We start from the raw sequence: 139,336 nt of genomic DNA, 5'->3' as shown, positions 1-139,336 counted from the left end.
TGATGACGATTGTGAGAGTGGAAGTTATGGCAGAGACATTTCTATTAGGGGCTGTGCAAATACCACCCAAAGAATTGTTGTTGCTGGCAAAATGCCACTGAGGCTTCAAAATTGTTTAAATTCAACACCGAATTTGAAGCATTAAGGTGATTTTTAGTGATGTTCTTCTGCCACCATGTGACGAGTGGGTTTATGTTAGTGTATATTCAAAATAAGAATTACTGCAAAGGCCTTTTCTTTGAAAAGGTCTTGGGTGTGGCACCTGCAGATGCTGGGTCATGGGGCGGTGTGAAAGGAGGTGAGGTTATTATAAGGGGTAGTGGCAGGCAGGTTTCAAAGCAGGAGGTGGTGAACCATAAGAGATAGTTTTGTGTCTAGGATCACACGACATGTGGTCCATAAAAAACGAATTTGGTTAAGTCACACAATTGATCAGTTATAATAATTTGGTATCAAACTTATTATTTATGAAATAAAATTAAGACATCTTATTTATAAGCAGAGAGAATACCACTAGATAATAATTTTACTTGAGAATTAAGCAACATTAAACTAATTGTCTATACACTTAGTTGTTCTCTTCTCACCACTCATTAAAAGAGGTTTCAAGTTTGCATCTCAAACCCATCGACAAAAGGATCAATTGAGCCGGCCAAAATATATGGTGCGTTATCAATTTTTTGTGGCAACAATCGGGTAGGAGTTGTGGCGGCTGCCCCCTCGTTGACCGCTGTACATGAGCCATGGAATGACTGCAGCTCCGCGACAAGTGACGATGGTGGCAGATCGATCCAACCCGGGAATCAGCGGGTGAAATCCAATATGCAGTTTCTCATGCAATAGTTGAACATCATAAATTGATCCTTTTTTTCATGTTATAACGTGTGCATCTATTTATTAATACTATATTTTAATTCTGTAACATGTCAATATTGTCGTCCACTCGTATTATACATAACGCCACATGATGAATTAGTAACACCGCCAAAGGTGTGACTGTACTATACTAAGAAATTTTTATAGGCCAACTCCAAGGGTTTGAAGCCAATTTGTCCTTCTTAGTTCCAGTTGTGGACATCCTGGATATATTTTCTTGGTGATTGTTTTGTCCTTTTTCGTCCTTAGATTCTTACTTTGAGAGACCAATGTCGTAAACCATATTTTGTACACAACATAATGTAGTAATTGATGATTAGATTTTTTATTTAAATCATTAAAGAAGGTAATCGACTATTACCCGCCACATCAAGGTAATCAATCATCACCGGCCACATCATATAGTCTATAAAACATAGTCTAAAACATGATCTCTCTAGTATTTTCCTTTCATTCATCACCAGATATCCCATTCATCGGATCCTATATATTTGGAATTTGGATATGTTAAAATCTAGAGGTTTTTTGATATGGGTCCAAAGTAACTAAAAATTGGACTTATTTCAAAAGTTAAAAGTCACTAAAAATTAGACCTATTTCAAAAGATGGCCTATAAAATTAGACCTATTTCAAATTTTTCCTAAAATCTAATATTTTCCTGACATTTGACCGCGACCTAAGGAATAGTAGTCTGCAATTTTTACCTAATAATGGCATGCCCAAGAATCACTATCTAATTTGTGTATCACTGCCCTAAAAAGAAAAAACTTTGTCAATCACTAAACGCTGTCACTGCAGTAACCCTTCTTAAATAAGGGAAGGGATCCTCGGATCCCTTTCCACCTAATTCATCTAGATCAAGATCTGGACAGTTGAAATTTGATCCAACGGCTACAGTTATTATCATTATTAAAGAGACCTTATGTTTGTAGCCGTTTGATTAAATTTTAACGGTCCAGATCCTAGATTAAGTGGATTAGGTGAAAAGGGTTCCAGAAAGGATCCCTTTCCTTTAATAAGCGTACAAATATAAGACCCTCCAAATATACGTCACTTCCCTATACCCTCTATTACGCAACCCCTTTTTGGAGTTTTTTGTGGCAACATTTGGGTGGGAGTTACGGCGGCTGCCCCCGTCAATTACAGCCGTACACGAGCCATGAAACGTAAAGCAACTGCCCCTCCGCGGCGAGTCATGGTGGTGGCAGATCCAACCCGGGTATCAGCGGGTGCGCTCCAATTAATATGCGCTTTCTCATGCAGTTCTTAAACACGATGAATTGATCCTTTTCTTTGTTGACAACCAAAATACCTGGCGAAACACATTCATGACAGTTACTCAAAATACCTAGCATTGCCTCCGCGGCCATCGCTACCATGTCCCTTGGAGGAACCTTAGAGGAGGACGTGAATTTTCTTGAAGAAATAAAGAATGTGTGCAACCAAAACTACGTGTGCGTGTAGAGAGGGTGGCAAGGGAGGTGTTAACTACATTGTAATGTTTGGAAATTGAAAGAAAATCAAGAAGAAAGCTGAAGAGAAGAAAGATCAACACAGAGAGTTTTACATAGAGATAGATTTAGAGAGAGAAATATGCTTTTGTATTGATTGATAGAATGAAGGTTACACAACTGTTTTTATATGGGAGAGCCTAACTACTCTAACCAACTTACTAACTGTATTGCTAACTTGTATACTTAATACTCCCCCTCAATCTCAACTGGGGAAACCCAGTTTGAGATTGGAAGAACATCTACAATCATTGAACACAATGTTGAACCATCTGCAATCTTGCAATCCCACAGCAAAGTCTCATGAGCAACTCTTTTGACACACCAAATTCCTTATCGAAAAGTCACTTCTCCATCATGTTTACCGACAAACTGGACTCCATCAAGCAGCTTTTCAACAGGACATTTGAGAGGCTCATCAGCAGAAGGGGGTTCACCCTTCACAACTTTAGTAGTGTCAATTCTTAGTACACGCTTTCCAAACCCAACCACCAAAACCTCTTGTTTATGACGGTGCCAACAAACTCGTGGATGAACAGCTTCCCCCTCTCCAACTATTTGAATAGCAATCACAACCTTTCCAGTGATTTGTGGCGTACCTTCTTCATCTGGACCTTTTGAAATTTTCCATACAAAGCCTCTTATAAAATTGTAACACACCCTCAGGCCGGTTATAACAACTTCTTGCGGGATTACCCTTCGTGGGATTTACTGTCAACAACTTCATTTAACATTGGCTTCGGCCTTTAAACAGAAAAATAACAAACTATAGTGTGGCATCGGCCTTAACTATAGCACCACGGGATCGCCCTTTGTGGATTTTACCAAAATACAACTACTCTTAACAGTGGCATTGGCCTTCACAATTTCAACAACAGAAAATCAACATCTATGTAGGATTACCCTTCGTGGGATTTACCTACTTACATCACGGAATTACCCTTCGTGGGATTTACCATTTACAACTTCATCAAACTTCATCGTATAACCGGACTTACTGTAGATTCATGCTAACAATTGAGTTGGTTAGACTCGACATTATAGGCTGTAATAAGGAAAATACTGCACCACTCCTCAGTTAGCTGCTGAACAATCTTCTTAGACATTACAGTTCTGAATTTTGACACAAACCACAATCGGAACAACAACAAAATTGTACATACCAGAATGCAAGAATTCACACGCATTTTTCCAAATATATCAAGAGTTGCAAAAAGATCAAACCCAATAACCTTGCAGACCATCAGTGAAGCAGAGAAAGAATTGGACACCACCATACAAATTGCACAATCCATCAATAACCAGTATTCTTGAATCCAAATATCACAAACATAGAAATTAAGCAGAAGTGGCTGAAAAACTTAACCTTCTCGAAAATTCTGAGCTTGGCATTTCGTCAAACACTTGGGCTGCACATAGGTCTAAACATTCTTCCATACCAGAGAACATAGCACATATCAAAATCCCAGTTCAAGAAACTCAAGACCCAGTTCGCAAACCCAGCAAGCTGTCCTTACTCCGAATTTCTTCCTGACCAAAAGTCACCTTCTCCTTCTCAATTGCAGTTTCAGATTCTGCCAGTAAAACTCTCTTCACAAGAGCTTCCATTACATCCGTAACCATCTGAACAGATTTAAGTAGTTCACCAATATAAGCCGCATCTTGTTCATCCAGAGGACCATGCTGGTTGCTAATCCCAACCCAAGTCTCTTCATCTAGACTATCAAGGGAAGTAAGATCAACATTCCTAGACCAACCAGACTACCAGAAATTGAACCAAAACCAAATCTTTAAGCCTCCACAATTAAGAATTCTTCAAGAAACCGACGAGCAAACTAGTTGACGATGACAATCGGCCTTGGAATTCATCAAACATAAAGAAATTCTCACTGACACAAATCAACAAACAGGTAGAATGCACAGACTTTTACTTTACTGAAACCCCATAATTCTAGAACCAAGAAACTCCACCAAGAACCAATCAACTACAAATCATGCGACGGAAGAACGAAAGATCACCAAGGATCCGACCAACCCTTTTTCGCAATTGAGATTTCTAGGGTGTCTTGCGTGGAGAAATCCGAGCTCCTTCTGTGTCTTTCAGTCGGTCAACGTCGTCGTCGTTAGAGCTACAATCAGCGGTGCCATGGAGCAGCAGAGCAATCAGAGGACTGCCCAGCAACAAGACGAGCTCCAAGAAATGCACCATGGCCCTGTCCCCGTCGATCAACTTCAGGCGTCCGACATAGCTTCCATTGATGTAAAGAAACTTAAAGATACAGGTCTTTGCACTGTTGAAGCTGTCGGAATAGCAACCTCTCGGAATAGATATCAAGAGCCTGTGTCGCTTCCAGGAAAATCTTTCTTCAGCAACCCAATTTGCTCGAGCTCGAAGCCCCAGTCAAAATTTGCAGTGAAACCCAGATGAAATCAAAGAAAAACCTATGCGAAATCTCAGAGAAGTTTACATAGAAAGAAAGGAAGAAAGAGCACTTGTATTACGAATAAGGAAATACGCGGAAACGAAAGAAAGTAATGAAGAAAGATAGAAGAGGAATCGACCACCAAGATCCATGGCGTGAGCCTTGGTGGCTCTGATACCATGTTAACTACATTGTAATGTTTGGAAATTGAAAGAAAATCAAGAAGAAAGCTGAAGAGAAGAAAGATCAACACAGAGAGTTTTACAGAGAGATAGATTTAGAGAGAGAAATATGCTTTTGTATTGATTGATAGAATGAAGGTTACACAACTGTTTTTATATGGGAGAGCCTAACTACTCTAACCAACTTACTAACTGTATTGCTAACTTGTATACTTAATAGGAGGAAGGCGGAGACAAAGCAAACACTATTCTACATCAAAGCGATGTCTTGGGTTTGATATCATAGTTATAGGGCGGCGAAGGAAAATTTCGACGGATATTTTACGGTGAGTTTTCTTTCTCTGTAGATGTTCTAGTTACAATACTTCTGTTTATATATACACATTTAAAATGGAGAAAGATTAGGCAAGATTCTCTTATGTAATCTATGTATATCAACATCATGCATAACGTGCCAGTCGGTCGCATAAAAATTTTAAGTAAAGCCTAACTGTTGACCGTCTTCGCCCTACCGATTGAATTATTTGTAGGGCAAGCCCTTTTTTTTTTTTTTTTTTTGGTAGTGAAGTGATTGAAAACCAAAGTAAAACCTAAAAATCATCAAAGTACAGAAACAACCTCTTATGGTATCAATTCTTTTCAATATCAATCCAACAGTCCCGACAGTTTTTTTATACGTATACCACACTTGGAAATGAAGAGGTATACTCCTAGGTTGAAAACACTCAGCACTGCCAATAGCCAGAAGAAATAAACCAGGTGTCCGTAGTTCAAATTGTTTGGTATCCATCCAGGGTTGCCGTTCTTTGTAGTCGCTTTGGTAACGATGGTGACAAGAATAGAGTTGAAGTAGTTTCCTAGTGAAACAGTGGAGAGTGCGAGAGCAGAATACAAGCTCCTCATGGCATCCGGCGCTTGATCATAGAAAAACTCCAGCTGTCCTATGAACGTGAAGACTTCTGCAGCTCCCATGAGGAAATACTGAGCTACTTGCCAAAAGACTGACATGGGCATATGCTCGTATTCGTAATAGTTGTTCTGTCGAAGACTTCGGAGTCTGATGAGTTCCAAAACTGCAGCACAGACCATGGAGAATATGGAGATGAAGAGGCCAATGCCCATCCTCTGGAGTATGTGTTAGGCCATTCTTGTGACCGGTGTATTTTCTAGCTGCTGGGACAATGATTCGATCGTATATTGGGACCCAAAGAATGACACTTAGGGTGTCAAAGATGGAAAGAGATGCTGCTGGGATTTCCAAGCTAGAGCTGCCAACACCAATATCCATGAGGGTGCCTTGCAACACAAAGAAGTTGCTCATCTGATTGTAGACTGCAGCAAAGATGATACCAGTGGCCCATATGGGAAGCAGCCTTATGATTGATTTTAGCTCCTCTACTTGGGTAACTGTACTGAGTCTCCATGGGCTTTTCGAGTCCTTTAAATGTTCATCTTGTACCTCCACTGCTGCTTTGTCAAAGAACCAGAGCAGTAAAATTTCAGATCAATTAACAGAACAGCAACAACAACGAAAGTAAAACTACAAAACCACTATTCTCTCTAATGCTATTGAAAAAAGACCTCTCAATTTTGTAGTTTGATTATTCAGCTGAACTGAGCCTTAATCCCATCTTAGCAAAATTAACTTTAATGAGGAAGATTTTTCCGTTTAAAAACTAACCTAAATTCATTTCTGTGATCAAGCTTGCGGCTTCCTTGGATGGAAGATTCTGCATCTGCAGTCTCATACAAAAGGGAAATGTCTTCGGGTACTTTCACCTTGCATTTTCTAATGGACGCCACAACCACCTGAATTATGCGCGTCAGAGGACTACCTCCAGGCTTCTGATTCCTATACAACCGAGTCCCAGCAAAGAACCTCAGCACAGCAATTGCCATTGCCACTGTTGGAATGCCGAAACCCAATCCCCAACCCACGTTGTCTTGTATCCACACCAACAGAGAACTAGCAATCAAAGCACCAACATTGATGGAAAAATAGAACCAATTGAAGAAAGAACCCTTGTGCTTCTTTTCAACCTCATCGTCATCATCAAACTGGTCTGCACCGTAGGACGAGACACACGGCTTAATCCCACCCGTTCCCAGTGCTATTAGGTAAAGCGCTATGAAAGTTGCTCCAGTTTGTCCACCATTTGCATGGCAACTATCTTTGCTAACACAGGTTGGTTTCATGCCCGGGACTGAAGCTGACATTGTCAAAAGTGTCATCCCCGAGGAAAATTATCACAGAATCCGTAAGTTTCTATTGATGGAGGAGATAACAACCCACCAAAACCAAACTCCAACAGCAACCAGGGATTGTAAGCCTGCGGTAAACTACGATTTGACTTAGAGGGCCGCTTGAAAATCAATTGGGATAAGCAAAATAGAAGTGACGGTTTTTAGTTCTCACATTTATTTCTTGTTTTTTCCATATATTTTCGAATAATTTTGGGTACTCACTAATGAATATTCACTTTTTTATTTTATCTAATAATATTTTAACACATGTATTATTGTTTTAAAAAATAAGTCAAATAAGAAAGTGAGTACTTAAGTATTATCCTATATTTTCTTTATATCTTTAACGAAAAACTCAAAACGAAATAGTTATCAAACTGGTTAAAAACTTTCTCAAATTGAAATAAACAAAGTAAGAATTTGAAGGCAAGAGAACTTACAATGATATAAACGATTGAGAAAGAGGCAATAGTCTTGTATCTTCCCAATTAGGCATCAGCCAGAAAAGCTCCAAGCAATGGAGTAAGGTAGCAAGTTCCACTCCAATTCGAGTTATTTTTCGTAGCAGCAGCACTCGTCTGGTTCAGTTGAGTCTTGAAATAAATCACCAGATTTGAGCTTATCCCATAATTAGCCAACCTCTCACAGCATTCAGTCCCTACTCACAAATCCAACCCAAAAACATTAATTAATTAAACACAATTAGTGTCAGTAGAAATAAAATAAAATCCCAATCTTTGATACAATTTCCAGGACTAAAATTCATTGCATGCAAGTTAGAGATCTTCAAAATGTACCTAGAATAAAAGGGCAGGCTTTCCAGGTTCCTGTTGCATTTCTCTTTGCTGGATTTCCACGAAAATCCACGGTCCCATCTTCGGTATGCACATCATTTCTGACGAGAGAACATTCTGCCATATATGGCTTCTGGACTCTCTTTTGCTCTTGCCTGCACCCAAAATTCACAAAGAATCAAGCTGCAAACCCAGCAACCGCATCAAACAAAAGGGTTAATCTTTTTCATCAACTTTTTGCCCAAATTTCAATAGAAAATTACATACTGATGAGTTTGGTGGTCCATTATATAGGCTCCCATGTCGGAAAAGAATTTTCAAATGGTAAGTTCATTGCATTGACTTGTCTCCTGTGGGTGGTGAACAAAGTCATCAGTGTAGGTCCTACAGTGTGTATGTATGTGGCCGGGGAAGTGTAAAATATCTGCCTTCATGCATGTATAAAAGAGGTTTCAAGTTTGCATCTCAAACCCATTGACAAAAGGAGAAAAAGGGTCCATTAAGCGGCCAAAATATATGGTACGTTGTCAAATTTTTGTGGCAACATTTGGGTAGGAGTTGTGGCGGCTGCCCCGTCAATGACCGCTGTAAATGAGCCATGGAATGTAAAGCAACTGCACCTCCATGGCGAGTGATGATGGTGGCAGATCGATCCAACCCGGGAATCAGCGGGTGCACTCCAATATGCGCCTTCTCATGCAGTACCTTAAGCATCATAAGTTGATCATTTTGTTCATATTATAACATGTGTATCTATTTATTAATACTATATCTTAGTTTCATAACATGTCAACAATGTCGTCCACTCAAATTGTAACACATGATGAATTATTAACACCATCAAAGGTGTGACTATATTATACTAAGAAATTTTTAGAGGCTAATTACTGCAATGGTTTGAAGCCAATTCGCCTTTTTTTGGTTCCAATTGTGGACATCCTGGATATAATTTCTTTGTGATTGTTTTGTCCCTTGTCGTCCTTAGATTCTTAGTCCGAGAGACCATCATAATCATATTTTGTTGACAATATGATGGCAATTAGTATTTTCTTCCATTTATCACCAAATATCCCATTCATCGTATCCTATATATTTGGAATTTGGATATGTTAAAATCTAATATTTTGCTGACATTTGACCGCGTCCTAAGGAATATTAGTCTGGAATTTTTACCTAATAATGGCATGCCCAAGAATCACTAGCTAATTTGTGGATCACTGCCCTAAAAAGAAAAAACTTTGTGAATCAAAGCTGTCAATGCAGTAATCCTTCTTAATAAACACACAAAAATGAGACCCTCCAAATATACGTCACTTCCCATATACCCCTCTATTACGCAACCCCTTTTGGAGTTCTTTGTGGCAACATTTGGGTAGGAGTTGTGGCGGCTGCCCCATCAATTACAGCCGCAGACGAGCCATGGAACGTAAAGCAACTGCACCTCCGCGGCGAGTAATGGTGGTGGCAGATCCAACCCGGGAATCAGCGGGTGCACTCCAATATGCGCTTTCTCATGCAGTTCTTGAACACGATGAATTGATCCTTTTCTTTGTTGAGAACCAAAATACCTGGCGAAACACATTCACGACGTTACTCAAAATACCTAGCATTGCTTCCGCGGCCATCGCTACTATGTCCTTTGAAGGAACCTTTGAGGAGGACGTGGATTTTCTTGAAGAAATGAAGAATGTATGCGAACGTGTACAACCAAAATTGCGTGTGCGTGTGGAGAGGGTGGCAATGGAGGAAGGCAGAGACAAAGCAAACACTATTCTACATCAAAGCGATGTTCTTGGGGTTGATATCATAGTTATAGGGCAACGAAGGAAAATTTCGATGGATATTTTAGGGTGAGTTCTCTTTCTCTGTAGATGTTCTAGTTACAATACTTCTGTTTATATATATATATATATATATTTTTTTTTTTTTTAAGTGGAGAAATTAAGATTACGTGGGATTCTCTTATGTGATCTATGTATATCAACATCATGCATAACATAAGATTTCTATGTATATTAATATCATGCATAACATGAGACTATATATCTTTGACTTGGACTTTTCATAATATCGTTCCACTTTTAATTTTTAACGTCATATCTCAAGAACTACTAGGTATCTTAATTTGATTTTTATTAAAAGTTAAGAAAAATGAGAAACGAAAACAAACGGAAATTCATGCAAAAAGGCGATGATATATTGAAAGTGGCATGAGTTCGAGTCATTTGGCTAGCCCAAGGGGTCAGAGAGGATGACAAAATTAAATTTAAATTCGAATTTAATTCCTTCCAATGTAATTGTTCGCTAATTCTAATTTCTGATATTGTGTGAAACAGATCCTATACGTGGCCTGGAGGGCGAGGGGTAAAGGCGATAGACACAGCAGACTACTTGATCGAAAATAGCAAACGCACTTGTGTTGCAGTACAAAAAAAGGGGTTAGATGGAGGCTACCTTCTCAACTCAAGAACCCTCAAGAATTTCTGGCTTCTGGCTTAACCTCGCTTGGTAAATGACCATCTTAACCTGGCCGGGATCATGGTTAATTAGTAATTCATCATGTTTAATTAGTAATTCATCATGTTTAATTTCTCTTGGTTAAGGAGTGACTTCCATTTGTACAAGCGCACGGATTTGGAAATGCTGCTGCCTCTGGGAGAACCTTGGACATATATTTGGAAATGCTGCTGGCTCTGGGGACATATTTGACAATGCCAGGTCACAATTACAAACTGTACAAAGTAACCTCCTTGTTAATTCAAATGTGAAGCACACATTTTCAGAACTCTTTCTGATGCATGAATCTTTCGGCTGGTTCCTCCATTTTATGAACATTATAAATTGTCATATATTTGGGCATGAACCATGCCATTTCTAGATAATTACTAAGTTGTCTAGCCGACTGAGTACGTGTACCTGCCGTTCCTATAACACACATCACGTGATAAACATCTGCTACTTTAGTAGGTCATGAATCTAACAACTATGAGTATCACAAGATCTAAATTGTTTTTAAAAAAAAAACACTCAAATATTGTTTAAAAAAAAAAAATTCAAATATTGTGGTACCTCTACTTCTAAGTTCTAAGTTCAAGATTGACTTAGCACATACGTAACATGAAATGAAATTTTGATATGGGTTTGATTGAAATAGGATATGTTAAAAAGATTTTGATCCAAACCCCTGGCCCAAAAACTGGGTTGGTCCATTTCGGTTCTATTTAAGTATTGAAGCGGGCCAGTTCAAAATATATAGGAAAAAATGACAATGATCGTCGTTTAATCAACTAACAGAGAGATTGGTTGTTACTTCACAAGGATAATTGAATTGTTGGAAGACTGAAGGCATGTTTTAGAACATTTAATTCCATATTTTATTTCGTCTTCTTAACCAGTCAAAAAATGCATTTACGTTTACGAATTTTATATCCAGGAAAAGAAGGAATAAATAAAGCCATTTAAATGGCCGATCCAAATATGTGGCCTGAAAGTGCTTGACTGTGGCAACGGATAAAGTGAAATTCCTCAAAGTCTCTCAGATACGGAAGAGGTGGATAATTGTGGTTTGCTACCATATAAAAATAAATAAATTGGTGGCCTGAAAGGAAAGTATATAATAAAAGGAGACAACACAAAGATAATGGATACCATCTCCGACAGAAGAAACTCTTATGCTCTGATGGCATAGGAATTAGGGTTCTTGTGAGTGTATGCGTGGAAAAAATATATATTAGGGTTTGTATTCCATATCAAACTAAATAGCAGATAATTGTTAGTATGACTTATCACTTACATCAGCTAAAGTATAACCAAAATGTTAACAAATCATTTTAGCTAGCCAATTTTTAAGTTGTTTCAGAAGTCTCTTTATATTTTTGTTTTAAGTTCTCTAATGAACTAGTTTTTAGCTTGGATAATACTTGGTTCTTTATGTAAAAAGTCATTTCCCATTATATGACGACGATGACATCACTTTACATTACAAACTTCATAATCTGAATTATCCATTTTTTACAATCATCTAAAGATCATTAGTAGAAAATTTAATTAATTTGGAGACTATATATGCCGAACAATTTGACAGTGATGTTAACAAGTAATATCCTCATAATTAACCGTCAACTGTTAACTTGTTAGTTTTCTAGATGATCTTTAGATGATGATAAGCGAAATAAATGGTTCAAATTATGACATTTGTATGGTAATTTGGTCAAATAATGTCACGTTGTCATATAAGGATAAATGATACTGTTAAAATATTGAAAAACTATTTTGTAAAAATGGGAAACGACAGGAAATAGGGCTTGACGGCGAGAGAGTTCATAAATAGGGCTTGACGGCGACAAAGATTAATTTCAAGTGTCAAATTAACTCAACCTATCATGCAAAGGTTAGATGAGCTGTCGCCACCCACCCCAACCCCCTCTCAAAACTTTAGTTTCAGGAAACAGACTTTCTGATCGATCGATTTGGCAATCCAATGAAAACTATTGCTCAACTATAAAATAATAGTACTGGTTTCTGTTAACATCCCTGTATGCTTGTTTCTATTGTCTACCCACCACTTTCAATTTCAACTTCCACATTCACAATCTTCCCCCGATGATCAAATGCATGGAAAATTATCCATCAATCTTATTTAATTAGTTGTTATCATAACGACAGCAACCCTAATTAATTTATTTGTTTGAAAACATCAATTAGAAATATAAAAAGCAGATTGTTAGTTTTGAAAAGCATAGTATATATGCTAAGGTTGTTGGCATTAATTTGAAAATGATTTATAGTTTCAAAAATAATTAATGGAACTAAATAACTTGATCCTCATTGATTCATAAAAAGGGATCCAAGGAGTCGTCCTAAGGACACCAAGCAACTCCTTAAGAGTTCAAAAACCTTTTATTTGTCAATAGTCTATCGCTCATAAGATTTGTACTCAATACGTCCTTCAACAAAAAGGAGATTGAGTGCAGCTAGACAAAAAATGAATAAGCTCAAACCCATTGAAGCATGTCTCACATTACGAATTCAATGAAGTTAAATTCTCTTTACATTGATGGTTGCACTACTAATTGCGTTGAGCCGTTTTTGTATAAAACTCAACACATAAAAGTTTGCACAACGATTGAACCCAAGTTGGAACCATGAATTGAAAATCCCAAAGTCTTGATTTGGGAAGCCAGAATTGAGTCCCTGAAATCTAAGTAAAAAAGAGTTAAGTACCACTGTGGAGTTGTCTTTACATGTGCCTCGCTAAAGAGTGGATCCAATTGAGAGGGGTGTGACCAGCTAAAGGGTGATCCCACGTGAGGAGGCGTGTTAAGCATGTCCCCACATCAGATCTTTTGGGCCGAACTAAACCTTGCATCGATGCCCTTTTGGATAAAACCCCCCATTTATTAGTTTACACATGTAGTGAAGTTAAACTATATCGATATTGGTTAGTAATTAACAGCCGTCCATCTTTCAAACTTTAATAAAACTTCTTTGATTTCTATTGCATTTGAATAATGTGGAACTTTTTCTCCAAGAGTGAAACTGGCGTCGCTGAGGTACAAATTAATTTAGTTTAGAAATTTTGAATTTCTCGTGAGAGTATAAACAATGAAGTCTATATAATATATGGAAGCTTTTTCTGTTATGTTCTGTTGCCAACTTAATTGATGTAACTGTCTCTATCTAATATATATAGATCTTATTAATTAATTAGTCAATAACAATATAAAGTGGTATTATAAAGCTAAATTATCATAAAGAAATCAAGTGGTTAATTTCTGTTGAGCTTAATTGTGGCTTGTTGTCTATGTCATTTCCTTGACCTTTAGAGATTTCCATGGTTGGAGAAGCAATCCATCCACTTTTTCGTTTGTTAGCTGGGGTTTGGGTGTACTTTACCCCATACGGCGGTTCACCAAACCAGTGGCTGCTGACCACCTTGCCCTTCAGGCAACAGTAGTGTTTTAGTTGACATGTAAGATATAACTACTTCAAGAAGTTTCTTGGCCTTCAGCTACACGTACATTCTAATATATTTATACGTATAGAGAGCTCCATGCTTAAGTATTAATTCATTAATCTACACCTACCAAACTATAAGCAAAAACGACATGGCAACAGAGACTGAGATCCTCTCTCTTTATAAGTAAGGCTTGGTCGTATAAATTTTATTGTAAGAGAGAGAACTAAAGATCAAGAGCAATAATTAAGAGTCAAAGAGAGAGAGAGAGAGAGAAATAAAGCTCGAGAGAAAATGGCAATGGTGCAGTGGATTCGAGTCGTGCTTCTGGTGGCGTGTTTGTGTTTTCCGGCATCTGTACAATGTATGGTTCGACATTACAAGTTTAATGTAAGTACACGTTTTCAGTTAATATCTTTTAAATGTTTCGCATCCTGCAGCAAGCTAGGGTTCATTAGTTGCCACCCCATGCAGCAGACATTTATGGTACCAAATATGTTAGCCATACGATTAGGACTTTTGCACATTTTGGTGTCTAGTTGGGGAAGGGGAGGGCTGTCAATAGTTCAGCGGGGCCGATAAAGATGCTAAAACTACAGTAGTAAAAGAACACAAACTATTTAACGGGGTTCACTCAAAATTTGACTGCGTCTAGAAAGTGCTCTGTATTAATTTGTAATTTTGTACGTAGGTCACATATTTCAACTGTATACATGGCTTAAGGGTTTTGGAACCATGCAGTACTAGTACTCTTGGTTACTGGGAATTTGCAAGTTGCCAAATCTGCAGCGCAGTATATATGCATATATATACATAGTATAAATCTGGTGTTTGGTTTTATTTTCTCATTCAAAAGAAGCAATTAATATTAGTTTATTGGTGTGTCTTGTAAATTTTATCTTTTGAATTGCTGATAGTCACCGTACCTGTTGATCTCAAATTAAGAAAAATATTTTGTATGCATTAAACTTACGGCCACTATTAGCAATTCATAATATAAAGCCATAAAGGTGACTAGCATGCTTGTCTGCATGCATGTTCTTGTCGCTGTTTTTCTTGCTAAATCAATCCTAGCTTAATTAATTGACTAAATATCGAGCTGACTAGCCAACTTACAAAATTGAAATATAATTGTGGACAGTACATCATTAGGCATTCTTCTCCTTCTTGTTCTTGACATTGATATAAACAAAATTTGATTCAGCTCTCACCTCAATGCGGGACATGATCTATATACACGTTATACAAGTTTAAAATTGAATTGTTAAATAAATAAATAAAATAAAACTAATGATTTCGTCACGATAATTTACTCTTTTGGGAGCCATAAAATTGTCTGCAGTTAAAGTTATAAAACATCTAAGGATTGTTTTTTACTTTTTATTTTTAAAAAGACAGATATGTGACACCACTTCTTTTACACAACTTTTTACACATGCTTTTGTAGGGCTCACTTTGTACTGTATTTCAAGATCCGAACCGTTTATCTTTTTGCCCTTCCCTAAAAAATCATGTCTACTTAAATCACCCAAATATAAAACCATATCAATGTTGGATTAAGGAATTAGGGTTTCTTTGTAGGTATTTGTCTATTTTCTTCACTACACATGAATGTCTAAATGGTTTTGGATTTGTCGAATTTTTTTCTAGTGATAATCTATGAAAGATGTTCTAAAAGATAAACAGTTCGGATTATTAAAATACATTACGGAGTAAGCCCCACAAAATGTTTGTTAAAAAATAATGTTACGAATCCGCTATCTTTAAAAAAAAAGTGACAGATGAACAGAAGTGGCTAATGTAACATGTAATATAAACAAGATTAATCAATTTAAAAACCCCAAATCTTTATCAAACAGCAGAGTGGGACGGTGTAGTTGAGAAAGCCACCAAACTTGTGTGAGATTGGGCTGTGTATGCCGAATCCTACCTAGTGTTCCAGTTGGCTTGTTTAAAAACATGTGTGGTAGTGCTACAATCGTACTAACGACTTCCACTATTAACTGCTACATGTCGTTTTTGTAGGTGGTGCAGAAGAACATCTCAAGATTGTGTTCAAGCAAGCCCATTGTCACTGTCAATGGAAGGTATCCTGGTCCCACCATTTATGCTAGGGAAGATGATACAGTGCTAGTCAAGGTGGTCAACCATGCCAAATACAATGTTAGCATCCATTGGTAATGTCCCAAATTTGTCCCGTTGAATTTATTTTATTGGAAATGCGATTAGTAATATGATTAATAAGTATATGAATATGTTGTAATATTGTTTTCCATTGATGGAAAGGCACGGGATCCGACAACTTCGGACGGGCTGGGCCGATGGGCCGGCATACATAACCCAATGTCCTATTCAACCGGGGCAACAATATGTATACAACTTCACCATCACTGGGCAAAGAGGAACACTTTGGTGGCACGCACACATCCTCTGGCTCAGGGCTACAATCCATGGTGCCTTGGTCGTCTTACCCAAGCTCGGTGTCCCGTATCCATTTCCTGCACCCCAAAAGGAAGTGGTTGTAATTTTGGGTGAGTCCAAGATCACTACCCTCATATTTCCAGGGATGTGGATCCTCTCCTGAGCTAATGGAGAGGATCTTCCTGACCTATCATCGTGGACCATTGGATTTTTATCCAACGGCTACAATTATTATGACTTTAAAAGGACCTCCCTGTTTGTAGCCGTTGGATAAAAATCCAACTGCCCACGATGATGGGTCAGGAGGATCCTCTCCATTAGCTCAGGAGAGGATCCAAATCCTATTTCCAAAATCTATATTCTTTGTTCGAATCTTCCGCTTAGTATAAAAAAACAAAAAACAAAAAAAAAAAATCTATTTGGAAAGAGTCTTTTTCCTTATGATTGTTATAATATAACTTGCAGGTGAATGGTGGAAATCAGATACGGAACGTGTCATCAGACAGGCTTTGAAATCTGGCTTAGCCCCAAATGTCTCTGATGCTCACACAATCAATGGTCATACAGGGCCGATCTCAACTTGTCAATCACAAGGTAAATATTAGCGCATCTCATTAACTGATCACGTGATGTGATAGTTAATGTGTATTTATTACGTAGATTATATAGATATTATGATCAATTATTTTAATTCATACATAAACTCACATTATCTTTACAGTTTTGCTCGGTTTGTAATCATCAAATTTATAAATGATGTATATCCAGGAGGAATAAAATTACCAGTAAGACCCGGGAAGACATACATGCTAAGAATCATCAATGCTGCACTAAACGAAGAGCTCTTCTTTAAGATTGCTAACCACAAATTAACAGTAGTTGAAGTGGATGCTGTGTACACAAAACCTTTCAAAACCGACACCATTCTCATAGCTCCGGGGCAAACAACAAATGTTCTTGTATCAACAAACCATGGCTCAGGAAAATACTTGGTTGCAGCCTCGCCATTCATGGACAATCCGACCATCGTCGTGGACAACAAGACCGCCACCGCTACATTGCACTACATAGGCACCCTCGAAAGCACGACGACTATTCTCACATTCCCACCTCCTCAGAATGCCACACTTGTGGCAACAAATTTTACAAACTCCCTCAGAAGTCTAAACTCAATCCAGTTTCCAGCTAGGGTTCCATTGAAAATTGACCACTCCCTTTTGTTCACTGTTGGTTTAGGGCTTCACACTTGTGCTTCATGTGCCAATGGTAATAGGGTGGTGGCAGATATCAACAATGTCACATTTGTGATGCCCAAAATTGGACTTCTTCAAGCACATTTCTTCAACATAAGTGGAGTTTTTACCGATGATTTTCCCGGAAACCCTCTGAATCCTTATAATTACACCGGGACACAGCCGACGAATATGCAGACCAAGAAGGGGACTAGGCTTTATAGACTTGCTTACAACACCACAGTGCAACTTGTGTTGCAAGGCACTGGGATGCTTGCCCCTGAAACCCATCCAGTTCATCTTCATGGGTTTAATTTCTTTGAGGTTGGGAGGGGACTGGGGAATTTCAACCCGAAGACGGATCCCAAAAGATTCAACCTTGTTGATCCTGTTGAGAGGAACACAATTGGAGTGCCATCTAATGGATGGACTGCTATCAGATTCAGGGCTGATAATCCAGGTATCTCTTCCTTAATTATGTGTTTAGTTTGTGTTAGAAAAATAATTGGAAGATGATAATTTCATATTACTTCTCGAGTTGCAAGGAACCAGATTTAAACTAACATGTTGCACTCCAGAAATAAATAAACAAAAACAATTTCAAAGCTCAAACTGGTTAAAAGCATTTATCCTTCTTAGTCTGATTCCCCTACTCCAATATTGTAAAAACAAACATAAATTATAATCAACAGAAAAAATTAAAGCATGAATAAAGCTGTCGGAGGTAACTAGATGCGTGAAATGAGCATAATTAGAAGACAACATATAAGATTTCACATCAGTAGTATGGATTAATAGTCTAATAACATAACATAGAAGACTTTATCCGGTAGAATATTTTCAATAAAACCATCTCCTTTGTTTTTGTATGCAGGGGTTTGGTTTATGCATTGCCATCTTGAAGTGCACACAACATGGGGGTTGAAGATGGCATTTGTGGTGGACAATGGCAAAGGTCCAAATGAATCTGTTCTTCCACCTCCAAGTGACCTTCCCAAGTGCTAGTTAATTACATCTAAACAATATTTCCACCACAAATTGTTGCCAATTCAATTCTCAATACTCATAGCAATAACAAAGAACAAGCAAAGAGGGCTAAAATTCTGAGATAGGAAGAATTCTTTGGAGCAAGCTAAAGGAAGCTGCTGCTGCATGTTGAATAAAACTTGTTCTAAGACTAGGTCTCTTCTTCTTTTTTTATTTTATTTTTTTGGGGGGTTATTTTTTGTCCTGAGACTTTGTGTAAGTGTTCCTATACTGCTAATGGAAACAATAAAGATGGCATGTTCTATTTTGGAGTGTGATTGGAATTTAGAAGCTTTTAGGGTGAATTTTTTTGTAAAATATATCCTTTAAGAACTTCATTTTTGAGTTAAAGAGAGAGTAGAGATGTTGGGTTCGTTTGGAAGTTCTTTTAAAATGACTGAAAAATCTTTTAGTAAAAAAAAACATTGAAACTAATCTTTAATAAAAACGCAAGTGAATCCTGAAAAGGTACTTAAAGTCTCAACTCTATGTCTGGTATACTGTAAATTATAAAGTAACTTACCATAAGGCAAGTTTTTGGTGTAATCGGGGTTTGGGGATGTAACACTTTCTCTCGGTTTCTTATATTACATGACATGATTAAGTCATTTGATGAAAAAGATAGAGATAGAAAGATAACAAAATCTCTTCTGCTGAAGTGTCTGTGATAAGCCTAATAAGATCAATTCTTACCCAAAAAGGAAATGAAGTTGTTATTAACACTCCAAAAATCTTATTCTACACTCTTCACAAATGTATTTTTCTTTCTAATTATAGAATTTTAGAGTGCAAAATGAGATTTTTAAATTGCCAATAACAATTTCCAAAAGAAAAAGAGAATAAAGACCTATATTTGCATTTTGCACCAATTGTTGTTAAGAGTGAACCATGTCATTCTTGGCCCAATTGTTACTAACAAACAAGCCCAGCATGTGATGACATCAAGAAGTTCGTGTCTGGGCTTCGCTGGCAAATGGCTCACATTGAAAGCATTTCACAAAAATGGTTGTTGTAACGATGCGAGTTAGATTAGTTAGTTAGGAGAACACGCATGTTTGAATATTTTTCATGTAAATTAGAATAATTCAATAATTATTGTCTTTTTTTTTTTTTTAACAAACAATAGTATCTACACTAAAGGGTGACGGAGGTTGGCTTAGTTTCACAATGAGCTGATAATAATGTGATTTAAATTCGCCTTTGACGAGAATCAAACCTAAGACTTCTCACTTACAAGTGAAGAGGAATATCACTAGAATATAGTATAGAATAAGTCATTTTTAACAACAAAATAGTTGACTCAGACCTAAAATCTTTTAAATTATTATATAGAAATACGACTTGATTAAGAGCTCGTTCGTCGCATCAATTTCTTACATTGCCAAAAAAAAAAAATGGGATTCAAATTGCATATGGTACAACCAATTTCTTATATAAATAGAGTCTGGGAATTATTATTTCTTTGTTTTAACGGTAAAAGTATTATTCCTTTGTTGTTATTGTATTTAAATAGGGCTAGTACTTCAGGCAAAAGAAATTAATTAAAAATATATATACATTAAATTCTAAAGAGAGAAATGCTGAGAAGAAACACTTATGTTCGAATATTTTTCCATGTAAATTAGGATAATTGCAATATATATTGTCTTCTTAGGAAAAACCACTTTTAACATTTCTCTCAATGGAAAATTTTTATTGTGACCGGAATACAAGTGGTATACCACGTGTTTTTATATAAGTGATGAAAATTTTTATTTTTAAGCTATTAATTTTTTAACACACATATTCCATTATTTATATAATAACACATGATATAACATTTCATGTACTGATCATACTGAAAATTTTCTCGAGGCGTAGAGCACATGATGCGCATGCAAGCCAGAGAAGTCGCAATATGTCTGACTTTTTGACTTTTATTGGTTGGGGGGGGGGGGGGGGGAAGGATCCTTGCGGAATTATTTTTCTGGAGATGCTAGGGATTCCATGATTATGATTGTTAATAATATATTGTGCGGTCAGTTTTTATTAAATACTATTTATATTTAATTTTAAATTTTAAACTTTGAAATAATTTCTGACTACACAATATACGATGAACAATCATGATCACGTAATCTCTACGATTTCAAAAAAAAAAATCCGGCGAGGATCCTTTTCCAAGGTGGGGGGGGGCAACACTTTGCAAAGGGCATCTTTCCTTTAATGGTAACACGATGAACAATCATGATCACGTAATCTCTACGATTTCAAAAAAAAAAATCCGGCGAGGATCCTTTTCCAAGGTGGGGGGGGGGGAACACTTTGCAAAGGGCATCTTTCCTTTAATGGTAACAAATTCATGTTGGTGGCCCTACCTGCCCCAAAACCCCTATTTAATTCAATTATTGGGCTGTACCTTTTCTTTACTAGTTTTTTTTAATAGTTTTTATTTTTTTATTTTCATTCATATACAATTTTCCATCATTTTCAAGTTGCATTAGCCAATTTAGAAGGACTCCAAATTGAAGAGGCGTTAGGGCAATTAGAAATACTTGAATTTTGGTAAATCTAAATAGAATAATTATTCTTTCTATTTTTCGTTTCAAGCTACTTGACTTTATTTTTCGTTTCTATTTTTTTCTTTCTATCTTGTGATACAATTAGATTAAATGCTCACTGAAAAAAAAAACTTGGAAATTTAGATACATTTTTTATTTGAAGGGGTAGCTAACATCTTTCATTATTAATGGTATTATTGGTATAAAAAAATTGTTATTATTGGTATTAAATTGGACAATATTTTAACAAGTAGAAACAAGTCTCCAATTGTTTTTGTGCTGTTTCCTGCTCCCCACGCTTTGCCTGCATGCGCACAGGAGCAGCCTCCCATATGCATATATGCGGAGAACCCAACTTGTGAAAATGATATACTAACAAAGGTTTAATATATAAATAAAACCTTAATGGTGAATGCTATCCCACCACACACACACACACACACACACACACTCACACTTATTAAGAACCTTAATGCCATATTTCCAATGTAAGATCACAGGTAAACAACAGATAATGGAAATATTTTTGTTCACCGCCTCTTAAGCGGTTGTGAGCATTACCAATGCATTGATTGTCATTAGATGAGTATAAAACTTGAACTTTCTTACAAAAAAATTGTGAACATTGTTTTAATCATAATCTTGCGTCCATTGAGTTTTATGGGCTAAACTCCCCGTTGTATTTGTTGGTCAATACTAGATTGTGTAAGTGGTTAAGTTAAAATATTATCATGTTGAACCAATCACTAGTGGATCGTTGGATCGCTTCTTTGAAATTTGAACAAATTAACAGTGTTTACTTAAGCACACTTGTAATTTTTTTTTTCTTTCTAGAAAATAGATGTTGGTTCTAGTTGAATTATTTGTTGTAGAAAGGAATTATTTATCATGGCTGCATATTGGAACCTTTTCTGTTCATTATTGTATATGTCATTATTGTTAGGTATGGTGTAGCTTCTATCTAATTGTAACCTTTGTATCGACATGCATTTTGATATGAAAAACTTGTCACGTACATTGGGTATGCGTATTTTTAATTTTTAGCAAAAAAACTCATTCCTATTATTGGGTTTTTATTTTATTTTATTTTTAATTTTTTAATTTTTAATTTTTAGAATTTCTTGATTTATAACGTTCATATTATTTTGACAGACACTTTTTTAAGCTTTTTAGCTAAATCTATTGTTTCAATAGACTATACATAAGAAAATCTAAGAAAACAAACGATGCGTTAGTTAACTTGGCTTAATTATTATTTTTTAGTTTCACTTTATCCTATGAAATTTGTTTTGTTCCAACTTGCCCTCTAAAACATGGATATGTGTCTCACTTTATTCTTTGTTGTTTTCTCCGTTTATACCCTTGATATGACACTCACGTGGCAAAAAACATAGAACATTTTCGCTTAAGAGAAAAATAAGAAATTAGTTTCAAAGGCAATAAGTCCAATCCAATTCATTTTGAAAATCGAGAATCCATCCCTCCATCAAAACAAACACATGATTGTATCGTCTAATTGATTAAAAAAATAATTGGCCAATTTTTTTTTAACCAATTATATTATATAACATTTAGTATATCAAATCATATTATTTTTTAGGAGATTATATTCACACATCTCAAATTACTTATTCTACATCCTTTTAATTTTTTTAATATTTTTTTATCAAATGTTAGTAATATTTAAAAAATATTAAAAAATTAAAAAAAATGTAGAAGAAGTAATTTAAAATATATGAATATAATATCTCTATTTTTTTCGAGAAATATCTCTAAACAAATGATGGCACAAGTCTTATGCGAGGGCAAGTGTGAGACAGCGACCTTGGCTCATTGATAGCCACGTGGCCTTATTGATTAAAATTTGCGAGATTCGAGGTACTCTTAAAGGATGATGGTGGGCCCCTACACCGGCGAACAATACAACATGTTTTCCACCAATGAAAAACATGTGCACGTGGCAACAAAGGCATCTCCGTCCTTGGGCTACTCTATTTACACAAGATAGTCCAAGCCCAATCTCAAAGTTAATTACAGCCCAAGTAATTAGACATGTGTAACAAACATTTTTATATATTGAATATTAGGTGCCAAGGAGAATTATGCCTAGTTTGGAAGTACTTTTATATTGTTGAAAACGGTTTTAGTGAAAATATTAATTGAACCCATCATTTTTAGTAAAAATGCAAGTAGATTATAAAGAAGCATGTTTGCAAAAAACAAATATTTTCTTTAAAATCGCTTTCAATTAATTGAAAAACAATTTCAAACGAGCTTATGTACGACGACTTATTAGTTATAATGATCTTAAATTTGAAGGCTCCAAATGTACGACGACATATTTTTCTGGGTTAAACATGTAAGATATTTATATGGAGAAAATGTGTACAGGGTTCTTGTCATGTGGTAATGTAGAGTAGCAAAATAATTTGGAAATGTGTTTATATTTGGTGATCAATTTTTTTTGGACGATTGTTCACGTGTTTGTGCGGTAAATATTAACGGATGATTAATGCAAAGTCTACTTCGATACCCAAATCTATAAATGGTTAGTTTCTTTACGCAAACATAAACAACTCCAATGATTAAAATTTACTTTGGACACTCGTTGATATGCACATAAGTAACTGTTGGTTATTGGTTAATCTTTATTCGCCAACGATTAATAATCCGTCACATATGTTCATGTTCAAAGTCGTAATGTACAATCTGAAAAGATCGTATGTTGTCAAACAGTATGCATGAAAACATCTTCAAATGATTGTACTTTATTATTCTAGTACGATATGTCACATAATATTACAGTTTAATAATATTTTTCTGTACTTATAAGTATAGATCTTAGATTCTAATATCATGAACAACGAGATTAAAACTATTTATTTCTCTTACTTCTTAATCGTTGTAGTGAAAGAAATTCTAAATCAATCAACGGTCGAGAGTTATCTAGATAATTAAAACCTTGGAAAGAGATTAATGGTTGAACTCAAACCACATCGAACTTTAACGATCTAAATCGCATATTTTTCAACTTGCACCTATAAGTATTGGTTTGGTACTGAAGTGCTTTTATAAAAAGTGAGTATAAAAAAAAGTTGAGCTAAAAAAGGTGTTTGGTAAACACTTAAAAACAACGCTTATTTTCATAATTTTGGATAAAAAAAATTAAAAACGTAAAGCAGCAAAAATAAATTTATTCTCACATCATAACAGAAAGTGTTTTTTTTTCAAAGCATCCCAAAGTAATATCAAACCAGCCTTACATCTTTCTTGCAAAGGTGGTGGACATAGCGGTGGAGCGGTTGGTCACATCTGCAGGGGACCGCCTGGTTGCATTGTTGTATTACAGAGCAACAACAGCACAAAGAACCAACTGCATACATAACGCGTGCCCCCACGCTCCAATAGATTAGTCCTGTTTTCTGGTGTTAAAGGTTACAGAAATGAGAGTGAAATGCACGCGCGTTCAAGAGAGTAGATATTACATCATTTTTAACATTTGAGAGACGAAGGAAAGAATAAGTGAGCCTAGAGGGCGGTGGCGGTTGGCTAAATTATCAGAAGGAAACCAGCAGCACTCGGGTCCACGATTTGTATTCCTACGTGGTTCCAGCTCATTGGCCGACGCAGCTCCTTGAGATCATAACTTTTGCAATAATAAAGGAGGCTGACCAATTAGCCCGGAGGAAAAACCACATAAGGCCCCCCCACTCCCTCAAGTTGCAACCGTACAAAGAGTTTGAAAAGGATTTCTTATCTCAGCAGTAGCAATTGGCTTAGTTAGTAACCCCGTCCTCACTTGTGTGTCGTTTCACTAAAGTTTGAGTGTATTAGCCGTTCTTGTTGATATGCGTTACATAATTTTTTTTGTAAATTCATATTGATAGAAGATTGCAGTCACGTGCAAGTCTTTCCGATTCAAAATTGTAGGTATACCTTAGCACTTGTAGTGAGAGTAATCAATCTCCCTCTAAACTTTCTGTTATCGAAAAATGAAAAAAAATCTGAACATTTTATCAAATTTTAATTAATCATACATTAAAATCTCTTACAGTTCTTCTATATCATTTAGATTAAACATATATGCCTTTTAAAAATTTGCTTAATGTGCTTTGACCAATAATCACTTCTATTTTTTAAATTAAAATAATTTTTGAATTTATCATTTTATCTCCATTATGCACTTTTCCTTATTTAGTGAAGTGTAATTAAATTATATTTTCTCTTCTTCTAAATATGTTTTTTTTTTTATCACAGTTTTTTTTTTGTTATGCAAACATTTAATATTATTTCTTTTTCCAAATGATTTTTTTTTTTCAAATAGTTGGTGATCAACATAAAAGCTCCGTGTAATTTTTTTCAATTTTTGTGAAATTATATATATATATATTGGCTGTTTTTTTAAGTATAATTGTTGACGAATTATTATTAGGTACAATACATTACATCATATGTTTTAACATTTAATATTATTTCTTTTTCCAAATGGTTTTTTCTTTTTCAAATAGTTGGTGATCAACATAAAAGCTCCGTGTAATTTTTTCATTTTTTTTGTGAAATTATATATTTTTTTTTGGGCTGTTTTTTTAAGTACAATCGTTGATGAATTATTATTAGGTACAATACATTACGTATATATTATCTGCGGGTACGTTTGAATTTACAAAAATCATTAATTGGTACGTTTATTTGCAATTTTGATACGTTTGATTTAATACGTATTGTTAATATTGGTACATTATTTTTATTTTGTACGTGTATTGATACGTTTATATTATTCTCAATCCTATTTTCTCTTAACGTACTAAAACAAAAACTTATTTCGGTACGTTTGATTTTGGGGGATTTAAAAATATTTTAAACAATTTTGGAAAGAAAATATCTTAAATCGTAGATAATTATTGCTGAATTGTAGCATTATTGTGAAAATAAATTGAATCTAACCAACTTTTTTTTTTTTTTTTTACAATTATCTCTAACGGAGGAGAGTGTAATCAAAATGTTAGATTATAGAAAATTTATTACAATATAATGTGCATATAGCACCAAAATTATGACAAAAAAAAAGTTTAATCAAATCACTAAAAAACATGGATGTTTAATCTAAATAATTCAAAATTGAGGCGCTTATATATCAAAATATTTTTTTTTTCTTTTTTTTTCAAAAGAATAAAAAAGTCTTGCTCTTAAGGTTGGTTTTGAAGAAGCGATTGGGATTAAAATGGCTCCTTTTGTTGACATGCAGCATAGTGGAAAATTCGTTAGGGCTGTTAGACAATGTCAATTTTCATGAGAATATTGTGGAGTCTGATAAGACCTAAATACAAGGGTCGCGTGCTTTTTGCGAAGGACTTGCCTATAATTTTTGTATGCTATGGTCACATTCCAAACAAATAACGGAATTTCGTGTTTTACTTTCAAAGATACGATACTAGCCTACATGCTAGTGGTGAGTCCAATAGGCAAACATGATTTTCCTAGCCATTTAGAGTATTCTCCACTGGTTGGTGGAAGGCAAGAAAAAAAGGTAATAATATTGCCCTCCAACTCCAACCCAAGAAATTAACCTTCCCCACAGTCCAATAAGCAAAGGCAAGTGGTGGTCAACCACTGCCAGCCCAATTGCCCAACTTTCTCAAGCCCGACCTACTGCTTTCGGGTAAGCTGACATCATTGCACAATTTTTTTTAATTTTTTTTTTCTGTCAGGCACGTGTAACACAACCACCTAAAAAAGAGAGCGGTTGACAAAAATTGCAACGGTGAGCCCTGCTGCTGCATAAACTAGACCAACAAGATCCTTTTCGGATTCTTTTGGTGAGGATCTTGGGGATCCATGAATCGTGTCCGTTCATCGTACATCGTGTGGTCAGTTTTTGTCAAGTACTATTTATGTTTCTTTTTAAATAAAAATATTTAAAATGATTTCTGACCACACGATATACGATGAACATATATGATTTACGAATCTCCAAGATCCTCACAAAGAGGATCCGGCAAGGATACGGACTCGAAATCAGAGACGTTTCCAACAACTAGCTAACATGGCGCTTTGTGGACTGTTAGATTTCCAACGGTTAGATGATGGGCCATTGGATTTCCAACAGTAAAACAAATTAAAAATAATACCGTTGCGACATGTGGCACAATATGATGCCTTTGATTTCAAATCAATTTGAAAATCAACGGCAACAATTAATTCAAAGTTAAAAAATAAAAATAAAAATCAGAAAAATCGAAACAAATTATAAAAAAAAAAAATATGGAAAATGAAAAAAATTAGAATTTTTTATATTGTTGTTCTATAAATACTCAATCTTCTTCTTCTTCAGTTCTCCATCACAACTCAATATTCATTTTTACTACACTCTTCCATATTTGTTTTCCATTTTCAAATTTAAGGCACATCCGGACCGAGCAATCTCTGTCGAGTAGGTATAAACATCTACATAAAGATTTGAAAGCTTGGGAATAAGCCATTGAAAAAGCGGAAGGAGTTTATGCTAGTGGCACTAAGAGCATCTCTATAAAAATTTGAAAGCATGGGAATAAGCTATTTGACATTTGTAGCAGAAGATAAGGAAATTCCACATACTCCAAGAGAAGACGAACCGAACCACACTGATTTTATCTCCTAGGTTATGCTATGCTTTTGCCTTGTATTTGGAATCATTCATTAGAATTAAACACTCGTTTAAATATCAAGGCTTAAAAAAAAAAAATTGTGAATAGTACTTGCCCGCGCCCTTGTTGTTACCCTTGTCAAATAGGTGGAGTTGCAAAGGGGCAAGTACTATTCAAAGTGAATAGTAAGGGCAACTTATATGTGCTTGCCCTTGGTCAAAGGGAATGAGCAAAGAAGTAGGCAATTATAGCACTCTCCCAAGAAAGAACATACCGCATAGATTCCTATAACACAATTTTGCTAATTTAATTTGCACACTCCCCTAGTAATGTTTTAAGAATTCTCAACAAAAGTGTCACCATCTGCTCTCACAAAATCGTATTAAAATTGTGTTTCTAAAAATGTGCCAGACAGTTTTATCAAAGTTTTCTTGCAATAGACAAGTTATTACAGGGTGAACTTCCATCAATCATCATCAGTTGCCAACCCATTGTTTCCTCACAACTCAAAATTAAGAAGGAAATTTGACCTTCAAACCAATAAAAAAACCCAAAAAACAGAGTGAGTGTGTATTATAATAAGAGGGAACGTTTTCATAATTTGAAGTATCTACAATCACCTTACCCTCCAATCACAGCTACCCACCTTCATACTCTCTCTCCTCACCCCCCACCCCCCCACCCCCCACCCCCCACTCCCCGCCCCCCAAAAAACACTCTCTCATGATCTTATATTCATTTCTTGAAGCTTTGCTTTTGTATGAGCTCCCTATGGTTTTCTTTTTCCATTCATCGCTCAAACACTACACTTTAGTTTTTTCTTTCTTCTCTTTTCTTTGTTGCTGAGAGGGCCTCAGAGAAAAAAGGAAGAAAGAAGAAACCTTTCCCTACTTTTCCTTCTCACTCCTACTCTAAAATTCAGAGCCCCTCTCACTCCACTCCCCAATTGGGTTTTCTCCATTCTCTTCAGTTTCTGTCTTTTCTAATTGGGGTGTGTTAGAATTGGAAGAAGAAGAAGAAGAAAAAACAAGAACTTGCAGATATAAGTGAGCTTTCCTCTTTTTAAATCCTGCTCAAGATTCCAACTTCCATTTTCTGAAAACGGTTTCAGTTTGGTTCTCTGTCTATGATCTTTGAAGCTTCCATGGGTTCAGATCCCATTAGGGCTTCTGGGGTTTTTGGATTTGGAGCAAGTTAAACTAATTTGGTTTTCAAGATTTCGTTTTCGATTTTGAAAAGTTGGGTTCTTTTCTGGATTCCTCAGAGAAAAGGTATTCTGATTCCCTTCAGAATGCCCCTTGATTTAACACTCATTGCACCACTCTGAAATCTCCACCTCTCTCTCTCTCTGCATTTCCTCTTAAGGGTTCTCCTTCTCTTGCTCTGTTTCTCCAAATTCTTTGCGTTTTTCGTTATGTTAGTGTGAATTGGAGCTCTTTAATTCGATCGTATGAAGTTTGAGATGGAGATTCTGTCCCCTTCGTCCTACTCTTCGACTTCGAAATGGCTTGTCGAAGAGAGCAAGAGCGCGAGATGGACTTCGGCGGAGAACAAAATGTTCGAAAACGCCCTGGCGGTGTACGACAGGGACACGCCTGACCGGTGGCACCAGGTGGCCGCGATGATACCGGGGAAGACGGTGAGAGACGTGAAGAAGCAGTACGAGGAATTGGAAGCTGATGTTGGCCAGATAGAAGCAGGGTTAGTTCCGATTCCGGGATACAGCGCCTCTCCATTCACATTGGAGTGGGTGAACAGACATGGCGGCTATGAGGGGTTCAAACAGCAGGCTTGCGGGATTGGTGGCAAGAGATCTTCGCTGAATCGCCCTTCAGATCACGAAAGAAAGAAGGGGGTTCCGTGGACTGAGGAAGAACACAAGTAAGTTTTCCAATGTACATTTAATATAAAACATTTTGATCTGTTGAAATAAATTGGATTGAAGTTTTAACTTTTTCGAGTATATGATCAACAAAAAAGCGCGAAATTTCGGTATAAGTTTGGTATTGCCTATGAAGCGCTGCTAAGATGTCGAAATTTCTGATGAAAATTATATCGGTCGAGAAATTTTTACAGCAATTTGTTTTTCGGACATTGTTTTGACATGATATTTTGATGATTCTGCACAGGCTGTTCCTAATGGGGCTGAAGAAGTATGGCAAGGGGGACTGGAGGAACATCTCGCGGAATTTTGTGGTGACACGAACACCTACTCAGGTGGCTAGTCACGCACAGAAGTACTTCATCAGGCAGATTTCCGGGGGCAAGGATAAGCGAAGAGCCAGCATCCATGACATAACAACTGTCAATCTCAACGACATGAGAACTCCGTCTCCAGACAACAAAAGTCCTCTCTCTCCAGAGCTGCCTCCGCATCCGAATTCTGCTGCCACCGCAAGGGTTCCATTTCAGTGGCAGCAGCCGCAAGGCGGTGGAGTAAACATGGGTTTTAATCAAGGGCATGGAAATATGTTCATGTCTTCCCATCCTTATGGGATTAGTTCGTATGGACTAAAAATGCAGGGGCAGGACCTGCTCAAAGGTGCTGCTAATAATTCGTACTATGGACCGCAAAATTTGAGTTTCCAGATGCAATCCTCGCAGCACTACCCGCACGGATGATCTAGCAGCGGCATCTCTCCTGTCCTCAATCCTCTGCAGCTTCACATGCCATCATATGGTCTTTTAGTTCATTAGTTTAGCTTGATCTGAGCTCTATTTTCATGGTTTAATGTAAATATGTTATTCAGAACTTTGAGTTAGCCAAGCAGTATTTGAGGGGAACAGGATCCAAGTTTTTTCTTGGAATTTCAAATTATGAAAGTTGAAGCATCTCAAACCCTATGGATTTGATGTTCTTGCCCCACTCTGGATTTCATATTCTGTTATGTGAAAAGGTAGTGGTGAATTATTGCAGAAGGCATCTAAAAGATGAACAAGAGCATGAATGTGAGAGAGAGAGAGAGAGAGAGAGAGAGAGAGAGATTGATTATACTTTCTGGAATCCGGTTTGCGAGAAAAACTTAGGTAGGGCAATTTGATCAGCACCACGTGAGTCACACAGTCTCAAAGGGACGAGGCCAAGGCCCACATCGAATCCCACATAGGTTATACTTCCAATGTACACCGGTCTTTTGTGAAAGTGGCCGAATCAACTTACCGATTAGGTTGCCTTACTGAATATTTTCTCCCGTCTTAAGGATCTTAAAGCAAGATGCTAAGCTGAACAGTTTGACTGTTCTTTATCTGAGACCTTAAAAATGGTTCCTCTAGTGAAGAATGGAATGCGGGAGGGTATCTATACATCAGATCAGATAGCATCTCAGTGAAGATAAAGCATCTTTAATCAAATGGTGAAAGCATAATTAGTACGTCTTAGCATCTCACCTGCATATTAATTATGAATCTTATGACCAGGATTAGTTACTAATCATGATTAACTTAATACACACGGGGATCTTCCAAGCTTTTGGTTTTCTCTACCCAATGAATTTTAGTCAAATGTCTAGTACTTCGATTTTTGCCACAAAGGCTCAAACTTTGCCACTTAACAGAATACGGGAAAAATTAAAATTGCTGAAAAATCTATGAGCATCTCACATCGTGCTTTGTCTGCTTGGAATAATTTAGAAAGAATGATTCCCGCTTACTCATTTTCTCCTTTTGCACAATTTCGTTTATTTTTTCCATTGATTCTCCTTTGAGTTATGCAATCAAATAATCTATGAGCATCTCACATTGTGCTTTATCTGTTCGGGGAAGAAAAGACGTTGCGGAAATCACTTCCCTAATCTAAATCTTCCCTAACTAGTCTTTAGACTATGCAGTCAGACTAGTTGCTTTCCACCAGGAAAAAACAAAAGGTAAAGAAAGGCACTGGATGCTGAGTTTTGAATTCAAATAGACCAAGTCATAGAGCACTTATGTTTGGAATTCGATGGTATTTGGTAAGTAAGACTGCCTACTTTTAACTCCTTTTAGACTGTCTCACTACTTTGGTTCAAAAAATGGGCAAGTTGACTAGCCCAACACCTTCAAAGTCGCAAAAACTTTGATTAAATGCTGACTCTTCCCTGCACTAACTCAAGCATCTTATGCTTCTTCAATCACTTTTATGGCATTGTTTCTATGAGATCCTCTTCTAATTAGGAAAGAAGATCCCCTTCTAGTAGCCTAGGAGTGACGATTAATAATTTAATTAAGCTCGAAAAATACTCAACTCGTTTCAGGAAAAAAGTTTATTTATTTATTTATTTTTTCAAACAAATAACAGTTTGAAATGTGAATATAAACTTTTCCTTTTAATAAATCAGTTTATTATATGTGTCAGCTGATAACTTACTGTTATTGATGAATGGCTCGTTAATTGAAAGGAACCAATATTAGTGGTCCATTATATAATAATATGCAGCACAGAACAGGATACAGAACAGATTTGGTCTGGTAAGTTTCTATAAATTTGTGGTTCATGTTTTCAGTGCTGGATTTGGAATTTTGACGATGGTGGTTTTGTGATTCCAAGTGTACGGCACCTACCAACTAAATAATCTTAAAAGAGATTTCATTGTTCTCTAATCAGGTCTTAGACTAAACTTGTGATCATGATACATATTTTGGAGACAAATTAAGTAGCCTTTTATTGGCAGAAAGATTTCTTTACCCTTTTTTCTGAGTCTGTATTATTATTATAATTTCATACACACGTACACACACGCATACGATGACGAATAATTTGGGACACCATTTTTTTAACAAATTGTTTTTTACTCGATTTTGTATAGTTCACTTCATAATTTGAGATTCTCTTTTGATGGGGATAAATGACTTGTATATATTTCCTTTTTGACTTTCTTCTTTTATTTATTTGGAAGAAGAATCTTGCTTCTAATTAAGTACTACTTTGAACTAGTGATATGCAATGCCATATAGTAAGACAACCTAGCAATTATTACCTACTATTTAGCTGCATAAAGTTCAATGACAGTACAACCATATTTTGGAAGATGAGTATGCATCACACGTGCAAAATATGAGTGTAGTGGAGATGATAATACTTCGTTGAATGTGTGTCCACATAAGAAGTGATAGAATTAAGAACGAGGATATTTGAGGTAAAGTAAGAGTGACTACAATTAAAGATAAAATAAGAGATGATCGGTTAATGTGGTTTGGACATGTGAACAGAAGACCTGCAGATACTTCGGTTAAAAAATGTGATTATGGAGATAGGGTCTTATGAAAAAAGGGATGGAGGAAGACTTTAGAAGACTTGGAAAGAGATTTTAAGAAAAGACATGGAGCACTTAGAGCTAATGGAACATTTGGCGCAAAACCAAATGTAATGGTGGTATAGGATTCATACAATCAACTCTAATTAGTAGGATAAAACTTTGTTGTCATTGTATTCTTAGAATGAGGGAGTATTCAATAAGGCTGCCGCACTACTACGGTACAATGGCAGAGCAAGGGGTTTGGGACACGTTCATTGGTTGAGAGTTAAAATATCGATGACGGGTCACGTGATCTGGACGCTCATATTGAAGTTTTTTCTCCCACGCAACAAGGTTTTTGTGGACTAATTTCCTCATTGGACTAATGATCCATAACCATACAAAGGTAATGTCATGGCATGGATGTTTGCCACCCAAACCCAAAAAGATCAACTTGTTAGGTGATACTATTTTCCTACCCTTGTGAACCCATGAATTGATCGAACTCATTCCTATCTGGTGTAGGGTTCCAGTCCGTAACATTCACCCGTAATCGAACATGAAACATTTACTCTTCATCGTTGAACACCCTGCCTATCCATGTGTGATCTCTAAGCAGATTTCTAGTATCAATCTGCACATCATATAGTAGACATTCCGAAGTGTTGCTTTTCTCCAACAGATGGTCAAAGAAAAAGGATGAGAGAATCGAGGGAGAGAAAACAAGAAAAACTAAAAACAACTTCAAGGTATTTACTACGTGAAACTTCAACTTTATATGAAAGGATACAGTTAAACAAAATGGCAAAACAATAAACAAATGGCTCTAGTTACACTGCTGTTTTTCATTTGTTCCATTTTTGAGATAGGCATACTAGGGTTAAACCCTCGTGGCAGGGCAAAATCTTGGGTGTAACAGGAAATATACCCCTTTTATCTATCTTATTTATTGTGTGATCGTGCCAAATATATTTTTCTTGGTCAATGAGATACTGTTCTACTCAATCCTGCGTATGAAGTAAAGAATCCAGACCAACATGGGCAATATAGTCATTGACAATTGGGTTTCTCCACAGTAAAATGACAAACTAATCACCATCTTTTTCCGACCCTTTCTGCAACTTGGAGAGGAAAGCACCCTATACCACTTTATTCCTAGTGTGAGTAACATCTCAAAAACTAATTCTAACCACATACATATAGTATCTCACTATCCGTACTTCTACTTTCGGCCATCTTGTTTTCTCTCCATTTTCTCAACTTATATTCCGATTATTCTCTCTCAAATTGCTAGTAGCTAAAATGCACTCCAGAATTCCCTATGGGCCCTAGGTCCGGTTTTTTGCTACAGTAAAACGGGATCCCTGCTAAGAAAGGGCTAGATATTCATACATCAAAAGAAAAGATATGAGAGGACTTTTTGTAGGGTTTGATTCTCTATGATGCTTCACTTCAGTGGCCCCCCAGAGATATCTGGGAATAATCTCTTATGGGGGACATATTTCAACATATCAAAGTAAAGAATATTGAAGGTCGGAAAGCAGAAGATGCATCATATCTGAACAACATTAGTTAATGTAATCACAGATTAAACGGTTTCATTTCCGTGTGAGTAATAAGAATCGGAGAAACAGTTGAACAGATTAAAGAGTAGAAGTTGAGGCATACCTGGACAAGAAAAACAAGATAATAGATAAAGACATACCATTGTCAATAATATCAGTTGGGATCCGAAGCTTAAGTTGGGATATATGAGACTGGAAACCTTGTCCTTCTATCTCTTTATTGTAATGAACCGAATTTCAAATTGACATTGTACATTGATCTGATAGTATGACTTGTATCCGCTCTAAGAAAACATCCCAGAGTCAACCCTTCATGCCAGCTGACTATAATAACAAGGAACAAGCGGCACGGTAATAAGGTAACATAAGAAAAGAACAGGATAAATTCATACATTCAATAAAAAAGTATAGAGACATTTGACATCTAGGTGGAAATTATTCCTGAACGGTTGTTCTGCTCAAATAGACTCAGGAAACTCAGCCCTAGGTTGGTAATGAGGTGATTTTGAAAAAAGTGATTATCAAAAATGTTGCCATGAGTGATTTAAAAAAGGGCATGTATATATATTGTAAATATTAGGAATCCCTTATTAAGAGGGACATGTGTGTCCCTTATTGTTTCCTTATAGAATAAGGATTGTATCTTGTATCTATTTCCCTCTATACAATACAATAAAAATCAAGCCGTAAAATTCAATTTGGCATCAGAACCAACCGTAACCCTATGACTCCCACCGTGTCGCTGCTATCGTGAAACCAGGAAAAAAAAAAAAAGGATTCGGCAGTCTGTGGTCTCTGCTGCATCCCTGCAGCAAGTCAAGATTGTCCATAATTCAACAAACATTGCTGTCGTGTATTGTTGTCGTAGGGGACCAGAAATCATTGTAGTTTTTTTTTTTTTTTTTTTTTTTTTCAATGGTGTCGTTGCATCCCTGCAACAAATTTGTTCGTGTGCTGTGTACGTGTGTGTGGTGTGTATCGTGAACAATGGCGAGTGACCAGGGAGAGGCGGTGCTAAAATTGGAAGGTAGGGCATCTGGCTCTACTCACATGTCAATTGTTAATCCCGTGGTTATTCAAAGTGATGCTTGTAAAACTCAATGGATCAAATTACCTTCTTTGGTCCAAAGTATTAGATATGCATATTGCTAGGCATGGAAAGAAAGGGTTCGTGACAGGGAGTATTAAGGAGCCTCAAGAAGATAGTGCCGAGTATGATGCTTGGGAGACTGGGAATGCAATTGTGAAAGGATGGTTGATTAATTCCATGGATCTGACTATCATGGGTTTTTTCATTCATCTTCGTACTGCTAAAGAGGTGTGGGAAGAAGTTGCCAGGACATATTATGATGGGTCTGATATCTTTTAGATTTATGAGTTGAAGGTGAAGTCATTCTGACTTCGCCAAGAAGGGCAACCTATTGGTGTATACTATGTCAATCTTAAAGCAGTCTGGCAAGAACTCGATCAGAGAAGACCAATTAAGATGGCGTGTGCTTTTGACTTGAAGACACTTTGGGAGGAAGTTCAACTAGACCGCGTGTATGCTTTTTTAGCGGGCCTCGATGATGTTTTTGACAAGGTCCGTAGTGATATTTTGAGAACTGAACCTCTACAATCTGTGGAGGAAGTGTTTTCAGTAGTTAGGAGCGAAGCTCAACGCCATGCTACTATGATGGGAGGTAGTGCCACTGGGAACCAAGGAGGAATTCCCCCCGTGGCTATGGTGACACGGCCTCCTTCTTCTGGCCGGCTCTATGGCCAGTCTTCATCAACTGATTCTCGCCCTTTCACTCGAGAGAATAAAGATGATTTGAAGTGTACTTTTTGTGGGCAAACCCGTTATACGAAAGATACATGTTTCAAAAGCATGGAGCACCTGAATGGTTCCCTGAATTGAAGAAGAAATTACGTGCGAAAGAGCGGGCCTCTAATGGAGCTAGTGGAAAGCGTTCCCCTATGGCTGCCGCAACAACTGGATACAAAGATGCCGTGCTTACTCAAGGGGATCCAAGTCAAGCTTTGTTGACCCAGTTTAGTCCTAATGAGTCTTCGTCCAATACAGGTACTAATGGACGTGTTCTTTTAGCATCTGGTACTGAACATCATACAGGTTGGATGCTGGACTCTGGAGCAACTGATCATATGACATTCGATAAAAGATTGTTTAAGCATATGACAGCGACACATCAAAAATGTGTTGCCACGGCAAATGGCACCACTGCCGTGGTGACTGGGGCCGGCACAGTGGACCTCACGCCATCTCTTTCTCTCCACCACTGTTTGCTTGTTCCGTCATTGTCTCACCATTTATTATCTATTCCCCAAGTTACTGAGCAATTGGATTGTGTTGTACTTATGTATCCATTTTTCTGTTTGCTTCAGGATATTCAGACCAAGGAGATAATTAGGCGTGGCACTAAGAGAGAAGGGTTGTACTATATGGATGATGTCGTTCCTTGCAGAGCTAATGTAGTTCGAGCATCCCGTACTAGTAACCTGCAAGAAGTTTGGTTGTTACATCGCCGGTTAGGACATGTTTCTTTTGGTTATTTAAGGCGTATGTTGCCTAGTATGTTTCATGAAATAAAGGAATCAAACTTACATTGTGAAGTATGTATTCTTGCTAAGAGCCATCGTGCTTCGTTTCCTTCTAGTATGAATAAAAGATTGCTTCCGTTTGAGCTTGTCCATTCAGATGTTTGGGGGCATTTGCTCGTTACTATAGTTTTAGGAGTTAAGTGGTTTGTTACGTTTGTGGATGATTGCACTCGTATGACATGGGTGTATTTGTTGAAACATAAAAGTGATGTAAGTACCATTATTCGGTCTTTCTTTCAAATGGTGGCTGTTCAATATTCCTTTGTTATTAAAGTTCTTCGTACTGATAATGGGAGAGAATATGTTAACTCTGCGCTCTCTAATTTTTTTCGTGACCAAGGAATCTTCCATGAGACCACTTGCTTGTACACCCCACAACAAAATGGGGTGGCTGAGAGGAAAAATTGACATATTTTGGAAACGGCTCGTGCATTGCTTATTGGTGGGTTGGTGCCCTAGAGTTTTTGGCCCGACCCCATCACCTATACCGTGTATGTTATCAATCGCATGCCATCCCGAGTTGTAGAATTTCGTACTCTACTCCAAGTTTTGATGGAGCTTGTTCCAGTTGTTTCCACCAATACTCTCACTCCTCGAGTATTTGGATGCGTGGCTTATGTTCACATTCACAAGATTCATCGTAGTAAATTGGATCCTTGTGCTCTTCGGTGTGTCTTTGTAGGTTTTGCTTCCCACCAGAAAGGTTACAAGTGTTACCACCCTGCCACTCGTCACATGTATATCACCATGGATATGACATTTTTCTGAGTTTGAATATTTTTATACTCCCATATCACCACCCTGCGATCACAAGGAGGAGAGTTTTAGTTGTGATCTTGATGGTGATTTCGAATGGTTGGATGTACAAGAGGCAAGGTCTTCAAGTGAAGTGCATGGTGTGCCAAATGATGCAGGTGATGATACTTGGTCTTCTCATGCCGAGCTTGTTGTGAGTAGACAGCATGTTCTCACCAAACCTGCTCCAAATATTCCGCAGCTTCTTGCCGAGGAAGAAACTGCCAATTTGTGTGTTGGTGCTGCCGAAGGGGAATGCACTGATGATCAACCCATTATGGCCGCAGCTTCCCCCTCTCTCTAGTTCAACGGTGCCGTTGTCCAATGCATCTTCTTTGGATATCCCTGAGGTAAGCACTAGTGATACTCATGTAAATAATGATATTATAAGTACATATAAGTTGCCACCAAGGCAAAATCATGGTGTACCTCCTGACAGGTTCTCTCCAGAAGGAAAAGTGAAGTATCCTATAGCCAATTATGTGTCCTGTAAAAACCTTTCATCCGAACGTCAAGCGTGGGTACATAATGTGGATTCCATTCCGGTACCAACTCGGGTAGAAGACGCTTTGAAGAGTTGAGAATGGACTGAAGCGATGGATGAAGAGATGATGGCATTGCAAAAGAATAATACATAGGAAGTGGTTGACTTGCCGAAAGGAAAAAAACCAGTTAGGTGCCGATGGGTGTTTACAATTAAATACAAGGCTGATGGATCACTTGACAGGTATAAAGCAAGGTTGGTGGCCAAAGGGTACACTCAAACATACGAAATTGATTACCAGGAAACTTTCTATCTCGTGGCTAAGATGAATACAGTACAAGTCTTTATCTCACTAGCTGCAAATTTGAATTGGCCACTGAAACAATTTGATGTAAAAAATATGTTCCTTCATAGAGGAAGAAGTGTACATGGATTTCCTTCCAAGGTATGGCAACAGAGGAAAAATAGGAGTGTGCCGATTGCGGAAGTCCCTTTATGGGCTTAAGTAGTCACTACGGGCATGGTTTGGGAGGTTCACTCAGGCCATAAGAAAGAATGGGTATTATCAGAGTCATTCTGATCATACTTTGTTTGTGAAGCGGAGAAACGGTAAAGTAACAGCCTTGATTATTTATGTAGATGATATGATAATAACAGGTGATGATTCAGATGAAATTATCAAACTGGAGAAGAACCTTTCTGCTAAGTTTGAGATGAAGAGTTTAGGTGACTTAAAGTATTTTCTTGGTGTTGAAGTTGCTCGTTCATCCAAAGGTATTTTCTTGTCTCAAAGAAAATATGTTTTGGATTTATTGAAGTAAACATGTATGCTTGGGTGTAAACATGTGGATACTCCCATTGTGGAGAAACATTACTTGGGGGTTTACCCGGATCAAGAATCAGTGGATAAAGGTATATATCAAAGACTGGTAGGAAGACTAATTTATTTAGCTCATACCTGTCCGGATATAGCCTATGTAGTAAGTGTGGTGAGTCAATATATGCACTCGCCAAGTGTGGATCATATGGCAACTGTTATGCGGATTTTAGCTTATTTGAAGTCAGCTCCAAGAAAAGGAATTTTGTATAAAAATTCCGGTCATTTGAGGATTGAAGGATTTACTGATGCTGATTGGGCAGGTGATGTGACTGATAGACGCTCTACTTCTGGATACTTTACATTCGTTGGTGGAAATCTAGTTACTTGGATAAGCAAGAAGCAAAATGTGGTGTCAAGGTCTTCAGTGGAGGTTGAATTCAGAGGTATGGCGCATGGAATATGTGAAGTTTTTTGGTTACGTAAATTGCATGGTGGTCTAGGTTTCAAAGTAAAGGAGGCAATAAGCTTGTATTGTGATAATAAATCCGCACGGGAGATTGCAAAGAACCCGATACAACATGACAGAACGAAGCATGTGGAGGTTGACCGTTATTTTATGAAGGAAAAGCTTGAGAAAAAAATAGTGTCAATACCGTTTGTGAACTCGGAAGAGCAACTTGCGGATATCCTCACTCATGCCATGTGTAGTAGAGTTTTTGGTGACTCACTTGTCAAGTTGGGCATTAGTGATATCTATGCTCCAACTTGAGGGGGTGTGTTGCCGTGAGTGATTTAAAAAAGGGCATGTATATATATTGTAAATATTAGGAATCCTTTATTAGGAAGGATATGTGTGTCCTTTATTGTTTCCTTATAGAATAAGGATTGTATCTTGTATATATTTTCCTCTATGCAATACAATAAAAATCAAGCCATAAAATTCAATTAAAAAAAGTTGGGAGCTTTTTAATGTTTGGTAAACATTCAGCTTCGGCTTTTTTTCACAGTTTTGAATGAAAAAAAGCCAAAAACACAAAGCTGCAAAACCTAACTTTGAAAAACCAGTTGTTTTTCACATTTGTTTTACATAAAAGTTTATCAAACACTATAATACTACTTTTTTCTTTCAAAAGCATTTTTACAAAAAAGTTAACAAACACTCTACTGTTTTATTTCACAGCTGCTTATTCTTACAGCAGAGCAGAAGCAGTTTTTTTTTTTTTTTTCGAAACACAGCAATACCAAACCAACCGTTAGTCTACTCTTGAGAATGGTCTCAGTCATCGAATGATTTTAGTGCAAGGACCTTCCCTTATTGTAAGTCAACCCAAAGCCAAGGGGATATAAAGGTTCATATGAGTTGTCTCTGGCGTTCATGGGAAGCTGTTCAACACTTTTAAACCATGAAACTGGTAGTCTGCCCTCAAAGTCATAATCTCCGAAGATAACATCTGTAATTCCCTCTCCTTCGCTACCAGGCAACCAAGCAGCGACAAGAGCATCCATCTTTTCCAAGAGTTGGGGCTCTAAAGTTAAGGGCCTTCCGGATATCAGAATCACCAGCGTAGGGAATCTGTCAGCAACTGAGCTTATAACATCAGCTCCATTAAAGGGGATCACAAGCGTTGAATTGTCACCCTTGAATTCCGCATATGGACCTTCACCAACAGCTACGACTGCAAAAGAGATATCTTGGCGTGCCAAGGTCTCTGTCGACGGACATAGCTCATAAATAATTTCTGTATCATCTCCAACGGCCTTCTCGATAGCTTCCAAGACGGTTGTGCCTTCACATGTAAATCACTTATTAGTTAAGTGTGTCTGTGCAATCAAGGCGAGAGTATACAATATTAACATGAAAATGTACAATCTAAGAATTCCTTGTTCTCTACAAAATTTCAGCATAAGATTTAACTACGTTGTTGAAAAACAATAGAACATAACTAGGGAGCAGAGGAAAGTTTTAATTGTTTCTTCACCCCCGAAGAAAACTGTGGGCCAAGACCGTGGGAGCATACAATGATTTAGGAGTAATACATTACCAGATTCCCCAGTGACAAGAAAAGAGAATGCCTCTACTTTGCATTAGTTATTCAAGAAGCAGATTTTCAGTTCAATAACTCAAAACAGAAAACTTATCGAAAACTAACTGTATGAAAGTTAAAATCCAACCATCCTCGTCTAGTGAAGTTATACATAATGTCACATTAATCAACCTATAGCCTTTCAATTATTCAAACGGTGGGCATATAACATTTCATACCAATTGTGATCCTGCCACTGTGACCATCCCAAGTGGCTGTCCATCCTCCACACTGATATCCAAGATCATCGGAATGTGTTCCAGTAACAAGTATTCTTGTTACTTTTCTATCTAATGGGAGAAAAGGTTTGCTTGGGTCCTTTCCATTCTTCAACATAACCAAGGACTTGCGAACCGCTTCCCGTGCTAGATCTCTATGCAGCTGTACAAAAACATTAACAGTAAAAACTGCATCTCAGGTATCAAATCGATCGGTGCAAGGTCCAAAATGCCTCAAATAAGAGTAATATTTTTAAAATAGAATATGCTCAATGAGCAACGCAAAGCATGTGATTTTCTATGAGGTGAATATAAGACACTACGAACTTACCTTGCAACCAACTATGTCTAGCAAGGATCTATCAGAGAAAGGATGCTCAAAAATACCGGCAACAAACTTCACTCTCAGTATTCTTTCAACAGCATCATCTATCCTGGACATCGGTATCTCCCCATGTTCCACCAGATATACCAAATCCTCCACAAACTGTTCATATCTGAGAGGCACCATTACCTGCATACCTTGTCAATCAGACAAAATATGTGCAAATCAAGGATTGAAACAAACAAATTGAACTTAAAGTTCAATGTCTACCATGTCAACTCCTGCATTAATGGAAGATGAAATGCAGAAACGATAGTCTGAACCTTCAGGTTCGCAAAGTTTGTCAAGTGCTTCCCAGTCAGAAAGCACAAAACCCTGCAGCAGGAAAAACACCGTTATTTATCTGACATCCCGCCTGTTAATGTTAGAGAAACTACTTTAAAAAAAAACCACGCAAAATCTGACAGTCACATCTAATTAACAATAAAAATGTGCCTCTTTTAATTAGTTTGAATTTCACTATATCATTCTAATGTTAGCAAAGTTGCATCAAATTGATCAGTAGGAAGCATATCAAGAGCCCAGAAAGCTAGCAATGAGCAAGCAAAATGTGCAGTGTCACATTTCTTTATAGAATCTATGATTATAACAAAAGCTCTTACAAGGGGTAAAAACATTGAATACCAATAAAATTGTAATTTGCGCGGAAAGAGAACTAAGTCGAGAATAGGCTAACAAATGCCCATTGTTTACTTGCGCTTTACCTAATAGCGCAATTTTGGGTTCATCTTTCCCACCAAGAAAAAGGAGCATGTTATATGGGTTCTTTACCTTAAATCCTAGCTTATCTTTCAATACTTCTGTCAGGAGAAAACGATGAGCATGTAATTTACTTCCATTCCAGCTGGAATAGGATGCCATAACAGTAGAAACTCCCTGAGAAATACAGTCCAAATATGGTGCCATATGAATCCTCTCTAAGTCCTCGTAAGATGATATGGTATTCCCCTCGTTTAGACCTTTATGTGTACCCCCATCTCCGACAAAATGCTTGGCACATGCAATAGTTTTGTTTCTGGAATAAAAAGAACATGGAACTTAAAAAATAATTTATAATCTTTAAGAGCAAGTTATATCTGACTTAGTAATGGAATACAAAATCAAGGTATGAATATGTTAACAAGAAATATGAGAAAGTGAGTACAATAATTTAGATGCCTCATTTGATATTTTTCTAAATTAAACATCTGATACTTTTCAACTTTTGATTAAAGTCCTTTTACTTTTAATTAAACTTTATATTCCAGGTATATTCTTAATTTAAGTATTTTATAAATTCTTTTAAATCCATTTCTATGTAAAAAAAAAAATGCACTCAATAATATTCATTAATTTATTGCTATTTTTATGGAATCTCATCCCTTCCTCCATTTAAGGATTCAATTATATCTACTGGGGTTCAAGATTAATTGGATGAAATATAGTTTTTCCAATTTCCAACTCAACATTTAAAAAAAATAAGAGTTCGTTTATAATTAAAATTGAGATGTAGACTAGACTGTGTAATTTTATGCAACTGAAAATAAATTTGAATTTTTTAACTACTGATAGTAGAAATGTGAACTAAGAGTTTTCACAATTTTATTTTTGTTTAAAAGGAGTCTTTATTCCAATAATTGTCACATCCCGGCCCGGGACGAATCACTTTCCGCGCCCGCTCCACCACCGTAGCACGATATGGTCCACTTTGGGCTTACCATTCCCTCACGGTTTTGTTTTTGGGAACTCACGAGAAACTTCCCAGTGGGTCACCCATCATGGAATTGCTCAAGCCCTCTTCTCGCTTAACTTCGGAGTTCCTATGGAACTCGAAGCCAGTGAGCTCCCAAAAGGCCTCATGCTAGGTAGGGATGAGAATATACATTTAAGGATCACTCCCCTGGGCGATGTAGGATATTACAATCCACCCCCCTTAGGGGTCCGACGTCCTCGTCGGCACACACGCGGCCAGGGTTAGGCTCTGATACCAATTGTCACATCTCAGCCCGGGACGAATCACTTCCCGGGCCCGCTCCACCACCGTAGCACGATATTATCCGCTTTGGGCTTACCATTCCCTCACGGTTTTGTTTTTGGGAACTCACGAGCAACTTTCCAGTGGGTCACCCATCATGGAATTGCTCAAGCCCTCTTCTCGCTTAACTTCGGAGTTCCTACGGAACCCGAAGCTAGTGAGCTCCCAAAAGACCTCATGCTAGGTAGGGATGAGAATATACATTTAAGGATCACTCCCATGGGCGATGTGGGATGTTACAATAATTAATTATTAAGAGTTGACAAAATATTTTTTGGTGCAATGTTTTAATGTGAAAAGTTATCTTTTTTTTTGGTTTACACAACTTACACATAACGTACCATAAGTTTTGTACATACCAAAATAAGGATAATACAACGTACTAATAAGTTGGTACGTACTAAATAAAGAATTGCATAACGTACCAAAAACAATATTTTATAACGTACCAAAATACTAATACGCACCCAGATTAAATTTATATAACGTACCAAATGATTGGTACGTTATATTTAATATATCTGTTTGGTATGTTATATTTAATATATGTGCATGTTATATTTCATAATTGTATGTTAATAGAATGTTTATGTGTTTTTAGAATTTAAAACAGCAAATTATTTGAATAAGAAAAATTCATTTTAAACGAATTATGATAAGATAAGATAGGATGTTTGTGGTGATTTTAGAATATTTGTGATATTATTTTCTGAACTAGTTGGTTAATTAAATACAATAAAAATCATAATTTTTAATTAAAAATTAGTAGAAGAATGTTTGATCAAAAGTTTAAAAGTGATAGATGTTTGATTAAAAAAATTCAAATTTGAGGTATCTATATCAAAATGCCCCTTAAAAATATCTAAGATAATTGAACTATGTGAAAGCATCTTGACATTACTTCAGATACAATTAATACACAGAACAAAGGAGATGAGTTTTCAGGAAACGATCTCATCAGTGTCTATATGTGAATCTCCAGCAAGTATTCTTTTTTACTTTTCTTCTTCCCTCTTGAATTCAGGCAAAGATGCAACATGTTTGATGAAAGACGTATACATGGAAATTTATTAACGACGACTTCTACTTACCTTCCCATTACAAAAGGGTAGCCCTTTGGATGTCCTTCGGGTGGCTGCCCCTGCAAGCCTGTCACAATGGTAGTCATCTTTCTAACAATTTCAGTGTCTTCACTGAAACTCTCATAGCATCTTCCCCATCTGGGATCTTTGCAAACCTGTCAGAACCCATTCAAGTGAATTGCATGACTAATCCATTTAATTTCATCAGTCCTATTGTAATAACAAACATACGTCCCTCGTGACATACAGCAACACAGGGAGCTAAATTATAGTGAATGCCACTGGCCCTGACTTCAAGAGCAGTTGCAGCACCAATCCTTTCAGCCAAATCAGCATCTCTGTCACACAGTTCATATAAGATGAGGGGAAATACAGGACTAAAACAGAACTTGCATCTATAATTTAGTAATTTAACTCCACTTTTTCCTTCTGGGTTTCTTTTTTTCTTTCTTTATATCATTCTTTTTAACTGAATGGCAACACGAATATCAACCACTACAAGGAAATCAAATTAAAGGGACAAAGAGAACATTGAAATAGCCACCAACCAATTGGTGGTTACACTCTACAAGCTAATAGAATGTGAGCATTCCATTCAAAACCAATTGGCAAGACTTCTATTCTCTGATGTGGGAATCGTATTCTCAACACTCCCCCTCATGTGTGTAGCGTCACTCCAACCAAACACCTAAAACGTAGCCTGCTCTAATCCCATACGAGTATCCAACGCAAAACCAATTGGCGGGCGGAGAGACCCAAGATCTTTTAAACTGTTATGCAAGGCTTTATTTCTCCAATGTGGGATTCACAATCTCAGTTTGAGCAGCATTATAAATATATGACTAAATTGCTGTTCCAGAAAAGATGAAAACCTGGGTCCATGTTCTTGCCATTCAACTTCCAGTAATTAACGTAACTGTAACCTTTTGAGTAATGAGTAGGGATTCAAAACATAAATGATAAATTTCATTTCTTTTCCAACATTTTCTTAGTAACCAAACAAAGCAGCAACAAGAAGTAAAAAATTGGGTCAATTACAACTTTGAACTTAAAAACCAGTGAAGGAAGTTAACCTGGATGCCCCAAGACCAACATTGTGAGGGAATATGGTGGCACCATATACATTGTTGTTCCCATGAACCGCATCAATCCCATATATCATCGGTATTCCGAGCCGGTTTTCAAGTGCGGACCTCTGAAACCCGTCGACCATATCTGCCCAGTCCTTTGATAATTCATTCTCAAAGGGCACACTGTCTCCAGAACTGAGTATACTCCCTGCATGATAGAAACGCAGATATTGCACTCCAGATTTTTTGTGAAACGCGTGAAAGAAAGTAAAGACATGCATGCTAAAGTTCAAGCCATGGGGTACCGATGGAGAAGTCTCTGATGGCTTCTGGGGTGGAGACCCGGCGCTCGATTTGGCTCATCTGGCCGGCCTTCTCTCTCAAAGTCATGCGCGCAAGGAGGTCCTTCACTCGTGCTTCAATGGGTTCATTCGGGTTTCTGTATATGCAATTCAAGTCGTTGACTTTGTCCATCTTTGAGCAAGATTAAGCTCTTATTCTTCTTCCTAGCTTCAGCTGAACAGATCAGGTATGCAACTCTGAGTGTTACAAGTAAATTTGACCAATTTTAGCCAGTAGAGTTGCATTGCAGCATATTATTATATACGTTATCATCGCTTGTCTGGAAGCCGGCATATTATTACATAAATTATCTCCAGCCGGCATATTATTACATAAATTATCATCGCTTGTCTGGAAGCCACCAATTTTCCATTACCGACGCGTATGACGGTATCACAAATCAATTGTACATTTTAAATGTCTTTTTATCTAAAATAGTTTTTGTAATTAAGTTAACATCTTATTTTGGTCCCTGAATTTTGAAATCAACACTTTGGTCTTTAAGATTTGAAACTAATAGAAGTAGTTCTTAAGTTGTCAAACATCAATTATTTTGCTCATTTTGTAAAAAGTATTCATTAAATAAAGATAAAACGGTAAAAATACTCTTAAGTTTGTCATCTATTAAATAAGGATAAAATGACAAAAATACCTTTAATTTTTGTCAATTTAATTTGACTCATTGTTTATTAAATCAATGATATTTTTGTCATTATGGATCTTTTTAACATATTTTTTCACGGAATTACCAAAATGATGATGGCGGACAAACTCAAGGATCATTTATATTGATTTCAAATTTTAAAGATCAAAATGAGAAGTTATGTCAACTTTAAAGACTATTTTAGCTAAAAGAAACTTCTTAAATTTTGCACGCAATAGTACTTGACATCCCGTTATATAAAAATCTTTTTAGCTTTTGAGACAATACTCTACGTTACTATAATACTACCTGCTCATTTGAATAGGAGTGGCCTTTTGTTGTGTGGAGGATGTCACCAGCTTTCTTGCTTTGTCTCAATCCAACTTTCTTGTGATTGTGGATGTCGCTTACTATATTAAGCTTATTGGTCAATTGTTTGTCTAACAAATTTTTGGGGGTAACTGGCACATCTACCATTCATAATTAGTTAATTGTTCGTCAACAAATTTTGGGGGTAACTTGCGCATCTACCATTCATAATAGATATTGGCTAGTGATTTTAGCACGTCTTTTGCATACATCAGCGTAGTCAAGTTAGTTAGGACAATGTACCTCATTAGCACTCAAGCTTGAATTTCTCTCTTGGTATTTTGGACTACATATTAGAATATCTATCCAAAAAACACGTACACATCTCTTAACCTCTACTTCTTGAGGTTTCAAAAAAAAGGTTTTTGTTCTACAATGTATAAGTTTTCTTGTGTGATCAAATATGAAGTATAAATTTATCCGAATTCAACAAAGAAGAAGGGGAAGACAAAAGAAAATTGATATGTTTCAAATATTTGAAACACACAAAGGTTTCCTACTCTAATCGTTTGGAGAGCCAAATGAATCTGGTCAACTGTTATTGAACATCTTATTATTTTTTTATGGTACAGCAGTTACGCGAATTATTACATTACTTTTTAATATTTTTTTTAGAAAAAAAAAGAAGAGAAACAACGGGTGGCAAGCCACGGTTATTCACCTTTTCTACAGACTAACTTCTTCTAATTTGTTCTGGAATTCCTTGTCACGACTACTCGATCATCAAATTCATTAGTACCTGTTCAATTTAACAAGTTTTGCGTTTGTTAGTCTCGAAAACACAATGAATCTAAGATCCCTCTCCTCAAGCTTTTAGAGAGAACAAAATTAATGTTGTGAAAATGTGAGTTATATTTATAATAATATTTGCTTATATACGAGGTTTGTAGAATAACGAGGTTTGTAAAATGTTTGCTTCTTCACCAAGAAGAAAAAAAAAAAATTCGTGGAATGTATACTTTGCTTACCTTGGTTTCTGTTGGTGGTACATTTTCCATATCTTCACTAAAGTTTTTGTCAAGTTTTGATCTCTTCAACTGGTTTTTTCAATTCTGCAGTAGCCTCAGTAGTTGGTTTCTTTTTAATTCAGGAGCAGCCTCCGTTGCTTTTGTTGCCACATTTACAATTTTTTCAATCGGCTTTTTCACCTCAATAACTCCCTCATTTGCCTTATGTGCTACATCAGCACCGGCCCTAAGATTTCAGGACCCTGTGCGAAAGTAAATTGACCTGAATATGATAAGATCGTAAAATCTTTTCAGTTGTACTAAACTGTAATAGGACTAAGAATTTCATACAAACAACTGATGGTGTCGCGTATAAGTGTTTTTCATTAATTTTAAGAGGTCAAGGGTTCGAATACAAAGTAAGGCAATGCCCTGTGCGGTGACACCATTTGCACTCCCTCAAGGCCAGCTTTGTGCAACATTATCAATTTTTTCATCTGAAGAAACTCCAATCGCTTTCTGCGAAACATTTCCATTTTCTTCGGCTGTCTTTTTCAAACTTGCATCAGGCTCCGATGCTTTTTGTGACGTGTCTTCACTTGCTTTAGCTTGTTTTTTTAAATCTGTAGCAGGCTCTAAAGCTTTTTGTGACGCACCTTCGCTTTCTTAAGCTAGTTTTTTCAATTCTGCTGCAGACTCTATTGATTTTTCCAATCTAAGTCCTATTTCTTCAGCTGGCCTTTTGAGTTCTCTCGAAATCTCTACTTGTTTTTGCGAAGTTGCTTCACTTTCTTTAGCCGTTTGCTTCAATTCTGTTGCAGACAACTAATTTTTATGACCCAATTCCTGTTTCTTTAGCTGACCTTTTAAGTTATCTCGGAATCTCTACTGTTTTTTTGTGATGCTGTTTCTCTCTCTTTAGCTGGTTTTTTCAACTCTTTACTATCGTCTGCTGTTTTCCCCAGTACATTTTCAAAATTTTCGGCTTGTTTTTTTTTTATTCTGCAGCAACCTCTGATGCTTTTTGTGGTAGAATTTCAGTTTCTTTAGCTGGTGGTAATTCTAGCCCAGCCATTGTTGCTTGTTGTAATACATTACCTAATTCTTCAACTGGATGTTTTATTTTTTCTGGAGCCTCTATCATTTTTTGTGATCCACTTTCGATTTCTTCAGATGATTTTTTCGAAGCTACACGAGTCTCCGTCACTTTTTGTGATGCACTTCCAACTTCTTCAGCCGACCTTTTCAGTTCTACAGTAGCCTCAGTTGCTCTTTGTGATTCACTCCCAACTTTAACTGGTTTTTCCACTTCTACAGCTACCCCAATTGAAACGTTTCCATTTTCCTCTGCTGGGTTTTTCAACTCTGCAACTACCTCTATTTTTTTTCTTGGTACATTTTCAACTTTTTTAGTTGAATCTCCTGATTCTGTGGTTGCCTTTGATGCTTTTTGCGATACACTTTCAATTTCTTCAGCCGGTTTTCAGTTCTGTAGGAGTCTCGCTTGCTTTTTGTGATACATTTTCAATTTCTTCGGATGGATGCTTCAATATTGCAGGAGCCTCACTTGCTTTCTATGATATTATTCCAACTTCTTCTTCAGATGGTATTTTTAGTACCACCGGAGCCTCTGCTGCCTTACATAAAACACTTCCAATTTCTTCAGCTGGTTTTTTCACCTTTGCAGTAGCCTTGACTTCTTTTGTTGATACACTTCCAATTTCATCACCCTGTTTTTTCAATTCTGAAGCTGCTTCTATTGTTTTTTGCGATATATTTCCTGTTTGTTCTGCTGGTTTCGGTATTTCTGCTTCAACCTTTGTTGTCTTTGCCGATGCATCTTCAATTTTCTCAATTGGTATTTTTCACCGTGCAGCAGTTTCTGTTGCCTTTTGTGATACATTTGATGCTGCTTTTACTGATTGCTTCAGTTCTGCATCAACCTTTGTAGTTTTTTCTGGTACCTCTTTGATTGCTTCGCCTGATTTTATCAATTTTGTAGGAGCCACAATTGCGTTTTGTGTTGCACTCGCAATTTCTTCAATCGGTTTTTTAGATTCTACTGTAGGCTGTGTTGCTTTCTGTGATACGCTTTCTATTTCTTCAGCTGGTTTTTTCAACTTTACAGTTTCTGCTGCCTTTTTTGATATGTTTACAATTTCTTCCCTAACTAGTCTTTAGACTATGCAGTCAGACTAGTTGCCTTCCACCAGGAAAAAAAAAAGGTAAAGAAAGGCACTGGATGCTGGGTTTTGAATTCAAATAGACCAAGTCATAGAGCACTTGTGTTTGGAATTCGATGGTAATTGGTAAGTAAGACTGCCTACTTTTAACTCTTTTTAGACTGTCTCACTACTTTGGTTCAAAAAATGGGCAAGTTGACTAGCCAACACCTTCAAAGTCGCAAAAACTTTGATTAAATGCTAACTCTTCCCTGCACTAACTCAAGCATCTTATGCTTCATCAATCACTTTTCTGGCATTGTTTCTATGAGATCCTCTTCTAATTAGGAAAGAAGATCCCCTTCTAGTAGTCTAGAAGTGATGATTAATGATTTAATTAAGCTGGGAAAATACTCGACTCGTTCCAGGGAGGGAGTTTTTTTTTTTTTTTTTTTACAAACAAATCACAGTTGAACACATGAATATAAACTTTTCTTTTTAATAAGTCAGTTTGTTATATGTGCCAGCTGATAACTTAGTGTTATTGATGAATGACTCGCTCATTGAAAGGAGCTAATATTAGTGGTCCATTATATAATAATATACGGCACAGAGCAAGATACAGAACACATTTGGTCCGGTAAGTTTCTATAAATTTGTGGTTCATGTTTTCAGTGCTGGATTTGGAATTTTGACGATGGTGGTTTTATGATTCTAAGTGTACGGCACCTACCAACTCAATAATGTTAAAAGAGATTTAATTGTTCTCTATCAGGTCTTAGACTAAACTTGTGATCATGATACAGATTTTGGAGACAAATTAAGAAGCCCTTTATTGGCAGAAAGACTTCTTTACCCTTTTTTCTGAGTCTGTATTATTATTATAATTTCATATACACACATATACATATGATGACGAAGAATTTGTGAAACCACTTTTTTTACAATTTTTTTTACTTGATTTTGTATAGTTCACTCCGTAATTTGAGATTCCCTTTTGGTGGGGATATAAATGACTTGTATATATTTCGTTTTTGACTTTCTTCTCTTATATATTTGGAAGAAGAATCTTGCTTCTAATTAAGTGCTACTGTGACCTAGTGATATGCAATGCCATATAGTAAGACAACCTAGCAATTATTACCTACTATTTAGCTGCATAAAGTTCAATGACAGTGCAAGCATATTTTGGAAGCTGAGTATGCATCACACGTGCAAACGTGCAAATTATGAGTGTAGTGGAGATGATAATTCTTCGTTGAATGTATGCCTATATAAGAAATTATAGAATTAAGAATGAGGATATCTGAGGTAAAGTAGAAGTGGCTACAATTGAAGATAAGATGAGAGATAATTGGTTAACGTGGTTTGGACATGTGAACAGAAGACCTGCAGATACTTCGGTTAGAAAATGCAATAATGGAGATAGGGGCTCATGGAAGAAGGGATGGAGGAAGACTTTAGAAGACTTGGAAAGAGATTTTAAAAAAATACATGGAGCACTTAGAGTTGATGGAATATTTGGCGCAAAACCAAACGCAATGGCTGTATAGGATTCATACAATCAACCCTAATTAGTAGGATAAAGCTTTGTTGTCGTTGTATTCTTAGAACGAGGGAGTATTCAATAAGGCTGCCGCACTACTACGGTACAATGGCAGAGCAAGGGGTTCGGGACACGTTCATTGGGTGAGAGTTAAAATATAGATGACAGGTCACATGATCTGGATGCTCGTATTGAAGTTTTTCCTCCCACATAACAAGATTTTTGTGGAACTAATTTCCGCATTGGACTATTGATCCATAACCATACAAAGGTAATGTCATGGCATGGATGTTTGCCACCCAAACCCAAAAATATTAACTTGTTAGGTGATACTATTTTCCTACCCTTGTGAACCCATGAATTGATCGAACTCATTCCTATCCGGTGTAGGGTTCCAGTCCGTAACATTGACCCCTAATCGAACATGAAACATCTCTTCTTCATCGTTGAACACCCTGCCTATCTATGTGTGTATCTCTCAGCAGATTTCTAATATCGATGTGCACATCATATAGTAGACATTCCGAAGCATTACTTTTGTCCAACAGATGGTTAAAGAAAAAGGATGAGAGAATCGAGGGAGAGAAAACAAGAAAAACTAAAAACAACTTTAGCGAATTTACTACGTGAAACTTCAAATTTATACGAAGGGAAACTCGCTATTGCAGAGCATACAGTTAAACAAAATGGCAAAACAATAAACAAATGGCTCTAGTTGCACTGTGCTATTTTTCATTTCGTTCCATTTTCGAGATAGGCATACTAGGGTGACATCCTCGTGTTTGGGCAAAATCTTGGGTGTAACATGGCATATGCCCCTTCTATCTATCTTACTTATTGCATGACCGTGCCAAATATATTTTTCTCGGTCAATGAGATACTGTTCTACTCAACCCTGCGTATGAAGTAAAGAATCCAGACCAACATGGGCAATATAGTCATTGACAATTGGGTTTCTCCACAGTAAAATGACAAACTAATCACCATCCTTTTCCAACCCTTTCTGCAACTTGGAAAGAAAAGCACCCTATACCACTTTATTCCTAGTTTGATTAACATCTCAAAAACTAATTCTAACCACATACATATAGTATCTCACTATCCGTACTTCTACTTTCGGCCATCTTGTTTTCTCTCCATTTTCTCAACTTATATTCTGATTCTTCTCTGTCAAATTGCTAGTAGCTAAAATGCACTCCAGAATTCCCTATGGGCCCTAGGTCCGGTTTTTTGCTACAGTAAAACGGGATCCCTGGTAAGAAAGGGCTAGATATTCATACATCAAAAGAAAAGATATGAGAGGACTTTTTGTAGGGTTTGATTCTCTATGATGCTTCACTTCATTGGCCCCCCGGAGATATCTGGGAATAATCTCTTGTGGGGGACATATTTCTACATATCAAAGTAAAGAATATTGAAGGTCGGAAAGCAGAAGATGCATCATATCTGAACAACATTAGTTAATGTAATCACAGATTAAACGGTTTCATTTCTGTGTGAGTAATAAGAATCGGAGAAACAGTTGAACAGATTAAAGAGTAGAAGTTGAGGCATATCTGAACAAGAAAAAGAGTATAACAGATAAAGACATACCATTGTCAATAATATCAGTTGGGATCCGAAGCTTTAGTTGCGATATATGAGACTGGAAACCTCGTCCTTCTATCTCTCTATTGTAAAGAACCGAATTTCAAATTGACATTGTACATCGATCCGATAGTATGACTTGTATCCGATCTACGAAAACATCCCACAGTCGACCCTTCATGCCAGCTGACTATAATGACAAGGAACAAGCGGCACGGTAATAAGGTAACATAAGAAAAGAACAGGATAAATTCATACATTCAATTAAGTACAGAGACATTTAACATCTAGGTGGAAATTATTCCTGAACGGTGGCTCTGCTCAAATAGACTCAGGAAACTCAGTCTACTCTTGAGAACGGTCTCAGTCATCGAATGATTTTAGCGCAAGGACCTTCCCTTATTGTAAGTCAACCCGAAGCCAAGAGGATATAAAGGGTCATATGAGTTGTCTCTGGCGTTCATGGGAAGCTGTTCAACACTTTTAAACCATGAAACTGGTAGTCTGCCCTCAAAGTCATAATCTCCGAAGATAACATCTGTAATTCCCTCTCCTTCGCTACCAGGCAACCAAGCAGCGACAAGAGCATCCATCTTTTCCAAGAGTTGGGGCTCTAAAGTTAAGGGCCTTCCAGATATCAGAATCACCAGCGTGGGGAATCTGTCGGCAACTGAGCTTATAACATCAGCTCCATTAAAGGGGATCACAAGCGTTGAATTGTCACCCCTGAATTCCGCATATGGACCTTCACCAACAGCTACGACTGCAAAAGAGATATCTTGGCGTGCTAAGGTCTCTGTCGACGGACATAGCTCATAAATAATTTCTGTATCATCTCCAACAGCCTTCTCGATAGCTTCCAAGACAGTTGTGCCTTCACATGTAAATCACTTATTAGTTAAGTGTCTGTGCAATCAAGGCGAGAGTATACAATATTAACATGAAAATATACAATCTAAGAATTCCTTGTTCTCTACAAAATTTCAGCATAAGATTTAACTACGTTGTTGAAAAACAATAGAACCTAACTAGGGAGCAGAGGAAAGTTTTCGTTGTTTCTTCACCCGCGAAGAAAACTGTGGGCCAAGACCTTGGGAGCATACAATGATTTAGGAGTAATACATTACCAGATTCCCCATTGACTAGAAAAGAGAATGTCTCTACTTTGCATTAGTTATTCAAGAAGCAGATTTTCAGTTCAATAACTCAAAACAGAAAACTTATCGAAAACTATCTGTATGAAAGTTAAAATCCAACTGTCCTCGTCTAGTGAAGTTATACATAATGTCACATTAATAATTGATTATAACAATCAACCTATAGCCTTTCAATTATTCAAACGGTGGGCATATAACATTTCATACCAATTGTGATCCTGCCACTGCGACCATCCCAAGTTGCTGTCCATCCTCCACACTGATATCCAAGATCATCGGCATGTGTTCCAGTAACAAGTATTCTTTTTACTTTTCTATCTAATGGGAGAAAAGGTTTGCTTGGGTCCTTTCCATTCTTCAACATAACCAAGGACTTGCGAACCGCTTCCCGTGCTAGATCTCTATGCAGCTGTACAAAAACATTAACAGTAAAAACTGCATCTCAGGTATCAAACCGATTGGTACAAGGTCCAAAATGCCTCAAATAAGAGTAATATTTTTAAAATAGAATATGCTCAATGAGCAACGCAAAGCATGTGATTTTCTATGAGGTGAATATAAGACACTACGAACTTACCTTGCAACCAACTATGTCTAGCAAGGATCTATCAGAGAAAGGATGCTCAAAAATACCGGCAACAAACTTCACTCTCAGTATTCTTTCAACAGCATCATCTATCCTGGACATCGGTATCTCCCCATGCTCCACCAGATATACCAAATCCTCCACAAACTGTTCATATCTGAAAGGCACCATCACCTGCATACCTTGTCAATCAGACAAAATATGTGCAAATCAAGGATTGAAACAAACAAATTGAACTTAAAGTTCAATGTCTACCATGTCAACTCCTGCATTAACAGAAGATGAAATGCAGAAACGATAGTCCGAACCTTGAGGTTCACAAAGTTTGTCAAGTGCTTCCCAGTCAGAAATCACAAAACCCTGCAGCAGAAAAAACACCGTTATTTATCTGACATCCCGCCTTTTAATGTTAGAGAAACTACTTAAAAAAAACCCACGCAAAATCTGACAGTCACATCTAATAACAATAAAAATGTGCCTCTTTTAATTAATTTGAATTTCACTATATCATTCTAATGTTAACAAAGTTGCATCAAATTGATCAGTAGGAAGCATATCAGGAGCCCAGAAAGCTAGCAATGAGCAAGCAAAATGTGCAGTGTCACATTTCTTTATAGAATCTATGATTATAAAAAAAGCTCTTACAAGGGGTAAAACATTGAATACCAATAAAATTGTAATTTGCACGGAAATAGTCAAGAATAGGCTAACAAATGCCCATTGTTTACTTGCTCTTTACCTAATAGCGCAATTTTGAGTTCATCTTTCCCACCAAGAAAAAGGAGCATGTTATATGGGTTCTTTACCTTAAATCCTAGCTTATCTTTCAATACTTCTGTCAGGAGAAAACGATCACCATGTAATTTACTTCCATTCCAGCTGGAATAGGATGCCATAACAGTAGAAACTCCCCGAGAAATACAGTCCAGATATGGTGCCATATGAATCCTCTCTAAGTCCTCGTAAGATGATATGGTATTTCCCTCGTTTAGACCTTTATGTGTACCCCCATCTCCGACAAAATGCTTGGCACATGCAATAGTTTTGCTTCTGGAATAAAAAGAACAAGGAATTTTAAAAATAATTTATAATCTTTAAGAGCAAGTTATATCTGACTTAGTAATGGAATACAAAATCAAGGTATGAATATGTTATCAAGAAAGATGAGAAAGTGAGTACAATTTATAAATATCTGAGATAATTGAACTGTGAAAGCATCTTGACATAACTTCAGATACAATTAATACATAGAAAAAAGGAGATGAATTTTCAGGGAACGATCTCATCAGTGTCTATGTGAATCTCCAGCAAGTATTCTTTTTTCCTTTTCTTCTTCCCTCTTGAATTCAGGCAAAGATGCAACATGTTTGATGAAAGATGTATGCATGGAAATTTATTAACAGACGACTTCTACTTACCTTCCCATTACAAAAGGGTAGCCCCTTGGATGTCCTTTGGGTGGCTGCCCCTGCAAGCCTGTCACAATGGTAGTCATCTTTCTAACAATTTCAGTGTCTTCACTGAAACTCTCATAGCATCTTCCCCATCTGGGATCTTTGCAAACCTGTCAGAACCCATTCAAGTGAATTGCATGACTAATCCATTTAATTTCATCAGTCTTATTGTAATAACAAACATATGTCGCTCGTGACATACAGCAACACAGGGAGCAAAAGTATAGTGAATGCCACTGGCCCTGACTTCAAGAGCAGTTGCAGCACCAATCCTTTCAGCCAAATCAGCATCTCTGTCACTCAGTTCATATAAGATGAGGGGAAATACAGGACTAAAACAGAACTTGTATCTATAAATTAGTAATTTAACTCCACTTTTTCCTTCTGGGTTTATTTTTTTCTTTCTTTGTATCATTCTTTTTAACTGAATGGCAACACGAATATATCAACCACTACAAGGAAATCAAATTAAAGGGACAATGAGAACATAGAAATAGCCACCAACCAATTGGTGGTTACGCTCTGCAAGCTATTAGAATGTGAGCATTCCATTCAAAACCAATTGGCAAGACTTCTATTCTCTGATGTGGGAATCGTATTCTCAACACTCCCTCTCATGTGTAGCGTCACTCCAACCAAATACCTAACACGTAGCCTGCTCTAATCCCATACGAGTATCCAACGCAAAACCAATTGGCGGTTGGAGAGACCCAAGATCTTTTAAACTGTTATGCAAGGCTTTATTTCTCTGACGTGGGATTCACAATCTCAGTTTGAGTAGCATTATAAATTATGACTAACTTGCTGTTCCAGAAAAGATGAAATCTTGGGTCCATGTTCTTGCCATTCAACTTCCAGTTTGAGTAATGAGTAAGGATGAAATTTTTTGCCAAATTACCATACCAACCGTACCATACCAAAGTTGTTTGTATCATTGGTAATGGTACGGTAATGGTATTCAAAACCATTACCAGTGGTATACCGTACCGTACCACTACTATTAATATTATATCATTTATTTATTCATTTCTATATAATTAGGTATTATTATCATTATATATGCACTTTATATTGTTTTTCCTAGTCATTTATCCAATCATCTCACCCTCTAACTTCTACTTTCCCAATAAAAAAACCCAAGCCTTCTTACACTGCAACTCTTCATCTTTTCACTCATCTAGCCACTGACTTCATCTCTGCTGATCCAGTTCCGATGACTCTCTGTCTCCAGAGTCCATCTCATCTTCTCCTTCATCAAATTGGGATGTCTTTCTCCCTGACTTCGTCTATCAAGTTAATGTTCGTACAATTTTAAAGAATATAGGGATGGAATATAGGAATCTTTATACTATTTTTTTTTAGGGATATTGGGTTCTTTCAGCAATTCTTCCATCTATTTACTTCTTGTTTCTTAAATGAATTTTTATAAAATTCTCATAATTAAATAAAAAAAAGTTTTAGAAACCCAAAAGGAGTAACCAAAACACGTTTGGGCCTTGAATTGGGTTGAAAAAAAAAAACTCAAATTTTGGCCCAAAGCAAAAGGGTAATTACCATTATCATACCATGTCAACCAAACGATTTGACATGCCGAAATTCGGTATACTGAAAGTTTAGCACGATAATGGTAACAGATTTTGTCATACCAAAAATTTGGTATGGTAATTGGTACATGGGTTTTGGTATGGTGATTGTACCAATATCACCCCTAGTAATGAGAAGGGATACAAAACATAAATGATAAATTTCAATTCTTTTCCAACATTTTCTTAGTAACCAAACAAAGCAGCAACAAGAAGTAAAAAATTGGATCAATTACAACTTTGAACTTAAAAACCAGTGAATGAAGCTAACCTGGATGCCCCAAGACCAACATTGTGAGGGAATATGGTGGCACCATATACACAGTTGTTCCCATGAACCGCATCAATCCCATATATCATCGGTATTCCGAGCCGGCTTTCAAGTGCGGACCTCTGAAACCCGTCGACCATATCTGCCCAGTCCTTTGATAAGGCATTCTCAAAGGGCACACTGCCTCCAGCACTGAGTATACTCCCTGCATGATAGAAACGCATATATTGCCCTCCAGATTCTTTATGAAACGCGTGAAAGAAAGTAAAGACATGCATGTTAAAGTTCAAGCCATGGGGTACCGATTGATAAGTCTCTGATGGCTTCTGGGGTGGAGACCCGGCGCTCGATTTGGGTCATCTGGCCGGCCTTCTCTCTCAAAGTCATGCGCGGAAGGAGGTCCTTGACTCGAGCTTCAATGGGTTCATTCGGGTTTCTGTATATGCAATTCAAGTCGTTGACTTTGTCCATCTTTGAGCAAGCTTAAGCTCTTCTGCTTCTTCCTTCTTCTTCCTAGCTTCAGCTGAACAGATCAGGTATGCAACTCTGAGTGTTACAAGTAAATTTGACCAATTTTAGCCGGCAGAGTTGCATTGCAGCCTATTATTACATAAATTATCATCGCTTGTCTGGCATAAATTATCATCGCTTGTCTGGAAGCCGGCATATTATTACATAAATTATCATCGCTTGTCTGGAAGCCACCAATTTTCCACTATCGCCCCGAATAAAGGCATCTCAAATCAATCGTACATTTTAAATGTCTTTTTATCTAAAATAGTCTTTGAAATTAGCCTAACATCTTATTTTTGGTCCTTAAAATTTGAAATTAACATTTTGATCTTTAAGATTTGAAACTAATAGAAATAGTTTTTTAGTTGTCAAACATCAATCATTTTGCTCATTCTGTGAAAAATATCTATTAAATAAAGATAAAATGATAAAAATACTTGTCATCTATTAAATAAGGATAAAATGACAAAAATACCATTAATTTTTGTCAATTTAATTTGGCTCCTTGTTTATTAAATTGATGATATTTTTGTCATTATGAATCTTTTTAACATATTTTTTCACGGAATGACCAAAATGATGATGATGGACAAACTCAAGAACCATTTATATCAATTTCAAATTTGGAAGGGTCAAAATGAAAAGTTATGTCAGCTTTAAAGACTATTTTAACTAAAAAAAACTTCTTAAATTTTGCACTCAATAGTACGTGACATCCTGTTACGTAAAAGTCTTTTTAACTTTTGAGACAATACTCTACATTACTATATTACTACCGACCTTTTGTTGTGTGGAGGATGTCACCAGCCTTCTTGCTTTGTCTAAATCTAACTTTCTTGTGATTGTGGATGTCGCTTACTATATTAAGCTTATTAATCAATTGTTTGTCAACAAATTTTTGGGGGTAACTTGCGCATCTACCATTCATAATTAGTCAATTGTTTGTCAACAAATTTTAGGGGTAACTTGCGCATCCACCATTCATAATAGATATTGGCTAGTGATTTTAGCACGCCTTTTTCGTACATTGGCGTAATCAAGTTAGCTAACACATTGTACCTTATTAGCACTCAAGCTTGAATTTCTCTCCTGGTATTTTGGACTACATATTAGAATATCTATCCAAAAAGCACGTACACATCTCTTAACCTCTACCCTCCCTCTTGAGGTTTCAAAAAAAGGTTTTTGTTTTACAATGTATAAGTTTTCTTGTGTGATCAAAGATGAGGTATAAATTTATCCGAATTCAACAAAGTAGATACATTTACATTGAATTCTCATAAAAAAAGGGGAAGACAAAAGAAAATTGATATGTTTCAAATATTTGAAACACGCAAAGGTTTCCTACTCTAATCGTTTGGAGAACCAAATGAATATGGTCAACTGTTATTGAACATCATATTATTTTTTTATGCCACAGCGGTTACGCGAATCATTACATTACTTTTTAATATTTTTTTTTTTTTTTAAAAAGAGAAACAATGGGTGACAAGCCACGGTTATTCACTTCTTCTACAGACTAACTTCTTCTAATTTGTTCTGGAATCCTTGTCATGACTACTAGATCATCAAATTCATTAGTACCTGTTCAATTTAACAAGTTTTGCGTTTGCTTATTCACCAAGAAGAAGAAAAATATATTTTTCGTGGAATGTATAATTTGCTTACCTTGGTTTCTGTTCGTGATACATTTTCCATATCTTCGGTAAAGTTTTTGTCAAGTTTGGATCTCTTCAACTGGCTTTTTCAATTCTGCAGTAGCCTCAGTAGTTGGTTTCTTTTTAATTCAGGAGCAGCCTCCGTTACTTTTGTTGCCACATTTACAATTTCTTCAATATGCATTTTCACCTCAATAGTTCCCTCATTTGCCTTATGTGCTACATCAGCACCAGCCCTAAGATTTCAGGGCCCTGTGCGAAAGTAAATTGACCTGAATATGCTAAGATCGTAAAATCTTTTCAGTTGTACTAGATTGTAATAGGACTAAGAATTTCATACAAACAACTGATGGTGTGGTGTATTCATGTTTTTCATTAATTTTAAGAGGTCAAGTGTTTTCATTTGAAGAAACTCCGATTGCTTTCTGCAAAACATTTCCACTTTCTTCGGCTGTTTTTTTCAAACTTGCAGCAGGTTCCGATGATTTTTGACGTTGCTTTAGCTTGTTTTTTTAACTCTGTAGCAGGCTCTAATGCTTTTTGTGAAGCATCTTCGCTTTCTTTAGCTAGTTTTTTCTATTCTGCTGCAGACTCTATTGATTTTTCCGATCTAAGTCCTATTTCTTCAGCCGGCCTTTTCAGTTCTCTCGAAATCTCTACTTGTTTTTGCGATGTTGCTTCGCTTTCTTTAGCTGTTTGTTTCAATTCTGTCGCAGACTATTAATTTTTCTGATCCAATTCCTATTTCTTTAGCTGACCTTTTAAGTTCTCTCAGAATCTCTACTGTTTTTTGTGATGCTATTTCGCTTTCTTTAGCTGGTTTTTTCAACTCTGTTGTAGACTAATGATTTTTTTGGTCCAGTTCCTGTTTCTTCAGCAGACTTTTTCAGTTCTCTTGGAATCTCTACTGCTTTTGTGATGCAGCAGCAATTCTTTCAGCTTGCCCTTTTAAATTTGTTGGGACCTCTGTTTCTTTTGTCGATTCACTCTCGGTTTCTTCAGCAAATTTTTTCATTTCTGTAGCAGCTTCAGTTGCTTTTGTTGGTACACTTTCGTTCTTTTCATCTGTTTCTTTCATTCTTGCGGAAGCTTCTGTTTCTGTTTGAGAGACATATTGAACTTCTTCAGGCGGTTTTTTCAACTCTTTACTATCGTCTGCTGTTTTCCCCAATACATTTTCAAAATTTTCGGCTTGTTTTTTTTGATTCTGCAGCAACCTCTGATGCTTTTTGTGGTAGATTTTCAGTTTCTTTAGCTGGTGGTAATTCTAGCCCAGCCATTGTTGCTTGTTGTAATACATTACCTAATTCTTCAACTGGATGTTTTATTTTTTCTGGAGCCTCTATCATTTTTTGTGATCCACTTTCGATTTCTTCAGATGATTTTTTCGAAGCTACACGAGCCTCCGTCTCTTTTTGTGATGCACTTCCAACTTCTTCAGGCGACTTTTTCAGTTCTACAGTAGCCTCAGTTGCTCTTTGTGATTCACTCCCAACTTTAACTGGTTTTTCCACTTCTACAGCTACCCCAATTGAAACGTTTCCATTTTCCTCTGCTGGGCTTTTCAACTCTGCAACTATCTCTATTTTTTTTCTTGGTACATTTTCAACTTTTTTAGATAAATCTCCTGATTCTGTGGCCGCCTTTGATGCTTTTTGCGATACACTTTCAATTTCTTCAGCCGGTTTTTTCAGTTCTGTAGGAGTCTTGCTTGCTTTTTGTGATACATTTTCAATTTCTTCGGATAGATGCTTCAATATTGCAGGAGCCTCACTTGCTTTCTGTGATATTATTCCAACTTCTTCAGATGGTATTTTTAGTACCACCGGAGCCTCTGTTGCCTTACATAACACACTTCCAATTTCTTCAGCTGGTTTTTCCACCTTTGCAGTAGCCTCGACTTCTTTTCTTGATACACTTCCAATTTCATCACCCTGGTTTTTCAATTCTGAAGCTGCTTCTATTGTTTTTTGAGATATATTTCCTGTTTGTTCTGCTGGTTTCGTTATTTCTGCTTCAACATTTGTTGTCTTTGCCGATGCATCTTCAATTTTCTCAATTGGTATTTTTGACCGTGCGGCAGTTTCTGTTGCCTTTTGTGATACATTTGACGCTGCTTTTACTGATTGCTTCAGTTCTGCATCAACCTTTGTAGTTTTTTCTGGTACCTCTTTGATTGCTTCGCCTGGTTTTATCAATTTTGTAGAAGCCACAGTTGCTTTTTGTGTTGCACTTTCAATTTCTTCTATCAGTTTTTTAGGTTCTACTGTAGGCTGTGTTGCTTTCTGTGATACGCCTTCTATTTCTTCAGCTGCTTTTTTCAACTCTACAGTTTCTGCTGCCTTTTTTGATACGTTTACAATTTCTTCAGCCGGAATTTTCATCTCAACGGCAACCTCTCTCGCTTTTTGTGACATGCTCTCAATTTCTTCTGCAGACTTTTTTAATTCTAAAATAGTCTCGGTTGCTTGTTGCGAAAAGTTTCCTTTTTCTTCAGTTGGTTTTTTCAGTTCGGCAGCAGCTTCTTTTGCTTTTCCAGATATTTTTTCAATTTCCGCAGCTTGTTTTTTTAATTCTGAAGCAGTTTCTCTTGTTTTTTGTGATAGATCTCCAATTTCTTCAGCTTGTTCAGTCAGTATGATGTTGGCTTCCTCGGATTTTTCTGTAGGCTTACATTGTTCCTGTTATGTGAAATGTAAGTATTAGTCAAACCTTACAATTTTGATTCCGAAAATCATGAGAGAACATTTTACTAGAGAAACAAAAAGAATAAAATTTGATTGAAAGTATGTATCTTTAGTTGCTAGGAGTTACAAACCTGTGATTTTTTTGAATAACTCGTATTTGAACAGTCACTTGTTGATTCCTCAACAGGTTGCACTGCAGTTTGAGGTGTCAAAAATGTGCTGTCATGTGGCTTCATTGTGGATGAATCGCTTTTCACCTTGCCTCCCACCTTAGATTCTGAGACACCAATGTGTCTTTCGGGGTTGGAATTTGATGATGAAGTTTGATCCCTTGGGATATCTTCTAGTAACACAGATGTCAGAGATGATGATGATGATAAATAATTGGATTCAACAACAACGTCTTCATTCACCAGATCTTTCTGCACAACTGATGGAATACGATCACTATAAACTCTGCTTTCTGCAGTACGTTGGTCATCCTTTCTGCCTTGAATTGGGTTTGAGTTCGTTTTTGCATCCAGTTCTTTTTCGTCTTCATTTTCAATTTCCTGTTGAAAATTTCCCTCAGTATAATTTGAATTCTTATTGTCCTTGATTAGTTGCTTAGTGTCCAAGGAAACATCGCGTTTATCAGAATTCGCAAAAATTTCCTCTGAATGCCTACTGGATGCTAAAATAGTCACCTCCTTTGGCTTTGACGACTCTCCCCGAGTCTCTTGCTTAATCAATATCTGGTCTCCACCATCTCTGTCTGCATTTGTCCTCTCATCTTTCAAATTAGTGGCATTGATTGCTGGCGTATTCACCTTCTTTGTCGTCTTATCGAGGGGATTCAATGATTCCTGTTCAATATATATCCAAGAAGTCAGAGAGAAAGCAATAGATTTCTGCATATAAAACATTAATTGAAAGTTTTTTGGCAGATAGATTAGAAGTATATTTTTTTACAATACGATATTTTCTCAGAGTATTCGAGAATGGGACTCAAACTTGGGTGATTTATATTGGTTGAAATTTGAACTACTCATTGCTTGAATTCTATTAGAATTCTTCAACCACATTGCAACATAAAATAATTTACCTCTGGTTTTGCAGAAGAATGAGTCACCAAGTTTTCATTTGATTTCGTTGTTTCGTCTTGGTTTTCAAGTGAAAGTACAGTGCATGAGCTGGAAGTCCTTAGCTTTCCAACTTTTTCAACCGCTTGCCTGACATCGTCATAGCTGTTTCCATCATAACCCATTGAATGGGTTTGGATGTCTCCATGTAAGTCTGTTATAGAAGATGACAACGAGCACACATCATCTAGTTCATCTAGGTGCTGCATGTGCATAGATGATGATTCAGAAGAATCCTTGATGTTCTTATTGTTACCCGAAAATCTTATACTTGCAAGGTATTTCTCGCTGAGTCCACATGCGTCCCAAAGTTTTGATTCATTTTCTTCTGTTCTTGATGATTGAGACGATGCTGTCCACACATACTCTTTTTCAAAGTTTCCATCCAACGTCTCAGATTCCTTATCTGAAGGTGAATTGGCCGTGTTATCTGTCAGCGAAGGTGAACCAGCCTCTGAAACCTCCACCTGCAGGTCAGAAGCTATAGAGTATGTAGGAGTATGACAAGTGCCCCTTTCAGAATAAAACAAGCGTTCTTCTAATCCACTCCTTTTGTTAGCAGACGGGCTAGAATCATACAACAACTCCTTCACAGATTTGCTCATAGGAATCGAACAACTTAGGGGTTTAGGTGGAAAATGCCTCACTTTTGATCCTGCATTTTGTGAGGGCCCAGGTCTAGTAGAATGAGAGCTCTGTTCATCGTCTTCAGAATATGATGTTGAGCTTGACTCATCGTTACTGTCATCAGCGCGTGACTCCATCTCTACACTTCTACTTTCCATCTTGTTCGTTGCTTTTGTGTCAGTCACCCTCTGAGTTTCGCTTTTTCCTTCATCTTTCGGTTTCACTGAACTTATTGCCGGAATGGGGGATTCAATAAGATGGGACTCGGTTCTGCTTTCAGCGGTATCAGCATTGCTGCCAATGTCGGACATGTTGTTGCGTGCCTTTGACAGCAGAGCTTCAATAACTTCGTCATGCTTACCCGACAATATTCTTTCGATATGCCTATCGTGAGCTCCTGTCTCTTCAGAAGAAAAAGAAATATGGATGCATTTAAGACTTAAGAATCATAACTTGAACTACAAGCAACAAAAAACTTTCTAAGGCGGGAAACACAAAAAGTTCGTCTCACCTGATGGCTTTTTAAATCCGGAAAACCCCAATCCATCCAATGATTTTCTCTTGGGTTCCAATGGATATGAAGCAGCTCCCGAAGAGAAGCTCTCGTGCCGGCAAAATAACATTTCCTTCTGGTGAACAGTCGTGAATTCTTGTTGGAAACTATCCACCATAAGGTTCGGTTTCTCTTCATGTGGATCGTACGGAAGATCAAATGGATTTTGCATTGGTAACAAAATGGAAGGGGCTGAACCAGGTGTGTCCAGACTGCTTGAAAATAATTTCGCGTAATCAAATGGGGTGTTTTTTTCAACAAAAATTGGAGCAATCTGGCCTGGTATGATAGTATCCAGGTCAAGTAGACCTTTCTCAACTTGCATTTTGAATAACTTTCTTGCTCTTCTCCTGGCAATCAAACTTTCCAGCCTTTTGTTCCTTTCCATCTCCGAAAACCCGAGATCCATAAGATTCCTTTGATCATCATCTGTCCACTGCACCGCCTTGTTCCCATCCTCTTGCGTCTCTTCTCCATTAGTTCCACCACCTTTAGATTTGTCAGGCTGCTCGTCCGAATCATCAGAAGATAACAGTTGAGATTCTGAAATGTCGGACTCTAGGACCGAATGGTGTTGCTTAACAAGAGCCTGAATATTTTCTTCTGCTGATGCTTTCACCGTGGAGCTCTCTCCCTTATCAAAAGCACATTTCATTTTCTCCTCCATGACTGCTTTCTTGCTTCTGTCAATCAATGCAGTTCCACCAATCAAACCATCTTTCGGAGTTTTGGAAATAGAAATGCCTTTTCCTACATTGTAATAATCTTGTCCACTCGCTTCTATGCACCTTCTCGAGACATTTGTTCGTCTGCTTTTCTGTCTCATTAAGGTGCACCCATCTCGGTTGACAACACCATCACCTCCAACAGGATGGTCGGGTTTTTTACACGACACTTGATCATTAGTACTTCGTTTTTCATCTCGTTTGGCCTCTTCTAAGATAGTGAGTCCTCCGGAAGTGTAAAATAATCTAACAAGAACAACAATGCAGACCAGAAACGGAAACCAGAAGACGAAAATTTTGAAAAATACATAAAAGAGGTAGAAGAACAACAAAGTGGCGGAAATAAATGGATGCCTACGCACACATAGGCTACTAGTTTTCATGGAAAGTTTAAGCAATCTCCATACACAAACTAGTAAAGTCTCTGCTCCAACAGACATATCTACCTCTTTGAACAATCTCGAAAAATACAGAACCCGAAAAAATTACCAAACTAAGCGAACAATTGCTACATTAAAACCTAGCACAATTTGAGCAGTACTAGGACTAGAAATGGAGAAATGTACATTTACGCAGTTCTCGGACTAGAAACAGAGGAACGAAAGCAAACCCGCATTTTAAAAATTGTCGAAAATCGGGTTTTGAAGAAGGAAAACAAGATTAAGAACTTTTGAGATGGATGACGATTTCGATACAATAAAACCTTGTAAAACCGTAAGAATGTGAGGCAGAAAGGAAGAGCAAATGAGGGACGAAGAGGGGTCAAATTTGTTGCCTACGAAAAAGGATGAAAGTATCTCACAATCTTTTGCTTTGTGTGTATGTTTCTCTGCAGCTCCTCCGGATTTAGCAAACTTGTTTTTCTCTTGGCTCCTAGTTTTTGTAAGACGATCCTTCGTTTCAGGACATTAGTCCAAGCCTCCATCGCACAAACCTCGGCAGGACAAAATAGAAAACAGGTGGCGGTCGTTATTTGACTCTTTGCAATTTGCATTACTCATAGTCAAGCCCAATCCTTGCACACACGTCGAAACTAACATCAGGGTGTATATTCTCGTTAAATAAACTTTTAATCGAGTTGCTCACAACTTTATGAGCAAAACATACTAAAACTCAAACTCAACTATTTCTATTGAATCAAACTTGAACTGATTTGTTTTTATTCCTAACCGATGAGCCAAGTTTGTGCCAAGTTGATATGAACTCGAGCCGTATTAATCCGCTTTACAACCCTCATGTGTTGCGAGGTACTATTCAAATGTAGCATAAATGCGGTTAGACCATTATCAATCTAAATGTGTGTAATTATTAAACGTACCACAAAAATTCTAAAAGACATTAGAGGCTAATCGGATAGCGCCTTAGGGTCTAGCGCTTAGGCAGCTAGCGGGCTTCTAGGCAGATTAGACAGATTTAAGTAAATCTATTATATTTAGTATAAATAAATGTTTGTTTATACTTAAAATATATATAGTTTCATTATGAACCGCAAAATAGAATGACATATATATTATGAAGTAATATAATATAATGAAAACATGAGAAACAAACATATAATGCGTGTTCATTTAAGTATTCAACAAATTTATTACAATTTATTGAAAAAATAAAATGTAAAATGAAAATTATTTGTTTTCTTTGTAAGTGAGTTCCAAACCTAAGTGAGTCTAGACGGGCTAAGCAGGCGCCTCAACAGATCTAGGCGTCATTTCTTAGTTTTTAAATTTCTAAACAATAATCAGAACGGTGGCCAGCTACCTAGAACTTAGACGGAACCTAAACGGCACTAGATGAAAATCTTTAGAACAGTGCATACGACTTCGCTCATATTATAATAACATGTAATACATACTGTTTGTGACAGTATAACAATCATACACCATTGTTGACACGCAGACAACCACGGCCCTAGATATCTTCTTAAACGTATTACGGGATAAAACTGAGGATAACGATAAGTCTCTTGGAGAGTTTAAAAGCCGAAAGGAGGAAGTTGACGGTTAAGATCTCCAACTCCTACTTCATCCGACGGTTCGCATCCCAAGTTCAACCTGTACTTTTATCATCTCTCTTTCTCTCTCTTCTGTGTCCCAAAAAGTTCCAACCTTTTGCCTCACAGCGCGATTGACGAAGCTCAAGAATTTCTATTTTTTTTTATCGGATTGGGGGAATATAAAAACATGTTGTGTATATATATATGAACTTTTGAATTGGGAATTTTGAATTTCTAGGGTTTTTATTGGGATGTCGTCGGTCGAGTATTTACGTCCAACAATCCACAATAGGTTTTGCTTGAATTTGAATTTGAATGCGTATCACTCCCGCCATGGATTGGGATTCCTCCGCAGTCAATCGAGGTTTTTCAACGAGGAAGCGAGACGATGCGTTTCGAACACGGCGGTGTTCCCTCTGGTCACGTTGTACGGACAGGGCGGCAGAGCTGTGCCAGTTTCGGACAGGTTCGGCGGCCTCTGGAGGAGCCATGGGGGGTTTCGGACGGTTAGGGCTTCGGCGAGCGGTCAGGACACCGATTCCGGGGAGAAGAGCGAGGCGAATGCGACGGAGAGCCAGGCGGTGAACAATAACCCACCGAATTCGAACTCGCCGGCTTCTAATCGGCGCCGAGATAGTCATAAGAAAGAGAAATGGTGGTGGTCGAAAGGAGGGAAGTGGCGGTGGCAGCCGATAGTTCAGGCACAAGAAATTGGAATCTTGCTGTTACAATTGGGTATTGTTATTTTCGTTATGCGGTTGCTCCGGCCCGGAATTCCGTTACCCGGGTCGGAGCCAAGGACACCGACTACGTTCATTAGCGTGCCGTACAGTGATTTTTTGAGCAAGATTAATAGTAACCAGGTGCAGAAGGTTGAGGTTGATGGGGTTCATGTTATGTTTAAGTTGAAGTCTACTCAGGGTGAGCAAGAAAGTGAAGTGAGTGGTGGTGGGGCGAGCAAGTTTCAGGAATCCGAGGCTTTGGTAAGAAGCGTGGCTCCGACGAAGAGGGTGGTTTACACGACGACAAGGCCAACTGATATCAAGACGCCATATGAGAAGATGCTTGAGAATGAGGTGGAGTTCGGGTCGCCAGATAAGCGGTCTGGTGGATTCTTGAACTCTGCAATGGTGAGTTTTTTTATCATTAGATACTGTGTGGTTTTTCTGCTGAAAAGATTATACTCACAAAAACAAGAAAAGATCAATTCTTGTGAACTAAGTAACCATTATTGGAAGTTAATTACTTAAGCTAATACGTGAATTATATTCGATTTTTTATGTGTAGGAGGACTGAGTGTAGTATTATGTTAATCCCAATGCATTAACTATTATAACCCGCAACCCCTATGTTTTAACATGTATTCTATTCGTAATACATTTCCTTTTCTGTTCGTGGGTGTGTTTTTGGATAGAAGTTAAAGATGTTTCATGCAAACAAGTTTTAATCTGTTGACTTGGCTATGCTCCTTGCAGATATCTTTGTTTTATGTTGCTGTGCTTGCATGGCTTCTCCACAGGTTCCCTGTAAACTTTACTCAGGTGCGAGCCAGCAGTGTTTTTTTTCTTTCAACCCTTTGCCTCTTTCTTTTTTGTTTTTTGAAACTTGTTCTAGATGGTTCTCATTGAATACATTCTTATGTACAGCAAACAGCCGGTCAGATTAGGAACAGGAAATCTGGGGGCTCTGCTGGTGCTAAAGCATCTGAACAAGGAGAAGCAATAACCTTTGCTGATGTTGCTGGTGTGGATGAGGCTAAAGAGGAGTTGGAAGAAATTGTGGTATGTTGGATGCTCCTCAGTTTACTTTGACATCACCAATGAATCATCAGAGTCTTTTAGAGGACCCTAAAGGCCTCCTACTGTTTTCTGAATTTTTATTTCAATTTTAATTATGCCAATGTTTACTGTCCAGGAATTTCTTCGGAATCCAGACAAATATATACGCCTTGGTGCTCGTCCTCCACGTGGAGTTCTCCTGGTGAGTTTTACCAAAGACCAGTTTATCTATGATGAATTAGACTTCGGAAACCAGGGAGTGGGAAGTCATAATGGTCTTAATTCAAATCTTAAGCATTTATTGTTGAAAGATGTGCCAACTATGGTGGGTCTTTCTCTTGGATATCTCCCATGCCACAAGTTTTTTTTAGCATGGCTGCAGAACTGATAGGGAATTGACTCCACGTGTAGATAGGGTAACATAGAGCGCTACTACTCACGTATGGGTACTCTCTGTAGTATCCTTTTGACACTTGATTTGCACTTGGTCTACTGTTAGGGTGTATTGTATCAATCGCCACCTGGAGAATCATATAGTTTTACCCTTGAATGGTCCCATTCACGGGTTGTAATTCAGTGCATTTCTGGAGGATTTGTAGAAGATGCCTTTGTTCTTTGTTTGTGTAATAACTAGTAAGCATGGCTTGTTTATCTTGCAGGTGGGTCTTCCTGGGACAGGTAAGACTCTTCTTGCCAAGGCTGTGGCTGGGGAAGCTGATGTGCCCTTTATAAGTTGCTCTGCTAGTGAGTTTGTAGAGTTGTATGTTGGCATGGGTGCCTCTCGTGTAAGGGATCTATTTGCACGGGCAAAAAAGGAGTCACCATCTATAATATTTATTGATGAGGTACGGATATGGATAATGTAATTCTGTTGTGTAACTATCTTGATTCTTGGCCCATATATTTTTTAGTGGATTCGTTTCAGTATTTCTTCTTTTGCACAGATAGATGCTGTGGCAAAAAGCCGTGATGGAAAATTCCGTATTGTCAGCAATGATGAGCGAGAACAAACCTTGAATCAGTTGCTCACTGTAAGCTTTTGTCTGCACTTAGTTTTGAGTGTTTGGGTGATTTTGGCTACATGCCACTGACATTCATGTGTATGAATTCAAATGCAGGAGATGGATGGATTTGACAGCAGCTCTGCAGTTATTGTTCTTGGAGCAACTAATCGCGCAGATGTCTTAGACCCAGCACTTCGTCGACCAGGGAGATTTGATCGTGTGGTTATGGTTCGTAGTCCTTGTTTCTAGTATCTTTCTGAGTTTTAAATGATATGAAACCAAGCTTCACTTGGAAACATTGTGTTCCGCATATGTTTGTATATATGAATTTATATACGAATGTACATAATCTTATATCACATTAAATCCTGTCTTTTCTCATTAGGTGGAAACACCAGATAGGAGAGGAAGAGAAGAGATTCTAAAGGTGCATGCTACCCAAAAAGAACTTCCTTTGGCAAAAGATGTCTACCTTGGTGACATTGCTTCTATGACTACTGGCTTTACTGGGTATATGTTATTATTTGCTCATTCTTTAGTCTGTTTAAGATCTGCACTGAGTAGTAAATAATTAAACAAATGAAGAAAAAGTTATGCTTCTGACCTGTGCATTGGGAATGACGTTTCTGATATATATTCTGCAGGGCAGATCTCGCAAATTTGGTGAATGAAGCTGCTTTATTGGCTGGAAGACAAAGCAAGTTGGTTGTGGAAAAAATTGATTTTATTCAAGCTGTGGAGAGATCAATAGCTGTAAGTCTCTCTTTCCCTCTGTTATTTAGTTACACCTATTCTTGAATTATGATAAAAAAACTGTAATAAAATCATATATGACTATTTTTCAACCTTATTCATATGCTCCCAGCTGATTCCTGATATTAGAATTTCATTTCTTGTCTTTCTTGAGCCGGTCTATGTTGTTGGTGCCTTAGGGTTTTTGTTTTATATTTGTACAACCCTTAGTCCACATTGTCTTCCTGATCCTCTGAAGTCTCTATACTTGTATGTTTCCTTTCCATAAATTCTTTAATGACCCAAGAGCTCCATTTCTTTGTTCTGGGTTTTTATTTTATTTATTTTCGTAAAACATGCTTCTTGGTGTATAATCTTGTTCATACCATTCAATGACAGCATTTTTAAATCAAAGGTGTTCTTTTAATTAACTAGTAGAGAAACTTAGCCGAATTACTTGTTATAGGGTATAGAAAAGAAGACTGCCAAGTTGCAGGGAATTGAGAAGGCTGTTGTTGCACGACATGAAGCTGGTCATGCAGTAGTAGGGACTGCTGTTGCAAGTCTTCTTCCTGGACAGCCACGTGTTGAGGTGCATTTTTTAGAGATTTACTGAAAATACGTCTTATTTATTATTACGAATGAATCGATAAAAATAACTTGAAAATAATATGAGAAATTGTGAATAATTCAAGTCCTGCAGTAGCTCACTTATTAACCATCAATTTACATAAATATACTAATTATTTGCGTCTTTGTGTTATCAGAAATTGAGCATATTGCCAAGGTCGGGAGGGGCGTTGGGCTTTACTTATATTCCTCCAACAACTGAAGACAGATATTTACTCTTCATCGATGAGTTGCGTGGACGTTTGGTTACACTTCTTGGAGGACGTGCAGCAGAAGAATTTGTGTATTCAGGTCGTGTCTCAACAGGTGCACTCGATGATATACGACGAGCAACTGACATGGCATACAAAGCAGTAGCTGAGTATGGTCTCAATCAGAACATTGGCCCTGTGTCTATAGCAACACTTTCTGCTGGTGGAATGGATGAGTCTGGAGGAGGTGCTCCTTGGGGAAGGGATCAGGTCCAGTATATTTTTATTTTGTTTTTGTTTTTGAGTAAATTGATTGCTGTAAATACTGATCCTATAATGATAACAACAGGGGCGTCTTGTTGATCTTGTTCAAGGAGAGGTTAAAGCTTTGCTACAATCTGCCTTGGACATAGCTCTTTCGGTTGTACGTGCTAATCCTACTGTTTTGGAGGGTCTTGGTGCTCAGTTGGAAGGTGATATTTTGCTGCTTTGGTATTATTATATTGTTTCCTATGTTCTATAGTTTTATATAATTGAAGCCTTTTGCTATTCGGTTATGTGCACTAGTACTATTGTGGTAGCATCAAATTTGTGGAAACCAGCATGACACAAAAAGTGGCTATTAAATAAAATGAAGTTCAGCATGGTACAAAGAGTGGCTATTGAATAAAATGAAGTCCTGTTTCAGTTTAGTCTTTTGGTGTTTTGGACATTTAGCCGTGTTGAAATTAGCTGTAAAATCAATCATAATCACTTGCAAATTTGTCGTGCTGGGACTTACACTGTGTAGTTATTATAGGCCTTGTTGATGAAAGATGCAAGTTCACAGTTGTGTTTGTTAGATTTTCCAGGTTTTGTGTATCTATTGAGCTTAGGGACTCTCACATACAATAATATGCTCATAGTATTGGCAAATCTTGATCTTAGTGTGCAGAGTGTGTGGTTTTTATTATAAATGTAACTCTGCAGTTATCATGGTATTCTGATAGTGTTTCTTGTTCAGAAAAAGAAAAGGTAGAAGGCGAAGAGCTACGGAAGTGGTTAAAATTGGTGGTTGCACCAACGGAACTGTCAATCTTCATTAGTGGCAAGCAAGAGTCTCTTCCCCCATTGCAGACCATCGAGTCTCTTCTCCCATTGCAGACTGGCTCGTACTAACTACCATATGTTGTTATACTTATTCTCCTCGGTGTGAACTATGGAGTAGCTTACTGCTCTTTGTGCCGCTGTCCTGTTAGTGAATTCATCCTCTTTATTGGCAGCAGCTCCCAGTTACAACTTGTATATTTTGGGTTCATTTTCTAATGAATGTGATCACGCTCTTTGTTTTACCTCACAATTCACCAGCCCATGTTGCCCAACCAAAGAGAAGGGAAAGAAGCCGGAGAATAGTACCTGCACCCAAGCCTTCTCAAGTGTTTTGGGGTCATCCATATCAACTTCAGCACAACCGGGTTGGTATCTGAAACTGTTGTACATTAACTGTTACTCAATTACACATGATCTGCCTATATGCAATGCTAATTGTTCATGAGTTGTATACGATAATTATTATACGAAAGATGTAATCTGCTCGTATATTGGTTCAAAAGTTCAGATGAATGGTGTGCATGTCATATTTTTGGTATTGGGATGGTACCCGTATTGTTGCCGTACAAAGAAAGTTTGCCCTAGGCTTAAACTCCGGTGGTGAGAAGCGGTACTGACCCAAGGGTATGCCAAAGTGGATTCGAAATCCAAGTACCGCAGGCGTTGCGTCGGCAGTTTGATTTGTTGGTGGTTTCTGTTTTCGGTCATTGTTTTACCCTTGGGGTTAAGAAGTCTCTTTCGGTTTTTGATCTGACATCAGAGGAATTCTAGACACGGGAGAAGTCATTGTAATAGTATTTCAAGTCAATATACACCGTCTTGTTGAATAGTTGTGCCAAGGGTAGAATACGGTCCAAATTATTTTGAGATGGGCAGAGAATGGTGATGGATATTATCGTCTGTAATCTTTATGCTTTGACATTTTGGAGTCCAAAAATATCAGCGTCCCTTTCTGAATGAAACATAAGACTTTGGTGTCTATGGTCTTGGCCGAAGGAAGCAGAGGAACATCTTAACCTGCTGAAGGACCACTGTCCCCATATTTTTCTGTTTCCTTCCGTGATTTGAGTGTCCTATTCATTCACTTGTAACTTCAACTTTTCTCCACTACCAATCCACTTTATGACTAACGAAAATTCTTACTTTCGACCTTAGGCCATAGTTTATGAGCCATTTGTTTTGGTCAAATTTAAGGCAAGCCTTGGCCCAACTGAAATGTTGCTTCGTTGTAATCAAAAGGTCATGGTTTCGACTCCTGAAAATAGTTGTAAGACTACGTACTGTAGACCTCTTCCGTGATCTTTGTAAACCAGAGAGCCTTGCCCCTTATATATTGATAAATTTGATGATTCAATCCACAAGAACCCTAATGCAAACTAATTTACTTTAGGGATAATTTATAATGGAAAATACTCGGTTTCTTTTACCTGTAGAAAGTCATATGACAGTTGATATATGTGCCTATTGTTCATTTTAATAATTTTAATAAATAATTTATATTTTTCAGATAAGAAAGAATAACCTTTTACATATAAGGAAACAAAATGCTCGGCGAAGTAACATGAACAAAAAGTTTCGTACATTCAGATGTTAGAAAAGGAAAATATATTTTTTGTGCCCTTGTCCAAGGGAAATGGAAGTAGCAACAACTATAGTCTCCATATGTGGTTTGTGGACGATTGTAGATGTACGATGAGTTCACTAATAGAAAACAAGGCATCAAAACACATGCAGTTGGCTAAGTAGATAGAAACTCAGATAGAGAACATTGAATTGAGATCCACTCTAGATCTCTGTATCTGGAGCTCGCAAATCAAAGAATTCGGACAATTTAATTTCAATCTTACGCCCCCATTCCATTAGTTCACTTAACAAAAACCTAAAAACTTGAACAGCTCGAATCTCTCTCTCTTTTGAAAGTTAGGATTTCTTGGTTTGCAAACTCTGGACACAGAGATCCAGAGTGAATCTCATTGTGCGAATATTGACCATACATTAATGGCTGCATGGAGACCATATAGATTAGATGCACAAAAAAGAATGTTGGTATTCTAAAAGACACTTGTGAAATCAGTGGGAGTAGCCAAATTTTCTACTAGTCGTTCTATGTTATATTCAATGGTTAAGAGTTATCCGCGATAATACGTTAATGGTTAAAAGCGTAATGTTAATAGGTGACTGAGAACAAGAACTTACTATGCGGACGTACGTAGCACGCTTGACGGCTTTTGCATGGCAATGGCATATAACATGCATAATTAGCAAGTTGCTTAATAAGTAATGACCATTTCTAAACTCTATTAGCTACTCTTTTATGTTTGGAGGCAAATGCCAAATCTCTTTATGTACTCTCTGTCACCTCATGTTTTTGACACAATGTTTTATAATGTTTGCACGAGAATTGACGTTAAACTGTGATGTGACAGAGAATATATGAAAAGTCTCACTTTGGGAGAGTCCCCTTATAGCATTTCTCTTATCCTTATTAAGCAACTATTCTTCATAATAATCTGCAGAAATTACAAGTTTTTTGTTCAGGCTTGACACATTTTCTACTTCAATCGTTGTTCAGTTTCAACAATTGGTCTTGTAATTCTGTTTGGTTAGCAATCTAAGTCCTGTAAATAAATCCAATATAATTAAGAAAATATACGAAATTGCTTATATTTTGGATTCATTGCAAACATTTGGAGAGACAAAATTACTGAGTGATCTACTCTTGTATACGGTGAGTTGTATATTTCAATGAAATTTATGATTCTAACTTGATTGTAAACCAAACCGAAACATATATGATTGAAATTGCCAAAATTTGACAAGAACCAAACGAAGACACAGAACCAAAGTTGAAGGACCTAAAGTAATTTGGAACATCTTACGTTGCCCCTTTCGAAAATTGAGAAGATCGCAATGTCGCACGTGAATGGTAAGGCCAAAAAAAGGCAGTTACATATTCATATGACATGCCAAATTTGTCAAGATGTTAATGAAAGACACTTAGCCACACGCTCCTCATGAACAACTCCAAAGCATCCAACGAATCCTTGGAATAAAGTTACGATGAGCCATAACTTAATCGTAAACTCACCAAACAGTTTTTAAAATAATGTAATCACAAATTATATCGTTGTCTCATCCCGTGTGATTATAGAGTAATCTTAAACCATACGATATTTCAAAGTTGTCACACAATTTCACATGTTAGCATAAGACAGTTAACCACACGCACCTCGTGAACAATCGCAAAGCATCCAAATTATACATAACTATGAATTTGTTTAAATGGAGCCACCATGAGTCATAAATCTTAAACTCACTAAATAATTTCGAAAGAACTCTAGAAATTGGAATACGTAACTATAAATATATCTTCGTCCCATCATGTGTGATCAAATTTTAAAATTAAAACAAATAAAGACCGAATGCTACTAAATTAGCAAGTCATGTGCTTTAATTTTTTATTGAATTAAGAAGAATTGAGAAAATATCTGGCTGGAAAAATCACCTGGAGCCACGTAGTGTTGGCTTTCTGGTTACCTTCTGGAGCAAACACGAGGACACTGCTTTTTAACACCCTATAAAATGCTACAACGTAATCTTAGGCAAGTGCTCAGGTTGTCATTGAAATTTTCAGTTGTGAGAGAGAGAACAAGATAAGCCTGTGAGAAGCCTTCCTTCTTCTACCAGCCCCAGGTTCCAGGTTCTTCCTTTCTCTCTCTTCTTTCTCTCTCTTCAATCCCCAACATTTTTACTCTCATTATTATCCTTTCAGCTCACTTGGGTTGGTCTTAATTTTCTGTTTGGTTGCCTAGAAAGTTTAAGATGCTTATGAAATGAACCCAAATTATCGAACTTATAATGATTTTGGTTTCCTGGAAATTCAAACAATTTCTAATATCTGAGTGTTGAAGATAAATTGATTTAATTCTGATGCTTTTGTTTTGTTTTTGCATGCCTCACTGAAATTGTTCATTTCCTGAAATGGATGTGAAATTGTGAATAAAAATAGGAAATTGGTAGCATCTTGCCATTTTTTAGTTGCTTGTGGATTGACCTTTGATGTCCCAATTGTTTGCTGAATTCAGAAATGGCATCGGTGCATAGTGCCCTGACATCGGTTGTGTGCAAGAATGGCAGTCATTCTTCTGCAGCAAAGTTCCCAGCTACTACCTTCTTGCCCGGGTTTGATGCCGTGGGGCGTCCTTCAAGTCCGTTCAAGAAGGAAGTGTGCCTTAGTTCCCTGAGCTCAGGTGCTAAAGCTACACTAACCTTTGATCCCCCAGCAACCAATTCCGAGAAACCCAAACTACCAAGGCATACAGCCGATCCCGCTTCTCCTGATTTTCTGCCTCTTCCGTCCTTTGAACAATGTTTTCCCAAGAGCACAAAAGAACACAGGTCTATCTCTCTCTCTTCTTCCACTGCTTCATATGAATTAATTGGTCCAGAACTGTATAACTTGTTGGAGGTACATTTGTGAATTGGATTGTGGCGTACTGATGCGTGATTGCCCCTGCAGGGAAGTTGTTCATGAAGAAACTGGTCATGTGCTCAAAGTTCCCTTTCGACGAGTCCACCTGGCTGGGGATGAACCTCCATTTGACAACTATGACACCAGCGGTCCACAAAACATAAGCCCGCGCGTTGGTAAGCACAATAATTTTGTTTCAACGTATTTTTTTTGGTAGTCTTCCTCACCCTATGGAACGGAAACTTTGATTGAAAATTGTTATAATGTTCAGTTTTTATTACAATAATGTGGTTTCCACTAAAATGTCTTTCTATTGTATTGTGTTTCGGGCTTAAATTGGATTTCTTCATCCATTTTCTTGGTTGATGTTGATAACTAGGACTCCCTAAACTGCGGAAAGATTGGATTGAGAGGCGAGACAAATTAGGTGCACCAAGATACACTCAGATGTACTATGCTAAGCAGGGAATTATAACTGAGGAGATGTTGTACTGTGCTGCTCGTGAGAAGCTTGACCCAGAGTTTGTGAGGTCAGAAGTGGCTCGTGGGCGGGCGATTATCCCCTCCAATAAGAAGCACTTGGAGCTGGAGCCAATGATTGTTGGGCGAAAATTTCTGGTCAAGGTTAATGCAAACATAGGAAACTCTGCTGTTGCCAGCTCTATCGAAGAGGAAGTTTATAAGGTCCAATGGGCAACGATGTGGGGTGCTGACACTGTCATGGATCTCTCTACAGGACGCCACATCCATGAGACCCGTGAGTGGATACTACGTAACTCCCCTGTGCCAGTAGGGACAGTACCCATTTATCAAGCGCTTGAAAAAGTGGACGGAATTGCAGAAAACCTGAACTGGGAAGTGTTCAGAGAAACTCTTATTGAACAAGCCGAGCAGGGTGTAGATTACTTCACCATCCATGCCGGGGTTCTACTGCGGTACATCCCACTAACAGCAAAGCGTATGACAGGAATTGTTTCACGAGGAGGATCCATTCATGCAAAGTGGTGCTTAGCTTATCACAAAGAGAATTTTGCTTATGAGCACTGGGATGACATACTCGACATCTGCAATCAATATGATGTCGCCCTGTCAATTGGTGATGGGCTGAGACCTGGTTCGATTTATGATGCTAATGACACTGCACAGTTTGCAGAGCTCTTAACTCAGGGAGAACTGACCCGTAGGGCATGGGAAAAGGATGTGCAGGTAATGAATGAAGGACCTGGACATGTTCCAATGCACAAGATTCCTGAAAACATGAAAAAACAGCTTGAATGGTGTAATGAAGCGCCCTTCTACACTCTTGGTCCTCTAACAACTGATATTGCTCCTGGATACGATCACATCACCTCTGCCATTGGTGCTGCCAACATTGGGGCTCTAGGCACTGCCCTTCTCTGTTACGTAACCCCTAAGGAGCACCTGGGATTGCCAAACCGGGATGATGTGAAGGCTGGAGTTATAGCATATAAGATAGCTGCTCATGCCGCTGATCTAGCCAAGGGTCACCCACATGCTCAAGCCTGGGATGATGCATTGAGCAAGGCAAGATTTGAGTTCCGGTGGATGGACCAGTTCGCCTTGTCACTAGACCCTATGACTGCAATGTCATTCCATGACGAAACCCTGCCAGCAGACGGTGCCAAGGTGGCCCATTTTTGCTCCATGTGCGGTCCAAAGTTCTGTTCAATGAAGATAACGGAGGATGTGAGGAAGTATGCTGAAGAGCATGGTTACGGGAGTGCTGAGGAAGCTGTGATCCGTGGAATGGATGCTATGAGTGCTGAGTTTCTTGCTGCCAAGAAAACTGTCAGCGGGGAACAGCATGGTGAAGTTGGAGGGGAAATTTACTTGCCAGAAAGTTATATAAAAGCCGCGGAGAGGTGAAGGTCAGTAATTTCTTTTTATTAAATTTCTATTTTCTATAAACTTGATGTGATTTTGTGGGAAATATCAGTGGTGCGGAGAATTTAATTTACCATTGTAAAACTGTCCATTTCTGTACTTAAGCTGCATTCATAGGATGAATCGGTTTGAAGAAGAAATTTGCTATCGTGCATTCCATTATCTTCGTTCTCATTATTTTGTTCATTTGTTCTACATCAGGAACAGTTGCAGGATCACGTGAATAACCAGAATCAGTTTGACGACTCTGGAGGCTTTCGTGCATGATTGGCTTGTGCGCGGCGAGGTTTTCATTTTCATGTTATGGTATAGACATAGTTTGGTGTGTGCGAAATAATTCTTAATGCTCATGACATTATTGTTTTCTTGAGCTTGTGTTTCTCCGTAATAAAATGCTTGCCGTTCATATTACATCGATATTGTGTATATATTGTTGGCATCGTATTGACATAAGGACGCACCAGGGGTGCCTGTATCTGCTCTAGCACTGGCCTCGTGGTTAGTATGCGAGGAGCAGGTCAGGCTGAGATAGTCCCTTCGAACCTGAACAGGTTAATGCCTGCGTAGGGAGTGTGCATCTCTTTTTCCTGTTTCTGTGCTTGCACAGGGAGGGAGAGCTTTCGTCCATGGTTCGGGCTAGCTGATAGCTTCATGGCCGAGCCGATCAGTCTGCACGGCTGGGAGTAACTGAGTGGCAATTCTATGATACAAAGAGGAAAACAGTGCCTATAACTCACCAGCTTCGATTATTTTCTTCTCTCGTCTATTGCAACTGGTTTCTTCCTCAACACTTAGTTTTAAATTCACTGTACTTCAATTCGCCAAACTCGGTGCTAGATTCAAAAGCACTTTTAAAGAAAATGTTTTTGAGTTCCAAGAGCACTCGGAGTGCTTCCTGCAAGAAGCAGTCAATCGTTTTAAAAACATTTCCAAATCAGCCCTGACTCGAGTCTTTCATGTGTTATAAAAGGGTTAGTTTTCCGAAGTTCCTGTTAACAAATTTGTTTCAAGATCATATCCTTCGATACAAAATACTGAAAGAAACACCAAATAAGAGAGCTTAGCATTTTATCACACATACAAAAAACCAGAGAGATGAAGATAAATGTGCAAGAACATTGCGTTGGTAACAGTAATTCACGGGTAGTAATTTCCTCACTCCTTTTCTCCTCGTGCACTCCTTTTCTCTTCGATTGAAAAATCCAGTGGAGAATGAAGGACAAAAGGAAGGACTGCATAAGGAGAACAAGGGTGTGAAATCACTGCCCTAATTTACTCACAAAAGGGGTAACTAAACCAAATAGACACATTTGTATTGGATTTCATTTGCGAGTTTTACGACAAACACAAAAATGATGGACAGTGTTTCGAAACCAGCCTGCAACATGACTCGGTTGCAATCCTAACAAGGCATGGATAGTTGATCACACTGTTAGGGATGAACTGAGATGAAACCTCCTCATAGGTTAATCTGGGGGCCGAAAATGTGTTAACAAAAACAGCTGTTTATCCGTCTCGTCACTCGGCTGCATCAGAACTCTCATCTGCAGCCGTCCCTGCAATCCAAAATCGAAAAACGAAACCAAATCAACACGAGGAAATTCGAAGAAAAGATCATCATCATCCTATACAACCTTTTCCTCTCCGTAAAATTACACAGAAAACCCATGACTGGTTCGATGTAAAAATGCGAGTAATGTTCGATACAAACTTGTTTCCGTAATCTAATCACCGATCATTTCCTACACGTCCCAGCCTGCAAGAATCAACAAATATGAGTTTGATAAAGAGAAACCACATTGCCCCCTGCACCAGAAATCCTGTATTCGCTTCCCCCGTCCATTAACATCGCACCCGAAATCCTGTATTTGATACATAAACAACCACATTGCACCTTGTCCTCGAGTTTCTATGTTCGTCTTCCCCCTCCCTAATATCGCTTGTTAGAAACAGAAAAACCACATTGCCGCAAACATTTTATCCTCCATGTCCGAAACTTGAACCAAATTAACCGCAGAATTTCTATCAATATGCATACATGGGTTGTGTTCTTAAGCTCAATTCAAGAAATTTAAATCAATGCTAAAAGACTGCAGCAAAAAACTAGTTCTACAAATGCAGATAAACGAAACAAACCCGAATCAAATCATATCAAACCAGCTTCAAAAAATGGCGTTAGAGAATTAACCTTCAACTTCAACTCCTCCTTCTTCTTCTTCTTCCTCCTCCTCGTCCTCCGTCTCGCCGTCGTAATCAACCCCGTACCTTGCATTCAGATAATCCACAATCTCCGGCGTCATGATCAACTTATCCGCATTCAAAATATCAAACAAATTCAAAGTCCTCGGCGTCAGCATCTTCAAAGTCCCAATATTTCTGCTCGAAAGCCTCACATTGTTCGCCACCTCCGTCACCAGAAACGTCGTCTTCTCCTTCGGGTCCAAACCCCACCTCTTCATCGCCGCTATAAACTCCGTCGTCTTTGGCTTCTCAAGCTTCTCGAACTCGTCGCTGAAATCCTCCACCACGATCGTGTTCTCCGCGGCACTCGCCACCGCCGTCGAAATCGCCAGCCGCTTCTCCTTCCGATTGATCTTGATGCTCCAATCCCTGGGCTTGGGTCCGAACACGACCCCTCCGCCAGGTCGTAGCGGGGTTCGGGTCGACCCCTGGCGGGCCCGACCCGTCTTCTTCTGCGGGTAAGGTTTTCTCCCTCCTCCGCTGACCTCCGCGCGGGTGAGAGTGGATGCTGTGCCGCGGCGCTTGTTCTGGAGGTCAGTGATGATGGCGCGGTGGACGACGGCGCGCGCGGTGTCGGGGAGCGCGGACTTGAGGTCGAGGAAAGTTTCCCCAACTTTGTCGCCGGTGAAGGAGAGGACTGGGAGGGTGGCGAGCTCGGCGGAGACGGAAAGGCGTTTAGAGATTTTGAGAGAATTGTTCGGTGCGAGGGAAGAGAGGGGTTTCTGGGGGGAGGAGGGGAGGAAGATTGAGGAGTTGAAGAAGGAGAGCGATGAAGGTGCTGCGGACGTCGCCATCGTTGGAGACCTGGAGCTCGAGTGAGAGAGCGTTTGTGACTGTGAGTGATGGTGTTGAAATTTGCTATCCACTACGGCTGCGCCCGCTGCCTATCCGTTGGGTGCTAGGCGCGTCTTTGTATAAACGACGTGTCGTGGCAGTGCTTGGACCAGCCCACTTAAAAATCGAATCGTGCTTGGGCTGATCCGCTTGTACCTTCACTGAGTAAAGCAGTTACCCATACGATATTCGAATTTCCTTCGCCATATATGACAGTTTAGTTCAGTTGTGGTATTAGAGAAGAATTAACATGGAATAAATTCACCGTCACCTGATTCTGATCAAATGTTGTATTATTGTGTGTAAGTTTTTTATATATTGAGAGATTTTTCAATGTGCTGGAACACTGCCCGCTACAGTAAATGTCATAATATAATTGGTTAAAATTTTCTTTTACGGTTTTGAATCAACTATATTATTACATTTAATGTATCGTCGGACTACATTACCGGCATACAGAAAAATTTATCCTGAACTTTTGTACGGTCTTTCAAAACCGGCTTAGTTCGCCAGAAAACAATGGGCCATAACACCACCTCAGTAAAACAATGGGCCAGGAGGGCCACGACCCATTCGCCCCACTCTCCTTCACATGACGCGTTAGTTAACTTCAAACAAATTTCAACTTCCTTGTCGACCTCGCAGTTGAGTTTCTGCACAGCCGAAGCTACGGCTTTTGGATTTGTCCTTCTTCAAATTATTCACTCTGCTTCCTCAAATCGTAAAATTGTCTGAAGAAAAATAAAAAAGTTTCTGCCTTTCACACCCAGTCGGTGATTCGCCCTTTGGATTCATACGTTCTCTCAGTAAAAGAACTGGAATTTTGAGAAATTGGAAATGGCGACCGACAGCAGCTCCCAAATCTACCACGAGCGGCAGAAGCTACAGTTTTGCCTCTTACATTCGCTCAACAATCTTTTCCAGGTAACACTTTCAAAACCCATCTCTCTATCCCTCTCTTTAATCTACTTCTTGTTTGAATTTTGTTTTTATTAGGAGAAAGGTAATAGAAGACTACCCACTAATTATTTCTGCCCAAAACGATCATTCTGCTTTAATTTTATGATTTTAGACAACCTTAATGTGTATTTTTCGGTTTTAATTTGCTTATTTGATTTGAGTATTAAGTGGGTTTGATGCTAATTATCGAAAAAATGTTTGTAGAACAGAAAAAAGATGCATTTACTCGATCAAGCCTGAATGAGGTTGCTGAAAAACTTGTGCTTGAAGAACCCAACAAGGAAAAATGGACACCCTTTTCTGTGCTCTTTAAACCCCATCATAATTCACTTACTGGAAACTATGACATAAATGTGCTAATTGCCGCTTTAGAAGACAAGGGGAAGAATGTGGTTTGGCACGATCGGCGTAATGGGGCGTCTACGATTGATCTAGACGGGCCTGAAGATGCTAATTTGATGGGTATTCTGCTTAATGTTCCGGTTAGAATGTTTGCCGGGTTGTGGAAAAGTAGGCATTGGGTAACGTTGAGGAAGATTGGTGGGGTTTGGTACAATCTGGATAGTGATCTTGTTGCTCCTGAGGCCTTTGAAGATGCTGAAAAGGTTAGAGAATTCTTGGATTACATGATTGGACATGGTGGAGAAGTTTTGCTTGTTATGAATAATAAATAGTAATTTTCTTTTACTTGAATCAAAACATCCTTTTACTTGAATCAAAGTAATCTGATAGGATGTTCAAATGACTGTATATAAACTCTGCTTGTAACAAACTCAATTTTCAATCAGCTTAGAGAAGAAACAGTTTTGTTTCTTTTTCATTTCGGTTTGTTCCTATGCCCTGTGTGTATTCTGTTTCAGTGCTTAAGATTATTGAGAATATGTTGGAATTAATAGGATGATGCATTGGGTGGTAAGGATGCTACTAAATGATTTCTGTGCTTGCATATCTGGTCTTGAAAGGGCTTCTCCATTAATCTTGACGCGTTTGGTGGCTTCTGAGTTGATTTTTTCTTTTCTTTTTTTTCTGAGGTGAAATGTTAGTAGTTAAGGGCAATGTTCTCATAGTAAACATCTGGATACTGATTTGAATAGACTGAGTTTGGTTTCAATGTGGATCATGTGCTTGACATGGTATAAGATATTTTTGCACAACATTTTGTGCGATATTGTGCATATTTGATCAAGAAATTGATTTCAGTTGTCGCTAATCAGTATCGTTTGATGCTTGACTGATGATACATCTGAAAGGGAAAGTTTGGATGGATTTAGTGTGCTTTTTCCAAGTTTTGTTGACCACTTTCTTGCTCTGTAGAAAACAGAACGTAGTTTGGATCTTTAAGGGACCGTTTGTTAACCATTTCGTTTTTAGTTTCCATTTTTTGGTTAGAGATAGAGGTTAAATAGAGGGGAGAAAGGCGGATACAGGAAATTGGTGGAAGGGATGCGCAAGAAATGGATACGGAACGGTACAGAATCTAAAAATTAGAAACAATTATAGCTTTCACATTCAAGTTTTTGTTTCAGATATTCTCCTTCATTTCTCTCTCCCAACACTCTCCGTCCGCCGTTCTTCGCCCCTTTTCCCTTCATATCCTTCCCCTCGTCCTTGCACAAACAACGAAACTAAAGCTTGTTGGGTTTTTCAGCCATGATGATTTAGTCTATTAGGAATTATAGTCTTTAGTGGATTAAATTGTTTTCCTAATTGAATTAGTTTTTTTCCAATTGGAGTGATTTTTCCAATCGGAGTTGGTTTCTCGGAGAAGGATTTATAACTAGGTTCCAATTAGGATTAGTATTCCTTATTGAAGAATACCTTTATTATATCTATATAAAGAAGCTATTGCACGAGTTTTGAATTGGAGCAAAATAATAAGTTGTATACCACTCAATAGGTTAGAGTGAGAGAATATTGTAAGGACAAAGTGTGCGAGAGAAAAGAAAAGGATAAGAGTGTATTTTTTGTTCTTGTTATTTCAAGTTTTTCGTCAAGTCTTAATCAATGGGGTTTGGCAAGATTATTCTTTGTACTCATAATTGATATAGAGAAAGATTGTCGTTGATGCCTTGTGGACATAGGCACATAGTTGAACCACGTTAATTCTTGGTGTGATTTGTCTTGGTTATTTTGCTTTCGGTTGTCCGAGTTTGTTTTGTTTTTCTCATCCTTAAACGCAATATCCACAACAAAACTAAAACAGAATGGTTACCAAATGGGCACCATAAGATGTTTAATGAAAAGTTGATGATCTAGACAGCTATTGCATGTTATGTTATGATTTCAACGGGGTCTTAAAACTTGAGTGGTGTTCATCTTTGATATTATCTTAGTATATTGGAAGCTCTGCTTAATCTGTAAAGTATCCTAGTGCCCCACGACCATCTATATACCCTAATAACTCATGATGCACGGATTGCTTTAGAGATTCGAACAATGAATCAAAAGCACTTTAACACCAGCATGATGATTGCTGGTGTCTTCTTCCTTGCATCTTGTCAGATATCACTTTTGCCTTTCGATTTCTTCGTGATCAATCAACTTTTTTCGGGTTTTTGTTTCCCTCGGTTTTTCCTTTTTACAGTGCTCTTGCTGCATTCCCCTCTACAGCTCTTCCCCCACCCTCACTCACTCAAAGAAAGATGAAAAGTTGTAAACTTTGGGGCTGTTAATGTTCTCCATTGTCTCACCAGACACTACCACTGCTATAAGCAGTAGATTTATAGAGTACACAAACTGAGGAAATAGAACTGTAAGCAGTATTCTCCTAGTACCGACTTACTCAGGAGACGGTCTTTTAAGCTTTGTTTTTAGATCAAATCTAAGTCGATGTCCGGAACTCTATATTGATTGTAACAAGTTCACTTTAACAGAAATGAGGATGTGACTTGTGAATGTGTCATGCACAATGGTTTTAGGGAGAAAGTTATTAGTCGACATCTGTATCTCTGTCTTTCTCACTCATCACGTGATTATTCAAGTGAATAGGAGCACGTAGAAGACACGTGTGAATGAAGGCACGAGTCTATGCAGAAACTTACTGGTGTGAACAATGCTGGACTGATAGTATCACTTTCCGTCCATCCTATTTGTTTTTTGGTATTTTGTTGGTTGGAGGGGTCACTTTTTGACGCTTGCACGGAAAGATGCCTCACATTAGATCATGCTTTTGGTTACTGAGTTCTCTTTTCCTTTTTGGCATATCTTTTTGGCACTCTTCCATATACTCGGATTATAAGACTTATTCCCTGCGAGCTCTCTATCAATTCAACTCGTGTCTCGCTCGCTCTCGCTCTGTTTCTCTTTTCGGCCTGTAATTCTAGTATGGCAACAAGAGCCAATACCCAGGTGAGCCACAGAGAGTATGTAAAGAAGAGAGTCTTTTATTTGAACCAAACTTCCACTAGGAGAGTTGTGCAAGACCGAAGGTTTGCTGAAAGTTATGGATTCAGATTTTTTACATGGTCTGGATTCTTACCGATGAGTTTACTCAGAAATCTGGCCGACTGGGTGGCGGGAACTCTATATTTGGGTATGGCACCTGTGAGGTCGAGGCCTTTGCGGAAGGACTCTTCATCTAGAAGATCGATGCCATTCGTGGCTCGTGTTGATTCTCATAGAGAAGAAACCATTGAAGATTGCATTGAGTTCATCAACTCTTGTTCTCTTTCAAGATCAATTTCTACAGCCAAACATTCTCCTTAGATTTATGATGAATTTCTGTTCCAACTATCGTTCTTATATAAATCAACTCTTAGTTTGTAACAAAAGAAACTCGAAAAACAAAGTTCATGGTATTGTACATAAGTTTGATGCATAAAATTGGAGAGCTCTGCCTATGCTGCTATGCATATGGTTATTGTTTGAAATTTGTTGTCCTTATGGCATAATGCAAAATTTCCAAGCGTTGCCTGGTGATGCAAACCCGAGAACAGTGATGTTCTAGAATTCATACAGCTGGCCCACTTAGTAGAATAAGCCTTGGTTGTTGTTGTTGTCAGCTGATGCAATGACTTAGTCTATTAGATGCTAACAAACTACTAATTCTTCTAATTTTGACAAATTAAGTCCTTGAAGTAGTTTACAGGAGGTAACAAGATGAACATCGTAGAGGTCAAAAATTTTTGTTAGCGATTCCGTTTAAAGAGTAGAGAAAACTTACCATCGGAGCTAAGGTGTCATCGGTGAAAATCAAGTTCGAACGTGCTTCGGAAAACAAAGAGAGGAAGACGATTACAGAAGCTCTAGGGTTTGTGAAGTCATCCAATAAGTACACTACTCCAGCGACTCTAGTCAGGCCGCTGTCACAAGGGGTGAGACCGTGAGATCCGTGCATTGAGAGTTGCACTTACGCGGGCCAAATGGTATTCAAATACAAGAGGCTTGTTCGCTTGTGAGAGGGGTCTGACCACGTGGTTGGTCAGGCAACCCCACTAAAGTTTATCTCCCAAGGCATTCTACTAATCTTCACCACTTTGGTGGTGTGGGTTTAGAATGTTAGGTTTTTTCTGATCACATGGTTTGGAGAGATCTTTTCAAATACCGGATATTGAAGCAGTACTTTACATGTCATAATTGAAGTAGAGAGAGCAAAAAGGCATGTGAAAATCATTTTTCGCACGGAAAACATCAACAGATAAGAGCCCCATTTGCCACAATTTATTCTAATTTCCAAAATATATCATATATATTATCTACCTGCTGATCAAAAATGGATATTAAAATGAAGATCTTTAGATGCAGAGGCAGGTGAAGAATTTAACATGCTTAACATGTTTCACAATGATCAATGAGTACAGAAAGCAAATTAGACACATAATACTGCCTGAAATGATCAGTCCTTCTTGGCAAAAAGGCCTCCAAAGCCACCCTGCTTCTTCTTCGGCGGCACAACCACAGTGCCCTTGCTGCCGCTGACGGTACCATTCTTGTCCTCAACCTTCTTCAGGATTGGATCAACCTCAAGCAGCTGGTCCTCCTTCGCTAGCCCTCCGAGAATCCAATCAAACGGACCCTTCTCTTCTTTGCTTCCTCCCTTGGCTGCCGTTGCAGCGTACACTTGGCCGGTTGCTCTGCCAGTCACCACCGGAGGAAAGACCATTGTCAAGGAAGCCATGTTAAGCTTGTTTGAGTCTCTAGAGGAAAATGGTATGAAAGTTTGGAATGGTTGGGAGTGAATAAGAGGAGGGAAGCAAAGTGAGTAGGATAATGTATCCTCACTTTTTGTTTCAGTGAATGTGAGCCGCTGGATGGATTTTGTATGGTGACTTAGATTTGAATGGATTGTGTTTGTAGCACAAGCTCTCCACAAGTGTCTTATCCTCATTCCTCTAATATTTTTGGCCAATATTTTTGCTGCTGTCTGTAAATTCTACCAGGAGGAAAAATAAATAAAGGGTATTTTGTAAGATGAGGGATAGTTCCCCATGACGAGAAATTTTTTATTGTGACCGGAATAAGGATGAAAAATGGTGAAAAATTGTATTTTATAAGTTATTAACTTTTTAACACATATATCATAGCATTTTTATAGTAACACGTGATGTACTATCTTATGTTCCAGTTACATTGAAAAACCTCTCTTCAATTACATGGATTTGAATAGGACACGTGGCAGTACCATAACCTGCAGTTAGTGGAGACTAGAATTTTAAAAGGGGCAAGTGGAGATGGTTAGCCAACTAGGTCTATTGGAGCTAAACGTTTAACAAACTAGGAAAACAATGCCTAAAAAGGATTGGAATTTGTATTCCATATGATTGCTGACATTTTTGGCGTTGTTTGATGTCCAAGATTGGATAAAACTGAATGACTTACTAGATTCAATATGTTAAAGAAATAAATGAATGTTAATTTCTAAATCGCTAGATTAGTTAGTTATGAAAAGAAATTTAATTATATCCGGCCTCTCAAGATTTTTATAGAAATTAAAGGGATAAATGTTCTACACAGCTAATTCAATTTTAGCACCAAACGAGATCTTATAATTTGTGAGAGAGACGGCGATAACAACAAGAAGAAAAGTGGAAAAGGAGAGAGAGTGAAAATTGAATAGAGAAAATGAGAGAATTTTTGCGCTGATCTAATTCTATGCTGATTTTCAAAAAAAAGAAAATATAAAAAATGTATTAAACATGTCACGCCTCTGGTCCACATAGGCACATAGTAACGTGGTATTCTCTTTGGGGCATGCCCCACTCAAAACAAGTCTTACCGATGTAGGTTGCACCTAACTTCACCTTTGCTAACCAAGACGATGTCAGATACCTAGTAACTAGCTAGTGTCCTCGCGCCCGCTCGTATATTGTACAGCGATACAGATTCCCGTACTCGTATCGTCAAGCATGGGGAACACTTATACAAGGCTATATGGAGATAATTTTACTCATAACCTATATTAATAACTTGAAATGCCACACAGTGGTGAACTCGTTCAACCTTCCCTAGAAGCTGCAGTTAAACAGGCCCAAGTGTCAGAGTAGATTAAACTCGGGTTACGATGATGGCATGCCAAATAACTAGGTTAGAGTGGTGAGACCAAGCTAATAAATAGGCAGTGAAGAGTCATAGCATGCGAAGACGACTTACGTGTAATGGATATACTGCTATAGTAGTGACTGGTGTCAATAATATAATATCATATGTAATAAATTTCTAACCATATGACGTTGTATTATTGACACAAAACGCCACAATGACTATATACCCGTGCTATATAAGTCCGTCTCCTAGCCTGTCGTGTGAGTTGAACAATGGGCAATGAAGAAGCCCTTGCCGTGAAGATTAGTGTGAGTGTGCTACCGTCAATAACCTTCCCCATAGGGAACGGTGTGAATAAGAAAATCATATCCATATGTGTGTAAAACAATGGGCATTGAGGAAGCCCTTGCCGTGTGGATTGGCGTGAGAAAAACCAAAACCAAAAACCAACCAGAACCAGCCCTATTTGACAAAAGTTCACCATGCGTAGAATTTCTTTGACTTGCAGTACAATTTTACAGTGAAACGTGAGGTTTGGACGAACTACGCAGCATGGATTGGTGCCGATTGTCGTAAAGAATGGGAAAACGTGACCATTTGTTCTATGCAAAGCTCCATCTTTTCTTGAAAGTACTTGTAATATTTCAGATCAAATGAAAGTCAACTGAGCTTCATCTCTTAGGTATCAGCTAGGTGTCTCACTTAGAAAACACAAATGTTTTAGATTTCGTTTTCCCTGTTTTCTAAATCGGGTCAACCGACTCCACCCACCCTTTACTCTCACACTCACAGATATTTGCTGAGCTTGCAAGAATGCCAAGGAAATCAACCATAATTTCCATGCATGTATTTAGATCGATTCTGAGGAAGCTTCTGAATTACTTGCTCTCCTTGATATGCATACATATACAAGAAAGTGTTTTTGAGTATTTTGCAGAACCCTGGTCATTAGGAATTAAATTCATTGCTTGGCAGGAAATAATAAGAATTAAAAGATATATAATTCATCCGTATATATGGTCCCAACTACCATGGAAAATGGGATAGCCATAACCTTACTTGTGAGCTTACAATTTTCAGCGATTTGGCATGCACATAAGTAGAAGTCTAGAAACCAACTTCTGAGTACATTACCTGATTCTTAAGTAAAAGTTGTCTTCAAAGTAGCGTATAAGTGTCTTTATAGTCATTAGTAAAGGGGTTTGATTAAAAACTTTCTCTCAATCTTTTCCTTTTGGCTTTAATTATTGTAGCAATACAGTCCTTTAACTATAGTATGAGTTGTATTTTTGTCCGTGAATTCGAATATTAGGTTTTACAGTCCTCAATAGTTAGGACTCGTATAATCATAGTGATCATTTTCGTTCACTCTGTTAAATATTTTCTCAAATGCAAGAGCAAACAAGGAAATTCACCTTCCATCTGAAAAAATAAAAAAATAATAAAAAAAAAGTATAAAACAACAATCATTTTATGAGTCTGTACACTGGTCTACAGAATGACTCGGTCCCATTCTTACCATGTCACCATTATGAAGAAAGACTCTTTGATTGGGGACCAAACCTCTCCAGGTGTTGTACGTAGACTACCTCTTCAGGGTGCCCTATTGAGACCCCCAAACCACTTCTTCAAGTGTTCTAAGGACGACCACCTCTCCAGGGTGCTTTATTGAAACCACCAGACCACATCTCTAAGTGCTCTACAGATGACCACCTCTCCAGGTGCTCTACATACGACCACCTCTCCAGTGCTCTATGGAGACCACCTATCCAGGGTGCTCTATTGAGACCACCTCTCCAAGTGCTCTACATATAAACTACCATTGAATGAAGACCCCTTGACCAAGACTAGATATTTGTTAGTCTTTAGACATTAATGAGTGGATAGAGAGAGGCCACATGAATCTGTATGGTGAGACCATCACTTGACCTTCCTCGGTGGGTTTGTATGTATAGAGGGAAGAGGACAGAGGAAATAAGGGGATGGCTGGTTGGATGGAGAAAACCTACTGTTCTTTGGTTTCTCCTTGCCAACTAAAAGCTTTGAGCCATTTCATGGAACATTTGTAACCTCACACAAATATGTATACAAACCTCGTTTATGAGTGAACCACTATCCTCTAAGTTAACTTTCAATTTTGAACATTAACAAAGTCATTAGATAAAATTTGATGGTTAATAATAGGCAAAATGTTATATATGTTCTTTAAGTTAATGTTTTATTAGAACGCTAGCTAGTAAGGCCTTGAACTTTAATTATCTAATTGCGAGGCTGTGAAGAAATGTCTTTTATATATTACAAGTTTATCAAATCTTAAATGTATTTATGAAGCGTTGGGCTACTTCTTATATTGCTAATTAGTTTTATGGTGGAATTCCTCAACTTCCTTTATAGTATTATAAAAAGTTAACCCACATGTAAAACGTAATAATCACATGTTTGCGTAGATTAGATAACAAAATGAATTGAACAAGTAGTCAAAAGACGCAAATCGGATAGCAAGAACGGAGTTGTTTTATTAGTTTCTTCTTTTCAATTATATCAAACATAGTATATTTCTAGAACCTATTAAGGCCCATTTCATGTCATCATCATCTTTCTAAATTACCCTATGTAAGCATGATCTTTCTAAGCATCATCTTTCTAAATTAAGTAATGACCATATTGTAAGCCAATGCCACGTACAAGGATTGAAAATGATACTAAAATCAATGGTAGCGTACGTTAACATGTCGGCCGGAGGTGGCATTTGTTTATGGCCAGTCACCAAAGCAAACAATAAGACAGTTAAAACCAAGTTAATTAAAACCCTACCTAATTAATCAGTAAATAATCATTTTACTTCGGATAATTAATCTCCTCCCTCCCCATAGGCAATTATCTTCCATGCACCTACGCAAACGGCTACAAATTAACAATATAAAGCCCTTAAATGTTTAAAGCTTTGTAATTAGGTTCGATTTGGCAGCGACTTGTACGTATGCCCAAATTTTCCCAACAACTCTTCCTACAAAATTTCCACTTTAATATTTATATCAATCTTTATATATATACCCGTCACACTTTTTCTCTTAGTATATACTGCTCGATCGCCCAATTCTATAACCTCAACACTGATATAGCTAGCTAAAATGGAAGCCCTACCGATTCTCTCCGCCCTATTTGCTGCCACATCCGTATACCTCTTCTGGTTCTACCTCTTGGCTAGAAAACTCACCGGCCCGAGCGTCTGGCCAGTTGTGGGCAGCCTTCCGTTTCTCTACTCAAATCGGAAGCAAATCCACGATTGGATCACGAGCAACCTCCGCGCCACTGGCGGTTCCGCCACGTACCAAACATGCACGCTCGCTCTCCCTTTCCTGGCTCGCAAGCAAGGGTTGTACACCGTGACAAGCAACCCTAAAAACATCGAGCATATTCTCCGTACCCGGTTCGATAATTATCCCAAGGGCCCGACGTGGCAGGCAGCTTTTCATGACCTTTTGGGAGAAGGGATATTCAACAGCGACGGAGAGACGTGGCTGATACAGAGGAAGACGGCTGCTTTGGAGTTCACGACGCGGACGTTGAGGCAGGCCATGGCTCGGTGGGTCAACCGGACGATCAGGAACCGGCTTTGGTGCATTTTGGATAAGGCGGCGAGAGATCACATCGCGGTGGACTTGCAGGACCTTTTGCTTCGCTTGACATTCGACAACATTTGTGGACTCACATTCGGTAATGTTCAAAATTAACTCTCAAAATTTATTAAAAATGTAATTTAAAAAAATAACTTAAATTGGGCCTCGTTTGGCAGCTCGGACTGTACTGACTATTTCTGTCGGATAGGATAAATAGCCACCGGATAGTACTGACTAAATTAGTCGGGTGTTTGGTGCAGTATCGGACTAGTGACCGTATTATTTATACTGTGTTTGATATTATACTAGATAGGAGGCATCAAACTTTAAAAAAAAAAAAAAAATTAAAATGAAATCATTTTTTTGTTCCCAGGTCTCTCCGCACCCCCCAAACACCCTCCCTCTTTCTCCCTTCTTCTTCCCCGACGATAGAAGAATCCCAAATAATTGTTCCCCAGCTCTCTCCGCCACACCCCCCCAAACTCCCTCCCTTTCTCTCCCATATTCTTCTTCCCCGACTAAATAATCCGGACGTTTTGGTTGGTTTTATTAAGCGGGTGTATACCGTATTATCCTATCCGACCGGTTAAATTAATCCGGTGCTTATTTAGCACGAGTGAACGCCAAACACCTGGGTCCGTATAACTAATCCTATCCGATCTGCCAAACACTTTTCACCTCCCTGTTTCCCGTAAATATTATCCTGGTCCTTATACTTTTGATATTCAAAATTGTATCTACGTGCTCGACAAATTTATTGAAATGATAAAATTTGGCAAATTAACCAAATGGTCTAAATGTTTCTAACTATAAGATGAGATTGAAAATGTTTAATTTGTCGGGACCAAAATGCAAAATTATTTAAATCTAAGTTCAAAAAGGTAAATTTGTAAAACTGTGCATGGTAGTTATTATAGTTATTACGTGGCGATATTCAAACTAACATTTTCCCACCAGGCAAGGACCCGGAAACGCTGTCGCCGGAGCTATCCGACAACCCATTTGCAAAGGCATTCGACAACGCCACTGAAGCCACCCTCCAGCGCCTCCTCTACCCCGCTTTCCTATGGAGAATCCAGAAGTTCTTCGGTCTCGGAGCCGAGCGACAGCTGGAGAAGAGCCTCAAAATCGTTGGGGACTACATGAACGACGCCGTCGCCGCCCGCAAGTTGACACCGTCCGACGACCTCATCTCCCGCTTCATGAACAAGCGCGACGTCGACGGCAACCCATTCCCAAGCGCCGTCCTCCAGCGCATCGCTCTTAACTTCGTCCTCGCCGGCCGCGACACGTCGTCGGTGGCGCTCAGCTGGTTCTTCCACCTCATCATGGAAAATCCCCACATCGAGGAGAAAATCATCGCCGAGATCTCGACGGTGCTGAAACAGACACGTGGTGATGATCCGCGGCTATGGACGGAGGAGCCCTTGGTGTTCGACGAGGCGGATAAATTGGTTTACTTGAAGGCGGCGCTGGCTGAGACTTTACGACTATACCCCTCCGTGCCGGAGGATTTCAAGTACGTCGTGAAAGACGACGTTCTGCCTGACGGGACTTTCGTGCCGGCCGGTTCGACGGTGACGTATTCGATTTACTCGGTGGGGAGGATGAAGAGCATTTGGGGGGAGGATTGCATGGAGTTTAAACCGGAACGGTGGATGTCGGCCGACGGGAACCGGTTCGAACCGCCCCAGGACGGTTACAAGTTCGTGGCTTTCAATGCTGGACCGAGGACTTGTTTGGGGAAGGACTTGGCTTACCTGCAGATGAAATCGGTGGTTTCTGCCGTGCTTTTGCGTTACCGGCTGTCTCCGGTTCCCGGTTTCCGAGCACAGCAGAAGATGTCGCTCACACTCTTCATGAAGAACGGGCTTCAGGTGCATTTGCATCCACGTAAGCTTGGTGGTGGGCCAGGTTCTGTGGCTGCCACCTCAGCATAGGCAGAGGTATTTTCGGGATTGTTGGCATGTGTGGGAAGAAATTTTTTAATATACTGAAAACACAGAGCGATATATCATATATTATTTTGCAAGTAGGAGAAGTTTCTTTTCGCTTGTATAATAATGTATAATGTATGTGTTCGTGTTCTAGACACACTAAAAATCTCACAGGGGTGGTGGGGATACAGAAGTCATTTAATTTGTTTTACTTTTAAAATGTATACTGTTGTCAAATGTTGTTGGTTTTTATTGGGTGGGTGGGTTAAGTAAAAAAGTGGGTGAGTGAGGGTTGCTCATCTAAGTTGGAAGATTTGATGATGTCTTTATGTTGTTAATTATATTCCATTTCATTTGATGTGGGTTTTTTTAATTAATACTTTTATCAATAAAATATAATTAATACTCTTCAAGCTTGTTCTATGTACGTAGTAGCTAAACTAGATTAGCAAATTTTAAATAAGTAGCATAACTGTGAAATTTTTGTTTGCACAAAGGATACTATGTAGGGAGAGTCGAACACAAAATCTTAGGTGCAATGATAAATTGGTCGTATTACTTTAGTTTTAGGTTTTGATTTATGTCTCAACCTAATCATTCTCTTCTTGTTTTGACAAACATTTATTGGAACCTATAATCTTGATATAGTATAACTATGTGTATTACGTGTCAATAATAGTTAATCGGATTGTTGAGTACAAATCTTATAGAAGTGAGACTTGTTTCCGTAAGTGAATATTAACAAAGCAGTTGTAGCTAACCAACTTGTAGGAGAGACACCTTCAAGTTAGACACACTTTTTTTGCTCATTCGGCATTTTCTTTTTTCTTTTTTTGGGTGGTTAAATCATTCAACATAATTCGGACATTGTTTTCGAATTCAATCAAACATCAAACGAGCCCATACCAACACACATTTTGATTGGAAGTGTTTTTAAGCGCTTTTGGTTAAATTATTTTTGGGTTCTCAAAGCATTTGAAGTGCTTTCTGCAAGCAGTAGCGAAACTACGTGAGAGCGAGAAGTGGCAGCCGCCACTCCCCTCACCGGAAAACACGCTAGGAGCGCTGATTGAGCCCCTTCGCTCTCGTCGAAATTCATGGCACCTGTAAAAATTGGTTTTGGTCGATGCACCGTCTTGGTCGAATTTGTAGAGAAAGGGCGATAGTTTGGTTGGATTTGCAGAGAATGTGGCTTTAGGACCTTACTCGTCACCACAAACATCACCAGGTTAAGATGAAATGGCGAAGTGATGATGACTGGTCACAATCATCGCCGTCGTCCATAATGGAGGACAACGATCACAGTCTCTATAGAAAAAAGCGATTGGTGGGTCGCATGAAATAGGGATTGGGTCACCGGGAAGAGAGGAGTTGCGGGTGCGTCACCGGAGATAAGAGGGGATTCAATGTTCGATGAGGGAGACGAAGAATGTTTGGTTTGCAGAATAGGGGATGTTTGGTTGTATGGTTAAGGACTTGAAAATAGACATGTGTCTTTATTTTATTGGTCTATTAGGAGGTCAGTAAATGTCAGTACCAAGTATTATTCTTTTTTTGTGGTTTATTAACCCATTTCTCTCCTTTTTTATTTATTTTTTATTCTTGTATGTATTTTTATTTTGTCTTTTAAGATTCCCAACGTATTTATCTTAAACTCTCATATTATTTATAAATATTGTATTAATTTTTAAAAACAATGTAAATATAGTTTAATGCTTATTTTATGATAATTTAAAGAGAACTTTAACAAAAAACTCCAGGTATTATTTACTTTAACGAAAAATTACATTTTTACACTAAAAAATCAATCATTGTACTATTCACTTTAACATTTATTTTGTCCTTATCGTTAAAACTCAAAATTTTCAAAACATTTTCATTAGTTTTTCTTAATTTAAATCCATCTAGGCTCCTGCCTAGATCTCACTTAGGCACCTAGCTGCTAGGTCCCAATCTGTTTTTAGACTGGTGCCTAACATTTTTTAGGATCTAATCCTAGCCAATTTAAGCTTCTTACATTGGCTCTGAAATTAGTGCTTACAACCGCTGTGGTGGAGAGACTATTTTCTGCTATGAATATTGACTCAAAACTTTGCACTCTCCAATATAAAAGCAATCGCTTCGATTGAACCTTGTACTCTTTTGAATTTCGCCCCTCCCCTCGGCAAATCATGGCTTCGCCACTGTTTGCAAGAAACACCATTGCAGGAAGCACTTTAAGTGTTTTTTTTTTAGGATTCACTTGTATTTTTACTAAGGACTGGTTCTAAAAGTACTAATGAAGAAAGTGCTTTCAACAATTTTACAAGCACATTCAAACTTCAATGTCTAAGAATGAAGCGTAGTAGTTAAAAAAGGGTATATTAATGGGAAATGCATGTACATACAAATTACAATATACAACATTTACAGAAAATGGCTGTGTTGGGGGTTCATTTAATTTTACCATATATTCAGTATTCATGAAAATTTTGTATGAAATGCAGCCGGTTTATGAAACTTCAAATGTTGCAGGGAAGAACTAGCTAGCACCTCACTCTTTCGATTTCAAGCTTCCAGTTCGACGTCAAAATCTTTGTAACAGTTCTTCTGCAAGTCCAAGACTATCAATAAAATGATACTGCTTTCCTTCCAACTTCAATTTCTTGGCATTTTTGCTACCTCTCTCCTCCAATATAACTCTGAACTATAAAAGCTCAGGAATGAAGTGCCAGCGATGATTAAGAATCAAGTTATCTGTGAACTAATCTATGATCTTTTCGCCAGTTGAGAACAGATTCCAAACAACAGTTCCGACCAGGTAAAGGCCTACCGAAACCTTGAATACATCATCCCAAGAACCTGAAAAATATCAAAGTGGAGAGGGAGGGGTGTTAGAATCAGCTTGTTGCCAATGGATTACAACTTGATGTCCTCGAGGCCAACAAATTCGGGCAATTTGATTTCCGCTAACGCGTGAAATGCAAACTAAAATTTGCAATAAATGGAGACTGACCGTGTTGTAAAATGTAACCAGTGGATGCCGTTCCAAAGACACCTGCCAGCACTCCGGCTGTGTTTGACATACCAAGCAATACCCCCTGAGAAACAGTTGGAACAAAGATCATTAGAACCACAGTTTTCTCCTACTCTTCACTCTGAGATACAATAATACAATACTACAAATCCAAATAGCACACAATTGCCAATTGACTGATAGGCTTATGTTGGAACTCGGTAGATGTTTGATTTATGGTTCTAACAACAGTAGAAACTGGCACGGGCAAGACAAAACCAAAAACTAAACCAATACTTACAGAATATCGTGGAGCGATATCTTGATGGTTTGAATATAGACCAGATTGCGAGAATGCATCAGTTCCCTATTTAAGCAAAAGAAACAAAACAAGATAAGGCACATGATAGCTAATTATTGAATGAACAACAAAATATTAAGCAATTGTACCAAGCTTTGAAACGAAGCATACCTGACTGCATGCCATGCATAGAACAGCCATTGCAGGAGAATTAATATGGCTCAACTGTGTTAGGAAGAAAGCAGGGCCTAGAAACCCAATTGTTTGCATAATCTGCGATGGATGATATAGATAAGTAACGCGACAGCTGAACTAGAAAATGTGATTTCTATCTCGGAAAACTGTTCCCCAAATAATGTTTGGTTTAGATTAGAAAAGATGATGAAATATGATACCTTCCGAACCCTTGTCACAGAGAAGCCCTTGCTGACAAGAGTGTCTGCAATCCACCCTCCAAGATTTGCAGAAAATGCCATTGTTAGCCAGGGCAGGACGCAGAATAGCCCTGATTCGGTAAGATTGAACTTCAGTACCTAATGGTTGGATCAATGGTAAAATCAGAATTCAACTTGCAATTTCAGGCCTGATTGAACACTTTGCCACTTATGCAGCAACAAGCATTAACCAATTTTGTAGTACCGTCTACTTTGGCAAAGCCACAAGATAGTTAATTTTTATACTAGAAGGAAAACTATGCGGCATCAAACTAGGGTAACAAATGCAAGAAATGATGACTTACTTGGTTATAGTAAGTTGGCATCCATGTGAGAAGAATAAATGTTCCCCAATTGTGGCAGAAGTGAGACACTATCAGGGCCCAAACAGGTGCTTTGGACAAAATCAATTTCCAAGGAATCTGTTTAACAGGTTCCTTGGAAATACTACTTGCAAGAATAAGTTTCTTCTCTGCTGGTCGCAGCTCAGGATCCTCGAGAGGTGAACTGTGTGCCTACATTAACAGCCCCATGAAAAAAAAAAAAATTCAAATATAGAACTTACACATCAGTAAAGAAAAAAAAAATTAAGGACATTGCTTAAAATACCAAACTTACAGCGAAAAGTTGTGCCTTAGGTTGCAAGTAACATGTTTCTTGAAAAAGAAATACTAATCTGAGAGGGGTTAAAAGTCAATCACCTTACTTAGCCATAGAGCGAACCAGACCGTCCCCAGAGAACCAAAGGAGTAAAAGACTGATGGCCATCCAAACTGATGTATTAGAAATGGTGAAAAGGCCAAGCCGGTGACTGATCCAAGATACATTCCACTGTAAACCAGAGCCAAAGATCTACTTCTCTCTGCTACAGGAATCCATTTCGACAGTATATTATTCATTGCAGGCATAGCAACACCCTGAAAAGAAAAGCAGACTAAGTGAATAGTAATTAGTAAAAGTTAACGAATAACCATAGTGATTAGTATTATCAAAAGTTGACAAATAATCATAGTAACTAGTGATCGATAAACAACCTATTTCCTACAGATTACTGATAAATTATAGAAGACCAACCTCACCAATCCCCATGAATGCACGAACAACGAGTAGGAAAGGCAATCCAACTTTAGCGGCAACAGGAGTGAGAATAGTAGCAATGGACCACCAAATGACTCCAAATGCCAATACTTGCTTCCCACCTACTGTGTCTGCCCATATTCCACCAGCAATCTGCCACTCACAGTCATAAGTTAACCCAAAAAAAAAAGGGATAAAACATCAAGTGTTAACTCCCGAGGGAGGGCGTACTATAGATTAGATTACATAAGTCCAGAATCTGATTCCCTCTAACGTAACTAAAAGAAAAACCAAAAAGTTTCTCACAAGCTATACTTTTGAATCTTTGATGGAACATCAGGAATGTGTCATCGATGTTACAGGACAAAAGGGCAATGGGCTTAATTTTGTTTGAAAACACGATATTCTGAACCAGTCTAATCTACGAAAAAAGGGATTTGACAAACTCTAGTAAACTCGGTTGACCCAATCACATACAAACTTAAAAAATGTGATGTAATTACTAACTAGAAGAAGTGCATAAATGTAATTAACCTGAGTTAGGAGGTATCCCCAGAAGAAAGAAGACTGTATCAAACCAACTGTTGCTGGGTTCCAATTGTACTCTGCTGACATGGGTAGAATTGCAATGCTCATATTTACCTGCCACAGTTCACAAAAAATAACTTTTTACTGCTGTAATTAACTTCCACCTTCCATTTTTAATTACCATTTCCAAATTGCATAACCATTAAAGCTTCAAGCTTACTCTGTCCATGTTGCAGAGAAGGAAAGCCGAAAAGCACAAAACGACAATGACCCATCGTTTCGGAAAATCTTGTAACCACGAAACCTCCGCCGCGGACTCCACCTCCAAATCTTCCTTCCTCGAAACGACATCGTCCAACCCCTTCTCGAACTTATCCACCGATTTAACATCCGCAAACACTTTCCCGCTCCTCCGGTTACCACCGCCGCCGCGCGAAACGCGTGCGAAACAGCAGTACTGCTCACGGTTCCGAATCCACACGCGTAACCGAAACGGCGGTTGGTGTCTCGGGTGATCGGCGCCGAAACTTCTCTTGGTGGCCGAAATATCGGGCAGGACGATGTTGGGTTTCGGAGAGAAGGAGTAAAGAAGCGCTCTGGGATTCATGGTTTCTAGAGCATGAAACGACTCACCGAGTCGCTGAGTCAGTGTACCGAGTTCCCAGCTTCGCAGGGAGCTAGACGCATGCTATAAGGTCGGAGGAAGATTTTTGGAGAGAGGAACTGTGGAAGGATATTTATCTGCACTGGCTGTGGTTAGAACACGTGGCGGTTGCACAGAAGGGATTTGGATTGTTAGGGGTAAGGGTAGGAGGCTGACGGTTTTTTTCCGCTTTGTTTTGGGTTGGCGGGTAGTTAACTGTAAATTGAATTCCAATTGTTATTTAATGCTTCTGCAAAATGGACTGGGCTGTGCCAATTGAAAAGGTTTAGGCTTGGGCTTCTATTTCAAAACTAAAGGGGCTGCTCTTATGAGGTCTAGAAAAATGTTTTATTTTTGTTTTTATTTACAATTAATCGTGTTTCTAACTTAAAAATGTTCATGGGTTATGGAAGCGTATTTTGGAGAACCACATGCCATATGCTTATTTAAAAAGAATTTTCAAGTGGATTTTTTGTAAAACAATTGAATTTTTAATAAATCTATTCCCATATGTGGTATGATATTTTTTTTTTACATAATGTGTATAAACAGAGAAATGAATATATCTAACAATATGCAAGATTCTCTTACCGTGACTCCAAAATCAGTCCAATCTTTTTTTCATGAATGATCTTAATTGGATTTTTTCTCTAAGTGTCCCTCTAAAATAACTATGATAACACTTGTGTCCCAATGAAATTTGTTCTCTTGGGTCACTCACCCATCATACCTTGCACAAGAAAATGCCTAAACTGCACATAATCTGCCCTCCTCGTCCCATACCCTTCTCATCCCCTCCTATTTATGTGGTCACGGTTAAGCCATGTCAACATTTTATATTCTCATTGTTTTTTGTCTTATTATTTCTATATAAAAAAAAATCAATATAAAATGTTGACGTGACTTAACCGTGACCACAGAAATAAGAGGGTATGGGATGGGTAGGGCAGACAATCCAGGTCCAAGGTGGATATAAGTGACGCGACAGTGATTTGGAACGTGGACCAAAGCCAAACGGATTGCACACCGGTTTTTTTTTTATGTCTTTTAATCTTTAAATTTTATCTTTTATTTTTTATTTAGTTTTACAAGGGAGAGTACTACTCTAATTTACACTAGTTGGAGGGACACGATGAGGAGGTAGATTTGAATTTGAAATGTGGTGCGCTTAAAAGAACTGTCCTAATCGAGGGATAATTTTACCACTTGCCTAATTTTCTTTAATCTAAATACAGTTAAGAGTGTAATTAAGTTAATATTGAATATATTTTCAAGAGAGCGCATGCACGTAAACGGAATTTGCTTTACTCTCACATTCAAGTTTATGCAATATAAGATTTTAAGTTTTCCTCAGCTGACTTGATAAGTCCATGGTAACTTCATAAGAATTGGATCTCAAGGATCAAATGAGTTTCTGTGCCTCTATGTACAAATCTTTTGGTAGGTGTTCTTAACAGATCGAACATTTAGGATTTAAGATCTGTTCAATTCTTTCGGCCTGATAATGATACCTTTAATGATAAGCCCACTTTTGGAGGGCTTGTCATGATTATAAAGATCAATGATCACTTCTCCAGTTTCTCCTGCCATGGACTGAAAGCTGCCACCATTAAGCTCCATCCACAGTCCTCTCGGCTTCTTGAGGAGACTATATCGGCGCTTCTTTTCTGTTCCGCCCTGCCCTGGGAGATTGATTTTGAGTGTTACAGGGAGTTCCCATCCGGATGCTCCATTTGTTAATTTAACCATGCAGGCAATCTCACAAACAACTCCTGATGAGAGCGCTGACATCTTGAACCATCCTCGGACATCTAGGTCGCGTACGCCCGTTAGTTTGGCTACCTCAATGTCATCCCTGTGAATCAAGGACGTAAAAATTCTCTATTTCATATTGAAAACTGCAGGCATCTAGAAGACATGAGTTAAATTCCGCTTGAGAAATTAGCCATACCCGGTCTCTTTATAACAATTCCAAAAACAGTGTGGAGGACCCTCCAAGTGATAGCTAAAGACCTTGCGTATAACATCATGCATTTGTAGCCAGAGTGCTACATCAGTCTAGCATTTATGTTAATATAGATACATACATAAAATCTGTGCCGAATGCCGCCGGCACGGAATGTCATTTTAGTATTCATTCTCCCCTATGCATACATATATACAAAAACTAATAAGCATGTAGTTTATTTTCTTTTGATATGTTTTAGCTTTGATTTTTTCATCTTTGTATGACTCATCTTGATCGATGTTAGCTGAGTTTGTTATGCGTTGTTAACTCAATCCTTGACAGCGCAATAGTAGAATGGATGTCTAACAGAGAGGAGATATTTGGTTCCCGAAGGTTGTGGTCCGAAAGACTCAAAACCCATTCCTTCACTTACAGTTTAATCATTTGAGTCAGCAGGGCTACTCACTTATATGGTCCAGATCTGTCCGCACACGGTGGCTACTAAGTGTGAGAGATGGTGTTAGGTAGGCTTGGCAAATTGGTCATGTTTGTAGTTTTTTTGAGTCATATCCGTTATCTTAACCCTTCGTGTCGTGTCAAACTCGTTAAGATAACAAGTTTTTGACGGATGACCCAATAATAATCCGATTCGTTAATAGGGCACGTCGAATTAACTTGTCATGCAAGAAATTGATTAAGAAAGATATTGTCTAGAAAGCATATCTGAATCATTCTTTTCTATTTATAACTTGCGGAAATGCCATTAAGCAAAGACTAACATCCTGACCTTCCACATATTTCTAGTTGTTGGTGAAGGATGCGTTCGCACTATACTCGTTAAGATAACAAGTTTTTGACGGATAACCTAACAACGATCCGATTTGTTAACAGGTCATGCCGGATTAACAGGTCATGCAAGAAATTGATTAAGAAAGATATTGTCTAGAAAGCATATCTGAATCATTCTTTTCTATTTATAACCTGCGGAAATGCCATTAATCAAAGATTATTATTGTGAAAAGATTAAAAGTAGAAATATAAAATAATAATAACTTCAGGCTTCAAACTTGAAATCAGACTGACCATTTACTTGGAAGTCCCGGAATTCTCCATTTGTTGAATCTTCCATGGTTAAGTTGTTATGTTGTTTAACCCACAGTGCAAGAGTAAAGAACCTCTTCGTCCTGGCTTCTTAAAACATACCAGTTTAGGAGGAACGACTAACATCCTGACCTTCCACATATTTCTAGTTGCTGGTGAAAGATGCGTTCGCACCATATTCTTTGAGTGCTGCATCTGGAATTGGTTGGTTTTTTTTATGCTTTTGAGTGTTTTAAGAGCATCTCCATGGGACGAAGTTAGAAGCAAGGAAAAATTCCTCACTTCCGCACCAAGGACAACTTTCCTTGCAGAAACGTTGATATTTTCTTGTGAGCTACGTTTTTTGTGAATTTCTAGGGTTCTATCTCGGAAGAGCTGCTTACCATGACATTCTAATTATTCTTTGGGAAGTTCGATGACAGAGAGAGGACGGGAATTTGTTCTCCTCTCCGCTTGAGTCATTCCTTGATTTTTCTGTATGTTCAAGTATTCTAAGTTCTTTGAGTGTTGTCAAGTATTCTTCTGGTGCTGCTCAAGCCTTCCAATCTTTTCAACCGAAGGAAAGTATCAACTTGTTCCAGAATTTAAGCGTCACATGCCTCGGCTATATATATTGCTCTCTTCAAAGCATCATCCATTAATTCAAGAAACACAGCCGGATTGTCTCTCCAGACTCCAAATCACACTACATTTATGTTTCCTTTCTTTCACCCTTGTTTCTTCTTGTCCATTTGTTGTTTTCGGCTTTCCATTTTAATTCGGAAGAAAATAACAACATGGCTGACTTGATTATCAGCCTTGCAAGTCCTATTGTAGAGATTGCAATGAAGAAATTGGCTAATGCTGCTACTAATGAATTCGTCAATATCGAGGATGAGGTAGAGAGGCTGAAACGTACTTTTATGGAAATTCAAGATTTGCTTAAAATTTTGGAAGGAAATCATCAGATGAATGCTTCTACTCCTCATGCCCCGAAGAATTGGCTCGAAAGGCTACGAGCACCATCTTATGATATTGAGGATTTGATCGACTGTTGGACAGCAGAATGTGAACGGTGGAAGATGAAGAAGCAGCAGCAGCAGCAGGTACAAAAATTCCATCTTCCGTTTTGTGCTTTTAAGTTTCTCTTTCTGCATCGTGTATTGTCTAAGTATGAGAGAAATTACATCAAGAATACATGAGATTAAACAAGATGGACAATTCTATAGAAAAATGATAGGAAGTGATCAAATTCATTCAAAAACACAAGAAAAAACACGGGAAACTGGGTCCATCCCAGACAGTTCAGTTGTTAGTAGGGAAGAGAAAAAAAAGACCATCATAGAACAGCTGATAACAGATAAAGAAGCCAGTTTTTCATGTATTCCCCTGTCGATCCCAACTCTCCCATCTTCTTCAAACTACATATCTCGTTTGAAGATGCCTGTTCCCTCGAGTTGAACCAACTACCTTCCCCCAATGATCTCAACCCTCTCAACTCGGGCGAACTAGAAATCCTTCGTGGTCTCTACTACAACTACTTTGAACGATTACAAACCCGTACTGAGAATACTGACTTTACCTCTCTCTCCTTGGACCAACTACAAACTCGCATTCGTGAACTTCTGGCTCGGAAACGATTTTTACTTGTTCTAGACGACCTGTGGAATCGTGAAGAATTGCAGCAACTAGTAGATGTCTTAAATGTGGGGGGCAACGGAAGTAAGGTTCTGGTGACTAGTCGGCAGGAAAATGTTACTAGTATTATGGATTCAGAGTCACCCCATTCTCTGAAATGTTTGGGTGATGATGAGTCATGGTCGTTGTTTAAAAAATTGGCACCCAAAGAAGATAGTAACTTGAGCGATAGCGAACGTTGGGAGTTTGAAAATTGGGGAAGGGAAATTGTACGTATGTGTCAGGGTCTTCCTTTGGCTATAAAACAAACGGCAGGTCTGTTACGTGGGAAAAACTTGAAAGAATGGGAAAATGTTGCCAAAAGTCAAACATGGAAAGCACGAGCAGAAGATGATACTGGAGTACGGCCTGCTCTTAGACTGAGTTATAATCACCTGCCCTCACCAGATCACAAGCAGTGCTTTTCGTTGTGTTCCCTGTTTCCGAAATCATATCTCTATGAGAAGGATGAGTTGGTCAAGTTATGGATGGAAGAAGGATTTATATAACCACCTGAGAACGGAGTGCAAGGGAGGATAGAAGACATCGGAAGTCGATACTTTGAGGAGCTGTCAGACAGGTTCTTCTTCGAATGCTCAACTGAAGACAAGACAAAGTATAGGATGCATGATCTTATCCATGATCTGGCACTTTCAGTTTCCAGTCCCTTTTGTTGCCAAGTGAATGATATGAAACATTTTGATGAAAAATCTCGTCATGTATCACTGCTTTCAGAACAAGTTGAGAAGCCTGCAATAGAGATCGCCAACAAATCGAAGAAGCTGCGCACACTTTTACTTCCAGTTCAACACTTGCAACTGAGAGCCTTTGGGAAAGGACAAGGTGAGATAATTCACTCACTTACATATATGCGTGTGCTAGACCCGAGTTCAAGCACAGTTGTCACACTGTCAGATTCAATTGGGAGGTTGAAGCTCTTGCGCTACCTCGATTTATCGGCAACTGAAATCAGAAAGCTCCCTGACTCGGTATGCAACCTCTTCAATTTGGAGACGTTGAAACTTTTGCGTTGTCCTTGGATTTTCAATTTGCCCAAGAACTTCAAAACTCTTGTCAACCTGAGACATCTGGAGCTAGATGAAATTTTCTGGTACAAGGCCTTGATGTTGCCACGAAGCATGGGGTGTCTAACCAGTCTGCACAACTTGCACAAATTTCCGGTTTGTTTTTTGTTTTTTTTTTCCTTCAAATATATTTATATTTTGATTTTTCCAATCCTTTTCTTGTTGTTGAGCGGGGTCATACGTCTATCTTACAAAATATATATATATATATATATATATATATATATATTCAGGTTAGCCGCGAAACAGGAAACAAACTTGAAGAATTGAATAACATGGTGTACCTTAGAGGAACGTTGCACATGTCAAAGCTGGAAAAGGGTGGGCTACCAACCTCCCTCCTGCATCTCTCTATCCAACGCTGTGCCTCGCTGATAGAACAATGCGGGAAGGAAGGCAGTGATTGGCCCAAGATCAAACATATCCCTGATCTGGAAATGGGGATGCCATCCACCGAAACTGCAACCTCATCACCATCTTCTTCTTCAGCAGCTTGGTACCATCTTGGTGGGAGCTGCGCTTGCAGAGGTATGTTTAGGAATTTGAATTTAATTTATTGTCTGCCATACTCTAGTCGCAAGTCAGTTGTTTATGTGTTTTGGTTTGTATCCAGCTTATGTGGTAGACCAAAACGTACCATACAAGTTTTCATGTTTGGAAATTCCCATTTGGGAAGGAGAATCGATTTCATAACAACTCCGAGGATTAAGATGTGTACGTGTTTGAATTTGCAGGACAAGCTTCAAAAGGAAAAATGGTTGCAGAATGATGCCAAGCTTCTCGCAATGCAGGACAAGTTCGTACAGTATTCCGTTCATCTCTATTAGGCAATCATTAGCTCGTAGCTTGAGATATATTTCATGCATGCTTAACACATATGCATCTCAAGCAAAGTACTATAATCAACCAATTATGTTAAAGGCTCTATATGATTGACTTGCAGAGGGATCTGAAGCTGGACGGAAAGCCTTGAGACGACGTGTTTCTGGAATCCAGCATGATGGTGAAAATCAAAGTGTACGCAGCCAGTTGACGAGAGAGACAATGCATTGCATTCTAAATCTATAACCTAAGTTGTTTAGTTTCTATACAATAAGCAGCCTTCCTCCATCTTCCTCCACCTATGTTGGAAGGGAAGACTGCCCGATGAATTTATGATTCAAAGTCATATGTACATACAAATTATTACAAAACAGAATGGTAATAATTCAAACCCGGGTTTCATATTACTTAAGGCACAAGGAATATCTTACGAAAAAACGCATATAACAGGTGTGTACAGGCAGAGAATCAAATACAACGAATTCCCGTTTATGATGAATAATATCATCACCAATACTACAATTAGTAGTATTGGTAAGGGATCCAACCGAAGAAAAAGACGATCATCATCCTTAACTCGGAGATGATACTGCATATGTAGCGATCATCTCCGTGACACGCCCTGGCCCCGATGTCCAATGGACGTCCCGAGGTATGCCGGCCATCACCTGGATGGGTGACAAAGCCATAATATGCATAAAAACATGACTAAAGTTATCAATCAATAAAATCTATCGAAAATTCCGCAGAACTTCAACTAAAATTGGGATATGCCCAAATTTAAAACACTTTGCACATGACCACAAATATTCCAACAAACGCGTATAACAGGTATAGGTATGTACAGGCAGAGAATCAAATACAACACATTTCGTTGTCGTTAAAGCTTGAAGCTTTAAGCTTACTCTGTCCATGTTGCGCAGAAGGAAGTCCGAAAAGCACAAAACGACAATGACCCATCGTTTCGGAAACTCTTGTAACCACGAAACCTCCGCCGCGGACTCCACCTCCAAATCCTCCTTCCCCGAGACGACATCGTTCAGCTCCTTCTCGAACTTATCCACCGGTTTAACATCCGCAAACACTTTCCGCTCCTCCGATTACAGCCGCCGCCCGCAACGCGTACGAAGCAGCAGTTCTGCCCACGGTTCCGAATCCCCCCGCGAAACCGAACCGGCGTTTGGGGTCTTGGGTGATCGGCGCCGAAACTTCTCTTAGTGGCCGAAATATCGGGCGGGACGATGTTGGGTTTCGGAGAGGAGGAGTAAAGAAGCGCTCCGTGGTTCATGGTTTCCAGAGCATGAAACGACTCGCTGAGTCGCTGAGTTGCTGAGTCGCTGAGTCAGTGTAACGAGTTCCCAGCTTCGCAGGGAGCGAGACGGATATGCTATAAGGTCGGGGAAGATTCTCGGAGAGAGGAACTGTTGAGGGAGGAATATTTATCTGCACTGGCTGTGGTTAGAACACGTGGTGGTCGCACGGAAGGGACTTGGATAGTTAGGGGTAAGGGTAGGAGGTGGACGGTTTTTTCCGTTTTGTTTTGGGTTGGTGGGTAATTAACTGATTGAATGATAATTGTTATTTAATTCTTTTTCTAAACGGACTGGGCTGTGCCAATTTAAAAGTTTTGGGCTTGGTCTTTAAAAGCTAAAGAGGCTGCTCTCAAGATAAATCCAATTTAAAATGTTTGGGCTTGGGCCTGCTGATCATTAGTAATGTATCAAGCAATTGATGGTGAAAGCTCGTTTTCTTGATCACTTGGTTGTCCGTTTTTGAATTTGATATTAAACATTGAAAAAATATTTATTTGGTCGTCCAAGTACAATTCGCATAGTCAAGCAATTAGTGGTGCAAGCTCGTTCTTGGGCCCTTGGTTTCCTCAAGGTTTAAACCGTAGTCGTACTGTTGGTTGCAATGATGGGCTCACAAACTTCAATTCGAAAGCATAATCTTGCGTACAATCGGGAATATTCAAATGGCGCTTATCACGTGAAAAGTAGTGAATTCATGCCCCTAGGCATTACTTAATAACATTTTTTTGTATACACAATCAGATTGTTTTTCAATACCATTGTAGTGTGCACGTCAAGTGTTATACATGTTAAGGAAAAGAAAGTTAGAGCTATTAAACATTTCCCATCCATCCAAACATATATATAGCAGCAAATCTGTGACATCACATTTTTTACGTAATGTGCATAATACAAAAAGAGAGAGAGATATATATATATATATATATCTTGTTGTATGCAAGATTCTCTTACAGTGACTCTAAAATCAGTCCAATCTTTATTTCACGAACGATCTTATTTGAATTTTTTATTTCTTTATTGTCCCTTTAAAATAACTTTCATAACACTTGTGTCCCTTTGAAATTTGTTCTCTTGGGTCACTCAGCCATCATACCTTGCACAAGAAGATGCCTAAACTGCACATAGTGTCCACAGTTATTATACAAGTAATCGCAATGATGATTATAACGTGGATGGTACCAAAACGCTTTGTAGTTCAGTCATGTCAAGCAATTGGAGTTTCAGATCGAACCACTTTTTTCTGTTTTTTTCTATAGAAAATGAAGACTTATTGCTAAAGACTCGTTCAGTTTTCGACATAAGACTTTTCATCTTTGATCCCACCACAACGAAAGAAGAAATATTAAATGAATTACGCAGCCAACATGCATCAACCCCTCACGTTTGTCTTCTTTCCTGTAGTAATTCATCTGATGAGTTCATGGCGCAATTTGAAATTAAACGTTGGGTTTCTGAAAGCTATCTTCTGTTGCAATCCTCGATCGCCTTGTATAACGATTGATCAATGGTTTTCGCGCTACGAGATTATGAGCTCATGGCAGGATGGATGTTATTGATATGATAAAGGATGGGGTAAAGTCCGAGCCTCGGATGACGGGGATTATAAATCATGGAAGCCTTCCGCGAGAGGGCCCTGAAGGAGAATTGGATTAATGAGAGGAAGAAGCCCCCTTAATCATGACAGTACGGCCTGAGATTGGAATGGGGGGAGTGCGTACTTTTATCAATTTATTTATCTTCGAAGCTTTATTTTATTAAAGTAATATTTTGATCATATACTAAACTATAGAGAAGGATATTCAAACTTGAATGTAGAAATGTGAGTACTTATATACTGCTCTAGCCGACTTAACCTTAATCATCTCAACAATCTTAAATGGTTATACAGGTTCCGAAGATATAAACAATACGCGTTTAGAACGATCACATAATTGTTAATTCATGATTATGATCCTAAATTCTGATTACACCACAATGAGAAAACAAGTGTCTTCACCAAATGAGGATAACACACACACACACACATATATATAGCCTCACTCACACTATATCATGATATGGTAGTTTATTTCAAAGCATGATTAACAAATAAAATGGTGGCCAATTAAAGCTGTGCCCTTTCCAAGTGACATCACATTATCACAGTACACATACATGGTCACCACCAAATGTAGAAATAAATAAGTAGAAGAATACACACCATGATTACCCACTAATCTAAAAGCAAATCGATGTCGGCAGCTTTCTCCTACTGACTGGGGCAAAGGAGAAAAGAAATAATACCTTATCAGTATAGATAAAAGATTTTCTTGGTGTGAAAATGAAAGCTTTACCAAAAGAGAAAAGCACCACAGCAGATGCTTCCTTTACTTCTTTTTCTTCCCCTTTAGTCTGCTTGTGTTTTCACTTCATCGAGTCAACAATATCAAGTCAAGCGCACTTGTTGGCCAATTCTTTTTTAATAGTTCGAGACTACTGAGTAGTTTGGAAAGAAAATGACAATGAAGTTTGACTCTAAGATGAAGGAAGAGGATCCTCTCTCTTGAGCTCAAGATGAAGATCCTCCTAATCACGAAATTCGGACTGTTCAAAATTAATCCAACAGTTCCAAATAGGGGATTCTCTAAAAGTTATAATAATTGCAACCATTGGATTAAAATTGAACGGTCCAGATTTCATGGTCAGGAGGATCCCCATCCTATGCTCAGGAGAGGATCCTCTTCCCACTGTAAGAGTTTGAACAATGAAAATTGTTTAAAAAGTTGGATTAGTGATAGGTTTTAGAAAGAGTTGTGATCTCAATTAGATTCAAGAAAGAATTTCAACTTTCTTTGGAGAGAGAAGTCTTTTTCTTCCAGTCCCGGATCATATTCCAGTGCGTTTAGAGATCCCATTGTATCTAAGAATTCTTGTGGTTCCGGAGGATCTAGCTACATGAGAACCAAGAAGGGAGAACTATATAAAGCAGGTTAACTTATGCGTTATGTGTGAAGGTTTACAAAAGTATATAAGGTGAGAAAAATTGTGTCATCTATCTATTGTCAATTAGTTTTTGAAAGGTGTAACCTCAATTTTTTTTTTTCAAATTTTCATAAAATTGAGGCTAAACATAGACCAATCGAAAATGTAATTTCCACTCTAAAAATCCCACAAATTAGTGTGATAAATTTTGTCCATAATTTCCCATCAACCTAGGGTCATTAGGTTAATTATGTGCCATTATTGGCTCATATTATAAGATAGGAGTGGGGTGTGTACCACTGTACTACCACAGACAAGGAGATTTCAACGCAATATTTTTCATCAGCCAAAGACGAATCATATTGGCCTACCAAAAACGAAAGCTACTACTAGACTTGTTCGTCAAGTGGGCCATGTGGCCCACATTAAACTATTATAAGGGTTGTAGAATCATGGAATCATAGAGTCCACAATGAAATAATGAAGACCGAGGCATATAGAAGAATCATAGAGGATAAATAAACCAATATATCACGAGATGTAGATTTCTACATTGTTTGATGAATCCATCGAAATCCATTCAGTTTTTTTTAGTTAGGAGAATTATTTTTTAAATGATTGAAATTGTTTTTAAAGAAAATATTTTTAAGTTCTAAAAACATTTGATGTGCTTTTCCAGAATTCACGTACGTTTTTACAAAGGATTAGTTCCAAAATATTTTCATCAAAAACGTTTTCAGTTATTTTAAAAACACTTTCAAACAAACAGTAGCTGATGCTTCTTTCAAGAAGCATTTTAAGTGTTTTTTTAGATTTCATTTGCATTTTTACTAAGGATTTGTTCTAAAAAAAAATTCACCAAAAATATTTTCAGTCATTATTTTAAAGCACTTCTAAACAAACCGTAAAACTTCACTTCAACCTTTATCTATGAGGGTTCCCAACTGCTAATCTGCTCTGCTTTTGTTACAAATTACTTGATGGACTAAGGTCTTTTTCTTCCTCTTTTCAGAGGATGGTCAAGAGCCAAACTCTTACGCAGAGGTAAGTAATAAACGGACGAAGCAACAGTGAGTCATCACAGCTATACTATTGCATACACATCAATACAGTGTGACACTATTCAGCTATGTGCGTACGTAGCTTATCGTGCATGTTTGGAACCAACTAGTGAAGAACTCGTACCATCATGTAAACTGTTTTTTGAGTGGTAAGATAAAGATTGTAATGCAGTTACGAAGTATTACCAGTTCACATTTTATAATACAAGTAGACGAGAAATTTTGTATTTTAGAGAATGATATAAAACATGTCTTAAGATCTATATGAATTGTAACCCTAGATTGCTACATTCACAAAATGTTGAGAGTGTTAATTTCCCTCAGTTGAATTAAATTAGGGAAATAATACTTTAAAATTTGATAACGTGGAGGTAGCTAGAGATACTGATTCCTGCTGATAACGAAAAAGTAAATCAGAGGCATATATGTCTCCAAAATGCATGGCCGCAGCACTCGAAAAATTGTAAAGTAGAATCGATTATGTACAGCACTAAAACCAATTTAACCCCTCGAAGTTTGGTTTCACTAACTTAATTTTACAAATTAAATTAGTTTCATGCATGTATTGTTGGAGATATTTTTTAGTGTGTCACGAATACGACAGTCTAGTACACTACGTACATATTATAATACAAGTGGTTGAATACTTAAAAAAGAATTTTTAACAAATTTTTAACATTCAAGTATCTAACCATTTGTATATGACACTTGGTGTATTAACACATGTTTCCTACACACTGAATTTTTTTTGTACTCTTGGGGGTCCTTCACACACAGTGTCATCCTAAATAAATGGATTTTTGTCGCATTACTCCTTTTCTTTAGTCATAAAAAATAAAAACCTACAATTTTAGACAAAATCATGTGTCATATTTGTTCATATCCTTCAATGAAAAAACAAACTAAACGGCAAGAGCAGGCCTTGGATTCTTTTTGAGAAATGGCCGCATGATAAACCCCATTTATCTAATTGTTGGTTTTATGTATCAAAAAATTGTTTAATTAAAAGGAAAACTAATGAAAAAGTTTGAAAATTTTGAATTTTAACGATAAGGACAAAATAAATGATAAATTGAATAGTACATGATTGACTTTTTAGTATAAAAATGTGATTTTTCGTTAAAATGAACAATACCAAGAGCTTTTCGTTAAAATTCTCTTAATTAAATGGGTTGGCGCTTTTGTGGGAGAGCCTTGCACGTGTGGAATCACATCCATTCCGTAGTATCGCATCTAGGAGTTTGTTCTTGATCAATTTATTAATTTCTTCTTTAATTTCCAAGTAGATATATGTATTGGTAATTTGGTACGTGATCGTGAATAATGATGAGCTTAAGGAACTCCACATGCCAGTCTCAGTTTCCCTCAATTAATTGTTGACAATGATGAAGCACTTTGGATTGTCGATCATTGAGGTGATTAATTAGTTTTGATTAGGTATTTAATTCATGATCGAGAAGTGCATGCGTAAGGGGTTTTCGTATTTGATATAATGATTTACTTATGTTAAGACGTGTGAAAATTTTGAATCAAACTCGTTATTCATAAAAATTAAACTTAAAATTTTCACTTTATAAATACTAATATACCGTGGTGATAAGTGATTGTTTTTTAATTCATAGTTTTTATTAAAAGGAAATTGTAATGGCAAAGCTCAAGCAGACGAGAGATTTTTCAATGTAACCGGTACACAAGGTGGTACATCACATGTCATTATACAAATGGTGGGATATATGTGTTAAAAAGTTAATAACTTAAAAAATAAAAAAATTTCACCACTTCTATAAAAACATATAATGTACCATCCGTATTTCCGTCATACAAAAAATTTTCCCCTAGCAGACAAGTTCTGTTTTGTATGTCTCAAATATGTAAGGGAACGCTATGGTTAAAGTTGCGACAGAAAAAGTAAGATCCATGTGATGCATGCGGAGTGTTTCAAGTTCATGTATCATGTTCAAGCCAAACAAAAGCACGCTTCAAGTGAAACCGTAAAAAGTACAAGAAATAAAAAAAAGTCCTAGCTACGTCATCTGAAACTCTATTTTGATCTCATTTTATCTGTAACTCAAAAGTTATTGTTTTACTTCTTAAAACTCAAAATTCGTACCACTTTATTTGTGAACTCTCTCTTCTCCCTTAAACTTCGCCTCCTAAAATACATGTGGTGCCCAATACCCAATAAGACCATACCAACAATAAATTTGATTATAAATCTCTATTATAATATATACATAATAAGTTTACTCAAATACGTCTAGGTTCCCACCTAGGCGTTAGATGATATATAATAAATTTACTCAAATCTGCTTAGGTGCTAGGCTTCAGTTCACTGCCCTGCTAGTTCCTAACGTCTTTTAGAACCTTCAACCTGGATTATGAATGACATTAATATTGCTTACTATCTGAAAGGATTTGATTGTCTACAATTTTTTGGGACCTTTTACAGTTTTAAATTCCACCCCTCCTAATTATTTCTGGCTTCGCCACTGAATGCATCCCTTATTCATATGATGCATGCATGATAAATTCCCTTCAATGGAAGACTGTTAATTTCAGTCAAAAGTATGTTATACAGTAATAATATGTAAAATAAAAATAAAAATTTAATTCCTCGACGTAAGATATTCTCACTACCTCCCCATCATCTAAGAGAAACGAGATATAGAGATAGCTCTAGAGGCAGACAGAGAGATACCATGAAGTTGCCTTCCACCTACTCTTTCTCTCTTTTAGCTTTATTCTTCTTCACCTGCTCCCATGTCCCACCTCCTCCCCCTCTCTATCTCCTTCCCCCTTCATGATCATCTACTCCTCTCTCCTCTTCCTCCTTCCATAATTTCCTAACCACCAATCATCTCTCTCTCTCTCTCTCTCTCTCTCTCTCTCTCCATCTTCATGCATACCCTATAGCTATTGACATCTACTATACACTCATTTTCCAAAACCCTAATGGCCAACATATCAACACTCTTCAACAAGTTCCTCTCTCTCCTTCTCCTCCTCCTCCACCTCGGCTGCTTCTCTTTCACCGCCACCACCAACCACCAAACAAAGCATCATCACCGCCGTAAACTCCTTAAACCCAACACCCTAAAACCCCAAAAAGCCCTTTCCACCTCCTGGTCCTATCTCAAACGCATCTTCACCTCCAAATCCTGCAAAATCACCTGCACCAACATCATCCAATCCCACCTCTCCACTCCACCCCGCTCCTCCAGCCATTCCATCGTCTCCCTCGTCCTACCCGACCCAGACACCAAATACCCACCTGGGTCATTCCCCGAATCCGGTATCTCGGCCGGTTCCCACCAATTCTTCCCTCTCCGAAACGATATCTTCCCATGTACCGCCTGCGGCGAAATCTTCCCGAAGCCCGAGACTCTCGACCACCACCAGGCAATCCACCACGCCGTTTCAGAGCTCCATGACGGAGACTCGGGCAAAAACATCGTCCAAATCATATTCAAAACCGGTTGGACCGATACGCGAAAAGCCCCCGAAATTCACCGGATCCTGAAGATCCACAACAGCGGTAAAATCCTGTCGAGGTTCGAGGAGTACAGAGAGCTGGTCAAGTCGAAGGCGGCGCGAAACGGCGCTTGCCGGAGGCGGGACGAGCGTTGCATTGCCGACGGCAACGAGCTTCTCCGATTTCACTGCTCCACTTTCGTCTGCGATTTGGGACTCAACGGGAATTCTGGGATTTGTAATCACGAGTACTGCAGTATTTGCGGGATTATTAAATCTGGATTCTCGCCCAAGTTGGACGGAATTTCCACTTTGTCGAGTAGCTCCAGGGCACACGTGGCGATTCCGGAGGATATCGAGGAGGACTTTAAGTTCATGAACGTGAAGCGGGCTATGCTGGTCTGCCGGGTCGTGGCGGGTCGGGTCGGGTGTGACTCGGAGGAGGATATTGATGACGTGGACAAAGAGGGCGGTGGATTCGACTCGGTCGTGGGACGAGGAGGCAGCGGGGTACACTCGAGGGTCGACGAGGAGGAGCTTTTGGTGTATAACCCGAGGGCTGTGCTTCCTTGTTTTGTGATTATATATGTTGTGTGATAGTGTGACAGTTTGAGCATTTGATGCATGGAATATGAACTTGTAGTACTACTTATTGTAGAGCGAGGATTGTGATTTTTTGGTGATGTGTGGTGGTGATGGTGTTTGATCCACTCCAGGTTTTTGCTTAGCCTGTGACCAAAAACATGTCACAGCCCTAATCCTCAATTTCTATTTCCCATCTTCTTCTTATTAATTTACTAATTTAGGTATGTGGATATTTATTTTTTGGTATGTAATTATATATAAATAGGATGATGAATTGTTGATGTTAATTGTTAGTGTCTTAGTGTGGACTGTGTAGGTTGAGCTCCAACCCTTTGTGACCTTGTCGGTTTCTTGTTCTATCCCATTTAACATGTGATAGTTGGCATGGATTTATTCCTGCCATGTTAATTTGTATGCTAATTAGCAAAGCCTCACTTGAGAGTGGGGTTTTTGTCCCATTTTAGTGTTTATTTATTTATCAGTGTTAGGGCACGGTGTAAACTTTCACTTGTAATTGTTTTCATTGAATTAAAGTGATCCTACCAGTTGCAAGTAGCATATGGTTTAGTAAATATTTTTCTCTGAGAAGGTTTTATGTTCGACCTACATAGACAAAGAGTTTGGTATTTAATTATATGTTATAGTTGATTTATTATGTAGCTTAATCTGAATCACCCACTTCTTAGATTAAAATATAGTTGAACAAAGATAGAAGGTGATTTTGGCAATTTACTAAAGTGATTTGTGTAGCCCTTAAAGGGTTCGTTTAAGAATGATTTCCGTAAAAGTACTTTAAAATTTTACTTTAAATAATTTTATGGAAAAGCGCATAAGAAGCATTTCTCTAAAAATCAAATAGTTGTGAGTTAGCTACATTATTGGGTGTTTACAGACGTGTGTTTACAGACGTACAATCTTGCCCTTCTAAGGTCCTCATTTCAAGGACTTGTGAGGACCAAATAATATTAGCCACAAGATTGTATCAGTTTAAATCTAAAAGTTTAAAATATTGAACAACTTAATAAAGCAAAATCAACTTAAAATCCATGAATCATTAGAAAACTCATTTTCTTGTTTTGCTTTATTAAGTTGTCAAAATTTTAAGCATTTGAACCTAAACTCTCAAAATGAGGACCTTATGAGACTAGAGCTCATAGAAGCAAGGTGTTGAGAGACAAAACTAGAGTGCATACAACATTTTTGCTACCAAAAACCGAAGATATCCACAGAAGGACGAAGGTGGGCTTGTGAATTTAGCTTATAAAAGGCCTAGATAGAGATACGTAGGTGGCAAATTGGGGTGCCCTCTTATAGTATCACCGAACTATACATCTGTCTACGTTGCATCCTTTGTGAAAATATAAAGGGTGAGTCTTGGTGCAATGAAAAAGTTGATTTTTTGTGCTATGAATATAATTATCAAGATTATAATTTCTATATCTTCTCTAATAATCCAACGATCAGAAGAAATCTCATCCTGTCGAATTCTTGATTTTTGTACAATTTTGAACAAGCCATTGAAATTTGAGAAAATCCAACTTTGTTGAAACCTGAACTTTTTATTGGAGAAATTTTCGTTGTGTCGGAGCATGGATGGTACACTACGTATCATTATATAAGTAGAGGAAAATTTTATTATTTTTTAAGTTGTTAATTTTTTAACACAAATATTTCACCAGTATAGTAATATGTGGTGTATCACTCCGTTTTCTGGACACACTAAAAAATTTCTCCTTTTATTGGTTGAAACGTTTAGAAAAAAATGTTGAAATAAGACTTTAGAAAATCAACCTAAAACAAAGAGTTAACAAAAAAATTACCGTAATTAAATTATAGTCCCTTCCTCAGATGGCTTCATACTGTTAAATGTTAATCCATAAAACAACCGCACCAAAAGCAGTCGTTCGAAATCCTTAGCAAATTAACCACAGCAAGTGGCCCAGTAACAAGGGTGCAGACTGCGACTTCTTAATAAACAAAAAAATGTGGAAAGTTCCGAGTTCGATGCTCCGAGTTAGTGAGTTTGATTGTCTGTATCCACGGGCATGATGAAAACATGTGGTATACCATCCATGTTCCTGTCACAACTGAAAATTTTTCAAGAAAGACCCAGTTCATCACTACCTTGTTCTCCAAGCCACGTTCATACCTGAACATCAAACGTTCAAAAAAGCTAAGTTAATTTGAAGGTTTCGGGCAAGTTTGATGAGCTTCCGAGTTCGACTAGGATTATTCATGCATGTTTCCTTCCTCCGTGAGGTAGATTTTTGCTCTCTATATAAACTCCGCTCCTTGTCATAACTTCATGCACTATTGCAATTTCCTCTGTGTCTCTCTCTTGCAAGCACTATTTGCAGTATAGCTATAGCTAATGGCACCTAACATTAGTTTTCAAGTCCGCAGGTTTCAGGAAGTTACGTTATGTCATCGTCCCCCGCCTCAAATACCTCGCCGGTCGCATCTTGACTAAAACCACTGCCACATGGTCCCCTGCCGCTGCCGCTGCTGCTGCGACCAGTAGAGAAAAATCCCACAAGGCCCTCTCATGCACCGAAACCATCGATCTTCCCTCCCCGCCCATAAATTTCTCCCACCCTAGACTTTCTCCACACTTTGGACCCCAAAAAATCCACCCCTGAAACTCATCTCGATCTTCAAACCCTGAATCCGATACTTCAGTCTTTTCCCAACTCTCTCACCTAAAATCCGAAACTGTTCTAATCTTCCCTGTACATCCTGCCATTGCACTGAAACTTTCTCGAATTCCAGTCTCCTTGAAAAACACAAATCTGTCTAGCACGCCGTTTTGGTGCTCACCGGCATCAACGAGGGCACCGTCGCAAGATATTCGAAGACCACAAATGGACCGACACTTTGAAAGAACCCAAAATTCACCGAATTTTAGAGATCAATCATAGCGCCGAAATGCTAATGAGATATGACAAGTACCTACTTTCGGTCAGAAAGACAAGATGCGGACTACCTACACCTGGACAGAAAGACCCTATGAAGCTTCACTGTTCCCTAGGATGAGCTTTGAGCCTTTCCTGCGCAGCTTAGGTGGAAGGCGAATAAGGCCCCGCCTAGGGCTGCATTCTTCCTTAATCACTTGTCGTGCATGTTTTTTTATTTATTTCATGCTAAGAAAATTATTAAACTCTAATTTTGGTATATGCTTTCCTACCTATAGTGTCAATTGGAGTAGTCTGTAATGGATTCTATAAGCCTTTTTTGGGGTAAATTTTTGCTTATTAATATTCTGCATTATGAAAACTATCTGTTCTGTATTTTTTTTTCCAATTTAATTATATTTTATCTTTCTTTTTGTACCATGCATAAACTATTAGATTTAATTTTGTAACGTCATATAAACTAGGGTATTTTAATATGCACTCCACCAAACGATTTTGTTGGGAAGTATGAGAACATGCATGATACACGATGAACAATCTCGTGAGTTTGGTGCTAGTGCCCTTAGTGAGATCAAGCAACTGAAATCGAAGGTTGGTGGTATTGGCGATGGAAACTTGAGAGAAGTGATCATGGAGGCAGTCCGAAGTAGCTGTTGACAAAGTTTTGTTGACGACGAGAGAGAGAATTGCCTCGGACATGGTGGAGGTGATATAAATACAGACCAATTGGTCAGCCTGGAACCAAGTAACGAACGATGGATTAGGTTTGGCTGGCCAAGTTTGGCGACGAGGGCGTTAGCAGGCCCAGCAACGTACTCAACCATTTAGTGTAGTTGGGGTTAGTGAGCTTGAGAAAGTGGGCGACGTTGGAAACCGAAAAAAGAAGGGTCGTAGGTGGAGGAAGCAACAACGACAGCAGCAGAAGCCATGGAGGAAATAAGAATCTTTAGGTTTTCAGGGAAGAGAGAAGAAGGTTAGGGTTTTGAGTTATAGAGAAATCTAGACGAGTGATACCATGTAGAATTGGTAAATTGGATGATTGTACGGATGTAGAGGCTTACACTTGGATACACATTCGTGACTTGGCATACAAGAGATATATGTGGGAAAATGATCATCTCCGGATTCACTTTGTGGGGTTCTTAGGGATTTCCACATTCTAGCCGTTTATTGTACATCGTGTGGTCAGTTTTTTTCAGATACAATTTGTGTTTAATTTTAAATAAAAAAAGTTAAATAATTTCTGATCGCACGATACATGATGAATGGTTAAAATGTGCGAATCCCTAGAATTCCCACAAAGTGGATCGGAATCCAATTCCGGGCCTTTACAAGAAACCAAAGCCCACATGACTAATAAATTAAACCTAGCCCAGTCTGTAGAAAAATCCTAACCGATTCCCGTACTCTAAGAATGACATATGGACAACAAGTTAGCTGATATATTAATGGTTGAACAATGACATAGTTATAACCTATAGATAATGATATCATAATCAAGGGAAGGAGAAGATTTGAACTCAAAACGCAATCAATTGAAAAGTAAGATCCTAACTACTAAAGCAACTCACCACTTGCATGTTGAAGATACTCTAACCGTCTCCTCAAAACTCGGTACCGTCGGACAGAAATGAAAATAAAAATTCTCATGGTGGGCTTGGTTGTGATAAAGATTTCATGCCTGATGGGCTTCGTTGAGAAATCTGTTTCAATATTCTGAACTCTGCTCCAAACCCAGATCACAAAATAGTCCATAAGCCCCAAAATCCATCCACAATTTCCGCGCAAAAAGCAGACCGTTTGAAATCCCACGCGAAACCCAAAAGTTGCTTTCCAAATTCCGGATTCCGGCGTCCCTGATTCGATTCACAGAAGAGAAGAAGAACCAGTTCACCTTCATTGACCTTCTTCGTAATGTTCTACAGAGAGAGAGAGAGAGAGAGAGAGAGAGAGATGGAGGAAGATGATTCGCACAACGGTTTGACTTTGGGTGCATGTGGTTGAGTTCCTCATTCCCAAATATCATTCAATTTCTATGGTAGTCGCCTGGAATCTCACCCTCCCACTCTGTTCCTTCCTTTCTTAATGCTCACTTACTCTCTCTCTCTCTCTCTCTCTCTCTCTCTCTCTCTCTCTCTCTCTCTCCTTCCCAGACAGTACTGCCACACTTGACTCAGATCCACACCTAATCACCTTTGCTCTTAAAAAAGATGAGTTTTCACGGATTCACGTTTTCTTCATGATTTTTTCGTTAACCAAGCATTTGATATATCTCCCTTTTCTACTTTCACTAAGATATTCCTGTACATTTGTCCTCTGTTGTACATTTCCAGAGTTTGAAAGACTGAATAAAAAAAAGCGCGAAGGGTTTAATTGGTAAGAACACTTGTACCTGTGAGTACAAAAGATACGATTTTTAGCTTCAGAAAGTGAAAATTTGATCCTAGTTTGCAATTGGGTTGTTGATTTTTTTTTTTTTTCTTTCACTTTTGCCGGTGGGGTCATCTAATTTCAAGTTGGATTGAGCAAAAGGCCATGATAGTGAGGACCTAGAAGTTGGCTCTATCAATGGAGGAGTCCATTCGATTCTTCCAGAACGAAGAGCTGTGACATTGACTGACAGGTAGACTCCTTAATTACTCTTACCTTTTGATGATCGAAGGCTTTGAATCTCCACAACAAATTTGTTTTTTGTTTTGTTTTTGTACTTATTTAAGTTGAAGAAGTAACTTTGATGAACACTATGAATTTTTGTTAATGGTGGCCACGTTTATCCCATGAGTCGTCTTAGAATAATGACAATTTCTGGTTGTATTCATGTGTAGATGTTGTATTGTGGAATGAGCTGAGCATTTAGAATATGGTTGCTTTGTGGTTATATCGACACATTGTTAATTTGGCGCATTGTCCCCTTTTTTTGGGTCCTTTCTTTAAAGTAGGTTGTTTAGAGGGAGTCGAGGAGGGCACGGTGAGATTGTCTCTATTCCAATCGGTGGAGATGAAAAGCATGAACATAGGTCAGCAAGGAAATCTGGACCACTGTTGTCTGGAACAGCTTATTGCATTTCTTCTTGCAGTATGATATTGCTGAACAAAGTTGTTCTGTCCGGTTATACAAAGGTTTCGATTTTTCTAGGCTGATAATTGATCCCTCGTCACTAATTTGATGATCGTTTCTTTAATTCTTTGCAATTCCTTTAATTTAGGCAGTCATAGCGAAAACTTATTTCTTCTGTGCGCTTCTCTGCAGAATTAAGTACAATAATTGTTGTCCTCTTGGGCTTTTCTAACTGGTTAGGGTCTGGATCCCTGTCAATGTAATCTTCATTGGCATGTATAGGTGAGTTGTAGGCCTACATATTTTGGGGACTTTTATTTTCGTTTTAGTTTGGAGCTTACTGTTCTGACCTGCGGAAATTGAACAACGACAACTTGTGAAGAGAATATTAATTATAACATCTAAATATACACTTCTCTTCATGTGATGACATATATGGTTCATTACTAAAATGTATTCTAACATATATGGATTATGGACTACTTAATGTACTGTGGTTCATTTGATGCTACATAAGGTTTATTACTAAAGGATACTCTTAACATACGTACAAACCTTTGACGTACTGTATTTCATTTGTTTTTCCTTTCGGTTTGAAGTATGTAAATATTGCAATGGTGACCATTCTGAATTTTGTGACAAATATTTTAACAGCACTTGGAGAATTATATTAGTTCCGGAAACATCGGAATCAGAAAGTGTGGACTGCCATGTTTATGATGGTAATCAACTCTACACTTACCATGTTGCAGGAAACTGCCAGCGTTTTGATTCCCATATCATGTTCATTGCTCTGTAGATGAAATATAATTACTTGTTTCTTCCCCCCTAAATTTTTTTTTACAGTGAAGTTTGAAAGAGTACTATCGCTTCCGTATGTATTGCAGATTATCTCTTCTATCAGCAGTGGCATTACAGATATCTCCTTTGGCACAGTAGGTTACGCATGGCTGCTTTCGAATTGCGTACAAACAGCAAGCTACTCAGTAAGTAGCGGTTATTAAGTTTGGGATATTTGTAAATTCCAGTTTGTTTGGGAGACCTGTAACTTTATATTTGAATTACATAGGTCATTTTATAATTTGTGCAAATATTCTCTCTTTGTGACAGCTCACTCTACGGCGAGTCATGGATGAGAAAAAAAAGTACACAAGATCTGAATCCCTCAACGAAGTATCAATGGTTGTGCTGAATAATTTGGTATCTCTACCTTTTGCTGCCTTCTTGATTATTCTGTTTGATGAATGGGAATATATAATGAACGTGTAAGCGTATCTCCCTAATTCAAAGTTTGACATAACTTCGTGCCCTTTTCTTTTTGAGAACATATTAACTTCAGTTCTACTTACTCTTTTGGCTTCGATATGCAGAGATGTGATCAAATTGCCAATGTTTTGGGTTGTTGCAACAGCTAGTGGATTGCTTGGACTTGCCATCAGCTTCACCTCCATGTGGTTTTTACATCAAACTGGCCCAACCATGTATAGGTAATATCGATGTATACTTTAGTTCAACATGAAAACTTCTTATGAGTATCTATACAGGAACTAAAGATACTCTTCTGCTTTGCAGTCTCGTTGGTTCCTTAAACAAGAGTCCGATCTCGCTTGCAGGTTTAGTCCTGTTCAAGGTGCCCCTTAGCCTACCAAACCTCTTCAGTATACTATTTGGTAATCAACACAATCAACAATGAAGACATTGAAATACTAACGTGATTTTGTGGGGTTTTATTCTCATCTTAGTAACTTTTGTTTGTCCCAGGTTTATTTGCCGGAATATTCTTTGCCAGGGCCATAATGTCCTGATCCGGACCGCTCCTATTAGGAATGAAATGAAGGAACTGACTCGCGCTCAGATTGAAAAAACTGGCTGCACATAACAGTTTCTAGGCTTAAGTTCTTCTTGGTTTTGCTTTATTTTTTCGGTGGGAAGTCTTTTCCTTTCTTGTTGAAGAAGGCAAAGATTTTATTCCTGCAAACATACTGCATCAATGAGTTACAGGAGTTGGAAATTGCAGCTCCATTTACATTTACTAGCGGCCAAGAAAAATCACAAGCCAGTGGGCATACTTCCAATTTATTTTTCCAAATGTAATACTTGTAGCTAAAGTTTTGTTGATGAAGTATTAACATTCTTTTTTGGTTGAATGATCTTATCTACTTTAAGTCTTCTAAATCAAAATAGATACTTTTTGTTTATTAATAATTGTTTCTTTATAGATTTGAAGTCGGGATCTCCTCCAACAAAGCAGAAAATGAATGTCGCTAGGCCAATTACCCTGAATACAAAGAATTCACTTCTTAAAAGATGGTATTACCTTCAGGAGACCTTTTAATGTTTGTTTTGCGGACGTAGCTGTATTGACTAGAACCGGTGTGCTTCTCGTCATGCACTCAAGTTCATGTTCCCTCTTCTTTCAGAGAACAGACTAGTTAAAGTTCAATATCGCTTTTGGACAAAAAATAATAATAATAAATTGAAACATTGCTGGCATAAAATTTAGATTTTAGGTAATCACTCATAGATATTAATTACCAATATTTCAATTTTTATAACTTCTTCATCTACTCCAGTAACGGAAATATGCAGTGACCAGGGCTTGAGATAATGTTCCAAAAGTTTTAAATCGATAAATTGAGCTTAATATTTTCTTTGAAATTTCTCGTGTCAAAATTCTCAACCCTACGTCTCTTTAAGTCAAAGTCATCCATAAGAATGAGAAAAATTTTAGTGTGTCATGAACATGACCCGGTACAAATGTCATAATACAAGAAATTGAATACTTGAAAAAAAAAAATTTCAACCACTTATGTTATAAAATTTGGTGTATCGGGTCATATTCCTAGCACACTCAAAAAATTGCTCCACAAAAATAAACATCTATGTAACCAAAAAAAAAATTGAAACCAAATATATAAAATAAAATTATAATGAGGGAGATTAATATGAAAGAAAATGGAATATGTACAATTGGCTAAGCATTCATACAAAGCAATAAAACTGGGGCTTAAGTTTGGCCAGAATTCCTCTTGCTAATTAATTATAATTAATTCATAATTAACTCAGACAGTCAAAACATTTTTCAATATTTTATGTCCCTCATTTTTTTATGGTATCAAATGGTCCAAAACACCCTCTCATTTCATTATGTGCCATGAGCTAAGAGTGTAGATGTGGGGGCAATTATGTCTTTCCGTCATAATGGCGCCAAAGTGATTAACAGTTGGAAGCTGCCCAAATCATTACCTGAGGGTTAGTCCAAAATTTAAAAAATCTTGTAATAAAAAGTATTTTTAATAATTGTGGATTTTATAACCAACGCACTAATCTCTTTCCAGCTCTTTCTACTTTCTACAAGAAGGGAAGCTCAGGAGTCACAGCCAAAGACATTTTGAACCGTTAGATGCATCTCCGCATCAACGGTCCTTGTGACATGTGGCTCTTTACTAGGCTGAGTACATGCTAATTGTCAAGCTCTCGTTACAAGGTTGTTCTCTCTCTGCCTCTCTTTCTGACTCTAAGAAGTAAGAACAAACTGAAAACAAGAAAAACCCCTTAGAAAAGCTTACCAAAATTGAACCCTAAATTAATATCCTGAATTTCTTTCTTTCCTCTTGCATTTTCTCAGTCTTAATTTTCAAATGTCTCTTTTCATGGAGGGAGGTAGAGGAGGAGGAGGCGGAGGAGGTGGTGGTGATGGTGATGGTGATTATGGTGTTTATGGATTTACAAACAACACACAAGATCCTCCCCAGCATCACAGTATATATAAAACAGGTCCTCCATTGACAGCCATAGATAGGTTCTTGTGGGGAAGTCATCAAAGCCAAAACAATGCAAGCAACATAGATCATCAGAAGGTGGTTTTCTCAAATGAGTTGAGTGGTTTTGCTTCTTTTTGCGGTGGTGGTGGTGCAATATTTGGCCATGAGGCAGAAGCTTCTTGGCCTAATAATTATAGTATCACTAATCATCTCCAAGAGCCAAGCTTTGTGGATGAACTTTTTCTTGAACAAGGAGATGCCTTGATGATGAGTTGGGTTCAAGAGCAAAACCCTAATACCACAGGTGGTTTCGGAGAAGAAGGAAGGGTTTCTGAAAGAAGTTGTAAAGCGGTCGGAAAGAGATCTAAAAAAGGTTTAACTGCTGCTACTTTAATAAAGGGACAGTGGACTGCTGAAGAAGACAGGTAAGATTATATATAGATATATATATCTCTGTAACAAGAAACCGTGTGACGGTTCTCTTAATTTGCCCTTTCTTTTCTTAAAGCTTGTGGATTTTTTGTATTTCAAAGTCGATCGATCATCAAACAATGTTGCATGTAAAATTATTTGGGTTTTTTCTTATAGTTTATCGATTTTTCATGTTTCGTTGTTGATAGATCGATTTTTTGAAGCCATCAAATAATATTTCAGGTAAACTTGAATGGGTTTTCTTTTTTCTTTTGTTTGGCTTTGTTTTCGTATGGTGAAATTTTCAGGAAGTTGATCAGGCTGGTGCAGCAATGTGGAGAGAGAAAATGGGCACAGATTGCTGAGAAGTTGGTGGGTAGGGCTGGCAAGCAGTGTAGAGAAAGATGGCACAATCATTTGCGCCCTGATATCAAGGTGATTTGTTCTTAGATCTCTATAAACCAAGAACAAAAATTTGCTGCTTGGATACATTTTTAGATTTGTACAATTAATTAGCTACAAGTTAGAATTTCACCATAAAAAAGTATCCAAATTTTGCTATATTTTTGCCTGGATTGTGATATATGGCAAAGATATAGCTAAAAGTCAAAGGCGCAAATTTAGATTGTGAAGGATCTATTTGTGGATCTCATAGATCTCCTCTCTTTCCGTTTGGGGATTCAAATTTCGTTGTCAAAACCCTAGTTCTAGCTCAAGAACATTGAAGCATCTCATCTTCCGTTTAGAAGTAAACATTTTTGTAAATGTTTATTTTGCATAGGTTTTTTGTAATCAAATTTCATTTTTAAAATATTTAGGGTTCGTAAGTGGAGGATTGTCTTGGTAGATAGGGTGTTCATCTCCATCCCATCGAACCCTCCCCCCTCTCTTTCGTCGCTTACATAGATTTATCGGGTGTTGATAAAAATGAAAATGTTTTATAAGGTTAATTATTTGGATTAAAAATAAGAATTCATTGGCTTTTCTCTTGTAGTACATAATTTTATGTTCCATATTTTTTTTCTTGGTGAAATTTTATTTTTCAGAAAGATGGCTGGACTGAAGAGGAAGAGAGGGTACTTGTTGATGCTCATGCTAAAGTTGGAAACCGTTGGGCAGAGATTGCGAAACGCATTCCGGGAAGAACCGAAAACGCCATTAAAAACCATTGGAATGCAACAAAAAGGAGGCAGACTTCAAAGAGAAAGAACAAGCAACCTGAAGGCAACAATGGAAACCACAAAAACAAGCCTCATTCTTCCATTCTCCAAAACTACATCAGGAGCAAGAATCTCATGAACAACTCCTCCAATATTTCCAATGTTTCCACTAGTACCCCTACTAGCTCTTCCACTCTCTCTCAAAATGATCCATCAAAAACCCACCTCAACACTTTGGTCAAAGAGCCATCTGATCAGTCCACTACTAGCAACTGTTTTGGCTCTCCACTGAATTTGGCTGACTCTTTTTATGATGAACTTGTTTTTATGCAAACTTTCTTCACCAACAACCCTCACAATCTCAATCATCCTCAACAGCCTTCCAATTCCACTGACAACAATGTTGAACTAATTGTTAGTCCAATGGAACCCTCACAAAATCCAAACATGTACAATTTTGCTACTACCTCCACAACTAGTACCCCCAGTCCTACTACTACCACCCCTCTGTATTCTGACCTTTACCTCTCATACCTCTTAAATGGAGCCGACAATTCATCATCTTATAATTCAAATGATCATCATCCTCACTTAGGGTTTTGCAACACAAACATGGAATATTTGGCGTCACAGGATCATCATCTTCAAGCTGCAGCTTCTTCAAACGAAAAGAGAGAGATGGATTTGGTAGAGATGGTGTCTGCTTCTCAATGTACCAAGGAACCAGCTTCTGATCTTTAACCTAGTACTTCGTTCTACCTTTGAAGAACTACAAGGAACTAATAAGTAATGGGTCACCTTAGAAAGTTGTGTAACCTAAGTTATCCTTTTTCTTTCTTTTTTGTTGTCTGGATTTGAAATTGCCAATATGGTGTTGGTTGGCTTAGTTGCTCATGGGAGTGTAACTGAACAAATGGTATGTGTGGTTTTTCGTTTTGTATATATAGCAGCCGAACTATCAAGTTTCTTTTCAGTTTTATTTGTGTCTTTTTCTTTGCTTTTCCTAACGGCCTCTGATTGATTACGTACTAGTTTTATAGATTTGAGAGTTTGGGTCGGTGGACGTGAAAGATAGTTAGAGTGGAATGGTTTTGCCCACAGTTCCATCTCCATGCATTGCATTTGTTAAATTGAATATTTCGTGATCACGTTTTTCTGTTTTCAGTTCACTTTAAATGGAAATTAAGATGAAAGAAAAGTGAGAAGAATATTTTTGTTTTGTTTTAACTTTGATAAGGTATATCATGTGGATTTATAATTTTATACATGTTTGTTAGCAATTTTAGTAAAATTTTCAATTTTTCAGCATTTTATGAAATCATTCACGCGTAAGCAGAGTTAGAAATTCGAGTAAGAGGTGGAACCTAACAAAACTTATTAGGCAGGGGTAACTCGAGCTCTTTTATTAGTGACAATCAATCTAATTTGTAAAATTTCCTACTTTGGTTTCCTTTTATCTGCTTTGTGCTTCATGTTTTGATCACTAAGATAATTCAACACTTGTTTATACAGATAAGTATATGCAATTCAAAATGGATTCCGACATGATAGTGAAAAAAAAAAAAAAAAGGGGGTAGTTCACTTCAAACCTGATGGGGTAAAACATAATTTATCCAGTTATGTATTATTTGTAAAAACTTAATATAGCAAAAATAAAAATAAAAACGTAAGAAAGGGAACGTGCATGGGCATGTGCAGGCATGCATTGGCTCCGACCCTGCGCGTAAAAGTATTAAAAACATGAGAAAGGAAACGTGCATGAGATGCGCAGGCATTCACTGGCTCCACCCCGCCGCGTAAAATTCTTAAAAACTTGAGAAAGGAACGTGCATAGGCATGCACAACCATGCATTGGTTCCGCCCTGGCGCGTAAAAATATTAAAAACATGAGAAAGGAAACGTGCATGGGAATGTGAGGGTATTTCACTGGCTCCGCCCCTCCGCGTAAAAGTATTAAAAACATGAGAAAAGAAACGTGCATAGGCATGCACGAGCATGCATTGGCTCCGTCCTTGCGCGTAAAAGTATTACCTATAAGTGTCATTTCACATCAATTCGTTGATTAGGCTTTCAAGTGAAATGGCAGCAAAACGGCCAAAATAATATCACTACGTAAATAATTACAAAAAAATTGTTATTGACATTATGAAAAAGTCATCATGCACTCTAAATATATAACGAGAACATTTGTCTATGCAAAATAACAGCCTTGAAGTGTCAATAACATCATTCATAATTAACAGCTTTTGGATATTAGACTATGATTCTAAACAGATGATCAAAATCACAAGACCTGACTTATAGGAAAAGCCATATTTTTTGGTTTTTTGGTTTTACCATGTTTTCTTCCTCATTTATCCATATTCAGTATCATCTAGATTAAGGCTATTGGGCCAGCAATGGAGTAACTCAATATATAGTCAATAGAAACTAGTCAAAATAATAATAATAACAATAATTTAAACTACATATTAATAAAATTCTCTTTTTCAACTTAAAAAGGGTGAAAAGTCAATTTATTCTTCCACCACAAAATAAAATTATGGACAGTAAAGTAAATTCACACAAAGTAAATGTTAGAGTTTTTTTATAGCCTCACCAAAAGGTGACCTTAAGATCCTATAAAAAAATAAAAACAAAAATTCTCTCTCTAATTCCACGTTCCTCTCTCTCTCTCTCGATCTCCTTCCCATTTTAAAACAAAAATATATATTTTTTCACACACAAAGTGACATAGTTGAGCTAGAAACGAACATTATTAGGCCTAAGATTGAGCTCGGTTATATAGAGAAAATTTGTAAGTGATGATCACACTGCCACGTAATTTTATTAATTTACTTATTACAATATAAATAAATGACACAATTAATTTTTATAAATAAAGTTACGTGTTATTATTGGACAAATTGACATAACCATGTGGTAGTGTGTGATATTACCATGCATTTATAGATTAAAGAGGATGAAATAGAAGACTAGTAAACTACCCATGATGACTATCTTTGATAGAAACTAAATTTTCACCTTTGTTGAGAAAAACCTTCTATCCAAATTATTCTTGGCTCTCCAGAAGTCTCAGAGCAAGACCTCTAAATTCATCAAACCAAGCTTCCTTGAAGAGATGAGGATGAGGATTTTGTGCTGCCAAGTGCCAAGATATCTTCTAGGTGGCTAGCCTTGAGTGTTGACCAGGTTTGTACTGTCAGATTGAGTCGGGATTGGGCTTAACTAGAAGGATATTATGGGTCTAGTCTATCAGTGATATTGCTTGCGGATGTTCGTAGGATGTGAAGCGGCAACATGATTTTATCCTTTTATTTTTGTTTCTGTCTAATAATTAATTGCTCTCTATAAGAGAATTGCTTGATTTTAATTTTCGTTTTATTGTGCTATCTTTTTTGGATCTATGTGTGAAGGGTGAAGCTGTTTGATTTACTGGATCTATTTCACTTGGTATTATGTGATCGTAGTGGTGATTAGGTGATATAATTGAACCATGGGCATCGTACTCTCTGTCACAATATATGATTTGAGATTTTGTTCTCACATGTCTCCATGTAAGACAAGATTTACTGGTTTTATTGATATGTGCAAGCTTGCAGTTCCTAATAAGCTTGAATTGAAGTATATTCATTGTTTTGCAATTAGTGATACTTTATTGTAATATTTTTAGATCTACTTTGCAAAGACTCTTTGAGGGCCCATTTATTCATGAAATATATTTGTAATATATGCATGTTTCAATGAAAGAAATATCGCACTTTGCATTCATAGAACATATCAGCAAATCAGCTAAGTTATCCTTTTTTCCTTTCACGATTTTCATCTTTGTTTCGTTTTGCCTTTTGTTGTTGTTGATTCTCATTTCATTTTTTGAGAAAAATATATCTTGTTTTTTCTTGCTCTTCTTTTAAATACTGGTCTTGTTTCAATTGTATTCTGCCAACTCACTACGGCATGCATGCCTATTTTCGGCCTATTTAGGGGCTTTTTTTGGTTTCTGCTTTTCATATTTCGTCATATGCATAACTTAGGGTAAAAGTCCAATGAGTCAAAGTTGAATAGGTCTAGAAATCCGAAAATACCTTTAAGACGCTTTTGACTGACCCAACTAACTATATATGGCATCCCAAACTCAAGTTTATTGATATATAAGTTGTGCCTAATAGTATGACATTACTAATATGACTTTGGAATTAATGTGTGAAAAATATTACAGTATATATTGAGTTATATCAATTTTTATATAGGTAGGAATTTTACACATTTTTTTTAGAACAAATGATATTAGGGGGAGGGAGTAAGCTAAGTCTCGCAATAGGTTAGCATTAATAATATGGTTCAAATTCGCCATTGGTGAGAATCGAACCTAAAAACTTTCACTCACAAGTTAAGAAAAATACTACTATAGTCAAGTGTGTCAAACTACATGCATTTAAGTTGTGTCAGACATGGTGTCGGTTTCAGCCGACGCAAAGTCCAAATATTTCAACCATATTTATACCTCTTTCTTCCCCATTACTTCCATGCTTTCGTTTCCCTCTCTCGTTTACTTCTTTGGTTTTGCCCCGTGTGTTCTTACTCCCTCTCATTCTCCCATTTCAGCCTTACTCCTTCTCCTTTCCACTAACTTTTTCTATGGATCAACAAAGTGAAGATAAACGTTCTGAGGAACTTCATTTCGAGGAGGAAAAGTTCGAAGGTGGTTCATTTGTGAATTATTATTAATTTTTTGTTTTGTGTTTAAACTAGTATTAGGCTTAAACTGAAAATTTACTTTTGTTTCTTGGTTGTTAATTATTTTTTTGTGTTAATAAGGAACATCCCGACGGAGGCATGGACCCTCAGTTCCCAAATGGACAAAACAACTTTGCTCGTTTGATTCGTCTGGAAAATACATTAGTGATAACTCTAGTGCTTTTTCAAGATATGTAGCATGGGAGGTTAGAGATTATAGAAATCTCCCGTTGACAACTGATTGCGTAAGATTAAGGAAGAAGAAAATGAAGTTTTCTGGTATAGAATAAAGGAATAAGATTAATCGGCTGTTGAAAGCAATGAACCATACAACTGGTTCAAAATCTTTTGCAAGAGTGTGGCAAGAATTTGTATGAGTTGTACATTTTTAAGATATTTGTATATTTTGTATGAGTTTTTGTATATTATGTGGAATGTTGGATATAAAATATTTGTATATTTTGTCACTATTTTTATTGTTAATAATTTTTATTAAGGTTTGTTTTGGCCTTTACATGAAATTTATTTATTTGGTTATATAATTTTTTTTTAGTACCAATTAATTGAAAACGAATGCAGATTCTCGTATTTTTTATTATTATTAACAAAGATGGTGTCGGTTAAGACCGTTACTAGTTTGAATATTTTATTTATTTAATTGTTATCTGACGTCGATTTACGTATATTTTATTTATTTAATTTTATCACAATGTCGGTTAAAATCGACAGTAGGGTGGATATATTATAATTAAATTGCTATTGAACGTCGCTTTAAACCGACGTAATGTTTAAGTATGCGTCGCTTTAAATTGATGTTAATGTCAGTGTCGCTTTTAACCGACGCTGCGTGGTGGTGGATTAAGCGAACAAACCGACACTGAAGGCCTTTTGTGATGCTAGCATTAGTGTCGCTATTCTAATCCGACATTACATTGTTTTATGTCGGATTTTTGCCAAATTTCCGACAGAAATTGGGTTTCATGTCGGTTTTTGCTTCGCCAGTGATAGCCTATATTGTAGTAGTGCTAGACTGTAATACTAAGTGGTTACACTAATTTTGTTGGAGCTTACATTCCTATTACACATATGCTACAATAATGGAGATGATTCCTAATTAACTAAGAAAAATCTAACACTACCCAAACTAAAGAACCTATTGATTTGAATTCCATTACAATACAGTCTATCTCTAACTCAATGATTTTGATCACATTATAAGAGCACAAAATTAGTGTGAAGTCCTTACAGTGAAATTCTAAAGTCTATATGATTTGTGATGGTGGTGAAAGTCTGCACAACAGAAACCCTTTTCCAAGAGTGGCTCTCGAGTGTTGGATATAGGATAAGAATTAAACATTCAAGCATTTTAAGAACATGAACTATAAAAAGAGAGTAAATAAAGACTTAGAACAAGTCCACCCATTTTAGGAAGGTAAAGGCAAAGTAAAGGTAATGAAATTGTTTTTACTATTCACTCTTAAGTAGTAATTGTCTTTGTGCAAATCAGGGCAAGGGTAAGGGCACTGTTTACGAATATATTTTTTTAATTTTTATGTTTTGTAAGTTTGTTCCATGAAAATAAAATGATTGTAGCATTACAACCTACCAAAGATATTAAAATAAATATTGAGTTGTGGTGTAGTGTGAGAAATGCAGAAGATAGTTGGGTATTTATATTAAAAAAAAGTATTTTTTAATTTTTAACCATTATAATAATCTTGGCTGTTCAATTTTAAATTTTTTATGTTGGATGCTCCAAATTGTGCCACGTGTTAGTGACAATTAAATTTGCACATTTTTTTACCATTGGAAATCCAATGGCTCATCTTGAAGAAAAAAACAAGTTATTGGGTCGATTCCAACTGCCAATGGACGGAAGCCCAGGCGTCAATTGCAAAGGTAGTCCCACGAGCACAAGCCCTTGGTCCAATTGCCCTCCCCTTTTGGGACCGCTGGACCTGGATTTTTTGGCCCAAAGACAGTTCAACCCAATTGTAATGGCAACTTTGAGACTGCTGGACTTGCTCTTACATTGCAAAGGAAATGACTTTCTTAAGAAGAACAAACTCTAGTGCTGTCGGGCCACCGTATTCAATGTTGTCGAGCTGCATTCAGTGAACTACCATTGAAACGATCAACATATTTTTCCCATCATATTCAAACACATCGCCAAAAATTACAGAAATCATAATATATTTGATCAGAACATATTTCTCGATCCCGACGAATGCCTTGAGCTACTTCATTGATCATGCATGATATATAGTAGGAAAATTTTATTTAAACTCATCTAACCACTTTTTATACCTAATTTAAATTTTAAATGTTAATTATTTATTTTATCTTATTGCATAATTACTATTAAGTACAAAATGAAAGTAATAATAAAAATTAAATTTATCAATAGACCCATATATTATAATTAAACCCTAGCGTTACCCTTTGTTTATCCTATGTTCATTCCGACTAAAACCCTAATAGCTCTGATAGAGAAAAACAAGTTTTTCTATTGATAGATGGTGATTTTGAAGTTTTTAATCCTCCAACTAAAGTATGACTCGATTTATGGATATTTTGTTTATTTGCTTCTTCTTTGGATTAAATTTCATATTTTTTATATTATATTGTATTTATTTTTCTTTGTCGTCTATATGCTCCCCAAAACACCAATGCAATGACTTTTGATTAGTACTGCAAAGACATAAAACTTGATTTTTGGTGCAAATAAAGATTGCTCAACCATAACCACGAACTAGCGGGTGGCATGTCTTGCACCTTTTTTATTTGAAATAGCTCCAATTTGTTTATTTCTTTATTAACATAGCAGCAAAACACCCAACCCTATGTCACTTCAAAGTTTCTTAAAAAGTATATGAAAATGCTTGATTTAAAAAGGACTGAATTGGAGCTTGCTTAACATTCTCTTGGCAAATTCAAGTCTATGGAATGATCTCTTGAATCCCAAGTCCATGGATGGGTTGTGGTAGCAAAAAGAAAAAAAGCAACCATGAAAATGCTAGTCCTATACGGCATATGCAATTATAAAGGGAATGAGTGTAAAGATAATTTTACATTTTGAATTGGGTTTGAGAGGGTAGTTTAGGTAATAAATTTGGGTTTAAAGAGATATTAATTCTTTAATAAAAAATAATATGGGTGAAGAGAGTAAGTTGGGTGTAGAAAGAAATTAGATAGGTTCAAATAAAATTTTCCTGCATAATTTTACAAAAGATCAACAATATAATCATAAAGTAACTATAGTGCCTCAAATTTAAAGACTAATTTGCATTAGTAATGTAAATTGTAACTAAGAGTTCTTGATTGATACAATTTCCCTCCAAAACCCATATGATTGGTAACTGACGAATGAGAGTATGAGAGATGTGAGATTTTTCAATGTTTCAGAAACACGGTTTGGTACAACAAGTGTCATAATGCAAGTGGTTCGATACTTAAAAAAAAACGGGGCTGTTTTCTTGAAATACTAGAAAAAAATTCTTGAGAGAGAGAGATAAGGAGAGGCATATGGGAGGATGAATGGAGACATGGAAGTTGTGTTAGGTTAACTAAACACCACCTTCCATTTCACGTGATATACCGTCATTTTCTGCTTGGATTTCTAAACTTAATCCCAATCCCCAAAACGACCACATTTTGCTTCTTCTCATATGCATCCATACCATATGTCTCCCATTTATCAATACTATATATGTCTAGTCATATTTGCCTTTCTAAGAGATTTATGCATCCTCTAAACTGCCAAAGTTCACATGGTTTAAACTTTATTAAAAAGGAAGAAAAAAGAAGAAGAATATGCTACTACATATGTGTCCAATATTTGCAAAGAATATTACCAACTTTGAGAAACATGCCCTTATATATGAGTATATGCATCATCAGAATGACTCTTCGTTGCTTTGTTTTTGTGTTCATAATTCTTTCGTCAAAGTCTATTTGTTGACCTCTAGAACCTTCATTCTTTGAGAATTTATTAATATTTCTCTTAAAATCTGATTACATGTTAACATGTGAGTAGGGATACTCTTAGGGGCGGATCATTATGTGAAGGTTTTCCGAGAATTCTCCGAATATTTGGTACGAGTTCTTTTTGTCCCTATCAATTATTTGATGTAATGTCACATCAATTGGTTGATTAGGTTTTCAAGTGAAATGGCAGCAAAACGGCCAAAATAATATCACTATGCAAATGATTACAAAAAAAATTGTTATTGACATTCTGAAAAAGTCATTATGCACTCTAAATTTATAACGAGAACATTTGTCTATGCAAAATAACAGCCTTGAAGTGTCAATAATATCATTCATAATTAACAGCTTTTGGATATTAGACTATGATTCTAAACAGATGATCAAAATCAGAAGAATTGACTTATAGGAAAAGCCATATTTTTTGGTTTTTTGGTTTTGCCATGTTTTCTTCCTCATTTATCCATATTCAATATCATCTTAGATTGAGTCTATTGGATCAGCAATGGAGTAACTCAATAGTCAATAGAAACTTGTCAAAATAATAATAATAATAATAATAATAATAATAATAATATAATATTGATAATAATAATAGCAATAATTTAAATTATATATTAATAAAACTCTCTTTGTCAACCAGAAGATGGTGAAAAGTCAATTTAATCTTCTACCATAAAATAAAATTATGGACAGTAAAGTAAATTCACACAAACTAAATATTATAGCTTTTTTATAGCCACCAAAAGGTGACCTTAACATCCTCTAATTTAA

At 37.7% G+C, this 139,336-nt stretch overlaps 18 protein-coding genes and 2 pseudogenes across 21 annotated transcripts; 12 read left to right on the top strand and 8 right to left on the bottom strand.

Annotated features, from left to right (window-relative positions):
• Positions 1-5,484: 5,484 nt before the first annotated feature.
• On the bottom strand, positions 5,485-8,905 carry LOC108866526 (annotated as a pseudogene).
• A 484-nt stretch (positions 8,906-9,389) lies between these two features.
• On the top strand, positions 9,390-10,213 carry LOC103938602. Its single transcript, XM_009348626.3, has one exon. It carries the CDS (start codon positions 9,450-9,452, stop codon positions 9,882-9,884), a length of 435 nt encoding a protein of 144 aa, XP_009346901.3. The 5' UTR covers positions 9,390-9,449; the 3' UTR covers positions 9,885-10,213.
• Positions 10,214-14,218: 4,005 nt separating this feature from the next.
• LOC103938588 (laccase-4-like) lies at positions 14,219-18,933 on the top strand. The gene is made up of 6 exons (XM_009348609.2): positions 14,219-14,376; positions 16,012-16,163; positions 16,273-16,517; positions 16,873-17,001; positions 17,176-18,099; positions 18,514-18,933. Exons 1-6 carry the CDS (start codon positions 14,281-14,283, stop codon positions 18,642-18,644), a joined length of 1,677 nt encoding a protein of 558 aa, XP_009346884.2. The 5' UTR covers positions 14,219-14,280; the 3' UTR covers positions 18,645-18,933.
• A 9,599-nt stretch (positions 18,934-28,532) lies between these two features.
• On the top strand, positions 28,533-30,694 carry LOC103938587 (transcription factor DIVARICATA-like). Its single transcript, XM_048564829.1, has 2 exons — positions 28,533-29,709; positions 29,958-30,694. The coding sequence occupies exons 1-2, from the start codon at positions 29,279-29,281 to the stop codon at positions 30,448-30,450; spliced, it is 924 nt and encodes a 307-aa protein (XP_048420786.1). The 5' UTR covers positions 28,533-29,278; the 3' UTR covers positions 30,451-30,694.
• Positions 30,695-40,568: 9,874 nt separating this feature from the next.
• On the bottom strand, positions 40,569-46,817 carry LOC103938586 (beta-glucosidase BoGH3B-like). 2 transcript variants are annotated; one of them, XM_009348607.3, is made up of 9 exons: positions 46,462-46,817; positions 46,160-46,364; positions 45,334-45,424; positions 45,096-45,241; positions 42,762-43,005; positions 42,201-42,305; positions 41,937-42,119; positions 41,567-41,768; positions 40,569-41,090 (listed from the first exon to the last, which is right to left on the bottom strand). In XM_009348607.3, exons 1-9 carry the CDS (start codon positions 46,628-46,630, stop codon positions 40,597-40,599), a joined length of 1,839 nt encoding a protein of 612 aa, XP_009346882.2. In that variant the 5' UTR covers positions 46,631-46,817; the 3' UTR covers positions 40,569-40,596. The 2 variants fall into 2 exon arrangements, with proteins under 2 accessions (XP_009346882.2, XP_048420720.1); XM_048564763.1 differs by lacking the exons at positions 45,334-45,424; positions 46,462-46,817 and having other exon boundaries at positions 40,582-41,090; positions 46,160-46,250.
• Positions 46,818-53,740: 6,923 nt separating this feature from the next.
• LOC103938585 (beta-glucosidase BoGH3B) lies at positions 53,741-59,430 on the bottom strand. The gene is made up of 9 exons (XM_048564752.1): positions 59,106-59,430; positions 58,804-59,008; positions 57,152-57,242; positions 56,914-57,059; positions 56,302-56,545; positions 55,751-55,855; positions 55,487-55,669; positions 55,117-55,318; positions 53,741-54,626 (listed from the first exon to the last, which is right to left on the bottom strand). The coding sequence occupies exons 1-9, from the start codon at positions 59,272-59,274 to the stop codon at positions 54,133-54,135; spliced, it is 1,839 nt and encodes a 612-aa protein (XP_048420709.1). The 5' UTR covers positions 59,275-59,430; the 3' UTR covers positions 53,741-54,132.
• A 2,305-nt stretch (positions 59,431-61,735) lies between these two features.
• Positions 61,736-67,127, bottom strand: LOC125468513 (serine-rich adhesin for platelets-like). The gene is made up of 4 exons (XM_048564338.1): positions 65,921-67,127; positions 64,746-65,812; positions 63,793-64,506; positions 61,736-63,655 (listed from the first exon to the last, which is right to left on the bottom strand). The coding sequence occupies exons 1-4, from the start codon at positions 67,125-67,127 to the stop codon at positions 62,153-62,155; spliced, it is 4,491 nt and encodes a 1,496-aa protein (XP_048420295.1). The 3' UTR covers positions 61,736-62,152.
• A 1,739-nt stretch (positions 67,128-68,866) lies between these two features.
• On the top strand, positions 68,867-74,611 carry LOC103938584 (ATP-dependent zinc metalloprotease FTSH 9, chloroplastic). Its single transcript, XM_009348603.2, has 13 exons — positions 68,867-69,810; positions 70,156-70,221; positions 70,327-70,461; positions 70,595-70,660; positions 71,118-71,303; positions 71,403-71,489; positions 71,577-71,690; positions 71,848-71,972; positions 72,107-72,215; positions 72,661-72,786; positions 72,962-73,285; positions 73,365-73,488; positions 74,019-74,611. The coding sequence occupies exons 1-13, from the start codon at positions 68,932-68,934 to the stop codon at positions 74,171-74,173; spliced, it is 2,496 nt and encodes an 831-aa protein (XP_009346878.1). The 5' UTR covers positions 68,867-68,931; the 3' UTR covers positions 74,174-74,611.
• A 3,060-nt stretch (positions 74,612-77,671) lies between these two features.
• LOC103938583 (phosphomethylpyrimidine synthase, chloroplastic) lies at positions 77,672-80,891 on the top strand. The gene is given in 7 exon segments (XM_048564574.1): positions 77,672-77,746; positions 77,748-77,777; positions 77,779-77,797; positions 78,190-78,502; positions 78,624-78,751; positions 78,955-80,464; positions 80,682-80,891. Coding segments are annotated over 6 exon segments (2,058 nt in total). The 5' UTR covers positions 77,672-77,686; the 3' UTR covers positions 80,463-80,464; positions 80,682-80,891.
• Positions 80,892-81,772: 881 nt separating this feature from the next.
• On the bottom strand, positions 81,773-83,600 carry LOC103938582 (50S ribosomal protein L4, chloroplastic-like). Its single transcript, XM_048564575.1, has 2 exons — positions 82,669-83,600; positions 81,773-82,036 (listed from the first exon to the last, which is right to left on the bottom strand). Exons 1-2 carry the CDS (start codon positions 83,513-83,515, stop codon positions 81,999-82,001), a joined length of 885 nt encoding a protein of 294 aa, XP_048420532.1. The 5' UTR covers positions 83,516-83,600; the 3' UTR covers positions 81,773-81,998.
• Positions 83,601-84,174: 574 nt separating this feature from the next.
• LOC103938580 (josephin-like protein) lies at positions 84,175-85,335 on the top strand. Its single transcript, XM_009348599.3, has 2 exons — positions 84,175-84,479; positions 84,725-85,335. Exons 1-2 carry the CDS (start codon positions 84,393-84,395, stop codon positions 85,187-85,189), a joined length of 552 nt encoding a protein of 183 aa, XP_009346874.1. The 5' UTR covers positions 84,175-84,392; the 3' UTR covers positions 85,190-85,335.
• Positions 85,336-89,227: 3,892 nt separating this feature from the next.
• On the bottom strand, positions 89,228-89,756 carry LOC125468643. The gene has a single exon (XM_048564821.1). The coding sequence runs from the start codon at positions 89,629-89,631 to the stop codon at positions 89,350-89,352; it is 282 nt and encodes a 93-aa protein (XP_048420778.1). The 5' UTR covers positions 89,632-89,756; the 3' UTR covers positions 89,228-89,349.
• A 4,312-nt stretch (positions 89,757-94,068) lies between these two features.
• On the top strand, positions 94,069-96,965 carry LOC103963213 (cytochrome P450 86A1). Its single transcript, XM_009375994.3, has 2 exons — positions 94,069-94,712; positions 95,573-96,965. Exons 1-2 carry the CDS (start codon positions 94,127-94,129, stop codon positions 96,553-96,555), a joined length of 1,569 nt encoding a protein of 522 aa, XP_009374269.2. The 5' UTR covers positions 94,069-94,126; the 3' UTR covers positions 96,556-96,965.
• Positions 96,966-98,894: 1,929 nt separating this feature from the next.
• On the bottom strand, positions 98,895-102,609 carry LOC103963271 (sodium-dependent phosphate transport protein 1, chloroplastic-like). Its single transcript, XM_018651407.2, has 10 exons — positions 102,108-102,609; positions 101,894-102,001; positions 101,357-101,512; positions 100,984-101,199; positions 100,588-100,797; positions 100,244-100,381; positions 100,020-100,121; positions 99,849-99,914; positions 99,548-99,632; positions 98,895-99,393 (listed from the first exon to the last, which is right to left on the bottom strand). Exons 1-10 carry the CDS (start codon positions 102,492-102,494, stop codon positions 99,296-99,298), a joined length of 1,566 nt encoding a protein of 521 aa, XP_018506923.2. The 5' UTR covers positions 102,495-102,609; the 3' UTR covers positions 98,895-99,295.
• Positions 102,610-103,485: 876 nt separating this feature from the next.
• On the bottom strand, positions 103,486-105,752 carry LOC125468546 (lectin-like). 2 transcript variants are annotated; one of them, XM_048564501.1, is made up of 3 exons: positions 105,562-105,752; positions 104,482-104,578; positions 103,486-104,385 (listed from the first exon to the last, which is right to left on the bottom strand). In XM_048564501.1, the coding sequence occupies exons 1-3, from the start codon at positions 105,605-105,607 to the stop codon at positions 104,004-104,006; spliced, it is 525 nt and encodes a 174-aa protein (XP_048420458.1). In that variant the 5' UTR covers positions 105,608-105,752; the 3' UTR covers positions 103,486-104,003. The 2 variants fall into 2 exon arrangements, 1 of the variants encoding a protein (XP_048420458.1); XR_007250946.1 differs by lacking the exons at positions 103,486-104,385; positions 104,482-104,578 and adding an exon at positions 104,591-105,459 and having other exon boundaries at positions 105,562-105,693.
• A 603-nt stretch (positions 105,753-106,355) lies between these two features.
• On the top strand, positions 106,356-106,760 carry LOC125468512. Its single transcript, XM_048564337.1, has one exon. It carries the CDS (start codon positions 106,356-106,358, stop codon positions 106,758-106,760), a length of 405 nt encoding a protein of 134 aa, XP_048420294.1.
• A 1,098-nt stretch (positions 106,761-107,858) lies between these two features.
• On the top strand, positions 107,859-109,549 carry LOC125468545 (putative disease resistance protein At3g14460). 2 transcript variants are annotated; one of them, XM_048564500.1, is made up of 4 exons: positions 107,859-108,416; positions 108,554-108,848; positions 109,055-109,116; positions 109,266-109,549. In XM_048564500.1, exons 1-3 carry the CDS (start codon positions 107,859-107,861, stop codon positions 109,087-109,089), a joined length of 888 nt encoding a protein of 295 aa, XP_048420457.1. In that variant the 3' UTR covers positions 109,090-109,116; positions 109,266-109,549. The 2 variants fall into 2 exon arrangements, with proteins under 2 accessions (XP_048420457.1, XP_048420456.1); XM_048564499.1 differs by having other exon boundaries at positions 109,055-109,549.
• A 7,615-nt stretch (positions 109,550-117,164) lies between these two features.
• Positions 117,165-118,820, top strand: LOC103963270. The gene has a single exon (XM_018651406.2). The coding sequence runs from the start codon at positions 117,430-117,432 to the stop codon at positions 118,543-118,545; it is 1,116 nt and encodes a 371-aa protein (XP_018506922.2). The 5' UTR covers positions 117,165-117,429; the 3' UTR covers positions 118,546-118,820.
• A 3,144-nt stretch (positions 118,821-121,964) lies between these two features.
• On the top strand, positions 121,965-126,483 carry LOC125468511 (annotated as a pseudogene).
• Positions 126,484-128,144: 1,661 nt separating this feature from the next.
• LOC125468510 (transcription factor MYB119-like) lies at positions 128,145-130,579 on the top strand. The gene is made up of 3 exons (XM_048564336.1): positions 128,145-128,692; positions 128,987-129,113; positions 129,725-130,579. Exons 1-3 carry the CDS (start codon positions 128,145-128,147, stop codon positions 130,577-130,579), a joined length of 1,530 nt encoding a protein of 509 aa, XP_048420293.1.
• Positions 130,580-139,336: the final 8,757 nt, after the last annotated feature.

Source organism: the organism of the source record quoted next, unplaced genomic scaffold (genome assembly GCF_019419815.1).
Source record: "Pyrus x bretschneideri cultivar Hongxiangsu unplaced genomic scaffold, Pyrus_bretschneideri_v1 Contig39, whole genome shotgun sequence".
In the NCBI taxonomy this organism is placed as follows: Eukaryota; Viridiplantae; Streptophyta; class Magnoliopsida; order Rosales; family Rosaceae; genus Pyrus; species Pyrus x bretschneideri.
The sequence above is the reverse complement of the archived record's forward strand: the minus strand, read 5'-3'. Positions and strand labels throughout refer to the sequence as shown.

Excerpts from the sequence above, each read along its gene's own strand:
- LOC103938602 (XM_009348626.3), top strand. The coding sequence starts at position 9,450 with ATGGAACGTAAAGCAACTGCACCTCCGCGGCGAGTAATGGTGGTGGCA.
- LOC103938588 (XM_009348609.2), top strand. The coding sequence starts at position 14,281 with ATGGCAATGGTGCAGTGGATTCGAGTCGTGCTTCTGGTGGCGTGTTTG. Across the intron at positions 14,377-16,011 it reads TTCGACATTACAAGTTTAAT|GTGGTGCAGAAGAACATCTC; the intron begins GTAAGTACACGT and ends TCGTTTTTGTAG. Across the intron at positions 16,518-16,872 it reads GGAAGTGGTTGTAATTTTGG|GTGAATGGTGGAAATCAGAT; the intron begins GTGAGTCCAAGA and ends TATAACTTGCAG.
- LOC103938587 (XM_048564829.1), top strand. The coding sequence starts at position 29,279 with ATGAAGTTTGAGATGGAGATTCTGTCCCCTTCGTCCTACTCTTCGACT. Across the intron at positions 29,710-29,957 it reads TGGACTGAGGAAGAACACAA|GCTGTTCCTAATGGGGCTGA; the intron begins GTAAGTTTTCCA and ends GATTCTGCACAG.
- LOC103938586 (XM_009348607.3), bottom strand. The coding sequence starts at position 46,630 with ATGGACAAAGTCAACGACTTGAATTGCATATACAGAAACCCGAATGAA. Across the intron at positions 42,120-42,200 it reads TTAATGCAGGAGTTGACATG|GTAATGGTGCCTCTCAGATA; the intron begins GTAGACATTGAA and ends CAAGGTATGCAG. Across the intron at positions 41,091-41,566 it reads CAGTGGCAGGATCACAATTG|GCACAACCGTCTTGGAAGCT; the intron begins GTATGAAATGTT and ends TTACATGTGAAG.
- LOC103938585 (XM_048564752.1), bottom strand. The coding sequence starts at position 59,274 with ATGGACAAAGTCAACGACTTGAATTGCATATACAGAAACCCGAATGAA. Across the intron at positions 56,546-56,913 it reads TACCCTTTTGTAATGGGAAG|AAGCAAAACTATTGCATGTG; the intron begins GTAAGTAGAAGT and ends TTTTTATTCCAG. Across the intron at positions 54,627-55,116 it reads CAGTGGCAGGATCACAATTG|GCACAACTGTCTTGGAAGCT; the intron begins GTATGAAATGTT and ends TTACATGTGAAG.
- LOC125468513 (XM_048564338.1), bottom strand. The coding sequence starts at position 67,127 with ATGTCTGTTGGAGCAGAGACTTTACTAGTTTGTGTATGGAGATTGCTT. Across the intron at positions 65,813-65,920 it reads CGGATTTAAAAAGCCATCAG|AGACAGGAGCTCACGATAGG; the intron begins GTGAGACGAACT and ends TTTCTTCTGAAG. Across the intron at positions 63,656-63,792 it reads GTTATTCAAAAAAATCACAG|GAACAATGTAAGCCTACAGA; the intron begins GTTTGTAACTCC and ends TTCACATAACAG.
- LOC103938584 (XM_009348603.2), top strand. The coding sequence starts at position 68,932 with ATGTCGTCGGTCGAGTATTTACGTCCAACAATCCACAATAGGTTTTGC. Across the intron at positions 71,304-71,402 it reads CTATAATATTTATTGATGAG|ATAGATGCTGTGGCAAAAAG; the intron begins GTACGGATATGG and ends TCTTTTGCACAG. Across the intron at positions 72,787-72,961 it reads CTGGACAGCCACGTGTTGAG|AAATTGAGCATATTGCCAAG; the intron begins GTGCATTTTTTA and ends TTGTGTTATCAG.
- LOC103938582 (XM_048564575.1), bottom strand. The coding sequence starts at position 83,515 with ATGGCGACGTCCGCAGCACCTTCATCGCTCTCCTTCTTCAACTCCTCA. Across the intron at positions 82,037-82,668 it reads AGGAGGAGTTGAAGTTGAAG|GGACGGCTGCAGATGAGAGT; the intron begins GTTAATTCTCTA and ends TTTGGATTGCAG.
- LOC103938580 (XM_009348599.3), top strand. The coding sequence starts at position 84,393 with ATGGCGACCGACAGCAGCTCCCAAATCTACCACGAGCGGCAGAAGCTA. Across the intron at positions 84,480-84,724 it reads CGCTCAACAATCTTTTCCAG|AAAAAAGATGCATTTACTCG; the intron begins GTAACACTTTCA and ends TTTGTAGAACAG.
- LOC125468643 (XM_048564821.1), bottom strand. The coding sequence starts at position 89,631 with ATGGCTTCCTTGACAATGGTCTTTCCTCCGGTGGTGACTGGCAGAGCA.
- LOC103963213 (XM_009375994.3), top strand. The coding sequence starts at position 94,127 with ATGGAAGCCCTACCGATTCTCTCCGCCCTATTTGCTGCCACATCCGTA. Across the intron at positions 94,713-95,572 it reads CATTTGTGGACTCACATTCG|GCAAGGACCCGGAAACGCTG; the intron begins GTAATGTTCAAA and ends TTTTCCCACCAG.
- LOC103963271 (XM_018651407.2), bottom strand. The coding sequence starts at position 102,494 with ATGAATCCCAGAGCGCTTCTTTACTCCTTCTCTCCGAAACCCAACATC. Across the intron at positions 100,798-100,983 it reads TCGCTCTATGGCTAAGTAAG|GCACACAGTTCACCTCTCGA; the intron begins GTGATTGACTTT and ends CTGTTAATGTAG. Across the intron at positions 99,394-99,547 it reads TGGTTACATTTTACAACACG|GTTCTTGGGATGATGTATTC; the intron begins GTCAGTCTCCAT and ends GATATTTTTCAG.
- LOC125468546 (XM_048564501.1), bottom strand. The coding sequence starts at position 105,607 with ATGGAAGATTCAACAAATGGAGAATTCCGGGACTTCCAAGTAAATG. Across the intron at positions 104,579-105,561 it reads CCGGGACTTCCAAGTAAATG|CACTCTGGCTACAAATGCAT; the intron begins GTCAGTCTGATT and ends AGACTGATGTAG. Across the intron at positions 104,386-104,481 it reads AATTGTTATAAAGAGACCGG|GGATGACATTGAGGTAGCCA; the intron begins GTATGGCTAATT and ends CTTGATTCACAG.
- LOC125468512 (XM_048564337.1), top strand. The coding sequence starts at position 106,356 with ATGGCTGACTTGATTATCAGCCTTGCAAGTCCTATTGTAGAGATTGCA.
- LOC125468545 (XM_048564500.1), top strand. The coding sequence starts at position 107,859 with ATGCATGATCTTATCCATGATCTGGCACTTTCAGTTTCCAGTCCCTTT. Across the intron at positions 108,417-108,553 it reads ACAACTTGCACAAATTTCCG|GTTAGCCGCGAAACAGGAAA; the intron begins GTTTGTTTTTTG and ends ATATATATTCAG. Across the intron at positions 108,849-109,054 it reads TGGGAGCTGCGCTTGCAGAG|GACAAGCTTCAAAAGGAAAA; the intron begins GTATGTTTAGGA and ends TTGAATTTGCAG.
- LOC103963270 (XM_018651406.2), top strand. The coding sequence starts at position 117,430 with ATGGCCAACATATCAACACTCTTCAACAAGTTCCTCTCTCTCCTTCTC.
- LOC125468510 (XM_048564336.1), top strand. The coding sequence starts at position 128,145 with ATGTCTCTTTTCATGGAGGGAGGTAGAGGAGGAGGAGGCGGAGGAGGT. Across the intron at positions 128,693-128,986 it reads TGGACTGCTGAAGAAGACAG|GAAGTTGATCAGGCTGGTGC; the intron begins GTAAGATTATAT and ends TGAAATTTTCAG. Across the intron at positions 129,114-129,724 it reads ATTTGCGCCCTGATATCAAG|AAAGATGGCTGGACTGAAGA; the intron begins GTGATTTGTTCT and ends TTTATTTTTCAG.